General features: G+C 39.6%; 1 protein-coding gene and 2 pseudogenes across 1 annotated transcript in view; 1 reads left to right on the top strand and 2 right to left on the bottom strand.

Moving 5' to 3' along the window:
* The first annotated feature begins 62,297 nt into the window (after positions 1-62,297).
* On the top strand, positions 62,298-118,680 carry LOC127102042 (probable CCR4-associated factor 1 homolog 11; annotated as a pseudogene).
* On the bottom strand, positions 95,921-96,020 carry LOC127109066 (uncharacterized; annotated as a pseudogene).
* A 24,237-nt stretch (positions 118,681-142,917) lies between the features above and the next one.
* The window catches only part of LOC127102041 (uncharacterized), a 2,757-nt gene continuing 1,495 nt past the window's right edge, over positions 142,918-144,179 (bottom strand). Inside the window, exon 2 of the mRNA XM_051039461.1 lies at positions 142,918-143,863. Coding sequence (XP_050895418.1) covers positions 142,918-143,863 — 946 coding nt within the window. The remainder of the gene's footprint in view (positions 143,864-144,179) is intronic.

Raw genomic sequence — 144,179 nt, 5'->3', positions numbered from 1 at the left:
TTGTTGCGGAACATTTCTTCTCTGATCTTTCCAGGAGAAGTTTGGATGATTCTTCCAACCTGGGTTATAAGTGTTAGAGTAGGGATTATTCTGCTTCAAGAATTTGATCTCTTCAATTTGTTGGGGAGTCACAAAGCAATAGACCGTGTGATGAGGTCCATTACAGATTTCACAAGTGCTCTCCTGAGCTGGTTGAACCTGCGCTATCTGTTGAACACCTATATTCATAGCTTTCAGCTTTTTGTCTACTTCGGCAGCAACAGTGTCTTCCAGACGGATTTTATTAGTTTCTAATTTTAGATCAATCACCCCATCTGGCTGCCTGGTACATCTGTCATATAGCTCTAGATGCTCATTGGCAACTATTGCTTCAATAATCCTCTTGATACCAGTGGTTGTTGAGAAATTTGTTGAGCCACCGACTGCTGTATCAATCAACTGTTTTGTCTTTATTTTCAGCCCATTAACGAACATCTGCATTTGTTCTGTCTGATCCATATTATGAGTGGGACACGCAACTAAGACCCTTTTGAATCTTTTGTAAGTGTCTCCCAATGATTCACCATCCTTTTGTTTGAAATTCAGAATTTCATACCTTTTTCTCAGGAATACTGATGCTGGAAAATACTCATTTAAGAATGCAGTTTCCATCTCCTACCAGGAAGTGATACTACCGGCAGAGAGAGAATAGAACCATTCTTCCGCGTCTTCAGCTAAAGTGAACGGGAACATTCTTAATTTTTTTGCTTCATCAGTATGACCATCAATCTTCAGAGTGGTGCTCATGGTCAGGAATCTTTGCAGGTGTTTGTTGGCATTTTCATTAACCTTTCTGGTGAAACGTTTTCTTTCCAATTGATTGATTGTGCTAGGATGCAGTTGAAAATTTGTCACATTCACCGGTTGGTTAACGATGGTCAGTCGACCACCCGGTGGGTTTGCACCTCCACAATCACCTAGGAGTCTTTCCGGAGGTGGAGGAGGTGGAATTGGAGGAACTTCAGCCATTTGTTCCTTGACTTCTGGTTGATCCAAGGTACTTTCTTCTGTAGAATCCACTCTTTGTTCTCTGCGTCTTTTGTGAAGGGTTCTCTCGATCTCTGCGTCAAAAAGAATTTCAGTTGAGGGTTTTCCTCGCATACACTAGTTAGTAAAATATAAATGACAGAAAAATAATTTTATTGCAGAGCAACAAAATTTTAATTGAAATAAAATTAAACTCTATATTTTTGGCAGTCCCCGACAACGGCGCCAAAAACTTGATCGAGAAAATAGCAAGTGTACTATTTTGCCTGTTATAGTAATAATGGGGAAATTCCCCGAATGTCGATCTCAAGGACTGCACGTTAGTATTGAGTTTAAATTATCATTCAATTAAACAAAAAGTATTAATTTGGTTTTTGAGTGTAAAAAGAAAATAATAAAGAAATATGAAAATAAGGGTTTATAGAGAAAAACGAACAATGCCAGGGAAGGTGTATGATTTAACCCTTTAATAACTCTGAGTTACTATTGCATCAACAAATATCAATTACTACCAGTTCTCAAGGGTATTTTCTGTCAAGTCCTTGGTGAGAAAACCTTTAATCAATCTACCCTAATTCCTATGTTCATAGTTGTAGCGGGGTATTCGTTACCATTAGAGATATTGACTAAATCCAAGGTAAACCATACAAGTCGAGTCGCCACCGCACTTCTATTTATCCAAAGGAATGGTTAGAAAGCGAACAAAAACCTAAAAGTTTTATCGAATCAAAATCTAGTAAAAATGTCAGAGATCTGGGTAAGGGGGTTGGTTATGCAATGGGAAGGTTTTAAGCACCCAAAATATCCTAGGTACTCCTAGGGAGCCCTTTTCACACTTGTTGTAAGGTTGGTATTTTTGTGAAAATTTATTTGTGAAAACAAGATTGAAGAGATGAGAAGAGAATATACAAGTTATTTACATTTTGTGTTTGGATGGATAAACCCATTACCTACGTACCATCTTAAAAAAGATTAGGATCAAAACCTCGTAGTTCGGGGTAAAAATCTTAAAATGAGTTGGTGAATTGATTGGTCCAAAAGCCTTAAGGTCTTTTGTTATCCAAGGGAGAAAACTCAACCTAAAACAACAAATCCACCATGTGAGGATAGCTTCAACATGCTAGTGAGGGGTTAACCCTATAATAAGCATGGAAGACTCATTGTCCATCACTAAGGATATAGGTGAGTATTACATCTACCTTAAGGATAACTCAAACCTAATAGCTAAAGGTTATGAAAAATTTGGATTAAGGAAGTGGCCATTGAAACCAAAAAAAAGACATTTGAATGTGTAAGACCCAATTTTTGACCCTAAGATCCCTCATGGCATCATAGCATAGCATTGCATAAGCCTCAAGGATCAATAAGCATTTTGTGCTCCTTTCCCTGTGGGTGGGATATCTTTTGAGTGGTTCTTTGATCACCAAGCATGTGTGCATTGTATATCTTTGCTTTTCTCATTTGTTCACTAACCAAAAGTACCAAAAATATGTCATTAACCTTTGTTACTTGCAGCTTAAGCAGTCAACAGGTCAGGCACATCAGGGGAATCCATGGTACAAGAGATGAGGTTTCTCCTTAAGATGAGGACCATTTGACCATTATTTTGAGCTTATGTGAGCTAGAGGTTCATTTTGAATCAAAATTTCCCAAGGGGTTGAGGCCCAAGTTCATCAGGCAATTTTAGGTCATCTGAGGACCATATAATCAACTGAATAGTCAAATTGAAGGCTTTGAGGTGTGGGAAATGATCTGAGATATCCCATTCATGTTCAAACAAGGCTTATTCATCTTGTCAAACATCTACATTGAAGAATTTGAGGTCAAGTCAAAAGTTTCCCAAAATGGAAAGTGACCTGTAATTTCAAGTTTCCAAAAATGGAAAGTTTTTGGACCAACTTCAACTTGACTTTCCAACATCAAATATGCTTCAAATGAATTTTTGTCCAACATGAAAGTTGAAGATCTCTCTCTCCCATTTCCAAAAGTCCAAGATCATGAGCATCTGATGAATGGTTAAGGAGATATGATCCAATCATTGCCAAGTGTACAGGAACTTCAAAAGGCCATAACTTTTGATCCATAACTCCAAATTGAGTGCCTCTTTTTGCATTATGCTCCTCATGACATATATTTTCCAAATCCATTATTACATTGCATGAAATTTCATCACATAATCATTTGCTCATGCATGACCATTTTGGAGGGAAATTTGGAAATTTGAAATTGGTGCATCATATGAACAAAATACCATTGCCAACATGTGCATGAGATGATTTTGAGTGATTTTGAGCATCCATACAGCACTGTTCACGTGTGCTTCACCATGCATAAGGTGTTTTTGCTAATTTTGCCATGCACCTCATTCTCACTAATCTCTAATTAACCAATGCCTAATTACATTTTCAGTAGGATTAACACATGGTATAAATGCTAAATTCTATCAGAATTTTCATAACAACAACTTCTAGATCTCAAACTTCTCTTCCCTCCAAATTTTTCTCTCCATTGAAATTTGAAATTCTTCCACATAACACCTGAATTTGATTGCATATTCTGGTTCTCTGATCATCATTGAGTGTAGATCAAGCTTTGATTTGAAGAATTCGACTAGAAATCAAGCACATGAAGCTCAAGAACATGAAGATGGAAACTGACTTTTGAGCTAGATCCAAGCATCTCCAAGCTTCAATTCATACATCAAACTTCCTAACATCATCTCAGGACTGGATTTGGATACTTGCAAGGCCTGGATTCTGCAATATTCAGTGACTGCTCTTCAAGAGGTTAGGTTTTCGAGTCTCTTAATTCTTCTTCTTATGCATGTAATGTTGTAGATCTTCTATTGCTGATCCTGCTGATATAAAATTCATGAAAAATGGTTGAGAATTGGCCGAGTTATGCTGAGTTAAAGTTTTGGATGTGAAAATGTTTTCCTTCGATTCTCATTATTCATGGATTGTTAGGAGTAATTGATGATAGATTTGGAACCTACATGTGATAAGCTTTCGATTAGTGTACTTGTTTATGAAATCTGGAAAAAAATTGAGCATGGCACTGTAGCGCCACCGTCTTCATGAAGAAGACGGTGGAAACCACCACGTACCGTACGCGTACAACATGCTAGGGTTTGTCTGGTTCAGAGCGTCAATTCCACTGTTTGGACGCTATTACTCTTTGCCTCGCGTGTTCGATTCCCTCTAGCAACGCATTTTGTTATTTCATTTGTTTTCCCTTAAGTGAAACGACCGTGTTTTGTGGTAGCGCATATACTCCCTTCGATTCCCAGCTTCAGACATTTGTGGATTTATTTGGTTTTCCAGCGCTTTTTCCTGTGCACCTAGTTTGATCCTCCGCTCCAGCTTTTATTTCAAATTTGTTTCAATCATTTTATTTCCCTCCATTTATCATGTACATATTTCACATTTATTTTAAATATTTTCATCACATACAAAAAATCATAACAAAATGAAAATGAATCCAAATAATTCCAGATTTTTTGTCACATGATCATATGAATGTCTACTATTTTATGGTTGTGATTTCATGATTTTATCATTTCTGGAATTTTAAATGTGATTGATTATTTGGACATGTATGCAAATGTGACATGCTTCATTCATTCTATTGTGAAATGCTCATACATTGGCCAATTGATTTGAAATTTGGTATGATGATTCCCAACATGTTGCATGATTTTTGAGGCTTGGTTGTGTATTTTTCCCATTTTTCATCTTTGTTTTAGACACATGACTGTATGGTATGACAATGTGTGTCACACAATTTGATGTCATACTTGTGCATTTTCATTTCTAGGTCAATTGAGTTTTGTTGATTCTAATTTTTGGCATGATGATTGTGTTTGACATATTGTGTGCCCATAAAAATTTACAGGATTGTTTGATTCATTTCTATTTTAATATGGAATTTCCATTCTTGATGACGAATTGTGTGCTTCGAAATTGTCTTTGCCATAGCTTGCTCATGAGATGACTTTGCTTAATGCTTTTGACTTGGTCCTTTTTAGGACATGTTCTTGCTTGATTAAATGAGCTTCATGTTGAATATTGGTTGCTGTTTTAACTTTTTGCTTTGCCTTTGACCCTAGTCTTTGGACTAGTGGTTTATACTCACCTTTTGATATTTGCCTTTCAGGTTCAAGCGATTAGTTCTAATGGATGATGTGATCTCCTTGCTTGAGATGCATTTGCTTTGTTTGCTAACCTTTGGTTGTGTTGTAGGTCCTTTGGTGGCTAACTCATTTGAGTGTTTGCCTCTTATGGCTTACGTGTTGTACATATTGGGAATGTCTGACTGTTGACTGTTTGTTTGGTTTGTCTGAATGTGAATATTGACTTGTTTGATTTTCTTACAGGTACTTTAGTCGCTTTAGCTCATTATTTGAGCATTGCTTTGCTTGTGGTTGGCATACCACCTTGGTAACTTCTTTTCTCCATGTAGTCTGGAAGCCCTGTCGTTTCTGTTTGGCAGGCATTTGGCTGAAGTCCTCCTTAAGAGGCAATGTCTGTGATTGTTTATATTTGTGCCATGTACTTCAAGTCCTCCTAAGTGAAGAGGCAATTGGCAGATAGAAGGGATTTGCAATCAATCCCCTGCTATTCAGTTGAGTCATTCATTATGCTCGCACTACGTGCTGAAGCTTTTGAATAAATACCCAAGATCATTGTATATAGAGTCAGTCATGTGGAGTAGAGTTCCTCATTCTGGACTACCACACCGTCTTTGATTCAAGCTCACCCAGGCCAGGGTTAAGAGCTATGAGGTCTAATCCTCATTTCCCATTTCATCTGCTTCACCCTAACTCTCAATGTTAGGGTTAAGAGCTCAAAAACACCCATACAGTTTTGGCTTGTTTTTCGAGGTTGATATGACCCCTTGACTAAAGCCCAACTTTGTCTGAGCCTCTTGTTTGTGTATAGAGTGTGATACTTGACTGCTTGTTTGCTTAATTGTGCATTTTTCATATGTTTGCTTTCATGCATGTTTGTTTGTTTGAGGAGTCAGGTGTAAGACCATTGATTGGCTATCTGTTTCCTGTTCCTATTGGGGAGCTGGATATAAGACCATTTATTGGCACTTCATTTCCTTTCCTGTTTTGTTTTATGGAGTTAGGTGTAAGACCATTGGTTGGCTATCTGTTTCATGTTTATTTGGTTTTGAGGAGTTAAATGTAAGTCCAGCTATTGGCATTTTGTTTCCTCTGGTTTGTTTAGGACTTAGGTATAAGACCATTGATTGGCATCCTGTTTCCTATTCTTTGTTCAGGAGTTGGATGTAAGACCAATGATTGGCATTCTATTTCCGTTGTTGTGGAGTTGGATATAAGTCCATTGATTGGCTTTTCGTTTCCTCTTTATTGCTTCATTGTTTTGCTTGTGCTTATGGCCCATTCAAAAGGAACCACTTGGATCATCTACATATGATTTCAAAAGAGGAACTCCTAATGAAGTTTTGCTCCTCATCCCCACCTTTTGTCTCCTTACAACCTCCACTTGCATGTTAACCCAAAACCAGGAACTTTTGTGCAAACATTTTCACCTGTTTTCAAAACTAGAAACCTAGGCCTTAGGCCTTTGATTTTGAAACTTCATTTTTTACAATACTTCTTCTGAATTGAATTTAATGTCAACTTTGACCATCTTTTGTGAATAATTCTAATTGGTTAATTCAACCCATACAATTGCTTTTTGTGGCCCTTGTCCACTTCTTGATAAGTTTTCATGCATTAGCCATAGATCTGAATTATCTTAGTGGTTGATGTAAATCTCACCGCATCCTTAGTGAGTTGATTGTAAGACTTCCATACTTATTATAGGGTTAACCCCTCACTAGTATGTTGAAGCCATCCTCACATGGTGGATTGTTGGCTCTGGTTGAGTTTTCTCCCGTGGATAATGAAAGACCTTAAAGCTTTTGTTAAAAATCAATCCACTCATCTTTTTGGAAATCTTTTAGCCGAACTACGAGGTTTTGATCCTGTAAAGGTACGTAGGAAATGGGTTCATCCATCCAAACACAAAAACAATAAACTTGTACATTCTTTTCTCACCTCTTCCCTCATGTTTGCACAATAAATATTTTCATAAACAATACTTTTTACAACAAGTTGTGAAAAGGGTTCCCTAGGAGTACCTAGGATGCATTGGGTGCCTAACACCTTCCCTTTGCATAATTACCCCCTTACCCAGATCTCTGTACCCCTTTTATTAGTTTTCTTTGTAAAACTTCTTAGGCTTTTGTTCGCTTTCTAGCCATTCCTTTGGATAAATAGAAGTGCGGTGGCGACTCTATCTTTGTATGCTTTGCTTTTGATTTAGTCAATAAATCTAAAGGCGATGAATACACCGCTACAGAAAAGTGGCGACTCTGCTGGGGATATCTACTTGTTCCTAGTGGGTTTGCCAACTTTTCACACTTTGTTGTATTATATTGTCTATTGTTTATGATATATTTTTGTGCAATTTGGGATTACTGTATTGTTTGTAATGATTGATTTTCTTGATATATCAATTGCTTGCTTGCTTGGTGATCCTTGTGAGATGAGTTCTATACCCGAACTCGAGTGCACCTTATGATAGGATAATGGCATAGTCTCGTCGACTTGTGTGGAGTTATTCCTTAGCAAGATGACTTGCGGGCCCATTCACTTGGTGGAGGTCATGTTGAATTAATAACGTCACACAAGTTATTTGTGGTTAGGCATTATTCTTTCAATATGTGCCATAAAAGCCAAGGACCTTAGTTTACCAAGCCCATCTTGGCCTATTTTTAGGAAGTAGTGCGGAGGTCGTTCAAATGTCAGATTTGATGCGATTGTTACGCGATACTACACTCATAAGAGTCTCTCTTGAGAATATTTTTGGAATACGAGTATTCGTTCCTCCTATAATATTCGAAAGATGGGATGATGACTATGGGAACCTCTTGTAGAACATGTTCGGCAGGTTTAAACCATAGTACACTCCCTTTGGGTGGTCCTTAACCGAGAATCCATGCTCGTGACTCACAACAAACCCGTGATTCATGGTTGATCCGTTCAACTATCGTTAATATCAATGGAACTTGGGTGTCGATAAGGTGTAAACCATAATCCACCAAAATGGATGATTGATATTAAGGATGGTTGAGTCGTTCGTATATCGTTAATATCAATGCAACTTGGGTGTCGATAAGGTGTAAACCATAATCCACCAAAATGGATGATTGATATTAAGGATAATACGAGCTATCCCATGACCTTTGTCTGGTGTGCTTTGCTTGATCCTTGAGTGTGATTGTTGCATTCATGCATTCATCTACATCCATATCATCAGAAAAAATGAGAAAATTTTCAAGGAACTTAAGGGGTTTATTTGCAAAATTTTCAGATATGGAAAGACCAAAAAGGCATACAAAGAAGTACAGCTTCAGACAGCCCGATTTGAGAGAGTTAAGGAATCTGACATCCTATGTATTAGATCCCTTGGGTTTCAAAGCTCGTTATGGGAAGCTTCTGCCTCTTCTGACTACTCAGGTTGACGTAGGGTTGATGGGCACTTTGGTGCAGTTCTATGATCCTCTGTATCACTACTTCTCTTTTCCAGACTTTCAGCTGTTGCCTACCCTTGAGGAGTATGCTCATCTTATGGGTATTCCCATTCTGGATCAGGTGTCGTTCAGTGGCTTGGAGAGTATTCCTACTTCTCAAGAGATAGCTGACATGTTGCGCATAGATGAATCCTTGGTTAAAGCTCACATGACTTCCAAAGGTGGAATTCAAGGTCTCCCTTCTGAGTTCCTCATTGCTCAAGCTACCGTTTATGGGAAGGCCATGAGTGAGGATGCCTTTGAAGCCATATTTGTGCTTCTCATCTATGGATTAGTATTGTTCCCCAACATCGACAAATTTGTGGATGTAAACGCCATTAGGATCTTCTCTGCTCTTAATCCCGTTCCGACTCTGTTGGGTGATGCCTATGTCTCTTTGCATCTGAGGAATGCAAAGGGTGGTAGCGCTATTGTGTGTTGTTTGCCTCTGTTGTATAAGTGGTTTATTTCTCACTTACCTCAGACGGTCGCTTTCAAGGAGAACAAGGGATGTCTACGGTGGTCCACGAGACTCATATCTCTCACTAATGATGATATCTCTTAGTATGATCGCGCATATGATGGTGTCCAGATCATTGACTCTTGTGGTGAATTCTCCAATGTGCCTCTTCTTGGTACATGTGGTGGGATTAACTACAACCCCGTGTTAGCACGCCGTCAGCTTGGGTTCCCCCTAAAGGATAAACCTAATAAAATTCTGTTAGAAGGTGTGTTCTTTCAGGAGGGTAAAGATCCCCAAGGCCTGAAAGCAAGGATGGTCTGCGCTTGGCGCAAGATTCCCAAGAAGGGCAGAAACGAGTTGGGTCCGAAGAATTGCATTGCTTTGGAGCCGTATACTACTTGGGTGAGGAAGAGAGCATCCGAGTATCTCATGCCTTATGATTATCCGAGACCTACACCTTTGGTTATGGCTGGGCCTTCAACCCTCCCTAACCAAGGAGTAAAGGAGTTGAGAGACGAAGACCTTTCACGTGCCTGGATCCGTGAAAGAGAAGAGTTGCTTCAACAGCTTAAGGAGAAGGATGCTCTGATCGAGTTCCTCGAGCATCAGGTCATTGATGATCCTGATGATGCTTGGACTTCTCTACTTCCTCATTCTTCCAAGTTCTGGAAAATGAGGTATGACAGACTCGCCAAAGAGAAGGCGGATATGGAAGCAACATATGAGAGAGAGGTTAAGAGGCTTCGTGCAGCTTATCTTCCGGCATCCCGAGCTTCTAGGGGTCCATAGGATGTTTATTTTCCTTTTCTCTTGTAATGATTAACAATGCTGTACTTATTTTTCTCAAATATATTTGATGAGATATTTTCCATATGCGATCAAATGCTTAATATTCAAAATTTGCAAACAATACCCTAAAGTTCCTTCGAAAATAAAACAAATCATGTGCACGAGCATTGCATGCATCATTTGCATAAGCAGGTATTTGTTCCGGTCTTCTTGTCTGTGGCCTAACTCTGTGCTCTTCATTTATTCTGAAGACAAGCTGACTCATCGGTACTACACCAGAGCCAACTCTTCCAGATTGATGGATCACTTAGAGCAAGAGAACCGCGAGCTCAAAGAGGAAGTCGCCAGACTGAGTGCTTTGATGGAGTCTTTCCTGGCAGCTCATAATCAGCCGTCTCCAACACCTGTAACTCCTCCCCAGAGGACAGTTATCTCTGAGGTTGTTTCCTCAACTGTGCCAGCTGCCAGTGCCCATTTTGTGCCAACAGCCATGCCAACCGGGTTTCTGTGGGGGATGCCTCCCAACTTTATGCCTGAGATTCCCGCTCTGACATTTGCTTCCCTGTCGGCATCTAGCCCGGTCATTGCTATTCCTCCTCCTGTCATGCATACCGTTCCCAGGGTAGACGACACCATCTATCATTCTGAGCCGTCTGAGGGCCCAAACTTTCATGAGAAGATGGATGTTATGAATGACCAATTTCTTGAACTCCGCAAGGAATTGAAGACCCTTCGAGGAAAGGATTTGTTCGGCAAGTCTGCTACCGAGTTGTGTTTGGTTCCCGGTGTGAAAATACCTGTCAAATTCAAGGTCCCAGACTTTGAGAAGTATAAGGGGAACACCTGCCCGCTTAGCCACCTGGTTATGTATGCCAGGAAAATGTCTACTCAAACGGATAATGATCAGCTGCTCATTCATTATTTCCAGGACAGTCTGTCTGGTGCTGCACTGCGATGGTATATGAGTTTGGACAGTACAAACATCCGTTCCTTCAATGATCTTGGCGAAGCCTTCGTCAAGCAATACAAATATAACGTGGATATGGCACCCGATCGGGATCAGCTCAGGGCCATGTCCCAGAAGGACAAAGAGACGTTTAAAGAGTACGCCCAGAGGTGGCGAGAGCTGGCAGCTCAGATTACTCCTCCGCTGGAAGAGAAGGAAATGACCAAGATCTTTCTGAAGACCTTGAGTTCATTTTATTACGAGCGGATGATTGCTAGTGCTCCTTCTGATTTCACCGAGATGGTGAACACGGGGATGCGCCTAGAGGAGGGAGTCCGTGAAGGACGGCTGACCAGGGATGAAGGCTCTTCTAGCAAGCGATATGGGGCGTTTGCGAAGAAGAAAGATGGAGAGGCACATGCTGTGAAATCCTATATTAAACCAAGAAGACCCTCTGAGAGGAGGAAGCCTGTGCGTTCAGCCAGCAACCAGCACCAGGTGGCTCACATAGCACCTGTTTTCAGAGACAACAACCAGCAATATCATCATCAGCAACACAATAATCAACAACAATCTCAACAACATCGTCCTCAGCAACGGGCTTACCAGCCTCGCAACAACAATAATCCAGCTAGTACGAGTTATGAGAGGAAGAAGATCACTTTCGATCCGATTCCGATGTCATATACAGAGTTGTATCCCTCTTTGATAGAGCGGAAATTGATTACTCCCAGGGATCCACCGGCTGTACCTGCTAACCCTCAGTGGTGGTACAAGCCCGATCAGCATTGTGTTTATCATTTGGGTGCTCCCGGCCATAATGTGGACAACTGCTTTCCATTGAAGAATAAGGTTCAAGACCTTATGAGGTGCGAAATTTTGTGCTTTGAGGACGTTGGTCCCAATGTTAAGAAGAACCCACTGCCCGAGCATGGGAAGTCTGTTAACATGGTCCAGGGTTGCCCTGGCAAATACAAAGTCAAATATGTTAGCCATATTCGACAATCGCTTGTTGAGTTGCACCGTTTGCTGTGTGATTACAGCCATCTAGAGCACGACCATGATAAATGTCGTATCTGCTCTGTCAACAGATTGGGCTGTCGCCAAGTGTGTAGAGGTCTGCAAGAATTGCTGGACGATGGGACCATTGAGATCCTCCAGAACAGGAATGTTGACAAAGTTGAGCCAGAAGTCAATGTGATTTCTCCGGTATTCAGGATCCCTGAACCTGTTGTCATTAAATATGATGGTAGCAAGCAGAAGGTTTCTCCTGCTCTGGTTATCAAGCCTGCCGGCCCTGTGCCTTATTCTTCTGATAAAGCAATTCCATTCCGCTATAGTGTTGTTGCTGTTGAAGATGGGAAAGAAGTGCCCTTGCCTTCTCCGTCTGTTGTGAACATAATTGATGTCAGTGGGTTGACCCGTAGTGGTCGCGTGTTTTCAGCACCTCCGAAGCCGCAAGCTAGGGCTGATTTTGTTGAGCGTCCGGTTGGGAATGCGGTTAATTCTCCGAACCCGGCACCTGTTGCTAAACCCTCCTCTATACAAAAGACTCCTACTTCTTCTGTTGGCCCTAGTGGCATTGTGAATGAAGACTGTGATGAGATGTTGAAGCTCATCAAGAAGAGTGAGTACAACGTTGTAGACCAACTTCTACAAACGCCGTCCAAAATCTCTATGTTATCTTTGTTTCTGAATTCAGAACCTCATAGGGAGGCTCTGCAGAAAGTTTTGGACTTGGCTTATGTTGATCATGATGTCACCATAGAACAGTTTGACAGCATTGTTGCAAACATTACTGCTTGTAACACTTTGAGTTTCTGTGATGTTGATCTCCCTGAGGAGGGAAGAGACCACAACATGGCTTTACATATATCTATGAATTGCAAGATCGACGCCATGTCCAACGTGCTGGTGGACACTGGGTCATCTTTGAATGTATTGCCGAAATCCACTATTTCGAGATTATCATTTCAAGGGCCTCCCATGATGCAGAGTGGAGTTGTTGTGAAAGCTTTTGATGGGTAGCGTAAGACTGTGATTGGGGAAGTTGATCTCCCAATCAAGATTGGACCAAGTGATTTCCAAGTTACCTTTCAGGTTATGCATATCCACCCATCTTATAGCTGTCTCCTTGGTAGACCATGGATTCACGAGGCTGGCGCTGTGACATCCACCCTACACCAGAAGCTGAAATTTGTTAAGAACAAGAAACTGGTCGTGGTAGGGGGAGAAAAGGCTCTCCTGGTTAGCCACTTGTCTTTCTTCTCATACATTGATGCTGAGGATGAAGTTGGAACTCCTTTCCAAGCTTTATCTATAGCCGAGCCGATTGAGAAGAAAACTCCTTCATTTGCTTCCTATCGTGATGCGAAACTGGCCATCGAATGTGATGCAGTTGCTGGTCTAGGAAAAATGATTGAGCTTGAAGACAATAAGTCCTGGGATGGCATTGGCTACTCTTCTGGGGTCTTCAACGACAAAGGGTTGTTCAAGAGTGGAGGTTTCATCCACGCCGATCAGAGCGAGGAAGCTGCTGCTGTTCTGGAAGAAGATGCAGAGGACTCTGACAATTTTGTCATCCCTGGAGGGATCTGCCACAATTGGGTCGTTGTGGATGTTCCTACAGTCATTCATAGATCAGAGTAAATAATCACTTTGTTTAAAACCCTTCTCCCAGGCCAAAAGGAGAAGTGATGACATTGTTGGCAACATTTATACAATGATGTTTTCATTCAATAAATTCATGTTAAATGTTTGTTTTTCCATTTGTTTTCACTTTTTACTTTTTTGCATGAAATTGGTGATCACAAAAAACCCTAAAAACAAGAATAAAAAAAATATTTTCATCTGCATAATGATTGCCTTGTGTGGTTTCTAAAAAGCTTTTATATTCAAAATCGTTACGCAGGTTGATTCTTAAACCCATTGAACATAATGATCCAACGCCATCTCCCAATTTTGAATTCCCTGTATTCGAGGCAGAGGAGGATGATGTTGAAGAGATTCCTGGCGAGATTACCCGTCTGCTTGAGCATGAAGAGAAGATCATTCAGCCGCATCTTGAGAATCTGGAAACAGTTAACTTGGGGTCTGAAGATTGTGTTCGTGAAGTCAAGATTAGGGCACTCCTTGAAGAGTCTGTCAAGAAGGGGTTGATCAGTTTGCTACGAGAATATTTCGATATCTTCGCTTGGTCGTATGAAGACATGCCAGGTCTAGATACAGATATTGTGCAACATTTCCTGCCTTTGAAGCCTGAGTGTGTGCCAGTGAAGCAGAAGCTCAGAAGAACTCATCCTGATATGGCAGTGAAGATCAAAGAGGAAGTTCAGAAGCAAATTGATGCGGGGTTTCTGGTGACTTCCACATATCCTCAATGGGTGGCCAACATTGTGCCTGTGCCTAAGAAAGACGGAAAAGTCCGTATGTGTGTTGATTACAGAGATTTGAATAAGGCTAGTCCGAAAGATGATTTTCCTCTACCACACATTGATATGTTGGTAGACAATACAGCCAAATTCAAAGTCTTCTCATTTATGGACGGATTTTCCGGATATAATCAAATCAAGATGGCACCCGAGGATATGGAGAAGACAACATTCATCACATCTTGGGGAACATTCTGTTATCGAGTGATGCCCTTCGGTTTGAAGAACGCCGGAGCCACGTATCAACGAGCTATGACTACCTTGTTCCATGACATGATGCACAAGGACATTGAGGTCTATGTTGATGATATGATTGCTAAGTCACGAACGGAAGTTGAACATGTTGAGCATTTGTTGAAGCTTTTTCAGCGTTTGAGGAAGTTCAAGCTTCGTCTGAATCCGAACAAATGTAAATTTGGAGTCCCCGTTTTGGCAAGTTATTGGGCTTTATTGTCAGCGAAAGAGGTATTGAGGTTGATCCTGCAAAGGTCAAAGCAATACAAGAGATGCCTGCGCCCAAAACTGAAAAGCAAGTCCGAGGTTTTCTTGACCGCTTGAACTATATTTCCATATTTATATCCCACATGACTGCCACATGTGCGCCGATATTCAAGCTCCTCCAGAAAGATCAGTCTCATGATTGGACCGAGGATTGCCAGAAAGCTTTCGACAGTATCAAAGAGTATCTGTCTGAACCTTCGATCTTGTCTCCGCCTGTAGAAGGAAGACCCTTGATCATGTATCTGACTGTTCTTGAAGACTCGATGGGTTGTGTACTCGGTCAACAAGACGAATCGAGAAAGAAAGAATATGTTATCTACTACCTGAGTAAGAAGTTCACCGATTGTGAGTCTCGATACTCTATGCTTGAGAAGACGTGTTGTGCTTTGGCTTGGGCTGCTAAGCGTCTACGCCAGTACATGATAAATCATACAACTTGGTTGATATCCAGAATGGATCCAATCAAGTATATCTTCGAGAAGCCTGCTTTAACCGGGAGGATTTCCCGTTGGCAGATGTTGTTATCTGAGTATGATATGGAGTATCGAGCTCAGAAAGCTATCAAAGGTAGTATCCTAGCTGACCACTTGGCACATCAGCCGATTGAAGATCATCAGTCTGTTCAGTACAACTTCCCAGACGAGGAGATTCTGTATTTGAAAATGAAAGATTGTGACGAGCCTACACTTGATGAAGGTCCGGAACCTGGTTCCAGATGGACGATGGTGTTTGATGGCGCTGTAAATCAGTACGGAAATGGAATTGGGGCAGTAATCATTACTCCTCAAGGCACACATATTCCTTTTACAGCAAGGCTAACTTTCAAATGCACGAATAATATGGCTGAGTACGAGGCCTGCATTATGGGATTAGAAGAGTGCATTGATCTAAGGATCAAGCATCTTGATGTTTATGGTGATTCGGCCCTCGTTGTCAATCAGATCAAGGGTGAGTGGGAAACGAATCAGCCTGGTCTCATTCCATACAGAGATTATGCGAGGAGGATTTCAATGTTCTTTACAGAAGTTGATTTTCATCATATCCCTTGAGAGGATAATCGGATGGCAGATGCTCTTGCTACGCTTGCTTCAATGATTGTGGTCAAGTATTGGAATGAAGTTCCCAATATCACCGTGATGCGCTTGGATAGACCAGCTCACGTGTTTACAGTTGAAGAAGTACAAGATGACAAGCCTTGGTATTACGACATCAAATGTTTGCTCCAGAACCAGGTTTACCCGCCTGGGGCATCTGTGAAAGATAGGAAAACTCTGAGAATGTTGTCAGGCAGTTTCTACCTCAGTGGAGAAGTACTGTATAAGAGAAATTTTGACATGGTTCTGCTCAGATGCGTGGATAGACACGAAGCAAACCTGTTAATGACTGAGGTCCATGAGGGTTCATTTGGTAGTCATTCCAATGGACATGCCATGGCTAGGAAGATGCTGAGAGCAGGCTACTATTGGCTGACAATGGAGTCTGACTGCTGCAAGTACGTGAAGAAATGTTACAAGTGTCAGATTTACGCGGATAAGATTCCTATTCCTCCGACACTTCTGAATGTGATTTCATCACCATGGCCTTTCTCTATGTGGGGAATTGACATGATTGGCATGATTGAACCTAAAGCGTCCAACGGGCACAGGTTTATTCTCGTAGCAATTGACTACTTCACCAAATGGGTTGAAGCTGCGTCATATGCTAATGTGACCAGGCAGGTGGTCGTGAAGTTTATCAAGAATCAGCTAATATGCCGTTATGGTGTGCCTGATAAGATCGTTACTGATAATGGATCTAACTTGAACAACAGACTGATAGAAGAGTTGTGCGCTGAGTTCAACATTGCACATCATAACTCATCTCCTTACAGACCTAAGATGAATGGGGCTGTTGAAGCTGCTAACAAGAATATTAAGAAGATTATCCAGAAGATGACAGTCACTTACAAAGATTGGCATGAGATGCTGCCATTTGCTTTGCATGGATATCATACATCTGTCCGCACTTCAACAGGGGCAACCCCTTTCTCTCTTGTTTACGGCATGGAGGTTGTTCTCCCAGTAGAGGTGGAGATCCCATCAATGAGAGTCTTGATGGAAGCCAAGTTGACTGATGCTTAATGGATCCAGAGTCGTTATGACCAACTGAATCTGATTGAAGAAAAGAGATTGACTGCCATGTGCCATGGTCAGTTATATCAGCAGAGAATGAAGAAAGCATTTGATAAGAAGGTCAAGCCTCGTGTGTTCCGAGAAGGTGACCTCGTGCTCAAGAAAGTCTTGTCTTTCGCGCCCGATTCTAAGGGCGAGTGGACTCCAAACTATGAAGGTCCATATGTTGTCAAGCGAGCCTTTTCAGGCGGAGCTTTGATGCTTACAACATTGGACGGGGAGGATTTCACTCGTCCTGTGAATTCAGATGCAGTCAAGAAATACTTTGCCTAAAAAAATGTAAAAACAGAATAGCTCGCTAAGTTGAAAACCCGAAAGGGCGGCTTAGGCAAAAATGAGCGTCTCGTGGATTAGACCCGGAAGGGCGATCCAGGCAAAAGTTAGAGACATGAAAAAAAGTGTATTTGCATCCCGCTAGATTGAGTACCTCACCCTGGGGCAATCTAGGCAAAAATAAGGGATTTGGCAAGTAACTGCATCCTGACAAGACTTTCTGTTCCACAACTGTCTTTTCGTCAGAGATTCTCGCTCAGTCATCGTCAACTGAAGCTTCAAATACATCGGATTCAAATTGGTAGAGAAATGATCATTATGTTCAATGTAGCCTTTTCCAATATATATCACCAATTTCAAACTTTGTACAGATCTATGGAGTCTTGCCATTTGCAGGCTACCATTCCATCAAATAAATTTGAGCTTTTATCCAATTATTTGCACTCTTATTTGTTTCTATTCAACAAATGTTTTGCATGTTTTAATTGATAAAACGTCATTGTTTGAAAACTAAATTTTTCACAAAAAGCTATTTTTGAACAAAGTGAATATTCACAATGACAGAAGGATACTCAAGAAATCCACAGCGCTCTCCCAAGGGTAGCATGATTTCCAACAGGGTAAGACATTTGTTCATATCCTTGGCATTGACTGTATCTTCTTTCATTAGCCTTATTGTGGTGTATCCTCAGTAGAGTGCTATTTCGGGACCTCCTTTGGTTTTTCCCCAGTGAGGTCGCCCAGTGGAATGTTTGGTTGAAGTTGTTCATCTTCATTCCTCCTAGCCCTATTGTGGTCTGTCCCCAGTAGCGTGCTGTTTGAACACCTGCGTGGTTCGTTTCCTGTGGAATGTTATTTGCTGAACCCTGTCGCGGGTAGTTCCCGAGCAGAGTGCTTATTGAAGATTTTAACCTTCATATCTCCAGCAGAGCAGTATTCAGCATGCTTTTCCCTCAACCGATGTGTTTTCCCTGGAAGATTCGGTGTTTGGTGGTTGATCCCCATATTTCTTTCGTTTCCTCGGAAGAAATCCCAGCGGAGTTGTTGGCACGATGAGCTTTATCTATGCCGAGTTATACCCATCAGAGATATGGTATGGTTGTTTTGTGGCATCTTTGATCCCCATCAGAGATATGGTATGGTTGTTTCGTGGCATCTTTGATCCCCACCAGGGTTGGTATGGTGAACCTCTGTGTTCCCCCAAAGCAGAGATCTTCTCTCCTCAGTAGGATGTAGGTTCCTCAGCAGGATTGGTGCTTGGTGTGATCACCAGTTTCATCTCGCTTATTTCCCCAGTAAGATCGCCAGTAGAATTACTCTGATGGCAGTTTTTGCCCGTGTAGTGCAGTTCTCCCGAGCCAGATCGACTGATGATTCATCCCTCCAGAGATCTTGTGATTTCCTTATATCTCTGGTCCGTGGTAGATATTTTCTCCTTGGATGTTTCTCCAGCTGGGTTGATTGTTCTTTCTCCCCTGCAGAGATTTTATCATCTCCAATCTCCAGCAGTCTCTTTGCTCTCTGGTGATTTTGGCTTTCCCTTTTGAGGGGTAGTACCGGGTGGTTGATTCCTGGAACTTGTTTGTGTTAGAACTGTCTGTTTTGTTAGCATTCGTCATACATAAACTATGCATATACATGCATAATCATAGCATTCAGATATTCATGTTGCACTTTTTTCCATATATCTTTTGTTTGTTCTCTCCTGCTAATTGGTGATTTAGATCTCTCCAGTAGATCTCCCCGAGCAGATGTCGGTGTGTCTGATCTCTCCATATAGAGTCAGCCCCTTTAAGCAGAAAGCGTTTAACCTTTCCTTCTGCACTCCCCACTGAGTTATATCCTCGTGGATGACGGTTGTTTCCGTTCCTCCCAACATATATTGGAATGGGTTTCCCTATTGAGTTTTTTCCTCATTAGGATGAGTCTTGATTCAGTTTTCCTTTTTGGTTCTATCCTAAATTGGCTCTTTGTGGCTGTCTCTTGTGCTTCCCTGTGGTATAAATGAATAAATTGCCCAGTAACCGGCAATAGTTCATCTTATTCCCAGCGGATCTTTCTGGCTTTCTACCCAGTAACCGGTAGTTGTAAGTCCTATCTTTCTGGCTTTCTACCCAGTATCCGGTAGTTATAAGTCCTATCTTTCTGGTTGTCTACCCAGTAACCGGTAGTCGTAAATCCTACTTTTCGTCCCCGAGCAGAGGTAATCTTTGTGGTTCATCCTGGTTGATGGCGGAATTTGTGGCTTTCTACCCAGTAACCGGTAGTTTGTAAGTCCTATTCTTGCGGTTTTCTACCCAGTAACCGATAGTTGTAAATCCTATGTATCTTTGTTCCCCTCTTTGCGGAGTCTGTGGTAATATACCCAATGACGGGTATTTGTAAACCTTTTGTTCCTCAGCAAGAGTCGGCGGTTTTCTACCCCGTATTCGGTAGATGTAATCCCCTCTTTGCGGTTATCATTATCCAATATTCGGTCTTGATATGCCCTCCCTCTGTTGGATATTTGCTCTGAGTAAGCAATTTTATCCCCAACTTGGTCTTCTTTCATTTACCCTTGTTTGGTAATGTTTGTTGCCCTTTGATTGGTCATCATTATATACCCAGTAACCGGTATCCCGATGTCCTTTCTTTTCGGACGATTTATCTCCTAACCCAGTAACCGGTTGTGGATAATCTTCCATGCGAGTATATTATCTACGTTCTGGCGGTAATAGATAATGTATCTCTTGCACTCTTTGGTCGAAGCCTTTGTTTGTTTCCCCAATTGAGTAAGATTCGTATTTCCTTTGTGAGATCGAATATCCATCCAGTAAATTGAGTTTGCTTTTTCAGCCCTCCTTTTCGGATGATGAGTGTTTTGGAAGTGAAATCCAATTCACGTCTTGGTTGGTCATCGTTATATACCCAGTAACCGGTATCCCGATGTCCCTCCTTTTCGGTCGATTTATCCGTTGACCCAGTAACCGGTTGTGGATAATCTTCTATGCGAGTATATTATCTATGTTCTGACGGTAATAGATAATATGTCTCATGCACTCTTCGGTCGAAGCCTTTTGTCCTTCCCCAGTTGAGTAAGATTCGTATTCCTTGTGGAATCGAATGTCCATCATTAAATCAAGATTGCTTTTCTAAGCTCTCTTCAGGATGATGAGTGTTTTGGAAGTGAAATCCAATTCACGCCTTGGTCGGTCACCTATTATATACCCAGTAACCGGTATCCCTGGTGTTCCCTCCTTTTCTGCTCCCTATTAAGACCTTGGTCCCCTGCGGAGTCAGATTTTCCTGAGTTGAAATGTACCTTTGTTAGGTCTTCCTCAGATGTTTTGGTTGATTGATATCTCTCATCCAAATGCTGGTCTTAGATATTCATTTCTTCCCGAGCTTGTGGTTCACTCACCCAGTAACCAGTGTTCAGATCATATTGTCTCTTTGAGTTTGTTACCCAGTAACCGGTAACACCCCACCCCTTTCGCTTCCCCAGGAGTGTCTTTTCCAGACATCCCCGGTGAAGTATCCCTTGTGTTTTGTTGTTGCTGTGTTGGCGTTTTCCCCAATACATGCATTTTCCCCGGTAGAGTCGTCTTGTCAGCTCTTTTCCCCGGTCTGAGTCCGGATTTTTATCCAAAGTCTTCATCCTCTTGAGTCTTTCCATTGGATTTGTTTTTCCTTTGGAAATCTTTCCCCAGCTGTGAGTCCTTTACTCCCTAGTAAAGTCTCTAGATTTGAGTCGTGTCCTGCTCACGCATTTTTCTTCTTCTTATCCTCATAAAAGTCCCGTTAGAGTCTTTGTTCCTGGTGAGTGTATTACTCCGATGGATCGTCTTTTCTTCTTTGCGGACACCTATTCCCACAGTGTTGTTTGTTTTACACGCATACATCTGTATCATGAGGTCTCTTAGGGACCAAAATTTGTCTCTTTTGTTATTTAAGCCCATTCTACCGCGTCGAGACGAAGATTTTAACCTTCACTTCTCCAGCTAGAATGACCTTAAATAGGGGCATCTATAAGACCCAATTTTTGACCCTAAGATCCCTCATGGCATCATAGCATAGCATTGCATAAGCCTCAAGGATCAATAAGCATCTTGTGCTCCTTTCCCTGTGGGTGGGATATCTTTTGAGTGGTTCTTTGATCACCAAGCATGTGTGCATTGTATATCTTTGCTTTTCTCATTTGTTCACTAACCAAAAGTACCAAAAATATGTCATTAACCTTTGTTACTTGCAGCTTAAGCAGTCAACAAGTTAGGCACATCAGGGGAATCCATGGTACAAGAGATGAGGTTTCTCCTTAAGATGAGGACCATTTGATCATTATTTTGAGCTTCTGTGAGCTAGAGGTTCATTTTGAATCAAAATTTCCCAAGGGGTTGAGGCCCAAGTTCATCAGGCAATTTCAGGTCATCTGAGGACCATATAATCAACCAAACAGTCAAATTGAAGGCTTTGAGGTGTGGGAAATGATCTGAGATATCCCATTCATGTTCAAACAAGGCTTATTCATCATGTCAAACATCTACATTGAAGAATTTGAGGTCAAGTCAAAAGTTTCCCAAAATGGAAAGTGACCTGTAATTTCAAGTTTCCAAAAATGGAAAGTTTTTGGACCAACTTCAACTTGACTTTCCAACATCAAAGATGCTTCAAATGAATTTTTGTCCAACATGAAAGTTGAAGATCTCTCTCTCCCATTTCCAAAAAGTCCAAGATCATGAGCATATGATGAATGGTTAAGGAGATATGATCCAATCATTGCCAAGTGTGCATGGAACTTCAAAAGGCCATAACTTTTGATCCATAACTCCAAATTGAGTGCCTCTTTTTGCATTATGCTCCTCATGACATATATTTTCCAAATCCATTATTACATTGCATGAAATTTCATCACATAATCATTTGCTCATGCATGACCATTTTGGAGGGAAATTTGGAAACTTGAAATTGGTGCATCATATGAACAAAATACCATTGCCAACATGTGCATGAGATGATTTTGAGTGATTTTGAGCATCCATACAGCACTGTTCACGTGTGCTTCACCATGCATAAGGTGTTTTTGCTAATTTTGCCATGCACCTCATTCTCACTAATCTCTAATTAACCAATGCCTAATTACATTTTCAGTAGGATTAACACATTGTATAAATGCTAAATTCTGACAGAATTTTCATAACAACAACTTCTAGATCTCAAACTTATCTTCCCTCCAAATTTTTCTCTCCATTGAAATTTGAAATTCTTCCACATAACACCTGAATTTGATTGCATATTCTGGTTCTCTGATCATCATTGAGTGTAGATCAAGCTTTGATTTGAAGAATTCGAGTAGAAATCAAGCACATGAAGCTCAAGAACATGAAGATGGAAACTGACTTTTGAGCTAGATCCAAGCATCTCCAAGCTTCAATTCATACATCAAACTTCCTAACATCATCTCAGGACTGGATTTGGATACTTGCAAGGCCTGGATTCTGCAATATTCAGTGACTGCTCTTCAAGAGGTTAGGTTTTCGAGTCTCTTAATTCTTCCTCTTATGCATGTAATGTTGTAGATCTTCTCTTGCTGATCCTGCTGATATAAAATTCATGAAAAATGGTTGAGAATTGGCCGAGTTATGCTGAGTTAAAGTTTTGGATGTGAAAATGTTTTCCTTCGATTCTCATTATTCATGGATTGTTAGGAGTAATTGATGATAGATTTGGAACCTACATGTGATAAGCTTTCGATTAGTGTACTTGTTTATGAAATCTGGAAAAAAAATTGAGCATGGCACTGTAGCGCCACCGTCTTCATGAAGAAGACGGTGGAAACCACCACGTACCGTACGCGTACAACATGCTAGGGTTTGTCTGGTTCAGAGCGCCAATTCCACTGTTTGGACGCTATTACTCTTTGCCTCGCGTGTTCGATTCCCTCTGGCAACGCATTTTGTTATTTCATTTGTTTTCCCTTAAGTGAAACGACCGTGTTTTGTGGTAGCGCATATACTCCCTTCGATTCCCAGCTTCGGACATTTGTGGATTTATTTGGTTTTCCAACGCTTTTTCCTGTGCACCTAGTTCGATCCTCCGCTCCAGCTTTTATTTCAAATTTGTTTCAATCATTTTATTTCCCTCCATTTATCATGTACATATTTCACATTTATTTCAAATATTTTCATCACATTCAAAAAATCATAACAAAATGAAAATGAATCCAAATAATTCCAGATTTTTTGCTACATGATCATATGAATGTCTACAATTTTGTGGTTGTGATTTCATGATTTTATCATTTCTGGAATTTTAAATGTGATTGATTATTTGGACATGTATGCAAATGTGACATGCTTCATTCATTCTATTGTGAAATGCTCATACATTGGCCAATTGATTTGAAATTTGGTATGATGATTCCCAACATGTTGCATGATTTTTGAGGCTTGGTTGTGTATTTTTCCCATTTTTCATCTCTGTTTTAGACACATGATTGTATGGTGTGACAATGTGTGTCACACAATTTGATGTCATACTTGTGCATTTTCATTTCTAGGTCAATTGAGTTTTGTTGATTATAATTTTTGGCATGATGATTGTGTTTGACATATTGTGTGCCCATAAAAATTTCCAGGATTGTTTGATTCATTTCTGTTTTGATATGGAATTTTCATTCTTGATGACCAATTGTGTGCTTTGAAATTGTCTTTGCCATAGCTTGCTCATGAGATGACTTTGCTTAATGCTTTTGACTTGGTCCTTTTTAGGACATGTTCTTGCTTGATTAAATGAGCTTCATGTTGAATATTGGTTGCTGTTTTGACTTTTTGCTTTGCCTTTGACCCTAGTCTTTGGACTAGTGGTTTATACTCACCTTTTGGTATTTGCCTTTCAGGTTCAAGCGATTAGTTCTAATGGATGATGTGATCTCCTTGCTTGAGATGCATTTGCTTTGTTTGCTAACCTTTGGTTGTGTTGTAGGTCCTTTGGTGGCTAACTCATTTGAGTGTTTGCCTCTTATGGCTTACGTGTTGTACATATTGGGAATGTCTGACTTGACTGTTTGTTTGGTTTGTCTGAATGTGAATATTGACTTGTTTGATTTTCTTACAGGTACTTTAGTCGCTTTAGCTCATTATTTGAGCATTGCTTTGCTTGTGGTTGGCATACCACCTAGGTAACTTCTTTTCTCCATGTAGTCTGGAAGCCCCGTCGTTTCTGTTTGGCAGGCATTTGGCTGAAGTCCTCCTTAAGAGGAAATGTCTGTGATTGTTTATATTTATGCCATGTACTTCAAGTCCTCCTAAGTGAAGAGGCAATTGGCAGATAGAAGGGATTTGCAATCAATCCCCTGCTATTCAGTTGAGTCATTCATTATGCTCGCACTTCATGCTGAAGCTTTTGAATAAATACCCAAGATCATTGTATATAGAGTCAGTCATGTGGAGTAGAGTTCCTCATTTTGGACTACCACACCTTCTTTGATTCAAGCTCACCCAGGCCAGGGTTAAGAGCTATGAGGTATAATCCTCATTTCCCATTTCATCTGCTTCACCCTAACTCTCAATGTTAGGGTTAAGAGCTCAAAAACACCCATACAGTTTTGGCTTGTTTGTCGTGGTTGATATGACCCCTTGACTAAAGCCTAACTTTGTCTAAGCCTCTTGTTTGTGTATAGAGTGTGATACTTGACTGCTTGTTTGCTTAATTGTGCATTTTTCATATGTTTTTGCTTTCATGCATGTTTGTTTGTTTGAGGAGTCAGGTGTAAGACCATTGATTGGCTATCTGTTTCCTGTTCCTATTGGGGAGCTGGATATAAGACCATTTATTGGCACTTCATTTCCTTTCCTGTTTTGTTTTGTGGAGTCAGGTGTAAGACCATTGGTTGGCTATCTGTTTCATGTTTATTTGGTTTTGAGGAGTTAAATGTAAGTCCAGCTATTGGCATTTTGTTTCCTCTGGTTTGTTCAGGAGTTAGGTATAAGACCATTGATTGGCATCCTGTTTCCTATTCTTTGTTCAGGAGTTGGATGTAAGACCAGTGATTGGCATTCTATTGCCGTTGTTGTGGAGTTGGATATAAGTCCATTGATTGGCTTTCCGTTTCCTCTTTATTGCTTCATTGTTTTGCTTGTGCTTATGGCCCATTCCAAATGAACCACTTGGATCATCTACATATGATTTCAAGAGAGGAACTCCTAATGAAGTTTTGCTCCTCATCCCCATCTTTTGTCTCCTTACAACCTCCACTTGCATGTTAACCCAAAACCAGAAACTTTTGTGCAAACATTTTCACCTGTTTTCAAAACTAGAAACCTAGGCCTTAGGCCTTTGATTTTCAAACTTCATTTTTTACAATACTTCTTCTGAATTGAATTTAATGTCAACTTTGACCATCTTTTGTGAATAATTCTAATTGGTTAATTCAACCCATACAATTGCTTTTTGTGGCCCTTGTCCACTTCTTGATAAGTTTTCATGCATTAGCCATAGATCTGAATTATCTTAGTGGTTGATGTAAATCTCACCGCATCCTTAGTGAGTTGATTGTAAGACTTCCATACTTATTATAGGGTTAACCCCTCACTAGTATGTTGAAGTCATCCTCACATGGTGGATTGTTGGCTCTGGTTGAGTTTTCTCCCGTGGATAATGAAAGACCTTAAAGCTTTTGTTAAAAATCAATCCACTCATCTTTTTGGAAATGTTTTAGCCGAACTACGAGGTTTTGATCCTATAAAGGTACGTAGGCAATGGGTTCATCCATCCAAACACAAAAACAATAAACTTGTACATTCTTTTCTCACCTCTTCCCTCATGTTTGCACAATAAATATTTTCATAAACAATACTTTTTACAACAAGTTGTGAAAAGGGTTCCCTAGGAGTACCTAGGATGCATTGGGTGCCTAACACCTTCCCTTTGCATAATTACCCCCTTACCCAGATCTCTGTACCCCTTTTATTAGTTTTCTTTGTAAAACTTCTTAGGTCTTTATTCCATTTCTAGCCATTCCTTTGGATAAATAGAAGTGCGGTGGCGACTCTATCTTTGTATGCTTTGCTTTTGATTTAGTCAATAAATCTAAAGGCGATGAATACACCGCTACAGAATGGATTACATTTACCAATGAAAAGTATGTACAAAATATGGTCAAAGTTGATTTAAAAGTTCAATTCAAAATAAGTGTTATGAAAAGAAAGTTTGAAAATCAAAAGCATAAGGCTTAGGTTTCTAATGTTTGAAAAGAAGTGTTAATGTTTGCACAAAAGTTTTGGCTTGGGTTAGAGTGGAGGGAAGAAGAAGAATGGCTAAAGTCCTAATCATACAAGAGATAAGGGATAAGAAACAAGACCGCAAATGAATTTCCTCTCTTGAGATCATATTGATGATCCAAGTAGCTTCCATCCTTTAGAGTAAGCAAGCAAAATAATAGTAAGCTCAAGCAATCAACAATCAAACAAGCTTCTGGGAAGATCCTCAATGTATCTTGTATCTTTCACATTGGATGAACAATGGCAATGGTTCTTCAATTTGAGCTCTCATAGAATTCCCTAGCACAAAAGCACACACATCAAAAGTTCCATGAAGTAAAACAAGAATGGACAAGAGTGAGTTTAGAGGTTTGGTCCTTCTAGTCCATCTTCAACATTAAGGTCTTTTTACTCGAATTTGCATAGGAAAAGTCCTAGAAACTAAGTCCATTTGTCCATTTCTTTGCATTTGGTCCACAACAATCAAAACTAAACACAAGCACAATAGTATATACACAATTATGTGCTTAAGTGAGCAAAAGGCAAATTGCATTAACATAAACATGTGCTCAAGTGAGCAAAGAGCGAAAGTAAATGAATAATATGTACAAGAATAATAAATTGCATAAATGTAAAGAGCAAGAAGTAAATGTTAATGGTTAATGGTTAGTGTTAGTAGTTAGTGTGCCATAAGGCAAATTTAGTGCTATGTTAAGCAATCGTAATTGGACTTATGTAGAAGTCACAACTATCTGAGGCTGGTCAATAATAATGTAGGCAACAACACAAGTTAGAGGTCTTGATTAGTGAATCAAACTCCAACAACTTGCCATGCCAAAAAAGAAGATGAGAATTGATATTGTATTGATTTAGGTCCTTTGCATGATTTAGAAAGCAATCTATCCTTAATGCAAAGCCATTCACTTGATCATTTGATCAAGATGAATTAGATTTGAATCAAGGAAGATTAAACCTCCCTAATCAATACTAACCATCAACCTTTAACTCATTGATCAAAAAGAAGGAGAAGAAGAAGAAGATGAAGAATAGAAATGAAGAATTAAAATGCATTAAATGAAATGGAATGTACCAATCAACAAATGTTGACCAAAGATAGGGAAGATCAAGGTCAAACAATAGAAAACAGAAGCAAGATGAAGATTGGAAGTCAAGAAATAAACAAAATATTTTTGGCATTTTTAATATTTAAAATAATACTTGAATTAAAATAATAAAGAAAGGTCAAACTTCAAATTCACTTCAACAAGGTCAACAAGGTCCAAGTGAATTATCCCAAGCTCAACAAGGTCAAACAAAGTTTGACAAAAAATTCATCATTTTTAAAAGTCAGAAACTATTTTTAATCAATTAAAAATGCATAAAAATGATCTTATTGAACTAAAATCTCAAATCAATTAAGATATTGATGAGAATATTTTTCATAGATTTATCATCATTCAAAGAGGTTGAGAAAATATTTTTGTATTTTTTGAATATCAAAAACTATTTAAAATGAATTAAAAATAACCAGAAAAGAGAAAATTATTAAAAAATAGCGAATGATAAAATAAAAAAATATTAAAAGTCATTTTTAGAAACTAGAAATTAAAAGAGAAATAATGCAATTGGTCCCATAATTTTTGGACCAATAATGAAAGCGATATGAATTTTAGAAAATGAAATGGAATTAAAAAATAAAGAAATTAAAATCAGAATTTTTAAAAAAGGAAAAGCGTGAGCCCTTGGATCTGAGCTCATTAATTGAGCTGGCAGATCCAAGCATCCACAAGCGCGCGCCCAACGTGTTCCAAGGTCAATGCAACCACACGCCGTTTTTAAAAAAGTCATAAGTTTGGACATATGAGATTAGATTTGGGAATGTAAATGAATGGTCTTGATCTGATCTGAAGACCAGACGGTGGCCAGCGCCACCGTCTTCTCCGGCTAGCTCCGGCGAAGGCCAAAAATTACACAGATTCAAATGTGCCCCAAAACGCACGATCTAGGTACCGTTCGAAAGGTGAAGTGATGTACATCACTCCTATGCCACTCAATTGCACTCTAGATCCCTATTAAGAGAGAAATCAGAGATGGAACTTTGGTGGTGTTCAACCGAACTTGCTTGATTTCAACAATTAAGAACACAATGATGATGCCTCTATATAGAGGACTTCAGACAACACAAAATCAAGGCAAATGGAGCAATGTATGAGGAGATTCGAAGCAAAATGCAGTTGAGAAAAACCTTTGGATAGTGAAGAATTGAGTCACAATCTTTTATTCCTTTTGCAAACAGAAGCTTCAATGGATCAAGGTGAAGAGGTCTAGGAACTTTGGATCTTAAGAAAACAGTCAAGGAAACTAAATTCTAGATCTGAAATTTTTAGAGAAAAATTATATTTGTTCCTTTGGTATGGGTGGGGATTCAATTCAAGAGGGATTTAGGCGCCATTAGGTTGAAGAATGAGAGCTCACATGCCATGTATTTATAGCCAAAGCCATCTGAAAGTGCATGAACAAAGTGTGCATGGGAGAAGAGGGCCTCTATGCATGGGCCTGTACAGGCGCATGGAGGGCCCAATTCTGATTGGAATTGATTGCTAAACATCACCAAATGAGAAATAGACGTGCAGATTGAATGTTAACAGCTCATGCAATGTGTTTGAAATGAATATCCAAAAATTCACCTAATTCTTCATGTCTTCGAAAATGATGCTTCCAAACTCCAAATGCAACCTTATGAGTAATGGTTAGAAAGCTTGTTGCATAAGGAAAAAATACTATGTTGATCAAAATTCCAATTGGGCCTTTGAAATTAATGAAATTTGAGCTTGAAGTGTAGGGTGCAAAACATGCATATGTGTAGTTTCCAAATTTGGCCAATGTTCAAGCCCCTCTGTATTAATGATGCAAGCTCCATATGATAAAAGCTTCAACATGAAAGTTGTAGATCTTTTCAATACAATCAATTTGGATTTAAATTTTGCATCATTTGGAATTTTTATGAAGAAGTTATAGACACTTGAAGTTGGACTTTTTTCACATTTCAATTCATTTGGTCCAAAGTGACCTATAATGTTTTGCATTATCACATGTATTTCTTTTGGGATTTTGCAATTTTTCTAAACATAACATTTGAAGTAGACATAACAATATTTCCAATGCATTAAGTCGCATCCCAAAATCATGAAAAATGAATGAGTTATGTTCTTGGGAAGTTGACCCAAAATTAGGGTTTCAGTCCAAATGACCTATAATGTCTTGGAATGGATTATGACCTTCCAAGCTTCAAATCAAATTTTGATGAGCATTAAAGTTATTCATATTGTCCTTAAGAACATTGTTTCTCTTGGGGTCATCTCCATTTGACCAACAAATAAAAAGTTAGGTCACAGTGTATTTCAAAATAGTCAGATGAATTGACTGATCAACTTCTCAAGTCCACAACTCAGATATTGATGGATTGATGATTGAGAATACTCAAATAAGTTCCAATATGCATGAAATGATGAATTAAAGTACTTCCCTTGATTGTATTTGATCATGAGCTGAGGTTGCTTCATGAACAAGGCATAGTTGATGAGTAGATGAATTAGGGTTTCCTTGGGAAACAAGCCTCAAACCCTTTGATTTGTTTTGATCAAAATGATGAATTGAGATACTTGGGAGGCATATTTGATAGATGAGAGCTTTGGGAACCATTACCATGCTTGCTTTCATCTTCTCTTGACCATATCATTGCACAAAGGATCTCCTAGAAACTTTGGATCTTGTGACTGCTCAAGCTACAAACAAGAGATGTTAGTGACATATTTTTGTGTGTTTGGTTAGTAAAATAAAATGAGAAAAGCAATAATATACAATTCAAGCATGCTTGGTGATCTCAAACCACTCACAAAAGAGATCCCACCCAAAGGGAGGGAGCCAAGATGCTTATGATCCTTGAGGCTATGCAAATGCCATGTTATGATGCCATGAGGGATCTTAGGGCCAAAATTAGGGTCTTACAGATGCCCCTATTTAAGGTCATTCTAGCCGAAGAAGTGAAGGTTAAAATCTTCGTCTCGACGAGGTAGAATGGGCTTAAATAATAACAAAGAGACGGATTTTGGTCCCTAAGAGACCTCATGATGCAAATGTATGTATGCAAAAGGGTAATACTTTGTGGGGATATGTGTCCACAAAGAAGAAAAGAAATCCAGAGAAACCGGCAATCCATATGAGTTATTCACTCCATGGGACAGAGACTCTGGGACTCTTATGGGGATAGAAAAGAGATAAATTGTGTGAGCAGGTCACGACTTAGAACTCATTGAGAGACACGAGAGGGGTTCCAATGGAAATAAATCAATGGAAGGACTCAAGCTGGCTCAAAGGTGCATGTATTGGGGAATATGACAATACATCGGAACTATCCACAAAGGATACTTCGGATAGAAATCCGGACTCATATGGGAAAAATCCACTAAGGGACTTCACTGGGGAAAGTCCAAATAGGACTCATCTGAGGAAACAACAGGATGAGGTATTACCGGTTACTGGGTAATAAGCTCAAGGAGACATGTGATCAAAATACCGGTATGAGGGCGAGAGAACAACATGCTCAGGGAGAATGAATATCTAAGACCGGTATAAGGGTGAGAGATATCAAACATCCGAAATCATTTGAGGAAACCTAAAAAGGTATATATCAACTCAGGAAAATCTGACTCCATAGGGGACAAAAGTCATAATAGGGAGCAGAAGGGAAGGAACACCAGGGATACCGGTTACTGGGCATATAATAGGTGACCAACCAAGGCGTGAATTGGGGAATATTTCCAAGACACTCATCATCCAAAAGGAGGGTTGAGAAGCAAAATCGACTTTACCGGATGGACATTTGACTCCGCAAAAAAAGGAATACGAATCTTACTCGACTGGGGAAGAACAGGAAACTTCGACCAAAGAGCGCATGAGATATATTATCTATTACCGTCAGAACGTAGATAACATACTCGCATGGAAGATTATCCACAACCGGTTACTGGGTTAATAAAGGATAAATCGACCGAAAGGAAAGGGCATCGGGATACCAAATACTAGGTATAAAATGATGACCAATCACAAAGGGAGAAACAATCATTACCGACAAACGGCAAATGAAAGATGACTCGTTGGGGATACATTGACAAAGGCAATGATCCGGGAGATATATCACCGGTTACTGGGAGATATACTCAAAAAGGGTGAAGGAATATCGATATCGAATATTGGATAAAGATAACCGTCAAGGAGGGGATTACATCTACCAGATACTGGATAGAAAACCACGGAGGAGTAACCGTCATCGGTTAGGATGAACGAGAAGCTTAACTCTACAAGGGAATAAAATAGGGTTTACAACTACCGGTATGAGGGTAGAGAACCACAGAAATAGGACTTATGACTACCGGTATGAGGGTAGAAGGCCAAAGAATCCGCCGGGGAAGAGATGGATAATTACTGGTTACTGAGAAATCATTCATCTAAACTACGGGGAAGTGCAAGAAAAACACAAGAAACCAATCTAGGAATAAACTAGATAGGCACGACGAAACAAAACTCATCCCTGTGAGGATATAACTCAGGGGAGAACTCCATCCCAATATATGTGTTGGGAGGAAACAGAAACAACCATCATCCACGAGGACATAACTCAGTGGGGAATATGGAAGGAATGATAAACACTTTCTGCTTATGGGGCTGACTCTACATGGGGAGATCAGACACAAACATCTGCTTGGGGAAATATATTATCAACTAGCAGGAGATAACAAACAAAGATATATGACAAAGAATGCAACATGGATATCTGAATGTTAAAATTATGCATATATGTGGTTTATGTATGATGAATGCTGACAAACAGACATTTCTAACACAAACAGGTCCAACGAACGATGAACAAACATCCAGTACTACATCTCAAGAGAGAAATCCAGGCCCAGTGGAAAATATCCAATCTGATGAGGGGCAAGAGATACCAGGAAACAAAGATCTCTGTAGGGGAATGAACATCAGCCATTCCAACTGGGGACAGGATCATCGCACAGATAAAATCCACCGTAGAAGCAACTCTAATGGGGAAATTATCAGAGGGAAAAATGGAACTCTGTGGGGAACAACCACCAATCAGAAGCTTCCAAGGTCACCACTAAATACTGCACTACCAAAGAGATCATGTCTGCTGAGGAGGAATGATCACTACCCTGCTGAAGGAAGGAGGGTTGAATATCTTTACCAAACACTCTGCTCGGGAGAAAAACCACAAAAGGCTCTGGAGGAAGAGGATACAAGCATGCCACGAATATGAACAAATATCTTACCCTGTTGAGAATCATACCGTCTTTGGGAGAGCACTAAAGACATCCCCAGTATCCTTTATCATTGTGAATGTTCACTTTGTTTAAAAACAAGTTATGAAAAATTTAATTATTTAAAACAATGATATTTCTCAATTAAAACATGTAAAACATTTGTTAAATACAAACAAATAAGAGTGCAAATAATGGGATAAAGGCTCAAATTTATTTGATGGAATGGTAGTCTGCAAATGGCAAGACTCCATAGATCTTTACAAATTCGAAATTGGCGATGTATATTGGAAAAAAGCTACATTGAACATAATGACCATTTCTCCACCAACTCTGAATCCGATGTATTTGAAGCTTCAGTTGACGATGACTGAGCGAGAATCTCTGACGGATGACAGTTGTGGAACAAAGTCTTGTTGGGATGCAGTTACTTGCCAAATCCCTAAATTTTGCCTAGATTGCCCCAGGGTGAGGTACTCAATCTAGCGGGATACATATTCATTTTTTATGTCTCTAACTTTTGCCTGGATCGCCCTTTCGGGTTTTCAATCCACCGAGACGCTCATTTTTGCCTAAGCCGCCCTTTCGGGTATTCAACTTAGCGAGCCATTCTGTTTTTAGGCGAAGTATTTCTTGACTGCATCTGAAATCCTCCCCATCCATAGTTGTAAGTATCAAAGCACCGCCTGAAAAGGCTCTCTTGACAACATATGGGCCTTCATAGTTTGGAGTCCACTTGCCCCTGGAATCGGGCGCGAAAGACAAGACTTTCTTAAGCACAAGGTCACCCTCTCGGAACACACAAGGCTTGACCTTCTTATCAAAGGCTTTCTTCATCCTTTGCTGATATAACTGACCATGGCACATGGCAGTCAATCTCTTCTCTTCAATCAAATTCAGCTGGTCATAACGACTCTGAACCCATTCAGCATCAGTCAACTTGGCTTCCATCAAGACTCTCATTGATGGGATCTCCACCTCTACTGGGAGCACATCCTTCATGCCATAAACAAGAGAGAAAGGGGTTGCCCCTGTTGAAGTGCGGACAGAAGTACGATATCCATGCAAAGCGAATGGCAGCATCTCGTGCCAATCCTTGTACGTAACAACCATCTTATGGATAATCTTCTTGATGTTCTTATTAGCAGCTTCAACATCCCCATTCATCTTGGGTCTGTAAGGAGAAGAATTATGATGTGCGATCTTGAACTCACTACACAGCTCTTTCATCATCTTGTTGTTCAAGTTAGATCCATTGTCAGTAATGATCTTATCTGGCACACCGTAACGGCATATGAGTTGATTCTTGATAAACTTCACAACCACCTTCCTGGTCACATTTGCATATGGTGCCGCTTCCACCCACTTGGTGAAGTAATCAATTGCTACGAGAATAAATCTGTGACCGTTGGATGCTTTCGGCTTTATCATGCCAATCATGTCAATTCCTCACATGGAGAAAGGCCATGGTGATGAAATCACATTCAGAAGTGTCGGGAAAATATGAATCTTGTCCGCATAAATCTGACACTTGTGGCATTTCTTCACATATTTGCAGCAATCAGACTCCATTGTCAACCAATAGTAGCCTGCTCTTAACATCTTTCTAGCCATGGAATGTCCATCGGAATGAGTACCAAATGAACCCTCATGGACCTCAGTCATTAACAGGTCTTCTTCGTGTCTATCCACGCATCTGAGCAGAACCATGTCAAAATTCCTCTTATAAAGCACATCGCCATTGAGGTAGAAACTGCCTGACAATCGCCTCAAAGTCCTCTTATCTTTCACAGATGCCCCAGGCGGGTAAATCTGGCTCTGAAGAAAGCATTTGATATTATAATACCATGACTTTATATCTTGTACCTCCTCTACCGCAAATACATGAGCTGGTCTATCCAAGCGCATCACAGTGATATTGGGAACTTCATTCTAAAGTCTAACCACAATCATCGAAGCAAGTGTAGCAAGAGCATCTGCCATCTGATTCTCATCTCGAGGAATATGATGGAAGTCAACCTCAGTAAAGAATGTTGAAATCCTCCTCGCATAATCTCTATATGGGATGAGGCCAGGCTGATTTGTTTCCCATTCATCCTTAATCTGATTAACAACGAGGGTCGAATCACCATAAACATCGAGATGCTTGATCCTAAGATCAATACATTCTTCCAATCCCATAATACAAGCTTCATGTTCCGCCATATTATTCGTGCATTTGAAAGTTAGCCTTGATGTAAAAGGAAAATGTGTGCCCTGAGGAGTAATAATCACTGCCCCAATACCATTTCCATACTGATTAACAACGCCATCAAACACCATACTCCATCTGGAACCAGGCTATGGCCCTTCATCATGTGTAGGCTCATCACAATCTTTCATTTTCAAATACAAAATCTCCTCATCTGGGAAGTCGTACTGAACTGACTGATAATCCTCGATTAGTTGATGTGCCAAGTGGTCAGCCAAGATTCTACCTTTAATTGCTTTCTGAGCTCGATACTCAATATCATACTCAGATAACAACATCTGCCAACGGGCAATCCTCCCAGTTAAAGCAGGCTTCTCAAAGATATACTTAATTGGATCCATTTTGGATATCAACCAAGTCGTATGATTCAACATATACTGGCGTAAGCGCTTAGCAGCCCAAGCCAAAGCACAACATGTCTTCTCAAGCATTGAGTATCGAGACTCACAATCAGTGAACTTCTTACTCAGGTAGTAGATATCATACTCCTTCTTTCCTGATTCATCTTGCTGACCAAGGACACAACCCATAGAGTCTTCAAGAACTGTCAGATACATAATCAACGGTCTCCCTTCCACAGGCGGGGACAGAATCGGAGGCTCAGATAAATACTCTTTAATACTATCAAAGGCCTTTTGGCAATCCTCGGTCCAATCATGAGACTGATCTTTTCGGAGGAGCTTGAATATTGGCGCACATGTGGCAGTCATGTGGGATATGAATCTGGAAATATAATTCAAGCGGCCAAGAAAACCTCGGACTTGCTTCTCAGTTTTGGGCGCAGGCATCTCTTGTATTGCTTTGACCTTTGTAGGATCAACCTCAATACCTCTTTCGTTGACAATAAAGCCCAATAACTTGCCAGAACGGACTCCAAATGTACACTTGTTAGGATTCAGACGAAGCTTATACTTCCTCAAACGCTGAAAAAGTTTCAACAAGTGCTCTACATGTTCAACTTCCATTCTTAACTTCGCAATCATATCATCAACATATACCTCGATCTCCTTGTGCATCATATCATGAAACAAGGTAGTCATAGCGTGTTGATACGTGGCTCCGCCGTTCTTCAAACCGAAGGGCATCACTCGATAACAGAATGTTCCCCAAGGTGTGATGAATGTTGTCTTCTCCATATCCTCGGGTGCCATTTTAATCTGATTATATCCGGAAAATCCGTCCATAAATGAGAAGACATTGAATTTAGCTGTATTATCTACCAACATATCAATATATGGTAGAGGGAAATCATCTTTCGGACTAGCTTTATTCAAGTCTCTATAATCCACACACATTCGGACTTTTCCATCTTTCTTAGGCACAGGCACAATATTAGCCACCCATTGAGGATATGTAGAAGTCACCAGAAACCCCGCATCAATTTTCTTCTGAACTTCTTCTTTGATCTTCACTGTCATATCGGGATGAGTTCTTCTGAGCTTCTGCTTCACAGGCACGCACTCGGGCTTCAAAAGGCAGGAAATGTTGCACGATATCAGTATCCAGACCAGGCATGTCTTCATATGACTAGGCAAAGACGTCGATGTATTCTCGTAGCAACTCAATCAACCATTTCTTAATAGATTCTTCCAGGAGTGCCCTAATCTTCAGTTCTCACACACAATCTTCAGACCCCAAGTTGACTGTTTCCAGATTCTCAAGATGCGGCTGAATGACCTTCTCTTCATGCTCAAGTAGATGGTTAATCTCGTCAGGAATCTCTTCAACATCATCTTCTTCTGCCTCAAATACAGGGAATTCAAAGTTGGGAGGTTGTGTTGGATCATTATGTTCAATGGGTTTGATCAACCTGCATAATGATTTTGGATATAAAAGATTTTAAAATTCAAACAAGGCAAATCATTATGCAGATGAAAAGATTGATTTTATTCTTATTTTTAGGGTTTTATGTGATCACCAATTTCATGCAAAAACGAAAAGGGAAAATAATTGGAAAAACAAACATTTAACATGGATTTATTGAATGAAAATAGCATTGTATTTATGCGCCAACAATGTCATCACTCCTCCTTTTGGCATGGGAAAAGGGTTTTCAAACAGAATGAACATTACTTTGACTTATGGATAACGGTCGGAATATCAACAGCGACCCAATTATTGCAAATCCCTCTAGGGATGATGAAGTTGCCAGGATCCTCTTCATCCTCTTCCAGAATGGCAACAGCCTCTTCAACTTGACTGGTGTTGATAAATCTACCACTCTTGAACAACCCTTGCTTGTTGAAGACACCAGAAGAATAGCCTATGCCAGCCCGGGATTTGTTGTCCTCCAACTTAATCATTTGCCCCAATCCAGCAGTTGCACCATGCTCAATGGCCAACTCTGCATCTTTATAGGAAGCAAATGAAGAAGTTCCCTTCTTAACAGGTTCATCAATAGATAAAGCTTGGAACAAAGTTCCAACTTCATCCTCAGTATCTATATAAGAGAAGGAAGACAAATGGCTAACTAGGAGAGCCTTTTCCCCCTCTACCACCACCAGCTTCTTATTTTTCACAAATTTCAGTTTCTGGTGTAGGGTGGATGTCACGGCGCCTGCCTCGTGAATCCATGGTCTGCCTAAGAGACAGTTGTACGATGGGTGAATGTCCATAACCTGGAAGGTAATCTGGAAATCACTTGGTTCGATTTTGACTGGGAGATCAACCTCTCCAATCACAGTTTTGCGAGACCCATCGAAAGCTTTCTCAACTACTCCACTCTGCCTCATAGGAGGTCCCTGATATGATAACTTTGCAAGAGTGGACTTTGGCAATACGTTCAATGATGACCCAGTGTCCACCAGCACATTGGACATGGCATCGTCTTTGCAGCTCATAGAGATGTGTAATTCCAGGTTGTGGTCTCTTCCCTCCTCGGGGAGATCAGCATCACAAAAACTTAAATTGTTACAAGCGGTAATGTTTGCAACAATATTGTCGAATTGTTCAATCGTGACATCGTGATCCACATACGCCACATCCAACACCTTCTGCAGAGCTTCTCGGTGTGGTTCTGAATTCATCAGCAAGGATAGTACAGAGATTTTGGATGGCGTTTGTAGAAGCTGATCTACAACGTTGTACTCACTTCTTTTGATGAGCCTCAGCATCTCATCACAATCTTCTTTCGTATTGCCGCTCGGGCCAACAGAGACATAAGTTTTCAACGTAGAGGTAGGTTTAGTAACAAGTTCCGGATTCGGAGTGTTCACAGCATTCCCAATCGGGCGTTCAGCATAATCAGCGGTGTCATTCCTTCGAGCATCAGCTTGCGGCTTTAGCGGAGCAGAGAATAGACGACCGCTGCAGGTCAGGCCGCTGACGTTGGCAATATTAACAACAGATGAAGAGGGCAGAGGCACCTCTTTCCCATTCTCCAATGCTACAACACTGTAGCGATAGGGGACCGCCTTCTTAGAAGAATACGGTACAGGGCCGGCTGGCTTAATGGTCAAATTAGGAGAAACTACCGCTTGCTACCATCATACTTATTGATAACAGGCTCGGGGATCCGGAATACTGGAGAAATCACGTTGACTTCATCAGCATCTTCGTCAACATTTCTGTTTTGAAGGATCTCAATGACTCCCTCATCCAGCATTTCTTGAACATCTTTACGCACCTGGCGACAACCTCTTTGATTAATAGAACAGACTCGGCATCTATCGTGGTCGTGTTCGTAATGACTATAATCACACAACAAACGATGCATCTCGACCAGAGATTGTCGAATATGACTGACGTATTTGACTTTGTATTTGCCAGAGCAGCCCTGGACCATGTTGACAGATTTCCCATGCTCGGGCAATGGGTTCTTCTTCATGTTAGGACCTACGTCCTCGAAACACAGAATATCACATCTTACAAGGTCTTGAACCTTGGTCTTCAAAGGGTAGCAATTTTCCACGTCATGTCCGGGAGCACCGGAATGATAAACACAATGTAATTCGGGCTTATACCACCACTAGGGGTTAGTAGGTATAGCCGATGGGTCTCGTGTCGTAATCAACTTCCTCTCTATCAAAGAGGGATATAATTCTGCATATGTCATCGGAATAGGATCGAAGGTGACCCTCTTCCTCTCGTAACTTGTACTGGCTTGATTACTGTTTCGAGGCTGGTAGGCCCGCTGTTGAGGACGGTGCTGTTGTTGTTAATATTACGGATTTGGTTGTTGCTGATAACTGTTGTGTTGCTGATATTGCTGATTATCTCTGAAGACAGGTCCTATATGAGCCACCTGGTGCTGGTTACCGGCAGGACGCACGGTTTTCCTCCTCACAGAGGGTCTTCTTGGTTTCATATGGGAGGTCACAGCATGTGCCTCACCATCTTTCTTCTTTGCAAATGCCCCATAACGTTTGGCAGAAGCGCCTTCTTCTCTGGTCAGGCGCCCTTCCCTGACCCCTTCTTCCAGTCGCATCCCCATGTTCACCATCTCGGTGAATTCAGAAGGAGCGCTGGCAATCATTCGCTCATAATAAAAAGAACTCAAGGTCTTCAAAAAGATCTTGGTCATCTCTTTCTCTTCTAGCGGGGGCACGATCTGTGTTGCTACCTCTCGCCACCTCTGGGCGTACTCTTTGAATGTTTCCTTGTCCTTTTGGGACATGGCCCTCAATTGATCCCTATCGGGAGGCATATCCATATTGTATTTGTATTGCTTGACGAAGGCCTCGCCAAGGTCGTTGAAGGATCGGATGTTCGCGCTGTCCAAGCCCATATACCAATGTAAGGCAGCACCGGATAAACTGTCCTGAAAGTAGTGGATGAGCAGTTGGTCGTTGTCGGTCTGAGTCGACATTTTCTTGGCATACATGACCAGGTGACTGAGAGGGCAAGTATTTCCCTTGTATTTTTCAAAGTCAGGGACCTTGAATTTCACAGGGATCTTCACATTAGGAACCAAGCAGAGTTCGGCAGCAGACTTGCCAAAAAGATCCTTTCCTCGAAGAGTTTTCAATTCCTTGCAAAGCTCAAGAAATTGATCGTTCATAGCGTCCATCTTCTCATATACATCTGGGCCTTCAGACGGCTCAGAATGATAGATGGTGTCGTCTACTCGAGGCATAGTATGCACAACAGGAGGGGGAACAGCAAGGACCAGGCTAGATGCCGGCAGAGAAGCGAAAGTGGGGGAAGGACCCTCAGGCATGAAATTAGGAGGCATCCCCCACGGGAATCTGGCTGGCATGGCCGTTGGAGTAAAGTGTGCGCTGGCTGCAGGCACAGTTGAAAAGACAATCTTAGAAATGATTGTCCTCTGGGGAGGAGTTGAAGGTGTCGGAGAAGACTGACTCCGGGCAGCCATGAATGACTCCATCAGGGCAGTCAATCTGGCCACTTCCTCCTTCAGCTCGCGGTTCTCTTGTTCCAAATGATCCATCAGTCTTGAAATATTGGCTCTGGTGTAGTACCGGTGAGTCAGCTTGTCTTTAAAATAAATGAAGAACACGGAGTTAGACCATAGACCAAGAAACCTGGAGCAAAACCTGTTGATGCACATGATGCATGCAATGCTTGTGCATATGTTTTGTTTTTATTTATCATAGGAACTTTTAGAGTTCTATTTGCAAATATTGGAAATATTGAACATTTATCACATATGGAAATATCTCATCAATAATATTTGGAAATATTTTTACACCAAAGAAGTACAGTCTTGGTAACCAATACAAAACAAGAGAGAAGGAAAATGAACATCCTATGGATCCCTGGAAGCAGTCATCTAAAGCTCTGGACACAGGAAGACAAGATGCACGAAGCCTCTGCACCTCCCTCTCGTAAGCTACCTCCATATATGCCTTCTCTTTGGCAAGTCGATCTTACTTCCTTTTCCAAAACTTGGAAGACTGAAGAAGTAGAGAAGTCCAGGCATCATCAGGATCATCAATAACCTGATGCTCAAGGAACTCTATCAAAGCATCCTTCTCCTTGATCTGCTCAAGCAACTCCTCTCGTTCACGGATCCAAGCACGTGAACGGTCTTCGTCTCTCAACTCCTCTACTCCTTGGTTAGGGAGGGTTGAAGGCCCAGCCACAACCAAAGGTGTAGGTCTCAGATATTCGTACGACATGAGGTACTCAGAAGCTCTCCTCCTCACCCAAGAAGTATAAGGCTCCAAAGCGATACAATTCTTCGGACCCAGCTCCTTCCTCCCTTTCCTATGGATCTTGCACCAAGCGCGGACCATCCTACCCTTCAATCCTTGGGGATCTTTACCCTCCTGAAAGAACACACCCTCTAACAGAATATTATTGGGTTTATCCTTTAGGGGGAACCCAAGTTGAAGACGTGCCAAAATAAGGTTGTAGTTAATCCCACCACATGTACCAAGAAGAGGCACATTGGAGAATTCACCACAAGAGTCGATAATCTGCACATCATCATACACATGATTGTACCAAAAGATATCATCATTGGTGAGAGACATAAGTCTCGTGGACCACCGTAGACATCCTTTGTTCTCCTTGAAGGCGACCGTCTACGGCAAGTGAGAAATAAACCACTTGTACAACAGAGGCAAACAACACACAATGGTACCACCACCCTTTGCATTCCTCATATGCAAAGAAAAGTAAGTGTCACCCAACAGAGTCGGAACGGGATTAAGAGTAGAGAAAATCCTAATAGCGTTCACATCCACAAAGTTGTCGATGTTGGGAAATAACACTAGTCCATAGATAAGAAATACAAATATGGCTTCAAAGGCGTCCTCACTCATGGCCTTCCCAAACAAAGTAGCTTGGGCAATGAGAAAATCAGATGGGAGACCTTGAATTCCACCTTTGGTGGTCAAATGAGCACCAACCAGAGATTCATTTATATGCAACATGTCAGCTATCTCTTGAGAAGTAAGAACACTCTCTAAGCCACTGAACAACAACTGGTCTAAAATAGGTATACCCACAAGGTAGGCATACTCCTCAAGCGTGGGCAAAAGCTGAAAATCTAGAAATGTGAAGCAACGGTACAAGGGATCATAAAACTGCACCAATAAGCTCATCAATCCTTCGTCCACTTGAGTAGTCAGAACAGATAGAAGCTTCCCAAAACGAGCCTTGAAACCCAAGGGATCTAATACATAGGATGTCAAATTCCTTAGCTCTTTCAAGTCGGGCTGCCGGAAACTGTACTTCTTCGTATTGATGATATGGATGCAAATGGGTGCATGAATGCATGAATGCAACAATCACACTCAAGGATCAAGCAAAGCACACCAAACAAAGGTCATGGGATGGATCATGTCATCCTTAATATCAATCATCCATTTTGGTGGATTATGGTTTACACCTTATCAACACCCAAGTTCCATTGATATTAAGGACACATGAACGGATCAACCATGAATCAAGGGTTTGTTTCAAGTCACGAGCATGGAATCTTGGTTAAGAACCACCCAAAGGGAGTGTACTAGGGTTTAAACCTGCCAAACATGTTCTACAAGAGGTTCCCATAGTCATCATCCCATCTTTCGGATATTATCGGATATATGACTACTCGTATTCCAAAAATATTCTCAAGAGAGACTCTTATGAGTGTAGTATCGCGTAACAATCGTATAAAATCTTATACTTGAACGACTTTCGCACTACATCCTAAGAAATAGGCCAAGATGGGCTTGGTAAACTAAGGTCCTTGGCTTCTAAGGTCTATATTGGAAAGAGTAATGTCTAACCACAACTACTTGTGTGACATTATTGATCCCAACATGACCTCCACCAAGTGAATGGGCTTGCAAGTCAACTTGCTAAGGAATAACTCCACATAAGTCAACAAGACTATGCCATTCTCCTATCCTAAGTGCACTCGAGTTCGGGTATAGAAATGATCTCACCAAGATCACCAAGCACACAAAGAATTAATATTCAAGCAATTCAATCATTACATACAATACAATAATCCCAAATTGCACAAAAATATGTCACAAGATAATATACACAACAATACAACAAATATGAAAAGTAGGCAAAACCCACTAGGCAAACGATCCCCAGCAGAGTCGCCATTTTTCTGTAGCGGGGTATTCGTTATCATTAGAGATATTGACTAAATCCAAGGTAAACCATACAAGTCGAGTCGCCACCGCACTTCTATTTATCTAAAGGAATGGTTAGAAAGCGAACAAAAACCTAAAAGTTTTATCGAATCAAAAACTAGTAAAAATGTCAGAGATCGGGATAAGGGGGTTGGTTATGCAATGGGAAGGTTTTAAGCACTACGCCAAAAATGACTTTTAACAGCGCATCTTAGACAGCGCTTTTAAAAGAAAGCGCTGTCTAAGGTTAAAATTAAAATAAAACACGGAAAATGTTCCAAAAAAATAATGAAAGCGCTGTCTAAGGGGGGGTCTTAGACAACGCTTTCTAAAAGCGCTGTCTAAGACCCCCCCTTAGACAGCGCTTTTAGAAAGCGCTTTTAAATATAGACCTTAGTCAGCGCTTTTGATAAAGCGCTGTCTAAAGTCTTTAAATTAAAAAAAAAAATTAAAACCAAAAGCGCTGTCTAAGGGGGGGTTTAGAAAGCGCATTTGGAAAGCGCTGTCTAAGGCATACCTTAGAAAGCGCTTTCCACAAAAGCGCTGTCTAAGGTCTAATTAAAATAAAATTTCAGACTCCATTTCAATTTTCGGGTTGTATACGCACAAAATTAGGTTTCCTCTTCTTTTGTGGGATGCGTTTCCTCTTCTCTTATGGTGCGTTTCTTCTTCTCTAAAACAATGTGTGTCATAACCATCTTCTTTGTGCTCTTTTCATTCTCGTGAAAGATTTATGCCCTAGCCTCCATTTGTTCTTTCCATCGCCGTCACTCTTATTCTCATTCATTCGTCTCAGATTTTGAAAGGTATGTTACAAGTTATATCTAATAACATTTGTTTCTGTACCTACTTTCTTAAGATTATTAAGTTGTTCGGATTCTTACTTTCTTTTGGTACTTACGTTGTTTTGTATTTACAATATCAAGATTCTTACTTTATTTTAATACTTACTGTTTCGGTATTTAAGTTGTCAAGATTATTTTAGTTTTCTTATTCAAACTTACTGTGATTTGAGTTGAATGACATTTGTTGAACTTGGTTTTGTACTATCTCTTTATTGCCCTGATTTAATGTTGAAAGTTGTAAGTATAGTTGATTTTTTGTTTGTTTGTTAGAATGTTTGTTCTCATGATTGAGTGAGTATTGTACAGTCTGCTTATTTTGGTATTGACTCTTTTTTATGTCAAGTTACAGTTTGGTGGTGGCTGGTGTGTATTGGCTAGTAAAGTAAGATTTTGGATTTTATTTCTAGCTTTATACTTTAATCTTTTGTGAAAGTCTTCAATCTAATGGAATGGTTTTATGCTTCATATCAAGCTATGAACCGTACTGTCTAAGTAGAAGTAAAATAGCAGCTACCAATAAACATTTGAAGTTCTACCTAATACTTTGTTAGTACATAACAGAAAGATGTTAATAGGAAGCTACAGTATGAATGTGGCACTTAATTGAAGCTTCATGTCAATAGAATCACCAAATCATGGAAGTTCTTTATATTTAAACTAAAATCAAATGAACCTAAATAAAAGAGTGAGAAAGAGTGTTTAATGGTGTATTACTAGCTACTGTTACTAATAGAATGAATAATTTATATGTTGATTATACTGCATCTAATAAGTTTCCAAATATACTACTTTATATCATTTTGATTATAATGTACTTCAGACATTAATGTTATCACCTCTGTCTCTTATGGTTTTACTTCCCTAAAGTGAGAATCCTTTAAACTTTACTACTAATGTTATTGCTTAAGCTTACTACCATGTCATAATATTAAAAGAAAAAGAATGCTACATGATTAACTCAAAAAGAATAAGAAAACATTAATATTGTCATTAGAACAAGTCGTTGGAAAGAAAAGGTTAAGCAAGTGGAAAGAAAAGCCTATTAATGAGGGAGTTAATCATGTTGCAACTTCTGTTAGATTGATATTTCTCAATTAACTAATTTATGTTAAATGGATTGGAAATCAAGTGATGAAGCTGCTATGTGGATTTGGTGAATGACTTATACATGACAGTCTGAACAGAACCATGAATTGTATGTGGACTTGCTTTGAAATCTTTGTTGTGATTTTTGGTGAGCTTGCTATTGGTTGTGAATTGAGGACTATGGATTCTGTTATATTGTGCAGGTTAAGGTTAAATCAGTTGGAAACTATTGGCGGACTCGTAGATTCTGAAAACGGGCTCCTGAGTTCTTTCATTTTGCAGGTTGTATACGTATTTGAATATTGCTATACATTGCCATGTAGATATGGATTCTCTTGTCATTGGATGCTTGGATGTCTGCATTGTGTTTACCGTATGACTCGGTTATCAATGTCAATTGTTAATGATTGGTTTAATGGTGAGTCGAAGTTATCTTGCAGGTTTGAAGTTTATGAATGACCATTGGATTTAAGCGGTGACCTGCTAGTACCGGTAAGTTAATTCAATCGAATTAGAATTTCATTGGAATTGTTAAAACATGGTTCAGGTTTATGAAAATTCGGTTTGTTTTGATTAGTAGAAGTTTTAGTTAGAGTGAATAAAATTTAAACATAATGCTAATGAAATTTTAGTTAGAGTGATGTTAATAAGTAGAGAGTGTCATTCGGATTCTTAGCACCCGCGACCGTCAACTTAGGTTTAATCTTAAGTAGACCGGATACCGTGACGGAGTACGTTCTTCGGATCCTCATGGACAATAAAGATGCGGAGAAGTTGTTTTTTATACCGTTTAATACCGGGTTAGCATTTCATTCTAAATTCATCTATTATAATTATTTTCTAAGTTACCATCTAACATTTGCCTAATCATTACAGTGGACATTGGTTGTTGCTCGCAATCAATCCTATCCGAGAAATTGTGTATTATCTTGACGCGTTAGGAAATGATTGGACAACATACCCGGATATGAAGGTCCTAATTGACACGTAAGTGAGAATGTTCAAAATTTTTCTTAGTTTATGTGAATTGTTCTAATTGCTTCATTTTTATTTTATTAGCGTCCTACAAGCTTTTCGGGCCCAACGAGATATCCAAACCTCAAGGAGGGGCGCCAACTCCATTACATGGATTAAAGTGGCGGTATATTTTTAATTACCACATTTTTTATTATATTAGTGATGACACTTGATAAAACTTAGGATTTATAATCCATATTTTTTTTTTCATATGTAGTGTCCTCAACAACGTAATCAAATAGATTGCGGGTATTTCATGTTGAGGTTTATGCGAGATACTCTTGCTTTGGGCCGATTAAAGATTCCCACCGATGTATGTATTTCTAACTTATGAGTTATTTTTATATTTACACATATCTCATATAATTAAATAGTTGGAATTAATTCAAAATATGTTATATTATTATGTAGTACTTTGAGGATTTCAAGTGTGCATTTTATACAAAGGATCAAGTGGACGAAATCAAAGAGGAGTTGTGTCAATTCATGATAGAGCTCAATGTTTGTTCATAAATTTGTGTAATTAATGTGTACATTTGTAGTATATGTAATGACTTGTAAATGTGTACATAAATTTGTATATATTTTGATACATTTAAGGCAAAATTGGTTTGAATTGGTATATATATATATTTGTTAGCCAAAAATTGGTAGAAAAAAGGCCAAAATGGCATATATAAAATGTGATAATTGTCTGTCAAAATCTGGTTGAAAACAGGTAGAAATTCTGGTTTATAAACCTGGAAAAAATGTGGTTTAAAACAAAAGCTTCAAAAAATTTCGTATACCTTAGACAGCGCTTTTGTAAAAAGCGCTGTCTAAGGGGGGGATTAGAAAGCGCTTTAGGCAAAAGCGCTGTCTACGGGGGGGCTTAGACAGCGCTTTTTGAAAAGCGCTGTCTAAGGTATACCTAAAAAAATTAAAATAGGAGGGTCTTAGAAAGCGCTTTTGGCCAAAGCGCTGTCTAAGGGGGGGGGGGGGGGGGGGGGGGCTTAGACAGCGCTTTTAAGATTTAAAAAAGCGCTGTCTAAACCTTTAGCAGCGGAGGTTTAGACAGCGCTTTAAAGCGCTGTCTAAGGCTAAAAAAAGCGCTGTCTAAGGTCTTGTTTGTTGTAGTGAAGCACCAAAAACATCCTAGGTACTTCTAGGGAGCCCTTTTCACACTTGTTGTAAGGTTGGTATTTTTGTGAAAATTTGTTTGTGCAAACATGATTGAAGTGATGAGAAGAGAATATACAAGTTATTTACATTTTTGTGTTTGGATGGATAAGTTCATTGCCTACGTACCATCTTAAAAAAGATTAGGATCAAAACCTCGTAGTTTGGGGTATAAATCTCAAAATGAGGTGGTGAATTGATTGGTCCAAAAAGCCTTAAGGTCTTTTGTTATCCAAGGGAGAAAACTCAACCTACAACCACAAATCCACCATGTGAGGATAGCTTCAACATGCTAGTGAGGGGTTAACCCTATAATAAGCATGGAAGACTCATTGTCCATCACTACGGATATAGGTGAGTATTACATCTACCTCAAGGATAACTCAAACCTAATAGCTAAAGGTTATGAAAATTTTTGATTAAGGGAGTGGTCATTGAAACCACAAAAAGACATTTGAATGGGTTATATTTACCAATGAAAAGTATGTACAAAATATGGTCAAAGTTGATTTAAAAGTTCAATTCAAAATAAGTGTTATGAAAAGAAAGTTTGAAAATCAAAAGCATAAGGCTTAGGTTTCTAATGTTTTAAAAGAAGTGTTAATGTTTGCATAAAAGTTTTCGCTTGGGTTAGAGTGGAAGGAAGAAGAAGAATGGCTAAAGTCCTAATCATACAAGAGAGAAGGGATAAGAAACAAGACCACGAATGGAGTTTCTCTCTTGAGATCATATTGATGATCCAAGTAGCTTCCATCCTTTGGAATAAGCAAGCAAAATAATAGTAAGCTCAAGCAATCAACAATCAAACAAGCTTCTGGGAAGATCCTCAATGTATCTTGTATCTTTCACATTGGATGAACAATGGCAATGGTTCTTCAATTTGAGCTATCATAGAATTCCCTAGCACAAAAGCACACACATAAATAGTTCCATGAAGTAAAAGAAGAATTGACAAGAGTGAGTTTAGAGGTTTCGTCCTTCTAGTCCATCTTCAACATTAAGGTCCTTTTACTCCAATTTGCATAGGAAAAGTCCTAGAAACTAAGTCCATTTGTCCATTTCTTTGCATTTGGTCCACAACAATCAAAACAAAACACAAGCACAATAGTATATACACAATTATGTGCTCAAGTGAGCAAAAGTCAAATTGCATTAACATAAACATGTGCTCAAGTGAGCAAAGAGCGAAAGCAAATGAATAATATGTACAAGAATAATAAATTGCATAAATGTAAAGAGCAAGAAGTAAATGTTAATCGTTAATGGTTAGTGTTAGTAGTTAGTGTGCCATAAGGAAAATTTAGCGCTATGTTAAGCAATCAGAATTGGACTTATGTAGAAGTCACAACTATCTGAGGTCGGTCAATAATAATGTAGGCAACAACACAAGTTAGAGGTCTTGATTAGTGAATCAAACTCCAACAACTTGTCATGCCAAAAAAGAAGATGAGAATTGATCTTGTATTGATTTAGGTCCTTTGCATGATTTAAAAAGCAATCTATCCTTAATGCAAAGCCATTCTCTTGATCATTTGATCAAGATGAATTAGATTTAAATCAAGAAAGGTTAAACCTCCCTAATCAATGCTAACCATCAACCTTTAACTCATTGATCAAAAAGAAGGAGAAGAAGAAGAAGATGAAGAATAGAAATGAAGAATTAAAATGCATTAAATGAAATGGAATGTACCAATCAACAAATGTTGACCAAAGATAGGGAAGATCAAGGTCAAACAATAGAAAACAGAAGCAAGATGAAGATTGGAAGTCAAGAAATAAACAAAATATTTTTGGCATTTTTAATATTTAAAATAATACTTAATTTAAAATAATAAAGAAAGGTCAAACTTCAAATTCACTTCAAATTATGTTTGAAAAGTCCAAGTGAATTATCCCAAGTTCAACAAGGTCAAACAAAGTTTGACGAAAAATTTCATCATTTTTATAAGTCAGAAACTATTTTTAATCAATTAAAAATGCATAAAAATGACCTTATTGAACTAAAATCTCAAATGAATCTCAAATCAATTAAGAAATTGATGAGAATATTTTTCATAGATCTATCATCACTCAAAGAGGTTGAGAAAGTATTTTTGTATTTTTTGAATATCAAAAACTATTTAAAATGAATTAAAAATAACCAGAAAAGAGAAAATTATTAAAAAATAGCAAATGATAAAATAAAAAATATTAAAAATCATTTTTAGAAACTAGAAATTAAAAGAGAAATAATGCAATTGGTCCCATAATTTTTGGACCAATAATGAAAGAGATATGAATTTTAGAAAATGAAATGGAATTAAAAAATGCAATAGAAATTAAAATCAGAATTAAAGTAAGTGGAAAAGTGAGAGCCCTTGGATCTGAGCTCATTAATTGAGCTGGCAGATCCAAGCATCCATAAGCGCGTGTCCAATGTGTTACCAAGTCAATGCAACCACACGCGGTACATAAAAAAGTCATAAGGTTGGACTGCTGAGATTAGATCTGGAAATGGAAAGGGACGATCCAGATCTGATCTGGAGACCAGACGGTGGCCAGCGCCACCATCTTCTCCGGCAAGCTCCAATGAAGATCAAAAATTGCAGGTCAAAAAATGTTAACTAAAATACACGATCCAGGCACCATTCGAAAGGTGGAGCGATGTACATCACTCCTATGCCACTCAATTCCACTCTAGATTCCTATTAAGAGAGAAATCAAAGATGGAACTTTGGTGGTGTTCAACTGAACTTGCTTGATTTCAAAAATTAAAAACACAATAATGATGCCTCTATGCAGAGGACTTCAGACAACACAAGATCAAGGAAAATGGAGCAAGATATAAGCTGTTTCGAAGCAAAATAAAGTTGAGTAAAACCTTTGAATTGTGAAGAATTGAGTCACTCTCTTTGATTCCTTTTGCAAACAGAAGCTTCAATGGATCAAGGTGAAGAGGTCTAGGAACTATGGATCTTAAAATTCAATCGATGCAATTGAATTTCAGATCTGAAATTTTTGAAAGAAAGTGAAAGTTCCTTTGGTGAGAGTTGGGTTTTGAGTTCAGCTGAGGTTTAGGCGCCTTTAGGTTGAAGAATTGTGAAGCTATGGCATCGTATTTATAGATGGAGAGAGCTGTAAGCAATGCTGAATGTGTGACTTCAAATTTGCATGAATGGAAAGGGCCTCCATGCATGGGCCTGTACAGGCGCATGGAGGGCCCAATTCCACATGGCATGGCAAGCTGAGATCATGAATGAATGAAATGGACGTGTAATTTAGATGTAATCAGCTCATGCATGGCAATTGAATTAAGTTTTCCCAAAATGCACTAAAAGTTCTCCTCTTCGAAAATGATGCTTCCAAACCCCAAATGAAACCTTATGAGTAATGGTTAGAAAGCTTGTTGCATAAGGAACAAATGCTATGTTGATCAAAATTCCAATTGGGCCTTGGAAATTAATGAAATTTGAGCTTGAAGTGTAGGGTGCAAAACATGCATATGTGAAGTTTCCAAATTTGGCCAATGTTCAAGCCCCTCTGTCTCAATGATGCAAGCTCCAAATGACAAAATCTTCAACCGGGAAAGTTGTAGATCTTTTCGAGAAAATCAATTTGGACTCAAATTTTGCATCATTTGGATTTTTGATGAAGAAGTTATGGACACTTGAAGTTGGACTTTTTCACATTTCAATGCATTTGGTCCAAAGTGACCTATAATGTTTTGCATTATCACATGTATTTCTTTTGAGATTTTGAAATTTTGATCAACATAACATTTGAACTAGACACAACAAGATTTCCAATTCATTAACTCTAATCCCAAAATTATGAAAACTAAATGAGTTATGTTCTTGGGAATTCGACCCAAAATTAGGGTTTCAGTCAAAATGACCTATAACATCTTGGAATGGATGATGACCTTACAAGCATCAAATAAAATTTTGATGAACATTAAAGTTGTTCATATTGTCCTTAAGAACATTGTTTATCTTGGGGTCATCTCCATTTGACCAACACATAAAAATGTAGGTCTCAGTGTATTTCAAAATAGTCAAATGAATTGACTGATCAACTTCTCAAGTCCACAACTCATATCTTGATGGATTGATGATTGACGATACTAAAATAAGTTCAAATATGCATGAAATGATGAATTAAAGAACTTCCCTTGATTGTATTTGATCATGGGCTAAGGTTGCTTCATGAACAAGGCACAGTTGATGAGCAGATGAATTAGGGTTTCCTTGGGAAACAAGCCTCAAACCCTTTGATTTGTTTTGATCAAAATGATGAATTGAGATACTTGGGAGGCATATTTGATGTATGAGAGCTTTGGGAACCATTACCATGCTTGCTTTCATCTTCTCTTGACCATATCATTGCACAAAGGATCTCCTAGAAACTTTGGATCTTGTGACTGCTCAAGCTACAAACAAGAGATGTTAGTGACATATTTTTGTGCTTTTGGTTAGTAAATAAAATGAGAAAAGCAATAATATACAATTCAAGCATGCTTGTTGATCTCAAACCACTCACAAGAGAGATCTCACCCAAAGGGAAGGAGCCAAGATGCTTATGATCCTTGAGGCTATGCAAATGCCCTGTTATGATGCCATGAGGGAACTTAGGGCCAAAATTAGGGTCTTACAATCTTCAATCGCTCCCGCTCATGAATCTCTTCAGCTCTCCAAATGCCTTGATCTCTGTAATACTTGATTGCTTCATAATACTGTGGTTTGCTGTATTCCAGGATGATTTTTCCAATGGCAGAAGACCTCTTTTTATAGTGAAAGCTCCCAGCAGCAGTTGGACAGGTCCAAAGATGTCTCCACAAAGCCCGAAGAATGAAAAGCCCGAGAAAATTGGAAATATTGGCCTTGGGCTGACACGGCCCGTGTCAGCATACACAGGTGGTCGTGTCAGCCTACTATTTCTCCTGACACGCCCATGGCAAGCCTAACACGGGGGGGGGGGGGGGGGGGTGGTTCTGCTTGATACGACCCGTGTTAGCTGACATGGGTGACCGTGTGAGGCTACTGTTTTCGTTCTTCTGCTTCCCTTGCCCTGACACGGGTGGCCGTGCCAGGCCTTCTGTACCAGGGTTTTCTACTCTTTTGTGTGTCGGACTCTCGCACTGTCGTGTTCTGAGTTCTCCGGTTCTTCTACCTGGATCTGTCAGACAAAAACACAGCTATCCCATGCATAAAATCAAGATAAACAAAGTAAAACATAACAAAGATTAAAAATGCGTAAAGAAAATAACGAAAGTAAAACTAATCGAATTGTACCTTAAATGCTTGCACAGTGTATCAAATGTCTCTGTTTTGCATCGGATCCGTAATGAAAACTTACTATAAATGGTGACTCATCAATTTACATTTTTGAGTTTTGTTTAACTATCTAGTGTCACTCTGATATGTAACACAGAGACGAGATTTGTTTGATTGGATTTTTGTCTTTTTAATATTTATGGGATTGCTTCCCTCATGCTTGAGTATTGAATCATCTGTTTGGATTTGTTTAGTTGAACCTGTTTGAGATTATCCGCTACGTATGTTTGAAAAAGTTTTGAGAAGCATGTTTGTGTTTAAGAGACGTGTGACACCCTTGGTGCGTAAAAATGTTTTATTTTCATGATTTTAAATTAAATAATATTCGTGGGGTTTTAGGGTGTTAAACCAATCAATTGTCACATTGAAGAAAATGATTGGACAATCTTGGCGCACGTCCCTTCAAATCAAATTTGAGCTAAATGTGGTCTCCAAGGAAATCTGATCCTAGTGTTGATGATAATCATTTAATATCTAGGAAATCTGATCATCCAACCGATTGGAGCCATAATTCAATCAATTGGCACACTACTTTTTGAATGATTTTGATCTGATTTTGAAGATACACAATCACTATTGGTGCTTGCAAGAATTACACGGTTAAAATTGCCAAGAGGCACACTATAAATAGGTAGCATTCTTCACTCTATTTGCATCTCAAAATTTCTTCTCTCTTAGCATTTTTATTGTGTGAGCTTTATCTCCCATCATAATTATCATCATGGTCTCTGTAGCGGGGTATTTGTTACCTTTAGATTTATTGACTAAATCAAAAGTAAATCATACAATTCGAGTCGCCACCGCACTTCTATTTATCCAAAGGAAAGGTTAGAAAGCGAACAAAAACCGAGAAGTTTTATCAAGTAAAAAACTAATAAAAATGTCAGAGATCTGGATAAGGGGGTTGGTTATGCAATGGGAAGGTTTTAAGCACCCAAAACATCCTTAGTACTCTAAGGAGCCCTTTTTACAAATGTTGTAAGGTAGGTTTTATTTGTGAAAAATATTTGTGCAAACATGATTGGGGAGATGAGAAAAGAATATACAAGTTATTTACAATTTTGTGTTTGAATGGATAAACTCATTGCCTACGTACCATCTTAAAAAAGATTAGGATCAAAACCCCGTAGTTCGGGGTAAAAATCTCAAAAGAAGTTGGTGAATTGATTGGTCAAAAGCCTTAAGATCGTTTGTTATCAAAGGGAGAAAACTCAACCTAGAACCACAAATCCACCATGTGAGGAGAGCTTCATCATGCTAGTGAGGGGTTAACCCTATAATAAGCATGGAAGACTTATAGTCCATCACTAAGGAAATAGGTGAGTATTATATCAACCTCTAGGATAACTCAAACCTAATAGCTAATGTTTATGAAAAGCTTTTAACACAAATGGTCATTGGAACCATAAAAACAATTGAGTGAGTTGTATTTACAAATGAAAAATATTCACAAAATAAGGTCAAAGTTGACTTAGGATTCAATTCAAAATAAGTGTTATGAAAAGAGTTTGGAAAATCAAAAGCATAGTGCTTAGGTTTCTACTTTTTGAAAACAATGTTAATGTTTGCACAAAAGTTTTGGCTTGGGTTAGAGTGGAGAGAAGAAGAGAATGGCTAGGTCCTAAACATGCAAAGATGAGGGAAGAGAAATAAAACCACTTGGAGTTCCCTTCTTGAGATCATAAAGATGATCCAAGTTGCTCCATTCCTTTGGACTTAGTAAGCAATAAGCAAATAACTCAAGCAATCAAGCAAACAATCAATCAAGCTCCTAGGAATCTTCCAATTGGCTTTTGTATCTCTCACTTTGGATGCTCATGATAATGGTTCTTCTACTTGGCTCAAGTTTAGGATCCCTAGAACACAAGAACACACAACTCAAAAAGTTCCACAAATGCAATAAAAAGAATGGACAAGAGTGAGTTTAGAATTAGGATCCTTTCAATGCCATCTTCAAGATTAAGCATTCTAAAGGCATGAGGCCTAGTTGCTCTTTGACAATTTTAGCACTCTAAAGGCATGAGGCCTAGTTGCTCTTCAAACTCCAATATCATATGTAAGGTCCTAAATTTAAGTCCTTTCTCCATTTGCATTGGGTTCACACAAACAAATCAAAACAAGCACAATAATATATACACAATAAGGTGCTCAAGTGAGCAAAATGCAAATTGTATTAACATAAACATGAGCTCAAGTGAGCAAAGGGTAAAGGCAAATGAATTAATGTGCAAGAAATTAAATTGCATAAAAGTAAATTGCAAGAATTAAAGGCTTGAATTAAAAGTTAGTAATTAGTAGTTAGTGTTAGTGTGCCATAAGGCAATTTAGCGCTACGTTAAGCAATCGTAAGTGGACCAATATAGTAGTCACACCTATCTGAGGTCGGTCAACAAAACTATAGGTAACAAACACAAGTTAGAGACTGTGACTAGTAAGCCAAGCTCCTACAACTTGCCATGCCAAAAGAAAAGAAGGATGACCTTGTATTGATTTAGGTTTTATGCTTGACCAAGAAGCAACCTATCCTTAATGCAAATCAATTCACTTGATCTTTGATCAAGATGAATTTTATTTGAATCAAGGAAGGTTAAGCCCCTCACATGTCAAGGCTAACCACCAATCTTTAACTCATTGATCAAAAAGAAAAAGAAGAAGAAGAAGAAGAAGAAATGAAATGTACATAAATGGAATTCAAATAACATAAGAAAAATACATTGACCAAATATGAAATGAATCAACATCAATCAATGGTAAACAGAAGTGAGATGAAGCTTAGAAGTCAAGAAACAATAAAAATATTTTTGGTATTTTTTGGAATTAAAATAATACTTGAATTAAAATAAACAAATAAAGGTCAAACTTCAAATCCATTTCAAATCAACTTGGAAAAGTCCAAATGGATCATCCTAAGTTCAACATGGTCAAACAAGGTTTGACAATTTTTTTTATCATTTTTTGAGAACAGCAACTAATTTTAAACAATTAAAAATGAAGAAAATATAACACAATTGAACTAAAATCTCAAATCAATTAATAAATTTATGAGAATATTTTTCATAGATTCATCATCATTCAAAGATGTTCAGAAAATATTTTTGGCATTTTTGAATATTGGAAACTATTTTAAATGAATTAAAAATAACCAGAAAAGAGAAAATTTACAAAAAATATTAAATTGAATCATAAAAAATATTAAAAATCATTTTCAGAAACTAGAATTAAAAAGGGAAATAATGCAATTGGTCCCATATTTTTTGGATTAAAAATGAAGAAGTTATGAATTTTTGAAATAAAAGGAAATTAAATGAATTAATCAGAAATTAGAAAAATCCTGGCGCGTCTGATCCTGATTCATTAAATGACATGGAGGATCAAATGGTTGATAGGTGTGTGCTCATAGTGGACCAAAGTCAGCAGCGAAACACACATATTAAATGAAAGTCATAATGTTCAAGGGCTAAGATTCGATCAGAAGCCAAGCATCCAACGACCATGGACTCGTCCACGTGGGGATGGTGGTGAAAACCACCCTCTTCTCCGGTGAGACTCACCGTCCGGCCAGAATTTGTAGGTTTTCAAAACCTCATTGAAATGCACGATCCTTATATCATTGGAAAGCTGGGGTGATGTACATCACCCCTGTGCCATTGGTTTCCACTCAAGATCATTATATGAAGAGAAATCTGAGATTGAAATTTATGGAGTTCAAACTGAACTTGATCAATTCATGAAATTAAAAGCTCAGATCAATTGCCTCTCACATGAGGACTTCAGAGGTACCAACAAACACAAGAAATGAGCAATATCCAAGCAATTTCGAATCAAAAAAGTTTGAACAACAATCTTTGGAGTGCAGCTTTACAAGGCACGATCTCCTCCGAGTCTTTGATGCAGTGTGTTCTTGAGATGGCAAGGAAGCGGTCTAGGAATTGAAGCTCAATGATTAACCAATGATGTTGAAAATTGAACTTGAAAATTGAAAGAGAAAAGCAAAATTCCTTTTAATGGAGGTTGGGTTTCTACTTCTGCAGCAATTCAGGCGCCTTGAGGTTGGTTTTGAATGAAGCCAGGCATGTGTATTTATAGCAAGAGATGATGCAAGCAATGGAAATTTCGTGTGTGCATGAGCTTGGGTCCTCCATGCATGGGCCTGTACAGGCGCATGTGAGGCCCAATCTCAGTTGGTTTTGCATGCTGATGATGAAACAAATGCATTTGGACGTGTACATGGCAAGGCAATGTGGTGTCAAGCAATTTAATCATGTTATGCATAATTGAACACAAATCTTCTCCTCTTCGAAAATACCATTTGCCAAATTGAAACATGGTCATGTGGGTAATGGTTGGAAAGGTCTTGACATGAGGAAAAAATGTTATTTTGAACAAAAATCAATTTGGATTTGGGAAAATATTGAAGACTGATCATGAAGTTCAAGGTGCAAAACATGTATATGGAAATTTTGCCAAAATGGACCACCTTCAAGCCCTTCTGTTTCAATTATGCAAGCCTCAAATGACAAAACCTTAAACATAAAAGTTGTATATGATTTAAAGACAATCAATTTGGACTTAAATTGTGCATCATTTGGATTTTTTATGAGAACGTTATGGGCACTTGAAGTTGGACTTTTTCACATTTCAATGACTTTGGCCCAAAGTGACCTATAATGTTTTGTATTATCACATGTGTTTATTTTGGGATTATGAAACTTTGTTCAAAATAACAAATGAATTAGACATCTTCAAATTTCCAATTCATTTGATCCCACCTCAAAATCATGAAAAATGAACGAGTTAGGTCCTTGGGAAGTTGACCCAAAATTAGGGTTTCAGTCAAAATGACTTATAATGTTTTGAAATGAATGATGACCTTCCAAGCTTAAAATCAATTTTTGATGAACATGAAAGTTGTTCATATGGTTCTTAAGAACATGTTTTATCTTGAGGTGATCTTCATTTGACAAACACATCAAAAGTTAAGTCTCAGTGGATTTCAAAATAGTTAGATGAATTGACTGATCAACTTCTCAAAGCCAAACTTCAAATCTTGATGAATTGATGACTGAGGACACTAAAATAAGCTTATATATGCATAAAATGATGAATGAAAGAACTTCCCTTGATTGTATTTGATCATAGGTTGAGGTTGCTTCATGAGCAAGGCACAGTCAATGCAAAATTTGCCAAAGGGGGAGTTTGTTGATTCTAAGTGTTGGCGGCAATTTTGGTAAAACAAAGAGTGTTCACAAGATGTTATGTGTGATGTCTTAACATGAGATATCATATGTACCTGCTGGAGTTTAAGAACATGTGCAAGCAGGATTGTTTCAGAATGCCACCTACAATGCCATGGCTTCTGATATTGGATGTACCTGCTGGAGCTTAAATGAAAGACATGTTCATGCAGGATTGTTTCAAATGACATACACAATGTCATGACATCTGATATGGCTGTACCTGCTGGAAGTTATAAAAGGAATTATTGGATTATGCAGGATTTTTCCAGGATGTCAGACCCGATGTCATGACATCCTGTACACAGAACATTCAGTATGAATGTCTGGTGTTTTGTGATTGCACAATTAATGGCAATATTTGGATGATTGAAGATATGGCTAGCTGGCACATTCAATCATGGATTACAACCAGATTTACTTATTTTCCAAGGAGATCTATACAGCTGTTATAGAAAGATTTGATTGGAAAATAGATTTAGGGTTTTCAAGATGTCCAAGCCCAGCTGGATGCTTCTATAAAAAGGGACTTAGAAAACCTGTTTGAACACACAACCAAGACTGAGCGAAATATAGAGAGAGAGCTAGGGTTTGTGTCTGTTTAGTCGTAAGACTTGTAGGTCATTCAAGTCATCCATTGATGATTGAATTGGACTGATTTGTGGTTGTAATTTGTCACTCTAAAGCTGGTAAGCAAGAGTGTGTGTCTTCTTGATCAAAGTTGTGAAGCAAGATCAAGAGTGTGTATTCTTGATCAAAGTTGTGAAGAAAGATCAAGAGTGTGTCTTCTTGATTGAAACTGTGAAGTAAAATCAAGAGTGTGTAATTGAAAAGTATTTTCTTTTCTCAAGGGATTGTTGTTTAAAATCACTGGTGTGTGATTGTAGGGAAGTGAGTGGGTTCTCATATCTAAGAGTGCTTAGGTAGAAGTTGCACGGGTAGAGATTAGGTGAGAAAGACTGTAACTTGTTGAAGTGTACGGATAGTCTTTGAACTAATTCTATTTTAGTGAATTTTCTTCCTGGCTTGGTAGCCCCCAGACGTAGGTGAGTTGCACCGAACTGGGTTAACAATTGTTTGTGTTATTTGCTTTACCATTCTGTATTTTTATCCATTGTATGTTAACAGATATTAGTGTCGTAACATTATCTTCGACATCTTATATCTGATACCAGAATTTCAATTGGTATCAGAGCAGGCATCCTGCTCTGGTTCTGGGTGAGATCTAGGGGCAATACTTTCTGGTACAATGGAGAGAGATGGAGGATCTGTTCATACGCCACCAATTTTGGATGGTTCTAACTATGACTATTGGAAACCTCGAATGGTAGCGTTTCTGAAATCCCTTGATAACAAGGCTTGGAAAGCTGTGCTAACAGGTTGGGTGCATCCTGTCATTACTAAAGAAGGAGAAGCCACCACTGAGAAGAAACCTGAAGAACAATGGTCCAAGGAGGAGGATGATCTTGCTCTTGGAAACTCTAAAGCCTTGAATGCAATATTCAATGGGGTAGACAAGAATATTTTCAGGCTGGTAAATAACTGTGAAGTGGCCAAAGATGCTTGGAACATTCTCAAGACCACTCATGAAGGAACCTCTAGGGTAAAGATGTCTAGACTTCAGCTGCTCACCTCCAAGTTTGAAAACTTAAGGATGAAAGAAGATGAAAACATTCATGAATTTCACATGAGTATCCTTGAGATTGCTAATGCTTCAGGAGCCCTGGGAGAGAAGATAACAGATGAAAAGTTGGTAAGAAAAATACTCAGGTCACTCCCTAAGAGATTCGCAATGAAGGTGACTGCCATAGAAGAATCTCAAGACATCTCCAACATGAGGGTAGATGAGCTAATTGGTTCCCTCCAAACCCTTGAGTTGGGATTAAATGATGGTGTTGAAAGGAAAACAAAGAGCATTGCCTTTATGTTAAACACAGAAGAGGATAAGAGTCAGGAGGATGAGGAAGATCTGGTCAATGAAGTAGCAATGTTGGGAAGGCAGTTTAATAAACTGCTGAAAAAGATGGATGTAAGATCAAGGGAAAATGTCAAGAACATCCCATCTGACATCAGTAAAACCAACAATACTAGAAGAAGAGCAAGATCAGATGAGAAGATCAAAGAAGGAAAAGAGGTTCAGTGCTATGAATGTGGTGGGTATGGACACATCAGGACTGAATGTGGAACCTACCTCAAGAAACAGAAGATGAGTCTTGCTGCCACTTGGTCTGATGAAAGTGAAACAGAGGAGGCTGCAAATCTTGTGACATCAATGACAGGAAGATGGGGATCTGATGGAGACTCAAGTGATGATGAAGTAACTTTTGAAGAGTTTGCCTCTACCTACAGAAAGTTGTGTCACAAAAGTATAGAGCTGTGCAAACAGGTTGAAAGCCAGAAGAAGGAAATAACTCAACTTGAGAATGAGAAGGCAGAATACTTGGAAACCATCTCCAAGTTACAAACAGAAGCAGTGGTTCTGAATGCCAAGCTAAAACCACAAGCTGAAAATCAGAAGATAGCACAGCTGGAAAGTGAGAAGGCAGACCATGCTAAAAAAATCTCTAAATTAAAGACTGAAGTCCTGTTACAAAATTCTAAATTGGAAGAAATGACCAAGTATGTAAGAATGTTAAGCAATGGGTCTGATTCCTTATACAAGATTCTTCAAACTGGACAAATAACAAGAGACAAATTTGGTATTGGGTATAATAACTCAAAGCCTGAGAGCACTTACACTGGTGTCAAACCTCAAGCCAAACTTAAGTGCATTCAAAAACCTGTGATGTCACATCATATGTCACAACACCAGAGGACAAAACAGTTGAAAGGAAAACACCAAAGATGGAGATGCCATTACTGTGGGAAATTTGGTCATCTGAAGCCTTTCTGCTATAAACTGTATGGCTATCCTAGGCCTGCTCATCATCAGGATCACTATCAATTCAGACCCAAACAGCACATGCCTAGCATCAAGAAGCAATGGGTCCCTAAGACTAATGTCACAAGTCTGATAGCTCACATTCCCCTCAGAATTTCAGCCAAAGAAGAATGGTACTTTGATAGTGGATGCTCCAGACACATGACTGGAAACCAAGACCTGCTAACTGATCTGCATCATCATACCATCAGTCATGTAACCTTTAGAGATGGAGCAAAAGGTGAAATCAAGGGAACAGGTAAGCTTGAGTGCCTTGGAGTACCTAGACTTGACAAGGTTCTACTAGTCAAAGGCTTGACTGCAAACCTCATAAGCATCAGCCAACTATGTGATCAAGGTCTGAATGTTAACTTCACCAAAACTGAATGTCTAATCCTTGACATAAATAGTGAAGTAATTATGAGAGGAATCAGGACCAAAGACAACTGCTACATATGGAGCTCTCAATTGGATTATCCCTTTAAGTATTGGTTGAGTACAGATGCTCTCAAGAGTGATGAAAAACAAGGCTGGGGGAAATGTCGTACAAAGATGTCACACCAGAAGCTCAGAAGAGAAAAGGTTATGATGGCTCAAAAAACTGAGAGGTTAGATCAAACAGGTGGACATATGACCAGTCACAGGGAGAATGGAACTGTAGGGACTAAGCCACAAGGGACTCTATACAAAAAGGCCAAGGACAATATGGAGAAGATTTGGATGACACCTGTAAAAGGTATAGAAGATGATAGCAGTTGGGCTCAACTGGGTTGGATGAAACTATTACTGATTGCATACAATGTCACACACGATGTCATAATTTTGTATTATGACTTCCTGAATGCTGAAACTAGGTCCAAAAATCAGATTCAGCACAGATGGACAAAGTATTGCTCTTGCTATTATTACTCCATTAGAAAATTTATGGAAGACAAATTCAGAAGTCTAAAGCTTGGACTGGAACTAGCAGACAAACTTGCAAGGAATTTGGGTAAAATTGAATATGAGGGAGGGAAATTAGGGATTTGGACTCTTGTGAAATTATGGCAGTTAAAGTGGAAAAATAAAGAAAATAAAAATAGTTTCTGCCCTTTTAAAAGAAAGAGCCACATAAATGATAAATCATTCCTTGGCATTGAAAATAGTATCTATTCCCTTAGCATACTCTACCTAAACGCAGCAATCTCTCTCTCCATTCATCTTCTCAGAAAAGCTCAGCTAGGGCAAAGAAACTCTTCTCAAAAGTCCTACAACATGTCTCAACATTCATCATCAACTAGTTCACATTCATCATCTTCTCACCATAGAAAAACTCCCTCAATGGAGTTCGTAGACGAAGATGTGATGGACGTCACTCCACTCTGCATGATACCAGGCGACACCCTAGGTCCCTCGTCCAAAGCTGGAGATAAGCAAGGTAATACCTCTGGTAACTCCTCTCTCCCAAAAGACATGCATTATGCTGATCGTGCAATAAGGAACCTAGTCACTAGGATTCTGAGAGAAGGGCATGAAGTCAAAGGGGTTTCTACCCCTCTGTCTAGAAGGGAACCCTCTCCTGAGGAGGAACCTCATGCTGATAAAGATGAGGACTCATCTAAATCAGAAAAAGAAGGTGCTGCTGAAGGGCTATGCTCTCTAGGTAAAACCTTACCTAGCAAGAAACCAGCTAATATGTCTCAGGAGGATGTCATTGACCTAGAGGAAGAAAGCTCTGAAAAGGAGGATGATCCTTTGGTTAATCTTTTAAAACCGAGTGTTGCTGAGAAATTGAGAACTAGGCAAGGGAAAAGTGTGGCAAGAATGAGAACAAGAAGAGTGAAAAGGACGGCTGGTATAGGACCCTCAAAAGCTTGGAGCAAGGTTGAGGTTAGGAAAAGGAAAGAAAGAGATAGCTTTGACTCTAAGGTAGATGTCAAAGATGATGTCCCAGACATCTCCCATGCAAAAAGGCAGGCTGTTCAGAAGTCTCCTGGCAAGACTGATGTTGTGCACCTAGACAATATCTCCTTTCATTTGGAAGATGGGGCAGCAAAATGGAAATATGTCATTCAGAGGAGAGTAGCTATTGAAAGAGAGCTTGGACAAGAAGCTGTAGAGGTGAAGGAGGTAATTGAATTGATCAAGAAGGCTGGACTCATGAAGACTATGGTAACTCTACCCCAATGCTATGAGGGGTTGGTAAAAGAGTTTATTGTTAATATTCCTGAGGATATTCAGGAAAAGAGCAGTAGGGAGTTCTGCAAGGTGTTTGTACGGGGAAAATGTGTGAAATTTTCACCAAGTGTCATCAACAAGTTCCTAGGAAGAGGAACAAATGGAGGAGTAGACCTAGAGACAACAGACAATGAGGTCTGTAGGGTTATCACAGCTGGCCAAGTTAAGGAATGGCCTAGTAGGAATCACTTATCAGCTGGAAAGCTCAGTGTTAAATATGCCATCATGCACAAGATTGGCTCAGCTAATTGGATTCCTACTAATCATGTCTCTACTATCTCCATTAATCTTGGAAGAATCATTCATGCAATTGGAACAAGGGTTAACTATGATTTTGGCAAGTTCATATTTGATCAAACCATTAGACATGCTTCTACAAATGCTGTGAAGTTACCCATTGCCTTCCCCTCCCTTATTTGTGGCATTATCCTGAGCCAACAACCAGGCATTCTGAGTACAAGTGACATTCCAAGTAGGAGAAAATCCCCTCTGTCCATTCATTATAAGCTGTTTGAGGGAAGTCATGTCAATGATGTCATGACATCTGCCAAAAGGGAGTCTACATCTCAAGGGAGCTTGGTTGATCAACTAAAAGAAACCTGCAAGGAATTGGAAAATGGCATAAGGGTGGCCAAGGCTAAAAAAGAAGCATTAGAAGTTCTGATCTGTAGCCTAGAGAAGGAAGAAGTAGAGAAGGCTGGGAAGGACTCAAAGTCAAGACCAAAATCTCAATCCAATGGAAGTTCTGGAAGCTCAGAAGACTCTGAAGGTGCAGGTGAAGATACAAGTGAAGGTGAAGATGATTCTTCTTCTTCTGATTAATGGTCCCTGGCTGTATTGAAGACTAGGAGGAGTGATGGTGGAAGCTGGTCTGCTGTTTGGAAGGCTGTTGTCTTTACTATTTTTTTGAGTATGTATTTTGTGGCAGTCCTTATTGATGCCTGTTATGTAATATTTAGGGCTCTTAAAGAGTTCCTTAGATTTGTTCATTATTCCAGCTATCACAGCTGTGTTTAATGATGGTGTGTACTTCCTGAATATTTTGTTTTAACATGCTTAATGTTATAACATCTGATCTAACATTCTCTGCTAGGCTAATAGACATTTATTTTGTCTAATTGGTCACCTTTGGTCAATTTTGACTAAAAAGGGGGAGAAGTGCTTGATATGGAAGCTGATGCGGAAGTTGTATGTGGCTGGACAGAAGGACAGCTATTATTAAAAGGAGTGCATAGGTGTTAAACACAGAAGGTTGTTCTGCTTACAGATGTCAAAAAGGATGTCTGATATGGTGCACAGGTGGTGATGTTGAAGCAGATGTCATTATGACATTCTGGCTGGTACAGGTACTGCAGTTCAGTAGCTGTTATGATTGTTGTATGCACAGATTTAGGGGGAGAAGGAGTACCCTTGTGCATTGCTCATTTGTGTGTCTTACTAGTTGCATCCATAACTAGTAATTCTGTTGTTTGTTGCACAGATTTAGGCCGGAGGAGAAGTACCCTTGTGCATGTGTGTATTACTAGTAGCCATAGCTAGTAATTGTTTTGCTTCTGCTGCTGATTAAACTTTTGTTAAGTTGTTTAACTGCTGATAGTTTACCTTGTGAACAAAAAGGACTGATATATGTTTTAGCCAAAATTTGCCAAAGGGGGAGTTTGTTGATTCTAAGTGTTGGCAGCAATTTTGGTAAAACAAAGAGTGTTCACGAGATGTTATGTGTGATGTCTTAACATGAGATATCATATTGTAGCACCTCAAATTTGCACCTATCATTGTACATACATTCTCACATTAGGTCATAGCATAACATGGTCCACTACATAGCATTGCATTGTCCCTTTTTCCTCAAGTGCAAGCCAGTCAAGAAATTAGGTCAAACTGATCAGGAGATCAGTCAATCAAGCAAGCAAGTGTGTTTCTCATTGAGCCAAGGCCCTAGGGTTGGTCCAACATGTTCACATGACTTGGGGATCCATTTGAAGTGTTTTGGTCAAATATTGGAGGTTTAGAGGTCATCAGTCCATGCACAATCAGTCAGAAACCCTAAAAAGTCAAACTTGGTCAACTGTGGTTGATTTTATGGTTTTGATGGATGGATTTGGTTTGAGAGAGCTTATTCATGTCCAAATAGGCCTCATATATCATGGCAAACATCATCATTGAAGAATTTGAAGTCAAATCAGAAATTTCCAAAAATAGAAACTGGACCTGTAATTTTAACTGCCAAAAATGGAAACTTCTTGAGCCTAAGCTTACATCATGATACAAGCTTCAAATGAATTTTTTCCCAACATGAAAGTCCAAGAACTCTCAATTCCCATGTATGGTTGGCAAGATATGATCAATTCATTTTCAAAAATTCTTGAACTTCAAAAGGCCATATCTCTCAAACCATTTGGCCAAATTTGGTGAGGTTTTTTCCAACAAGTCATATTTAACCTCCTCTTTCCAAAAATGTAACCTTTATGCACCAAAACTCTATGGATCAAAATGACATTTTTTCACTATCATGTTTTAATTTCAAGTGTGGTGCAAAAGTGAAATTGTGAAATAAACATTTTTAATCAGAATGGCCAATTGGGAATGACTTAAAATGTTATTTGTGACTTGTTTGCAAGCCCAATTCGTGCATTAACCCTCACACCCCACCATTTGAACCAAAGTGCTCATTTTAGCAAATTGCTTCATTTGAACTAATGGTGCTTAGCTCTCACTAATAAAACCTAAAACAGCAAATATATATCGATTTTTCTGTCATTCTCAACCCTAGCAGCCTCATTTCCAACAGAAAAAAACCTTTGCTCTCAAAAAACACTTTCTTCATCTTTTTCGAAATTCTTCAAAAACACCAAAGAACCCTATCATTTACTGATTGTTCCTTCACATACAAACCATTTGGAGGCCTTTGCAAGCATCAATCACTAGCTGTAACCACATTTTCGTGGACTGTTTTTCCAAGCTTCATCCATGGCAAGATTCGATTTGGGCGTTTTCAAGCATCACTGAGCTAAACTTCTTCAAGTATCCATCATTACAAGCTTGGTTGGACATCTGTTTGAGCTTATATCACCAAAACAACAACTGTTTCACTAGCTGCTTCAAAATCAAGTGAGTTTTCGACCATCACCATTTGTTAAATCATGCCATGCTTATGATAGATTATGCTTTGCTGATTCCAATGAACTTTAAATCACTAAAAATGTTTGAGTATTGAGTGAGTAATTCGGTTTTAAAGATTGATGTTCAAATGATGTTTTGTTTGATTCTTCCATATGAGCTCGAATCGATGTAAATGGTTGTTGGAGTATTGTTATGCATTGCCTGCTAATTCGATTGCTATGATTGGTTGCTCATTTTTGGAAAATAATTTTGCATGATTGAATGAAAGAGATGATGATTCACTGTTGCCATAAACCCTAGATGATGAACCCAGAAAACACGATTTGCTGTGTGGAAATTCGTTTTTGCATGAATTGTTACTGTTGGATTGCCATGAGCCACTCGTAGCAGGACACATCCCCAAGCGCAGCGCACCGTTTCATTAAGTTGTTCCAATAATTACCACATTGCCATCGGTCCCATTTATTTAAATTAAATCATATTATTTGTTCAATATTTATTTCATTTTGATTCAACATCTTGCAAAAATCATAACTCATCCATTTGTGATCCAAATCTCATGAAATTTTTTGCATTATGCTCTGCTTGATCTCTATTATTTTATCATGATTTTTCCAGAATTTTTGCATGGATAGATTTTAATTGGTATTAGGGTTTATAACATGTATCCATTTTTTGTACCTTTTGCCAAATCAATTTTGAAATGATGATGCATTATCCAATGGCCCTGAAATTTTTTTGTGCTTAAACTAGACACATTCATGGTGATTTTGGTGTAGAGTTTGTGAATTTATCTTATCTGGTTTGTGAGCTATGAATTTTTGAAGTAGGGTGTGACAATTTGTGTCACACCATTGATGTGCAACTTGTTGATTTTTATAGCCATGCCTATTGACCTCCAAATGGATTGATTTTTTGCATGATTGAGCTTGAGTATGTCTAGTTTGTATGTGAATTTTTGTGGATTTATTTATGGCATTTTCCATTTGATTGAGATTTTTGTCCCCTGTTTGATCATATGTTGACTTTGTGTGACACTTGTGCCCATTTGTTTTGTGAAATGCTCATATCTTATTAGATAGACATGAATTTTACATGAGATAACTAGACATCCTAAGCTTTGCCATGGTTTTAGTCCCATTCATTTATCATATGCCATCTCTGATTTATGAATCTTTCAAGTTGATGCATGATTGGTTGACTTCTTTAAGCATGTTCAAAATTGCTTTGACTTTCTGATTTTCATTGACTGCCTTCCACTTGTCCAAATGAGATGAAATTTGACATGCTTACCATGCTATGTGTTATAATTGATCATGATTTATTTGATGATTTTTGGAAATGTTTGAGATTGGTTTTGATGCAAGTCTTGCTGTTGACTTCTATGAGCTTCTAAATGCCATGCCTTGACTTAAATTGTTCATGAAAGGATGATGATGTTTGATATGAATGTGAAACCAATTGGTATTGTTTCTTAATTGTTTGAGCATGATTTTGGATACTTGCCCTTTGCTGTTTTGACTTTTTCATGCCCTTTTGACCCTAGGCTTGCCCTAGTGGTCTTGTTACTTACATTTGAGCTCATGTTTTCAGGTTGACCAACAAATGACCAATGAGACCAATTATTTTTGATTGAACTTGCTTGAATATCATTGATTAACTTGTTTTGTTTTGTAGGTTGCTTGGCTCACATGCCTTGAGCTTTGTGCCTTGCACATTCACTTGCTTATGATTAACTGTTGATGTCTGTTTCCTTTTGCTTTGTTTTGAAGTGGTATACTAATGTCTGCTTGACTATTTCAGGTGCTTTTAGTTGCTCAGTTCCTTGTGAACTTTTGCTTTGCTTTGCTTGTATAAGCAATTTGCATTGAGGTATATTTCTAATCTTCATGTAGTCTGGAAGACCTGGCCTGTTACTTGGCCAGGCAACTGTCTGAAGTCCTCCTTAAGAGGCAATGCTTGTGTATGTTTACAATTTGTCCTTGAACATATTCAAAGACCTCCTAAGAGAAGAGGCAATTGGCAGAACCCAAGGGATATGCAATCTATCCCCTGCTATTCTGTGTGTCATCTGCTTTGCTCACACCACTGTGTTGATGCATTGCAGATACAAACCCAAGATCTTGTACAATTGTACAGTTGAGTCAGTATCAAATGTGTAGAAGGGTTCCCACTTTCTGAACCCACACATTCTTGTCAAATGCTCTCCCTGGCCAGGGATAAGAGCAATGAGGCACACCCCTCATCTCCTTTCATCTGCTTCACCTTAGCCCCTCAATGGCAAGGTTAAGAGCACCATTTACCCCGTTCCAGAGGTTTGTTTGTTGAGGTTGATATGACCCCTCGACTAAAACCTAGCCTTGATGTTTGAGCCCCTTGTTGGTGTGTTTATTTTATGCTGTATGTGCTTGTGTGTGCTTGTGATTGTATCCCCTAGGTTTGCTAGACTCCGCGTAGTCTCGTTTGCATGTCAATTAAGGTAGCACGGTTCCTTCGTATAGGACTTCCTTTCTTGCTTGAGCTTTCCTAAAACACAAACACACATTATCCCCTCTTAAGGATACGTTAGCTCCTTCTACTACAGGTGAGTAAGTCTCCAAAGGTCGAGCATCAGGTAGATTGCGCAGTGACGTTGTCCACTTAAAAAACACAAACCAACAAGAGTAGTTTAGCCAAACTACGGCAACTCTGATTCTCATGTCCAGATGAGATACGTAGGCACGAGATGCGATGTCTTGTCGAGTTTGACTAACAACTAACACTAATTCTCTTCTCTCGCCCTCGTTGCGATTGAGACCTCCCCCTTCTCTTGCCCTAGTTGCAATCGAGACCCCTTGCTTCCTGTGCAAGTTAGGTTGGTGTGGCTTGCTTCCTGTGCAAGTCATGTTTAGGATAGGCTTGCTTCCTGTGCGAGTTAGCTAGAAACCTTAACTTAGGGACGACTTTGCATGACAACATCTAGGCTCGAGTCGTAGTCTCCCTAGTGTTGTGTCTCCCTCTGTTATCTGGTTAGGCTAGTCCTTTTTCCCTGCGTAGGGGAACTACGTCGCCCTGATCCTCATACCAGATGAGGTATGTAGGCAGGAGATGAGCTGATCTCTCCGGGCGCCCTTTTTTCTTTTTGTGTGTGTTGTTTGACAGTTGCTAGGCTCGAGTGCCTGACTCCTTAGCAATTCGTTGTCTGTTTGTTTGAGTGTGTGCTTGACAGTTATAGGCTCGAGTCCCCGACTCCCTATTAACCTGTTGTGTTGTTGTGTGCTTGGAAGCTGATGTAAGTCCATCGAGTGGCATTCGAGTTCCAGTGTGCGTGTGTTTTGGTTCGGATGCCGATGTAAGTCCAGTGATTGGCATTCGGGCTCCATGTTTGCCTTTGCCTGTGTTTGTTTGTGTGCGTGTCAGCCGAGCTACGAATGCTCTGATTCCCCTTCGTCCAAAGGAGATACGTATGCATAGGATGCGATATCCTAGCGAGCATGTGTCGTTTCCCCGGTCCAAACTACTTCGACTCTGATGTCTATGCCTGATAGACTAAGTAGGCCCAGGATACGATGTCCTGCCGAGTCAGTTTCAGTCTGTTTTCTTGTGTCTCTTTCAGCCAGTGTGTGTGTGTGAGCAGCGTTTTAGCAACCATTTTCCTTTCTATTGTGCGTGGATCCCGTCGAGTACGACGGATGCGTAGGGGTGCTAATACCTTCCCTTCGCATAACCGACTCCCGATCCCATTCTCTTTGGTCGCGAGACCATGTCTTTTCCAGGTTTACTCTGAGCGTTTCCTTTCCCTCTTTTGGGATAAATAACGCACGGTGGCGGCTCTGTTGTTCTTGTTTTCCCGCCGGTTTTTCGCGTAATGCGACAGCTGGCGACTCTGCTGGGGATGCGAGAAGTTGACCTCTTGCTGGTCCATCTTCCCTGAGCGAGTCTCTCCTAGCGCTCTCTAGGTTAGGGTTTTGGTTGTTGTTTGCTGTTGTATTTATTGCATTCATTTGTATATATGTGCATTTATTGTTTGCATTTATTGTTTGCATTAATGTTTGCATTCATTCATATTCATCTGTCGGTTGTCTGTTTGTTGGGATGGGATATTTTGTGAGAAATAAGCCCACTACCCAGGCTTGAGTGTACACATAGGTGTTAGAGTGGATAGTCATGAGGCTTGCATGGCATGTTGCTATGATAAGTCGTTCATGAGACCCACATTCCAGACGAGGTTTCTGTTGGATATATTTTGTCCTATGGGTGTTCCATAACGACAGATATTCCTTTAGAAATCGTCGACTCTGGTGATCATTTCCCGAGAACTCAGTCGAGGCCTCTCCTCCGAGACGTGATTATGTTAGCTCTGGTGGGCGCATTCTCGCTGCTCAATCCGAGGACCCCGAGACTGGGAACTTGCTTTAGGATATCCTGTTGAGGGGAGTCAGCAGAGGTCTTTTATCCCGTAATAATGCCAAACCTTCAGTGGTAAACGTATTATTCTCGACTGAAGGGCTGAAACTGACAAACTTCTGTTCTTAGAACCTACCAGTGAAGGGCGGGCTAAATTCAGGAAACGTTAACCTCCAACCAACCCGGTTTTCTGGAGCAAAGTTTTGGTTTTGTATTATATTCCTCAGTGGGTTTCTTTTCAGACAGTGCAACCCGACAGATGTTCAAGTGGATACAGCAGTCCTGGTTTCCATGTCACTGCATTGCATCACATCATTTTGCATTCATATCATTTAACACATGTTCATCCATTTCTAGGGGGTTTACATCTTCTTCTTGATTCCGGTCGGGGTTTTCTGGTTCTCCTGAGATGGATATTGGCAGAAAGAGACACGTCGCTTACAAGTTTCCAGTGGTTTGTTTGGAGCCTATTCAACAACTGATGAAGTCAATGGATCACGATTCTCTAGAAGGATTCCGGAAGGATTATGGTTTGATTCTAAGCTTCGTCACGGTTCTCTCCAAAGATCAACATGATGCTCTCTTTACACTGCTGCAGTTCTATGACCCTCCATTGAGATGTTTCACATTCCCGGATTATATTTTTGGTCCCTACTTTGGAGGAGATTGCCAGTTTTCTCAGAGTTCCTATCAAGTCACAGTTGTTGTTCTACAGTTCTGAGTTTCTGCCCGATCTCAGCATGGTTGCTTCGGCCACATGTTTGGGGAAATCAGTCTTGAAGGCTAATATGTGTCAGAAGGGAGGAGTCAGTGGTTTTCATTTGAGTTTCTTATTGGGAGAAGCAAAGAAGAAACTTGAAGATGGTGACCAGAGGGGTTTCAATGTTGTGTTGGCTCTTTGTGTGTATGGGATTGTCCTGTTCCCTAATGTTGCCAAATTTGTGGACATGGACGCAATACGCCTCTTCGTGTTGGGAAATCCAGTGCCGACCTTGCTAGGAGATTTCTTTCATTCGGTGCACCACAGGAATGAGAATAGAAAAGGAGGATTGTTGAATTGTTGTGCGCCTTTGTTTTATAAGTGGTTCAGTTCTCACCTACCCAAATCAGGAGCGTTCATTGATGTCGAGGACTCGTTGAGTTGGTCGAAGAGATTGATGGGGTTGAGGGCTGAAGATATTTCTTGGTGGTCTGACAGGAGTTTGCTTCGGGCAGATATTATCCACAGTTGTGGGAACTTCCCAAATGTACCGTTGGTAGGAAGAAGAGGAGGAATCAACTATAATCCTTCTCTAGCAGTCAGACAGTTTGGATATGCTTTAAGAACTCCGCCTTTGGAAAAGGATGTGGAAGCATCTCTGTTTTTCCATTCTTCACCTGATTTGACTGTATCCCGTAAGGCATCTGAGGCCTGGCTCAAGGTGATCAAGAGAGGAGGAGTTGTGCTTGGAAAAGGAGATTGTAGGACTTATCCTCTGTATGAAGAGTGGCTTCAAGGAAGAGTTGAAGAGTTTGGTCTGCCGTTTCCTATAGAAGAACCTTTGTATCCACCGACTCCTGCGCAATCAACAGTAGTGAGCCGAGAGGAGTATGACAAATTGAAGAAAGCCATGGAGGAGCTTCAAATTGAAAACTCGGAGTTAAGTGTGAAATTGCAAGACTATATGCATCAATTCCATGAGGCAGAATATCAGAAGGGGGAAGCCGTCAGATTGCAAGAGGAAGCAGAAGGAAAATTAGCTGTGGAGGTGGACTTCTTCAGGAAGACAGACAAGGCCTTGGGATCATCCAGTTCTGAGTTGAGGCGAGTCAAGCAACAATTAATGGATGCTCATAGTAAATTAGTTGGGTGGCAAGAGCGATGGGATGCATTTTTAATTTCTCGGAAGGCAAAGGAGGAGGAGATGGTGACCGAACTGACTGGTCAGATGGAGAAATTGAAGACTTTGTTGAAAGAGAAGAACCATGAGCTTCTGTGTGCCCGTTCTACCAATGGTTACATCACCGATCAACTCAATGAGGCTCGAGGACAGATTGAAGAACTTAAGGTGTTGGCAGGTTTGAAGAAATCCAGACTTGTAGAGGTATTCGGAGAGGATGATGGGAATTACTACAGAGAGCACATCAACAAGATGGATGGAGTTATTCACCAGAGGAATCTGCTTATCCGGCGTTTGACAGAATCTCCAGATCATCCCGACACGATAGCATTACTGGCTGAAGTGAGGAGCAGTCCTCATGGTTTGTACACGGGAGGCTGAGTCCTGATTATTGCTCCTTTTTTTTTTACTTATTGCTTTGTTGTTGTGTAGTGATGATCCACAGGCTTGTTATGGAGGTCCTCTTTTGATGTACTATTGGCTAAGACCATTCTCTTTGAATTTATCTGTATGAAGACCTTCTCTCTATTGCATCTTGATCTCCGAAGTTTATCTATGGCTCGATTTTCTCGTGAGACTGGAATCAAGGGGGTAGAATACTTTTTTGAAGTGATAAACATGTCATTGCCTTAACATTTCATTTTTGCATATTCTTGCATAACAGGTGTCGCCGCGGTGTTCTCATATTATTTGGTGTTCCATCAGCAGAATAGCCGATTCAGGAATTCACCGGTACGGTACCCGCAGAAATCAGCAAAGAGCAATGGAGAATCTACAAGCAGAGCTCGCAGAGATGAGGGCGAACATGGCCCGGTTCATGACACTGATGCAAAGGATACTGACAGTTGTCATCCCTGGAGGGATCTATCGCAATTGGGTCACTGTGGGCGTTCCTACAGTTGTTCATAAGTCAGAATAATAATCACTTTGTTTAAAAACCCTTCTCCCATGCCAAAAGGAGAAGTGATGGCATTGTTGGCAACATTTTGTGCAATGATATTTTCATTCAAATAAATTCATGTTAAACATTTGTTTTTCCATTTGTTTTCCCTTTTCGCTTTTTGCATGAAATTGGTGATCACAAAAAACCTAAAAACAAGAATAAAAGCATTCTTTTCCTCTACATAACGATTGTCTTGTTTGTTTTTCAAAAAGCTTTTCATCTCTAAATCATTATGCAGGTTGTTTCTTAAACCCATTGAACATAATGATCAGACGTCATCTCCCAATTTTGAATTCCCTGTATTCGAAGCGGAAGAAGATGATGTTGAAGGGATTCCTGACGAGATTTCCCGACTTCTTGAGCGAGAAAAGAAGATCACTCAGCTGCATCTCGAGAATCAGCAGAACAGCCAACTGGGGCATATAAAAAAAAAAAAAAAAAAAAAAAAGGGTGCAAAATCAAAAGAAATCCAAATCAAAAGAAAGAAAAAGAAAGAAAGAAACAAAAGAAAAATGGCACCCTCAAAGTCCCAAGTTGACTGATGCTGAATTCGATCAAAAAGAAGAGATCAACTGCCATGTGTCATGGACAGTTATATCAGCAGAGAATGATGAAAGCATTCGACAAGAAGGTCAAGCCTCGTGTGTTCCGAGGGACCCTGTGCTCAAGAAAGTCTTGTCTTTCGTGCCCGATTCCAGGGGCAAGTGAACCCCCAAGCTATGAAAGTCCATGTGTTGTCAAGAGAGCCTTTTCAGGCAGTGTTCTGACACTTACAACAATAATGGAGAAGTTCACTCGTCCTGTGAATTCTGATGCAGTCAAGAAATACTTCGCCTAAAAGAAAAAAAGCAAACAGCTCGCTAAGTTGAACACCCCAAAGGGCGACTTAGGCAAAAAAGGAGCGTCTCGGTGGATTGAAAACCCGAAAGGGCGATCCAGGCAAAAGTTAGAGACATTGAAAAAAGAATTTGCATCCCGCTAGATTGAACACCTCACACTGGGGCAATCTAGGAAAAAATTAGGGATTTGGCAAGTAACTGCATCTTGACAAGACTGTGCTCTATATCTGTCATCCGTCAGGAATTCTCGATGCGTCATCAACTGAAGCTCCGAATACATCGAAAATTCGGAATGGTAGAGGAAAGGTCATTATGTTCAATATAGCCCTCTCCAATATATATCACTGATTTCAAACTTGTACAGATCTATGGAGTCTCGCCCTTTGCAGACTACCATTCCATCACATCAATTTGAGCTTTTATCCAATTATTTGCACTCTTATTTGTTTCGACTCAACAAATGTTTTGCATGTTTTAATTGATAAAGTATCATTGTTTTTCAAAATAAACAAATTTTTCAAAATTGTTCTTAAACAAAGTGAACGTTCACAATGATGAAAGGATACTTAGGAGATCCGCAGTGCTCTCCCGAGGGTGGTATGATTACCAACAGGTAAGACATTTGTTCGTATCTCGAGCATAACTTTATCTTTCTCCTGTCGAACCTCTTTTGGTTTCTCCTCAGCAAGGTTGCTCAGTGCAGTGTTGGTTGAAGTTACCCGGCAGTACAACATTCTTCCTCCAAGTCCCTGTTGGCCCTATCGTGGGGCATCTCCAGTATAGGTTTGCTTGAGCCCTACCGTGGGGCATTCCCAGCAAGGTTGCTGTTGAAATACTTTTGTGGGGCAGCTCCCCTAGCAGAGTGTTTACTGAAGACGTTAGCGTTCGTCTCTCCAGCAGAGCAGTCTTCTCCTCTCCTCGCAGGATGGTGTTGTTCCCTGATATCCCGGTTTCCAGCAGATCGCGTTTGCTCTCTAGTGTTTTTTGGCCTTCCCTATGGAAAAAGAGTAGTACCGGGTGGTTGATTCCTGGACCCGTGTGTTTACATGTCTGTTCGTCAGCATTCATCATGCATAATGCATACATGCATAATCATAGCATGCGGATACTCATGACGCAGCTGTTGACGTGTATCTGTTGATGGTTATCTCCTGCTATTTGTTGATACAGATCTCTCCAGTAGATCCTTCCCTAGCAGATATGGGTGTGTCTGATCTCTCCATGTAGAGCCAACCCCTTAAGCAGAAAGTGTCTATCCTTTCCTGCCATTTCCCCACTCAGATACATCCTCGTGGATGACGGTTGTTTCCGTTCCCTCCCAACGCACATTGGGATGGGCTTTCCCTATTGAGTTCTTTCCTCATTAGGATGAGTCTTGCTTCAGTCTGCCTTTTTGGATCGATCCTAAATTGGCTCCCCGTTGACTGTCTCTTGTGCTTCCCTGGGGCATAAATGAATAGTCGCTCACCAACCGGCACTCATTCATCTTATCCTCAGCGGAATTTGTTGGCCTCTACCTACAAACCGGTAGTTGTAAGTCCTATCGTCGTGGTTTTCTACCTACAAGCTGGTAGTTGTAAAATCCCACTTTCATCCCCTAGCAGAGGTAACCTTTGTGGTTCATTCTGATTATTGGCGGATGTTTTGGTGTTCTACCCACTACCCGGTGGTTGTAAATCCTTTTTTCTCACTCTGTCTCTCAGCAGATCGTTTGGTGGCCTCTGCCTACAAACCGGTAGTTGTAAGTCCTATCTTTGTGGTTTTCTACCTACTAGCTGGTAGTTGTAAAATCCCACTTTCATCCCCTCGTTGGAGTTAACCCTTTGTGCTCATCCTATCGATAACTGGTTACTTTTCCGTGGTTTTCTGCCTACAAACCGGTAGATGTAATCCCCTCTTTTCGGTATTGATATTCTTTCCCCTTTGGATACTTGCTTTGATCAAGCAGTATTGTCCCCATTGGGTCTGCCCTTTCTTTTTGGATACTTGCTCCGAGTTAGCAACTTTATCCTCTTTTGATTGGTCATCTTTGCATACCTAGTCCTGGTACCGATACCTTTCTTGTCGGTCGATTATTCATTTAACAACCTACAACCCGGTTATGGATAATCTTCCATGCGAGGTTATTATCTACGTTTTGACGGCTATAGATAATATATCTCATGCACTCTTTGGTCAATCTTTCGATTGTTATCTCCAGCAGAGTAAGATTCGTATTCCTTGTGGAATCGAATGTCCATCCTTTAACCAGTTTGCCTTCGCTCTCTTCAGGATGTTTTCGGTCGATTATTCATTTAACAACCTACAACCCGGTTATGGATAATCTTCCATGCGAGGTTATTATCTACGTTTTGACGGCTATAGATAATATATCTCATGCACTCTTTGGTCAATCTTTCGATTGTTATCTCCAGCAGAGTAAGATTCGTATTCCTTGTGGAATCGAATGTCCATCCTTTAACAAGTTTGCCTTTGCTCTCTTCAGGATGTTTTCGGTCGATTATTCATTTAACAACCTACAACCCGGTTATGGATAATCTTCCATGCAAGGTTATTATCTACGTTTTGACGGCTATAGATAATATATCTCATGCACTCTTTGGTCAATCTTTCGATTGTTATCTCCAGCAGAGTAAGATTCGTATTCCTTGTGGAATCGAATGTCCATCCTTTAACAAGTTTGCCTTCACTCTCTTCAGGATGTTTTCGGTCGATTATTCATTTAACAACCTACAACCCGGTTATGGATAATCTTCCATGCGAGTGTATTATCTACGTTTTGACGGCTATAGATAATATATCTCATGCACTCTTTGGTCAATCTTTCGATTGTTATCTCCAGCAGAGTAAGATTCGTATTCCTTGTGGAATCGAATGTCCATCCTTTAACAAGTTTGCTTTCGCTCTCTTCAGGATGTTTTCGGTCGTTTATCCATTTAACAACCTACAACCCGATTATGGATAATCTTCCATGCGAGTGTATTATCTACGTTTTGACGGCTATAGATAATATGTCTCAAGCGCTCTTGGGTCGAAGTCGTCCTCCCCAGTCGAGTAAGATTCGTATTTCTTGTGGAATCGAATGTCCACCCTTTAACAAGACTGCTTTTCTAGCCCTCTTCAGAATGTTGAGTGTTTTGGAACACAAACCAATTCACGCTTTGGCACTCAGGCCAATTTTTCCGGTATTCAGACCGAAGAAGTTTCCGACGATCAGGTCGATGTACTTATGTTTTTTCCGGTATTCAGACCGAAGAAGTTTCCGACGATCAGGTCGATGTACTTATGTTTTTTCCGGTATTCAGACCGAAGAAGTTTCCGACGATCAGGTCGATGTACTTATGTTTTTCCGGTATTCAGACCGAAGAAGTTTCCGACGATCAGGTCGATGTACTTATGTTTTTTTCGGTATTCAGACCGAAGAAGTTTCCGACGATCAGGTCGATGTACTTATGTTTTTTCCGGTATTCAGACCGAAGAAGTTTCCGACGATCAGGTCGATGTACTTATGTTTTTCCGGTATTCAGACCGAAGAAGTTTCCGACGATCAGGTCGATGTACTTATGTTTTTCCGGTATTCAGACCGAAGAAGTTTCCGACGATCAGGTCGATGTACTTATGTTTTTTCCGGTATTCAGACCGAAGAAGTTTCCGACGATCAGGTCGATGTACTTATGGCACTCAGGCCAATTTTCCGGTATTCAGACCGAAGAAGTTTCCGACGATCAGGTCGATGTACTTATGGCACTCAGGCCAATTTTCCGGTATTCAGACCGAAGTGGCGTTCAGGCCAATTTCCGATTTTCAGATCGAAGAAGTTTTCCTCCTCTCCGTTGGTGTCGATAAACGTCGAGTTTTTCCCAATCATCCGTTGATGATTTGGTTGTGTTCACTCTCCCCAGTAGAGTTTCCTCCTCTCCGTTGGTGTCGATAAACGTCGAGTTTTTCCTAGTCATCCGATGATGTCTGGTTGTACCCCTCTCCATGCAGAGTTACCTCTCCGTTGGTTTCGATAAACGTCGAGTTTTTCCCGGTCATCCGTTGATGATTTGGTTGTGTCCTTCTTCCCTAGTGAAGTATTCCTCCTCTCCGTTGGTGTCGATAAACGTCGAGTTTTTCCTATGCGTCCGTTGGCGTATAGTTGATATCTTTCCCCGCAGGGTCGTCCCCAGTTAATCCTCATCTCCGTTGGTGTCGATAAACGTCGAGTTTTTCCTATGTGTCCGTTGGCGTATAGTTGATATCTTTCCCCGCAGGGTCGTCCCCAGTTAATCCTCCTCTCCGTTGGTGTCGATAAACGTCGAGTTTTTCCCAATCATCCGTTGATGATTTGGTTGTGTTCTGTCTCCCCAGCAGTAGTCCTCCTCTCCGTTGGTGTCGATAAACGTCGAGTTTTTCCTATTCGTCCTATGACGTCTAGTTGTACCTGTCCCCACGTGGATTTACCTCTCCGTTGGTCTTGGAAAACGTTGAGTTTTTCCCATTTCGTCCGTTGACGTATGGTTGCATCTTTTCCAGTCATTCATTAATGTCTGGTTACCTCTCCGTTGGTCTTGGTAAACGTTGAGTTTTCCCTAGTTGTCCGTTGGCATCTAGTTGTGATTTCTTTTCCCATTCATCGTCGTTGCGATGTCTGGATGTGGCCGTACCCTTTGAAAACAAAAAACAAAAATACCCAGTAATAAGTATCAGATCCCAGTGGACGTTTCCATTGGTGGATCCCTGTATTGTGCAAATTCTACGGTTCTTGGTATTCAATCCCTGTTTACCCTGAAAGTCTGACAGCCATTGCTATCATCCGTTCGGGTTCCCAGCTGATTGAATAGGGGCAGCTGTAGCACCTCAAATTTGCACCTATCATTGTACATACATTCTCACATTAGGTCATAGCATAACATGGTCCACTACATAGCATTGCATTGTCCCTTTTGCCTCAAGTGCAAGCCAGTCAAGAAATTAGGTCAAACTGATCAGGAGATCAGTCAATCAAGCAAGCAAGTGTGTTTCTCATTGAGCCAAGGCCCTAGAGTTGGTCCAACATGTTCACATGACTTGGGGATCCATTTGAAGTGTTTTGGTCAAAGATTGGAGGTTCAGAGGTCATCAGTCCATGCACAATCAGTCAGAAACCCTAAAAAGTCGAACTTGGTCAACTATGGTTGATTTTATGGTTTTGATGGATGGATTTGGTTTGAGAGAGCTTATTCATGTCCAAATAGGCCTCATATATCATGGCAAACATCATCATTGAAGAATTTGAAGTCAAATCAGAAATTTCCAAAAATAGAAACTGGACCTGTAATTTTAACTGCCAAAAATGGAAACTTCTTGAGCCTAAGCTTACATCATGATACAAGCTTCAAATGAATTTTTGCCCAACATGAAAGTTTAAGATCTTGTTCTCCCATTTCCAAAAACTCCAAGAACTCTCAATTCCCATGTATGGTTGGCAAGATATGATCAATTCATTTTCAAAAATTCTTGAACTTCAAAAGGCCATATCTCTCAAACCATTTGGCCAAATTTGGTGAGGTTTTTTCCAACAAGTCATATTTAACCTCCTCTTTCCAAAAATGTAACCTTCATGCACCAAAACTCTATGGATCAAAATGGCATTTTTTCACTATCATGTTTTAATTTCAAGTGTGGTGCAAAAGTGAAATTGTGAAATAAACATTTTTAATCAGAATGGCCAATTGGGAATGACTTAAAATGTTATTTGTGACTTGTTTGCAAGCCCAATTCGTGCATTAACCCTCACACCCCACCATTTGAACCAAAGTGCTCATTTTAGCAAATTGCTTCATTTGAACTAATGGTGCTTAGCTCTCACTAATAAAACCTAAAACAGCAAATATATATCGATTTTTCTGTCATTCTCAACCCTAGCAGCCTCATTTCCAACAGAAAAAAACCTTTGCTCTCAAAAAACACTTTCTTCATCTTTTTCGAAATTCTTCAAAAACACCAAAGAACCCTTTCATTTACTGATTGTTCCTTTACATACAAACCATTTGGAGGCCTTTGCAAGCATCAATCACTAGCTGTAACCACATTTTCGTGGACTGTTTTTCCAAGCTTCATCCATGGCAAGATTCGATTTGGGCGTTTTCAAGCATCACTGAGCTAAACTTCTTCAAGTATCCATCATTACAAGCTTGGTTGGACATCTGTTTGAGCTTATATCACCAAAACAACAACTGTTTCACTAGCTGCTTCAAAATCAAGTGAGTTTTCGACCATCACCATTTGTTAAATCATGCCATGCTTATGATAGATTATGCTTTGCTGATTCCAATGAACTTTAAATCACTAAAAATGTTTGAGTATTGAGTGAGTAATTCGGTTTTAAAGATTGATGTTCAAATGATGTTTTGTTTGATTCTTCCATATGAGCTCGAATCGATGTAAATGGTTGTTAGAGTATTGTTGTGCATTGCCTGCTGATTCGATTGCTATGATTGGTTGCTCATTTCTGGAAAATAATTTTGCACGATTGAATGAAAGAGATGATGATTCACTGTTGCCATAAACCCTAGATGATGAACCCAGAAAACACGATTTGCTGTGTGGAAATTCGTTTTTGCATGAATTGTTACTGTTGGATTGCCATGAGCCACTCGTAGCAGGACACATCCCCAAGCGCAGCGCACCGTTTCATTAAGTTGTTCCAATAATTACCACATTGCCATCGGTCCCATTTATTTAAATTAAATCATATTATTTGCTCAATATTTATTTCATTTTGATTCAACATCTTGCAAAAATCATAACTCATCCATTTGTGATCCAAATCTCATGAAATTTTTTGCATTATGCTCTGCTTGATCTCTATTATTTTATCATGATTTTTCCAGAATTTTTGCATGGATAGATTTTAATTGGTATTAGGGTTTATAACATGTATCCATTTTTTGTACCTTTTGCCAAATCAATTGTGAAATGATGATGCATTATCCAATGGCCCTGAAATTTTTTTATGCTTAAACTAGACACATTCATGGTGATTTTGGTGTAGAGTTTGTGAATTTATCTTATCTGGTTTGTGAGCTATGAATTTTTGAAGTAGGGTGTGACAATTTGTGTCACACCATTGATGTGCAACTTGTTGATTTTTATAGCCATGCCTATTGACCTCCAAATGGATTGATTTTTTGCATGATTGAGCTTGAGTATGTCTAGTTTGTATGTGAATTTTTGTGGATTTATTTATGGCATTTTCCATTTGATTGAGATTTTTGTCCCCTGTTTGATCATATGTTGACTTTGTGTGACACTTGTGCCCATTTGTTTTGTGAAATGCTCATATCTTATTAGATAGACATGAAATTTTACATGAGATAACTAGACATCCTAAGCTTTGCCATGGTTTTAGTCCCATTCATTTATCATATGCCATATCTGATTTATGAATCTTTCAAGTTGATGCATGATTGGTTGACTTCTTTAAGCATGTTCAAAATTGCTTTGACTTTCTGATTTTCATTGACTGCCTTCCACTTGTCCAAATGAGATGAAATTTGACATGCTTACCATGCTATGTGTTATAATTGATCATGATTTATTTGATGATTTTTGGAAATGTTTGAGATTGGTTTTGATGCAAGTCTTGCTGTTGACTTCTATGAGCTTCTAAATGCCATGCCTTGACTTAAATTGTTCATGAAAGGATGATGATGTTTGATATGAATGTGAAACCAATTGGTATTGTTTCTTAATTGTTTGAGCATGATTTTGGATACTTGCCCTTTGCTGTTTTGACTTTTTCATGCCCTTTTGACCCTAGGCTTGCTCTAGTGGTCTTGTTACTTACATTTGAGCTCATGTTTTCAGGTTGACCAACAAATGACCAATGAGACCAATTCTTTTTGATTGAAATTTCTTGAATATCATTGATTAACTTGTTTTGTTTTGTAGGTTGCTTGGCTCACATGCCTTGAGCTTTGTGCCTTGCACATTCACTTGCTTATGATTAACTGTTGATGTCTGTTTCCTTTTGCTTTGTTTTGAAGTGGTATACTAATGTCTGCTTGACTATTTCAGGTGCTTTTAGTTGCTCAGTTCCTTGTGAACTTTTGCTTTGCTTTGCTTGTATAAGCAATTTGCATTGAGGTATATTTCTAATCTTCATGTAGTCTGGAAGACCTGGCCTGTTACTTGGCCAGGCAACTGTCTGAAGTCCTCCTTAAGAGGCAATGCTTGTGTATGTTTACAATTTGTCCTTGAACATATTCAAAGACCTCCTAAGAGAAGAGGCAATTGGCAGAACCCAAGGGATATGCAATCTATCCCCTGCTATTCTGTGTGTCATCTGCTTTGCTCACACCACTGTGTTGATGCATTGCAGATACAAACCCAAGATCTTGTACAATTGTACAGTTGAGTCAGTATCAAATGTGTAGAAGGGTTCCCACTTTCTGAACCCACACATTCTTGTCAAATGCTCTCCCTGGCCAGGGATAAGAGCAATGAGGCACACCCCTCATCTCCTTTCATCTGCTTCACCTTAGCCCCTCAATGGCAAGGTTAAGAGCACCATTTACCCCGTTCCAGAGGTTTGTTTGTTGAGGTTGATATGACCCCTCGACTAAAACCTAGCCTTGATGTTTGAGCCCCTTGTTGGTGTGTTTATTTTATGCTGTATGTGCTTGTGTGTGCTTGTGATTGTATCCCCTAGGTTTGCTAGACTCCGCGTAGTCTCGTTTGCATGTCAATTAAGGTAGCACGGTTCCTTCGTATAGGACTTCCTTTCTTGCTTGAGCTTTCCTAAAACACAAACACACATTATCCCCTCTTAAGGATACGTTAGCTCCTTCTACTACAGGTGAGTAAGTCTCCAAAGGTCGAGCATCAGGTAGATTGCGCAGTGACGTTGTCCACTTAAAAAACACAAACCAACAAGAGTAGTTTAGCCGAACTACGGCAACTCTGATTCTCATGTCCAGATGAGATACGTAGGCACGAGATGCGATGTCTTGTCGAGTTTGACTAACAACTAACACTAATTCTCTTCTCTCGCCCTCGTTGCGATTGAGACCTCCCCCTTCTCTTGCCCTAGTTGCAATCGAGACCCCTTGCTTCCTGTGCAAGTTAGGTTGGTGTGGCTTGCTTCCTGTGCAAGTCATGTTTAGGATAGGCTTGCTTCCTGTGCGAGTTAGCTAGAAACCTTAACTTAGGGACGACTTTGCATGACAACATCTAGGCTCGAGTCGTAGTCTCCCTAGTGTTGTGTCTCCCTCTGTTATCTGGTTAGGCTAGTCCTTTTTCCCTGCGTAGGGGAACTACGTCGCCCTGATCCTCATACCAGATGAGGTACGTAGGCAGGAGATGAGTTGATCTCTCCGGGCGCCCTTTTTTCTTTTTGTGTGTGTTGTTTGACAGTTGCTAGGCTCGAGTGCCTGACTCCTTAGCAATTCGTTGTCTGTTTGTTTGAGTGTGTGCTTGACAGTTATAGGCTCGAGTCCCCGACTCCCTATTAACCTGTTGTGTTGTTGTGTGCTTGGAAGCTGATGTAAGTCCATCGAGTGGCATTCGAGTTCCAGTGTGCGTGTGTTTTGGTTCGGATGCCGATGTAAGTCCAGTGATTGGCATTCGGGCTCCATGTTTGCCTTTGCCTGTGTTTGTTTGTGTGCGTGTCAGCCGAGCTACGAATGCTCTGATTCCCCTTCGTCCAAAGGAGATACGTATGCATAGGATGCGATATCCTAGCGAGCATGTGTCGTTTCCCCGGTCCGAACTACTTCGACTCTGATGTCTATGCCTGATAGACTAAGTAAGCCCAGGATACGATGTCCTGCCGAGTCAGTTTCAGTCTGTTTTCTTGTGTCTCTTTCAGCCAGTGTGTGTGTGTGAGCAGCGTTTTAGCAACCATTTTCCTTTCTATTGTGCGTGGATCCCGTCGAGTACGACGGATGTGTTGAAATGTATATTTCGTGTCGGGTTTTTGTTATCGTATCCACAGAGATTGTAAGATATCACTGCCGTTCAATGGTTGAATTAATCTTAACTTAATGTAACACTAGGGTTTTGGTTTTAATCAAGTTATCTTGCATACAAAGTAATTAATTGCGGTAAAAGTTATGTTTTGATTAATATGAGAAATATTGTCAAAGTTAGGTTTCAATGATTACATTGCTTTGCATATATTTGCTCGGTCAACAATCTTATAAACTCCTTTAGATGATAAATAATTTCACAAGGTCCTCTCAATGCGTTTCTCTCGAACACCCATTGTGAGTTTTGCCATTTTGATCCATTGTTTCTCTCGAACACAATCTATCAAAATGACAACTTTTTGGTTCAACCTTATGGTGAACAAAATCATTCGTTACTATCTCTAGCTAACAAACAAGTTTGGATGAAAACCTAGGTCAAGAATCGGTAAACATCTCTCGATCAAATACCAACACAAATAGTTTTAAATAGAAACAAAGTTTTCATCATATATTTACCGTTAAAGAGTTTACATATGAGGATCCTTACATTTACACACAAAGCTAGAAATCACCTACATCTAACCTTGACAAATGGATGACTTAGCTACTCATTTTCATGGTAGCTTGGTCGGCAAGTAAGGAAAGAAGGTTGATCAACATCCAAGTCGGATAATCGAAGTTGGATGGGAATCCACCTTCTTTTTGTGGAAGATGGTTGCTAGATGAAGAGAAATGAAATTAGGGCATAAAAGCTCCCACAAAACAATGCTGTAAAATATCTAGGAGAAAGTACAAAAAATGGAAAAGTTGGTAAAAATGAGGTATGGTGCCCAAAAGTGGCACCTGCTACTTATAGACAAGTGCAGAACTGTCATGTTCGCTAGGCGAGCAGAATGGCTCGCCTAGCAAAGGTCAAATATGAGCACAAAAAGCCCCAGCGCCCAGAGAAAACAGGGCCTTGGTGAACTGTGATGTTCGCCTAGCGAACATACCTTCGCCTAGCGAAGGACTCGCCTCAACCTTCGCCCCAGCGAGGTTGAGAGGTTTTGCTACTGGAATGCTCGCTGGGGACTCGCTAGAGCCTCGCCTAGCGAGTGAGTGTTGGCTGCACTTTTCTCCAAAACAGAATGAATTCGCTGCAGACTTCGCCTTGAGCTCGCCTAGCGAATTAATTTGCTAATTTACTGGAGCTTCTCGCCAGGAGCTCGCCTAGCGAACAAATTGCTTCGCCAAAGACTCGCCTAGCGAGCAGGCAGATGAAATGCTTACTTGCTTTGGTTCCTTTGCCAATTCTCTTGTGTCTTTATTATCAATTAATTCATGCCTTTCCTGCACAATAACACACACATCAAAGGCACCAAGCTTGTTCATCAATGTAATGCATTCCATGTAAAACAAATGTGGTTTTGACAATTCTAGCGAGGAAAAAGTGTGAAAGATGCCCACATATGATAGCTCAAATAAGCACTTTTGGGCATCTAACAACTCTCCCCAACTAGATTCTTGCTTGTCCTCAAGCAAAGTATGCCTCTTGAAGGACAAGAGGATTTGCTTTAAGAAACGGTTTCTCCGAAGTTGGATAAACGGCTCAAACACAAGCGAAATTCGCATATACAAGTTCCCAACGGTTCGAATAAAATAATACCTAGGAACTTAAACTTAAATAGCAATGCAAAATATTTGTCTATTTACAACAATACTATTCTGAATGAATCATCCTATCTCTCCTCTTCGAATAAGGAATGAAGATTTTGCGCGTTTGCAACCGCGGGACTAATCTCACTCACTAACAAATAATGAAGATATCAAATAGATTCATACAATGTCTAACAATTAAAAATGGTACTGTGGAAGCATAAAGATCACTAAGGGCTTTTCGGTTGAAGCTTGGTTAGGTTAACAAACAAGGGTCATTTCTAAGGCCATTGAAACGAAAGTGCCGATGCAAAAAGAGACATTCACAGTATTATTCACACTACTCGACTTTGTTTCATTTGTTTCTTATTTGTAACCTTCACAACACATATTCCACAACTCTATTTTTATTTTTTTATTTTTTTCTTTTCTTCCAAGCAAGCATTCATTTTCATTCTTTTATTTTTTTGTTCTTTTCTTTCACATCATATATACAAACAGATGTTTCTTTTCTATATTTCCTATACATATATTTTTCTATGCTTGCTCGGTTTTTCTTTTCTTTTTCAAGAGTTGTGGTACTTACCAATTCTTTTTCGTTCTCCCCAACTTATTTCTTCCACACCCTAAGTGAATGCTCTTAACTTTTTACGGCAAAAGAACAATAATCAATATTTTTCGGGATGTAAAAAAAAAAAAAGATTTTTGAGATCTCGCTTTATTTCAAGTCGAGATTCAACTGTTTAGGCTCAAAGGGGTTAACAAATACTCTCTCTGCTCACAGGTAAGTTGTTTTTTGATGTAGTTGTGCTCGAAAGAAAACAAGTGCCTTGATCATTTCTAATTGCTTCCACAATTTCACAATAATAAAAGACAAATAATGAATCACATGAATCAACAAAACTTATTAGAATCCAGCATTTAAGTGAACAATGGAGGTTTCCTCACAATTTGTGGTTTTAAGTTCTAGATGAAACATTCATTCAATTATGTTGCACAAAGACAATATTCAATTTACCAAAAAGAGTAAAGTTCCTAATGCATTCTAAAATTCTAGCCGACGGTAACCATGTACCTTAGCTTCATTCACTTGTTTATTCTTATCATTGCCATCCAAACTCGGATGCACCTTCATTGGGTACTTCTTGAGGAGCAACCAATCTAGAAGGGTTTGCCACTCAATCAACCAAAAATTTATTAAACACGCAAAATTAAAAACATAATTAAATAACAATAACTGAAAATAAAAATTTGTTCGTGGGGGACAAAACACCCCAATAGTACACACCATGGTCAAAATACAAATAAAAATAACATAAAAACTGAAAAAAAATACAAATACTCAACCCACAAAGGGCTCAGGACTCCTCTTCGCTACCGGCCTCAGAACCGGTAGCCTCATCATCAACATCATCATCATTCTCAGCTTCAGCGTCCACCCCCTCACCATAGACTGGCCTGTCCACAGGCCAATTAGCGTTAAGCATAAACTGCTCACGCGCTAACAATGCTCGAGCACCGGAGGGGTCATTACCTTGCAGCTCCAACCTCTGCATACTGTTATGCATATCAATCATAGCTCGTTGGGATGCTGCCATCCACTCAAAACTGTAGTCACACATAGCCCTCAGGTACGGATCAAGTCCTGGAGAAGAAGCACTAGGACCATCAGCAGCCCGAGTACTTCCTGAGGCTGTACTGCCACCAGAAGTCTTAGCTCTACAATACTTAGCCACATACCTATCATCAATAGGTGCCGGGATTCGAACCTGCCCACGAGACGGAAGCCGGACCCTAGCCTGAACACATAAGCTCATAATCAAACACGGGAAAGCCAAGGGACAATTAACACGAGCCCCTGACTTAAGCCCGCTCTCGACGACGGTCTTCAGCTCGTTGGCGATTATCCTCGCCACATCAATCTCAACATTTGTGAGGATGGAATGGACTAAATGTGCCACTAGGATCGGCACAGTAGAAGTGTGTGATTTGGGCTGGATATTGGTCAAAACCAAGAGTAGGATCAGCTGAGCCATGGGAGTCATGTCCTCCCGGTGATATCTCACAGGAACCCCAGATGGGTTCGGCTCAACCGATCTCCCAGGCAAAAGCAGGTCGGCGGTAATGGCAGGGACATCTTTATGAAGCCTGAGGTCGGTGTGGTACTGGTCTCTCTGATCAGCTCCCAGCTGGAGCGGTTCCCCTAGGATCCGGTTGATAGCATCCTTGTCAAATGGAATTTCACGCCCGACAACTCTAGAAACCCAAGTGAAGGGCTCGTCGTCGTCGGGCAGTGCGTTAGCATAGAACTCCCGCACTGTAGCAATGTCGTAATGCTCCAAGGGACTTATCAACCTATCCCACTTCTTGGCGTCTATCAACCCGGCGAAAGTTCTGTAAGTGCCTTGTGGGTTGATCAGAAAACGCCTCTCAGGAAGTATTTTTCGCTTCTCCAAAGCTATGTACCGTGCAGCCTGTTTTGGACCGACAAACTTGTCGGTATCGAATTGAATCGGCACGGTCCTGGAAGTAGTTGCAGCTCCCTTTCTTTTCTTACCAGCTCCAGATCTAGACTCCATCTGCAAAATATTCAAAGAAACAACACACACCAACACACAGATTAGCCATTAAAACATAAATCAAAATACTGCCATGTTCGCTGCTGCTTCGCCTAGCGAAGTTGCAGCGAACGCTCGCCCCAGATCGCCTAGCGAGCTGCTAGCGAACCTTACGGGTTTTGGGATTTTCTGCATTTTCAAAGATGTTTCCCCCAAAACCCGTACTCTAATGGTTCCCACACAGAACCTAATAATTTCTCATGACAATGAATCTTTCTATGCTATTGGGGATTGCCTAATTGCATGCAAAACCTAAATTAAAATTAAATCCCCAATTTGAAAACCTAAATGTACAAACATTGCAAACTCCCAAAATAATACATGCAACCTCAAGGTCCCACACTACACTTATCCTAATTGCAATTCACATTTGGAAATTAAGAGTGCAAACAAAAAGAAACATGTAATAGGGCAAACCTTAGGTATACGGATTTGGAAAAGAGAAGTGGGGAGAGTTTGCAATCTACCGAAAGAAGCACGGGTTGGTGATAGCGATGCAAATGCGAGAGTTTGAGAAGCTTCGCGAAATTTCTCAGCAGAGCCGTCCAGAAATGTTTTTGAGGGTTTGGGCAAAATGGCCCTGCTGAGATTTAAATAGTAAACAGTACTGCAGCGCTCGCTGCTGCCTCGCCTAGCGAGCAGGTAGCGAGCGTGCTCGCTGCTGCCTCGCCTAGCGAGCTGCAAGCGAGCATGACAGCAAGTGCAAAGGCAAATGCAGCACTTGCAAGTCATCAAGCATGGGTTCAGCACAGTGTACTCAATACAACAGAAAACATAAAACAGGAAATACTTACAATGTTGGGGTGCCTTCCAACTAGCGCTTGTTTAACGTCGGCTAAGCTCGACGGTGCGATGCTCACAGAGGAGCATCGAGCGGCTGAGCACAACTCTCGCGATCCACGTGACCGCCGAGATACACTTTTAATCGTTGGCCATTCACGGTCCAACTGTCTTTCTCGTCCATGTCTTCAATGATAATGGCCCCGTATTCTTTTACTTCTTTCACCCGAAATGGCCCGGACCATTTTGATTTCAACTTCCCGGGAAACAACTTCAACCGGGAGTTGAACAATAAGACCAATTGTCCGGGCACGAATTCTTTGTTACGGATCTTCTTGTCGTGATATTTCTTTGCTTTCTCCTTGTACAACCAACTTGAGTGGTATGCGGCATTGCGCATCTCCTCCAATTCAAGAAGTTGTACTTTCCTTTTTTCACCGGCCGCCTCATTTTCAAAATTTAAAAACTTTATGGCCCACAAGGCCTTGTGCTCCAATTCAACCGGCAAATGGCAAGTTTTACCAAATACCAATTGAAACGGAGTTAGGCCAATTGGAGCTTTAAAAGCCGTACGGTAGGCCCATAATGCTTCGTCCAATTTTTGGGACCACTCTTTTTTAGAATTGGACACGGTTTTTTCTAGGATTCTCTTAATCTCTCGATTAGAGACCTCCGCTTGCCCGTTAGCCTGAGGGTGGTACGGAGTTGTCACCCTATGCGACACACCATAATGTTTTAGAATTGTTTCCAAAGGTGCATTGCAAAAGTGTGACCCTCCGTCACTTATCAACACTCGGGGGTTCCAAAACGGGAAAAGATGTTTTTCTTTAAAAATTTTATCACCGTTTTGGCATCCGCCCGAGGTGAGGCAATCGCCTCAACCCACTTGGAGACATAATCAACAGCTACAAGCATGTACTCATTCCCGTAAGAGGGTGGGAAAGGTCCTACAAAATCGATGCCCCAACAATCGAACACTTCCACTTCTTGGATATTTTGGAGAGGCATCTCATCTCTCTTACCTATCCCACCGCTTCTTTGGCAGCTATCACAACTTTGCGCATGGATATGTGCGTCTTTGAAAATAGTTGGCCAATAAAATCCCGATTGAAGAATTTTAGTGGCCGTTCTAACTCCATTATAATGTCCGCCATAAGGCGAGTTGTGACAATGCCAAAGGATGCTCTGGGCTTCATCACCAGTTACGCATCTCCTTAACAGGTTATCGCTACCCAACTTAAACAAGTATGGGTCATCCCAAACATAATACTTCGCATCCGAAAGGAACTTCCTCTTTTGGTTCGAAGTTAGGTCGGCAGGCACGAAACCACTAGCCTTGTGGTTTGCAAAGTCTGCAAACCACGGCCTAACTTGAACCTTAAACAATTTTTCATCAGGAAATTCTTCCCGGATTTCCTTTTCAGATGCGGTAACCTCGACATTCACTAAGCGGGATAAATGATCCGCTACCAAGTTTTCCGACCCCTTCTTGTCTTTGATTTCGACATCGAATTCTTGTAACAAGAGGATCCAACGGATGAGCCTTTGCTTCAAATCCGGCTTGGTTAGCAGGTATTTAATCGCCGCGTGGTCGGTGTACACAACGACTTTCGACCCTATAAGATAGGACCTAAACTTTTCTAGCGCATACACTATTGCGAGTAGTTCTTTTTCCGTTGTGGCATAATTTATTTGAGCCTCGTTAAGAACCTTACTCGCATAATGTATAGCATGAAAAGTTTTGTCTTTTCTTTGGCCAAGTACCGCTCCAACGGCATAGTCACTCGCGTCACACATTAGTTCAAAATTTTCATTCCAATCGGGAGCGACTATTATTGGAGCGGTAACCAATTTTTCTTTTAAAACCTCGAAAGCTTGCAAACAATCTTCGGTGAAGAGAAATACCTGATCTTTGGCGAGCAAATTGCTCAAAGGCTTAGCCACCTTTGAGAAGTCCTTGATGAAGCGCCGGTAAAAACCCCGCGTGCCCCAAAAAACTACGGATGCCCTTCACATTCACCGGAGGGGGTAATTTTTCAATTACTTCAACCTTAGCTCTATCCACTTCAAGCCCCCTTTTAGAGACTTTGTGGCCTAGCACAATCCCCTCGGTCACCATGAAGTGACACTTTTCCCAATTTAGCACCAAATTGGTCTTCACACACCTTTCCAACACCGTCTTCAAATTTGCCAAGCATAGACTAAACGTCCCACCAAATACCGAGAAGTCATCCATGAAGACTTCCATTGTTTTCTCTATTAGATCGGCAAAAATAGCTTGGACACATCGTTGGAATGTCGCCGGTGCATTGCACAGCCCAAAGGGCATTTTTCTGTATGCGAACACTCCAAACGGACACGTGAAAGCCGTCTTCTCATGATCAACCGGGTCAACCGCAATTTGATTGTACCCGGAGTAGCCGTCCAAAAAACAATAGTATTGTTGGCCCGATAGTCTTTCAAGCATTTGATCCATAAATGGGAGTGGGAAATGGTCCTTACGAGTCGCGGTATTCAACCGTCTATAATCTATACACATTCTCCACCCCGTTGCAACTTTAGTCGGGATCAATTCGTCTTTGTCATTACGGATTACGGTCATTCCACCCTTCTTCGGAACCACGTGCACGGGACTAACCCACGGACTATCCGAGATCGGGTAAATCATTCCCGCATCCAAAAGCTTCACCACTTCCTTTCTTACAACCTCTTTCATCGTAGGATTTAAGCGGCGTTGTGGTTGAGCTACCGGCTTGAAATCCTCCTCCATTAAAATCTTGTGCATACAATAGGATGGACTTATTCCTTTTAGATCGGAAAGAGTCCAACCCATAGCTTCTTGATTGGTTTTTAGCACAATGATTAGACGGGCTTCTTCTTCTTTGGTCAAAAGGTTGCTTATGATGACCGGCTTTGCCTCGGTCTCATCTAAAAACACATATTTCAAAGTCGAAGGTAACTCTTTTAATTCAATTGGCGCTTTCTCGTCAATTACTTCCTTCTTCAAATTTTCTTCCTCTACTTCCCACGGTTGTAGGTCTTCCAAGCTATCAAGTTCCTTTAAGCATTCCTCAAGAGCTAGCTCCTCCTCAACAGTGAAAACCTCCAATGAGTCGTCAAGAGCTAACTCCATAGGAGATATCTCATGAATATGCTTTGAAACTTCCATAATAGCGTCTTCGATCACATCGATGCGAAAGCTATCATTTCTGTCCTTGGAATGCTTCATCGCCTCGAATAGATCAAATGTGACCTCCTCATTTTGAACACGCACCTTCATTAAACCGTCATCAACATCAATCATCATTCTTGCGGTCTTCATGAATGGTCGTCCCAATATGAGCGGAGCATCATCATCTTCCTCCATATCAATTACAATAAAATCCACCGGGAAAAAGAATTTGTCGACCTTCACCAACACATCTTGGGCTACGCCATGAGGATGGGTCGTCGACTTATCCGCCAATTGTAATGTCATTCGGATGGACTTAATCTCGATGTTGCCAAGCCTCTTGATAATTGACAAAGGTATAAGATTTATGCTCGACCCCAAGTCAATAAGTCCCTTCCCGACATAAACGTCACCAATCTTAACCGGCAATGTAACTCTTCCCGGATCAACCTCTTTCTTAGGAAGCGTCCTTTGAATGATGGCACTACAGCTCGCATCAAGGACGATGGTCTCCGGTTCCGTATACCTCCGCTTTTTGGTCAGTATGTCCTTCATGAATTTGGCATACTTTGGCATTTGTTCCAAAGCTTCAGCAAACGGAATGTTAATTTGTAATTGCTTAAAAATATCCATGAACCGGGCGTAATGCCGTTCATTTTCCCTTTTGGAGGGAGCATGAGGGTAAGGAAGATTCTGGACCGGAGTAGCGCTCACTACCTCCTTTCCCTTTGCAATTCTAGCACTTTTCCATCTAGGCTTCTTCACTACCTCCCTTATTACCTCATCACCTTTATTTTCCTCAATCTCCACACCTTTTTCTTTTTCAACTTCACCATTATTTATATTATTTTCAACTACTTCCTCATCACTCCACACTCCTACTTCACCATCAACATTTTCTTCCACTATTTCCTCCTCAATCTCCTTCTCTTTCTCTCTTTGTTCACTCTCAACTCTTTTTTCATTCTCACTATCCAACTCCCTCCCACTTCTCGTCATAATAGCCTTACAATGCTCCTTAGGATTTGTTTGCGTATTAGCCGAAAAAGAAGGACCGGTTTGTTGTTCGGCGAGTTGCTTGGCAAGTTGCCCAACTTGAGTTTCAAGATTTTTTATGGCCGCGTCATTACTCTTTTGATTGGCCATTGACATTTGCATGAATTGCGTCAATGTCTTTTCCAATTTAGAATTGACGACCGGCGGTTGTTGAGGTTGATACGGATTTTGGGGAGGATTTTGACGGCTAGAAGAACCACCTCCATAACCTTGGTTATGATAATAGTTGCTTCTAGGTTGGAACCCTTGGTTCCCTTGGAATTGTTGTTGTTGTTGTTGTTGTTGAGGGTGCGGTGATAACACGAAATTATATCACATTTTAAGACTTAATTCAATTAGATTATATTATCATTCACTTTAGTTTATCTCATTTTATCAGATATTATGCAGTATTTCCTTGCTATTTATGTCAGGTATCCATTTTGAAGCAAAAGTGAAAAAGGGAAGAAAAGGAGGTGTAGAAAGGAGTAAAAAGGAAACAAATATCAAAGACCAAGCCCAGCCCAAAGAAAGCGCACGTTGTGCCTGTGACGGGCGTCACAAGGGTTGTGACGAGCGTCACACTAAAAGCACCCCTGTGACGAGCGTCACACATGGTGTGACGAGCGTCACACCATTCCACTAGCTTTTTGGCGCAAGTCACGCCCTCAGAAGAATTGAAGAGACGTTGAGAGAGTTCGTGTCCTATGCCCACGCCGTGTATTTAGCCATGCTGAAGACTCGTGGGAAACAAAAAGCAGTTAGAAGCACTACTATAAATAGCTACATTAGAAACCTAAAAGGGCTCCGCTTCCTCTCCCCTCTTTTGCCGTCTACTCTGCCGAAGCTTTTCAACCTTCTGTTTTAGCTTTTGCTTATTTTTCTTTCCAGCATTGTTTATTTTATTTATTTGTTTTGCAAGCTTTACATTCTTTTTCCCTTGCAAATTTACCTTTCCCATTTTAGCTTTTAGATATTTTTTCGCATAATAGTTTCTACACCGGAAACTATTGTGCAACTTTATACCGGATTTAACCTTACGTTATATTCCAGTTTTATTTCCTTGATTTAATTTACTGTTTAATTGAAGAATCCAAGAACAAATCCTACCGGCTTGTGGTGGAGTGTTCAAGACTATTGTATTACGCATTCAGGTTCTTTAATCATTATTTAATATTTTGTTTTATTATTTATCTATATTATCTGCCTGGAATGAGTCTGTTTATGCATGATATAAATTCTTATTTATTTAGCATGTCTGGCTAATTTGCCTAGGTATCGGTATGTAAAGTAAGCAGAATAAGGGATCAAGACTGAGTCGGTCTATCTAAACTTAAAATCAAAATCAATCTTTTTACGGTCTCAACTTACAGGTTTAATAACAAGATTTTTTACAAAAGTAAAAGACATAAAGAAGTTAAAATCAATAGAGCGAGAGTTTGAGATTTTAACTGGACAGTGTAAGTTAGGCATTAATTCTAGATTAGGGCGAGAGCAAGTTTTAGAGTTAATTAAATTCTGACCTTTTCCAAAAAGTATTTTTAAAGATTGAATGTGAGGACGAGAGTTAAGCATTTGGATTTGATTATATAACCTAAGTCAACAGAGCGAGAGTTTGAGATAAGGGTGTTTAAAACGGTCAGTATTTTCTTAAAAGGAGTTTCTGCAACTTTATTGTTTTCAAAATATGGTTTTTGACTTAATTATAAGTGACAGCTACATTAATATAAAATCATGGTTTATTCAACAGAGCGAGAGTTTGAGATAAAACCTTTAACCAATAAAGTTAACCGAAACGATTCATTTTAAAACCAAGAAACCGACAAAGACTTGATTCCCTAGTTTTGACGAACTACATACCGATATCCGTTTCATTAATATTTAATCTAGATATTATTTTAGCTCTTAGTTTTTCCCCAAACAATCAAACATTTTCACCTTAGATTTACGTAGTAACCTTAGATAACGGTATATCGATTCATAAGTCTCTGTGGGATCGATATCTTTTAAAACTACGCGATAGAACTGTGCACTTGCAGTTTGTATCCCATTCTCGACTCACACTGTCGAGCGATCAAGTTTTTGGCGCCGTTGCCGGGGACTTCTATTTAATCGATATCGTAACTCTTCCGTTACGCTGTAGAGACTAAGGTTTCTTTTTCTTCTATTTTCTTTCTTTCGTTGATTTGTATGCCACGCACTCGCTCACAAGGCGAACCGCTCTATTTACGAATCAACGATATCGAACTATATCTCCGAGTCTTACGACGAATTCGGGAATATCGTGCTGAAAACAATCTCCCTCCTATAGACCTTCCTGATCTCAAAGATCTTCCTTCTTTAACCGAGATGGCAGAACCAGCTCGTGCTCTTAGAGATTACGCCGCTCCATCGCAAGATGAACCGCATTCAAGTATCGCTCCGCCCGCAATCGAAGCAAACAACTTCGAACTTAAACCTTCGCTGTTGCAAGCTGTGCAACAGAACCAATTCTCTGGAAATCTTACCGAAGATCCAAACCTTCATTTATCCGTATTTGTCCAATACGCTGATACTGTTAAAGCTAATGGTGTCACTTCAGAGGCAATTCGACTTCGTCTTTTTCCTTTCTCATTAAGAGATAGCGCTAGAAGATGGCTTCAATCACTTCCTTCCAACTCAGTCACCACATGGAACGAGTTGAAGAAAGTTTTTCTTGCCCGATATTTTCCGCCAAGCAAAACAGCTATGTTAAGAGCCCAGATAAACGGATTTAAACAGAAAGACAACGAGTCTCTTTTCGAAGCATGGGAAAGATACAAAGACATGATGAGACTTTGCCCACACCATGGTTTGGAAGACTGGTTAGTAATTCACACATTTTATAATGGTCTCTTATACAATACAAGGTTAACAATAGACGTCGCTGCAGGTGGTGCACTAATGAACAAACCCTATGCTGATGCTTACCAGCTTATCGAGAGCATGGCCCAAAACCACTATCAGTGGGAAACCGAACGAACAACGGTGGAAAAACCTCAACCGAAAACTGGCATGTACGAGATAAGTAACCTTGATCACGTCAATGCAAAAGTGGATGCTTTGGTCCAGAAAATTGAAAGTTTAAATGTATCACCTCCAGCCGCCGTGGTTGCTATAACTCAGAATTGCGAGGTCTGTGGAATCCAAGGCCACACTCCTGCGGAATGTCAACTCTTGACTGGAATCCAAGCAGAGCAAGTAAACTATGCTCAAGGAAGCCCCTATTCGAATACCTATAACCCAAATTGGAAGAACCATCCAAACTTTTCAAATATGAGTAATAATGCTTTATACGCACCTGGACAGTCTCCAAATCAAGCCCCATCTATACCTCCGGGATATCAGAAACCGAATCCATCCATACCTAACAATAATACCCCTAGAAAATCTCAACTTGGAAATCATGATGGAAAACTTTATAGCATCCCAACAACAAACCAATAAAGATTTCTTAAACCAGAACATACACACTGGCGAACAACTTAAACAACTAGCAAGCAAAGTAGATGCCTTGGCTACCCATAACAAAATGCTGGAAACGCAAATATCTCAGGTAGCTCAACAACAAGCACCTACTGCTGCACCAACTGGTACATTCCCTGGACAGCCCCAACCTAATCCGAGAAGCCAAGCTCATGCAATTATATTAAGAAGTGGAACGGAAGTGGAAGGACCGTCTGACCCAAGGATAGAAAACCAAACCCTAAGAAATCTACTGAGGAAAGTGAACCTAAGGAAAAGGAAGAGAGTAATAAGGAAACCCTAGAAAAGAAGGAACCTTATGTACCTCCACCACCTTACAAACCACCTATACCTTACCCTCAAAGGCTTGTTAAAACCAAAGATGTAGGCCAATTTAGAAAATTTGTTGATCTCCTTAAACAATTAAACGTTACAATTCCGTTTACCGAAGCTATTACGCAGATGCCCTCATATGCTAAATTCTTAAAAGAAATTCTTTCTAATAAGAGGAAACTTGAGGATAGCGAAACCGTTACACTCCCTGCCGAATGTAGCGCTATAATCCAAAACATGCCCCCTAAACTCAAGGATCCGGGTAGTTTCTCTATACCCTGTCACATAGGAAAATTTGTCATCGACAAAGCCTTATGCGATTTAGGAGCCGGAATTAGCGTTATGCCTTTATCCATATGTAAGAAACTGGAAATGGGAGAATTAAGACCGACCAAAATGTCTGTGCAATTAGCAGATCGTTCCATCAAATATCCTGTAGAAATCCTTGAAAACGTTCCCGTACGCATAGGTCAGTTTTACATTCCCACTGACTTCACAATTATGGACATTAGAGAAGATGATACTACACCTATTATACTAGGAAGACCATTCTTAGCAACTGCCGGTGCAATCATAGACGTAAAACGAGGACGACTCACCTTCGAAGTAGGTGAAGAGAAAATTGAATTCATTCTTTCCCAATTCTTGAAAGCACCTGCAATAGAAGATACATGTTACTTCATGGATATCATCGATGAATGCATAAAAGAAGCAGAGTCAGGAGAAGACAAATCATCAGACTATCTTTTAAGGACAAATCTAAACAATGCCTAGCAATAACACCGGATCCTACGCAGTGTCTTAACAAACCAACCCCTGATTTGAAAACACTTCCCAAAAATCTGAGATATGAATTCCTAGACTTAGAACTTGAACGACCTGTGATAGTTAATGCAGATCTAGGAAGACTCGAAACAGAAAAACTCCTACATATCTTAAGAAAATATCCAACCGCACTAGGATACCACATCACCGATCTTAAAGGAATAAGCCCTTCTATTTGTATGCACCGCATCATGTTAGAAGAAGACTGTAAAACCTCTAGGGAACACCAGAGAAGACTAAATCCGATCCTAAGTGAGGTAGTAAAGAAAGAAATAACCAAGTTATTGGAAGCAGGTATTATATATCCTATATCTGATAGCAAATGGGTTAGTCATGTACACGTTGTACCAAAGAAAGGAGGCATAACCGTTATTGAAAACGAAAAAGGAGAAACTATAACTAAACGAATCGAATCGGGATGGAGAATGTGCATTGATTATAGGAAACTAAACAAAGCAACCCGAAAAGATCATTTCCCTTTACCATTCATTAACCAAATGTTAGAACGATTAGCTAAACATTCACATTTCTGTTATCTAGACGGTTATTCAGGCTTCTTTCAAATACCAATTCACCCTGATGACCAAGAAAAGACAACATTCACATGCCCTTTTGGTACCTTCGCTTATAGACGAATGCCGTTTGGTCTGTGTAATGCCCCTGCAACTTTTCAAAGATGCATGATGGCGATTTTCGCCGACTTTCTCGAAAACATCATGGAAGTATTTATGGATGACTTTTCTGTATACGGACAAAGTTTCGAAGAATGCCTTGAAAACCTAGAAAGAGTTCTTGAGCGATGTGTAAAAGTAAACTTAGTACTTAATTGGGAAAAGTGCCACTTTATGGTACAAGAAGGAATTGTTTTAGGACACATCATCTCGAACAGAGGAATTGAAGTAGACAAAGCCAAAATAGAGGTAATCGAAAATCTTCAACCCCCAAGAACCGTGAGAGAAGTACGAAGCTTTTTAGGACACGCCGGTTTTTACCGACGATTCATCAAAGACTTCTCTAAGATAACTAAACCCTTAACCGAACTGTTGATGAAAGATGCTGAATTCATATTCGACGATAACTGTTTAAAAGCATTTCAAACTCTTAAACAAGCATTGATCTCCGCACCCATTATGCAGACACCAGACTGGAATGAACCATTCGAAATAATGTGCGATGCCAGTGATTATGCTGTAGGTGCTGTTTTAGGACAAAGAAAGGATAAAAAGCTTCACGTTATATATTACGCTAGCAGAACCCTGGATGAAGCACAAATGAATTATGCCACAACCGAGAAAGAACTCCTAGCAGTGGTATTTGCGCTAGATAAATTTCGTTCTTACTTGGTAGGAGCCAAAATAATAGTTTACACCGATCACGCTGCTATCAGGTACCTTTTAACAAAAAAAGATGCTAAACCTAGACTCCTAAGATGGATCTTGTTGCTACAAGAATTCGACTTAGAAATCAAGGACAAGAAAGGAACTGAAAACGTAGTAGCAGACCACCTCTCTAGACTTGAGAACCTTGAACCGGAAAGAACATCCATTAATGATGATTTCTCGTATGACAAACTCATAGCTACTTTGGAAGAGAACAACTCCGACATGCAAGTAGAAACCACCTTAGCTATATCTGTCACACCATGGTACGCTGATCTAGTCAATTATTTAGCTGCCGGAATAGTTCCACCTACTTTATCTTACCGGCAGAAGAAACGATTCTTCCACGACATAAAACACTATTACTGGGATGATCCCTTACTTTTCAAAAGAGGCCCCGATGGTATTTTCCGTCGATGTATACCCGAAGAAGAGGTAGAAAGTATAATCCAACACTGTCACTCCGCGCCTTATGGTGGACACACAAGTACATCCAAGACCTGCTCTAAAATCCTACAAGCTGGCTTTTATTGGCCAACTATTTGGAAGGACGTGCATACGGCTATTAAGGAGTGTGACAGATGTCAACGCACGGGAAACATATCTAGACGTGACGAGATGCCACAAAAAGGTATTTTGGAAGTAGAGATTTTCGACGTGTGGGGGATAGACTTCATGGGACCTTTCCCATCCTCTTTCGGTAACAATGACATACTTGTGGCAGTTGACTACGTATCAAAGTGGATCGAAGCTATAGCTTCTCCAACAAATGACACCCGAGTAGTAACTAGACTCTTTAAAAATATAATATTTCCGAGATTTGGCATCCCAAGAATAGTAGTCAGTGATGGTGGATCGCACTTTATATCCAAGGTACTCGAAAAACTACTACTTAAATATGGAGTGAGACATAGGATAGCAACACCTTACCACCCTCAAACCAGTGGACAAGTGGAAGTGTCTAACAGAGAAATCAAGCAAATTCTAGAAAAAACGGTCGCCACTTCAAGGAAAGATTGGTCATTGAAATTACCAGAAGCTTTGTGGGCATACCGAACTGCTTATAAAACTCCCATAGGGACGACCCCATTTAAGCTCATTTATGGAAAATCCTGTCACCTCCCGGTAGAATTAGAACATAAAGCCTATTGGGCTATTAGAAATTTAAATTTGAATTATAAAGCCGCCGGTGAAAAGAGAATCCTTGACATAAACGAATTAGAGGAACTCAGAAGAGACGCCTATGAAAATGCCAAAATCTATAAAGAAAGAACAAAACAATGGCATGACAAGCGTATATCAAGGAAAATCTTCAAGCAAGGTGACGCAGTACTTTTATTTAACTCTAGACTAAAGTTATTCCCGGGGAAACTACGATCCAGATGGTCAGGACCTTTTCATATCACTAAAATCTTTCCCAGTGGAGCGGTAGAAATAAAAGGACAATCTACAGAACCGTTCACCGTAAACGGGCAACGTCTGAAACATTATCACTATGCGGAAACCAACGAGGATTCGCAAATTCTACACTTAGACGAAACGCCCCCAGGACCCATCAATTATATTTAACAGTTTCTTTGTCGAGCTTGCGACATTTAAACAAAGCGCTTGGTGGGAGACAACCCACTAATTAGTTTGCTATTTTCTTATTCTATTATTATCATTTCACTATTTTCTTTCTTAATTATTCTTTTAATTTTTTGTTTAGTATTCATTCTTTATTTATTCAAAAATATAAAAAAATATAATAATAATAATTTTTCTTTCTTTCGGCATTTGGCCAAATCCTGACTTAAACTCATGTTTTCTTTTCTCTAGCTAACACTAACCAGATGGGACATTTTGATCGTATGGGTATCAAGTTCAGAGGAATGGCTCAGAAACAAAAGTTTGAAGAATTAGCCGCTAGAGAGATGCTACCTAGTTTATATGCTGATGAATGGGCTATGACTGCCCTTGGACTGAGACAGAGTGTCCTGTATCTGCTGAATCAGATAGGATGGGAGACATCCCCTATCCTGAGACATTTCACCACCTACCGGAGACTCACACTAGAATTCCTTAGTTCATTAATCTATCTACCCAGCCATGGAAAAGGAATTAGCAGAGGTTTTATCCAGTTCAGAATGTTCAATATGGAGTACCAATTTAATATTAGAGACTTTACCAACCTTTTGGGTTTTCCTACCTCCTTTGATACATTCACTGTAAGCCAGGAAGAACTTTTTGAATATAGAGAGCTTGAACACTTTTGGGGTAAGCTGACTGGAAATGATGAGCCCGAAGAACATGAGTTTCTCTCTGGAAGCATACACAACCCAGCCTTCCGCTATTTCCATAAGATCCTGACACACACTTTATTTGGGAAGAAGCCAAATAGTACTTCAGTTTCACGTGATGAACTCTTCATCATATTTTGTGCTTCCCAGAACCGTCCAGTAAACGGCGCTACTTTTATGTTAGCTAATTTGGACCACCTTATCCAGGATGAGCGAGCACCCATTAGAATAGGCGGTTTGATAACCATGATAGGTAATGCTATTGGATTGCGTCAGCCTATGCTTGACCTGACCCTTTTTGTGGCATTACTACTATGAGTATACCCTTCCTCTTCAACACTATGTTCATAACGAACTTAGGGTCTGATGAGTTTGAGCTTATGATTGATAACCAGGTTCTCTGCCTATTCACCATGCCCGATCCTAGGACTAGTGTTCATAACCAAAGGAACTGGCTCTATAACCTGAATGAAACCCCAACTCCTGCTGGATCCACCGAATCCATCCAGGATTATGAGATTTGTGATGACTATGAGCACTATGTTGACCATATCTCTCATGCTGAATCTGACCCTCAGACACCTTCCGGCTACTATGATATTGATCCTCCTCCTCAGCCTGTCCTGACCGAAGAATCAGCCATGCCTGATCTCCGACATCATATGCCAGGAACAGATATTAAAACCGTCATTGAAGCCTTGATGTCAGAGCATCACGCCCTCAGGGAAGATTTCCACAACTTGAGGCATAAAGTCCTAGAATACATGAGCAGCACGGCAAGTCAGTTACGTATGTTGCGGCATCGTGTTAACTCTTTTGCTCCTCCGGCCAGAGATCCGAAGATAGATGGAATTTAGTTATTTCTTTCTAAGTTATTTAGTTTTAGGCTAGATTTTTCATTAATGTTATTTGAATTCATGTTCGCATTTATTTTCCTTTCATTTCATTGTTTTCCCTTCCTGTATTACATTATGTTAATTTTATTAAAGCTTTTATCTAAATTTATGCAATGGCTATGTTCTCTACTGTTCTACTGTTACTCAGAATGAATTATTATTATGTGAAATAGAATAGCATGCAACACAAATTAATTAGCTAAATTAAATAGAACAATCTAAAAACCAAATAAAACAAAATAATCAAAATAAATTCATCTCCAGATTAATTATGTGAAGCGCTGCTGAATGCCCTGCCAAAAAGAACTGTGTGACGAGCGTCACACACTCCATGACGAACGGCACGCATAACTCCTGTTACGAACGTCACACCCTTGTGACGAGCGTAACGCCCCTCAGACATGTGAACGTTAGGGAGCCGTTGGAGACGAACGTTACACCCCTTACCTTTTTACATTCCCCATTCACTTTTCATTTAACCACACTTAATTACTCTTCAACCACTTTTTCTTTCTATCTTCCAATCCTTCTCCTATAAATACCTACCAAAACCTCCTTCATTCACCACAAACAATTCTCTCATATCAAATATACAATTCTTTTCCACTCCAAATCACTCCTTCAAAATTCATCACAATGGCGGGAAATCAAAATTTCGGAAATATCATCTTCCGATCCGGAGATGACAACTATCAGCAAGAGCAATTCGAGCGTTTCCAACAGCGAGGCGTCGTTTCCACCAGGTACCCCGATTTACCTTGTTTACAACAATTAGGCCTACTCCAAGGTATCGAATGGATGCTCCGCCTAGCCGACTTAACCTTCCTTTGCACTCATAATCAACCCACCTACCCATCCCTAACCTTAGAATTCTTAAGTTCATACGACTACACCACTCCCGCCGGTGAAGACGAATTTCTAACCGGTACGGCAACCTTCCGTATGTTTAACACCGAGTACTCTCTAACCCAAAACCAATTGAGTACCATGTTACAATTTCCCATAGAAGGTCAGGTACACCCAGAATCCCTCCAAACTCAAACTGGAACACAGTTGACGTTTTCGGCCTTTTCAAGAAAATTTCCGGTATAGATGCCTACAACTGGGAAGAGCTCCTTCTTTCCCATATACATAACCCAACCATCCGGTACTTTATCCGCATCTTGCAAAACACAGTTTTTGGAAGACCAAACAACAGCAAGGTCAACTCAAAGGAGCTATTTTTCCTCCAATGCGTCTTCGAACCGGATACTAAGGTAAACGCCGCCTCCTTTCTATTTCATCATATCCGCACCTTATGTGCTAGAGGCCGGCAACCTTTTATGATTGGTGGATTAATCACCACCATAGCACTTGGCCTAAACCTAGGGGATAAACTCCAAACTTTAGAATCTCTACCTCCCCTATCTATGGATATCAGCTACTGTCGATCCAGCCGCCTGATTAAGAACAGAGTAGGCGGAGGATATTATCTTATGGTGAACAACCAGGCAGTCCCAAGCGTTGTTCTACCAAATATCGCCCTAACTGATGTCACAAACCCCGACCGCCACCTCTATGATCTAAACGCTCCCGAAGCCACCGAGCCTTCACAAACAAACCCGCCCACAGACGAGTTTGAAGCAATGGAGCAAGGTGATCATCCTCCTACACAACATTCAGTCCCGCTCAACCCTTCCGGTAATGCAACTAGCCCATCCTCCCAACGTTGTCGACGAAGAAGGCCTGCAACCAACGACGACATTATGGATGCTATCGATGGTATGCAGGCACAGAATGCAGAGATGATGCAGATGATGCGTCAAATGCAACAGCAACAGGATGCTCGGAATGCCATAACCGACCAGCGGTTTACGGAGTTGTTTAGCAGGTTCGACAACTTAGACATACGTCAAAGATCACCAGGTCCAAGAACCAGAGGCGGAAGGCAGCCTTAGTTGTTATTTTCTTTGCATTTCCATTTTGTATTTCTTTCCCTTAAAACATTGAGGACAATGTTTAGTTTAAGTATGGGGGGAAACAATATTCTTCCTATTTCCATTTTTCAAGTATGTTACCTTCCCTTTCATTGTTATTTCCCTTTCTTATTATCTAAAAAAAAAAAAAAAAAAAATTTATTTTAAGTTAAGTCCGAGTGTGAAAATTTCTATTATCCATTCCCTCAATTTTCTTGAGCCATAACAAAAAAAATTTTTTAACACACCCAATAAGTATAAAGGTTGCTTACTTTATAAAACTTGAGTGAAATCAAAACAAAATCATTACCATAACAACGCTCTGAGAACCTCAATATGTTAGATCAGGATAAGTACCTATTATACCGATTCCTCGAACTTTTAGTTTTATAACAACCCCGAGTAGTTTATACGAGAAGTCAGCACCGTCTTAATAGCAAACTACGTGGAGAGCCGATGAATATAAGTGAATGATCCCCAAAGTAACATAAAATATATGAATATATCAGGAAATGCACTGATTAAATTAGGTGATCCTTACCAGATCATTTAATCTAAAAGTTGCAGATCATGCAAAAACACAATATGAAAAATCCATTATGAGTTGGTTCAGTAGGTATCTGGTACTGAACTTGGTAGGGCGGACTACGGTTCGATCCCCCGCAATTTGCAATGGACTGAATAATGAAGTTATCCGACTTATGTACCAGAACTTCTAGCGAAAAGCGGATCATAATCACTAACCGGTTACTCCACTATGTGCGCGAAAAGATAAAGGGCTTAATGTGATTTCGCTAGAATGAAAATGGGTAAAATAAGACTAAAGGAACCAGGATAGCTATCATAGGGTACTTGAACTGATTTGCATAAGGTAGGGTTATCTAAGTTGTAACGGTAGTTGTTGATGTCAAGATTAAACTCAAGTCCTCCTAAACAAAAATCCATTTGCAACCTAGTACGAATTGATGTGTGCTTTGAAATTTCATCTGGCTAAAACTTTTAACAAGTTCTATACTGAATTTTGCTTGAGGACAAGCAAAGATTTAAGTATGGGGGAGTTTGATAACACGAAATTATATCACATTTTAAGACTTAATTCAATTAGATTATATTATCATTCACTTTAGTTTATCTCATTTTATCAGATATTATGCAGTATTTCCTTGCTATTTATGTCAGGTATCCATTTTGAAGCAAAAGTGAAAAAGGGAAGAAAAGGAGGTGTAGAAAGGAGTAAAAAGGAAACAAATATCAAAGACCAAGCCCAGCCCAAAGAAAGCGCACGTTGTGCCTGTGACGGGCGTCACAAGGGTTGTGACGAGCGTCACACTAAAAGCACCCCTGTGACGAGCGTCACACATGGTGTGACGAGCGTCACACCATTCCACTAGCTTTTTGGCGCAAGTCACGCCCTCAGAAGAATTGAAGAGACGTTGAGAGAGTTCGTGTCCTATGCCCACGCCGTGTATTTAGCCATGCTGAAGACTCGTGGGAAACAAAAAGCAGTTAGAAGCACTACTATAAATAGCTACATTAGAAACCTAAAAGGGCTCCGCTTCCTCTCCCCTCTTTTGCCGTCTACTCTGCCAAAGCTTTTCAAACCTTCTGTTTTAGCTTTTGCTTATTTTTCTTTTCCAACATTGTTTATTTTATTTATTTGTTTTGCAAGCTTTACATTCTTTTTCCCTTGCAAATTTACCTTTCCCATTTTAGCTTTTAGATATTTTTTCGCATAATAGTTTCTACACCGGAAACTATTGTGCAACTTTATACCGGATTTAACCTTACGTTATATTCCAGTTTTATTTCCTTGATTTAATTTGCTGTTTAATTGAAGAATCCAAGAACAAATCCTACCGGCTTGTGGTGGAGTGTTCAAGACTATTGTATTACGCATTCAGGTTCTTTAATCATTATTTAATATTTTGTTTTATTATTTATCTATATTATCTGCCTGGAATGAGTCTGTTTATGCATGATATAAATTCTTATTTATTTAGCATGTCTGGCTAATTTGCCTAGGTATCGGTATGTAAAGTAAGCAGAATAAGGGATCAAGACTGAGTCGGTCTATCTAAACTTAAAATCAAAATCAATCTTTTTACGGTCTCAACTTACAGGTTTAATAACAAGATTTTTTACAAAAGTAAAAGACATAAAGAAGTTAAAATCAATAGAGCGAGAGTTTGAGATTTTAACTGGACAGTGTAAGTTAGGCATTAATTCTAGATCAGGGCGAGAGCAAGTTTTAGAGTTAATTAAATTCTGACCTTTTCCAAAAAGTATTTTTAAAGATTGAATGTGAGGACGAGAGTTAAGCATTTGGATTTGATTATATAACCTAAGTCAACAGAGCGAGAGTTTGAGATAAGGGTGTTTAAAACGGTCAGTATTTTCTTAAAAGGAGTTTCTGCAACTTTATTGTTTTCAAAATATGGTTTTTGACTTAATTATAAGTGACAGCTACATTAATATAAAATCATGGTTTATTCAACAGAGCGAGAGTTTGAGATAAAACCTTTAACCAATAAAGTTAACCGAAACGATTCATTTTAAAACCAAGAAACCGACAAAGACTTGATTCCCTAGTTTTGACGAACTACATACCGATATCCGTTTCATTAATATTTAATCTAGATATTATTTTAGCTCTTAGTTTTTCCCCAAACAATCAAACATTTTCACCTTAGATTTACGTAGTAACCTTAGATAACGGTATATCGATTCATAAGTCCCTGTGGGATCGATATCTTTTAAAACTACGCGATAGAACTGTGCACTTGCAGTTTGTATCCCATTCTCGACTCACACTGTCGAGCGATCATGCGGTTGATAAGGTTGTTGTTGTCTTGGTTGATAGTCCCGTTGATTGGCCATGTAATTTACTTCGTCAAAACCGGGAGGTGGACAAAATCCGGTGTCATGTTCACCTTTACAAAGTTCACAACAAGCTATTTGTTTAGCTTTTGACGGTTCTCTTAACTCTTTGATTTGTTGCGTTAAGAGTTCCACTTGTTGTGAGATGAGCTTGTTTTGGGCAAGTATGGCATCATTCGTCCCTAACTCAAGCACTCCCGCCTTCTTCAAAGAATTTCCACGACTTTGACTTTGAAGATCATTCAAAGCCATACGGTTGATAATGTTTGTGGCTTCTTCGGCACTTTTTGACATCAACGAGCCACCCGAGGTGGCATCCAACAACGTCTTACAGTTTGGTTGAAGTCCATTTCTGAAGATATGGATTTGAGTTAATTCATCAAATCCATGCCCTTTGCATTTCCTAAGCATGGACTTGAATCTCTCCCACGCTTCATTTAAAGATTCACTGGTTCCTTGAGAAAACACCGAGATGGCCGTCTTTGATTCCATGAATCGGTTATGAGAGAAAAATCTTTCAATGAATTTCTCTTCTAACACATTCCAGTCGGTCATTACGGCAGGTGTTTGATCAAGATACCAATCCTTTGCTTTACCGAGCAAAGCGTGGGGAAACAATCGTCTGAACAACGGAAGCTCCTGAGCCTGATCCACTCCGGCAGCCAATGCTATCTCATAAAATTTTGTGAGAAAAGCAAATGGGTCTTCATGGTCCATTCCGGTGAATGGACTCCCATATAATAAATTCAGAGTTCCCGTCTTCATCTCAGCTTGCCTTCCTGTTTGGTTGGCAAACTGAGCGGTGTTCCTTGGACTATTGATACATGGAGTAGAAATAGGTGGTGGTGGTTGTGGCTCCATGTTTGGTATGAATGGGTGTGGATTTGTGGTCGAAGAACTTTCTCCTTGCTCTTGGCGTTGTCTAGCCTGTTGCCTCCGACGTCTCGTTTTGCTATTGAGCCTCCTTGCGGTTCTCTCGATCTCAGGATCAAAAAGAAGTTCGTCCACAGGGATTTGCCCTCGCATAAAACGTAAGCTGCACACCAAACCAAACAAATTACAAGCACAAGTCAAAAATTCACAAGCTAAAACTTAAACAACCATTGCGATGCTCGCAATATCAATTTACAATCCCCGGCAACGGCGCCATTTTGTTGAAATGTATATTTCGTGTCGGGTTTTTGTTATCGTATCCACAGAGATTGTAAGATATCACTGCCGTTCAATGGTTGAATTAATCTTAACTTAATGTAACACTAGGGTTTTGGTTTTAATCAAGTTATCTTGCATACAAAGTAATTAATTGCGGTAAAAGTTATGTTTTGATTAATATGAGAAATATTGTCAAAGTTAGGTTTCAATGATTACATTGCTTTGCATATATTTACTCGGTCAACAATCTTATAAACTCCTTTAGATGATAAATAATTTCACAAGGTCCTCTCAATGCGTTTCTCTCGAACACCCATTGTGAGTTTTGCCATTTTGATCCATTGTTTCTCTCGAACACAATCTATCAAAATGACAACTTTTTGGTTCAACCTTATGGTGAACAAAATCATTCGTTACTATCTCTAGCTAACAAACAAGTTTGGATGAAAACCTAGGTCAAGAATCGGTAAACATCTCTCGATCAAATACCAACACAAATAGTTTTAAATAGAAACAAAGTTTTCATCATATATTTACCGTTAAAGAGTTTACATATGAGGATCCTTACATTTACACACAAAGCTAGAAATCACCTACATCTAACCTTGACAAATGGATGACTTAGCTACTCATTTTCATGGTAGCTTGGTCGGCAAGTAAGGAAAGAAGGTTGATCAACATCCAAGTCGGATAATCGAAGTTGGATGGGAATCCACCTTCTTTTTGTGGAAGATGGTTGCTAGATGAAGAGAAATGAAATTAGGGCATAAAAGCTCCCACAAAACAATGCTGTAAAATATCTAGGAGAAAGTACAAAAAATGGAAAAGTTGGTAAAAATGAGGTATGGTGCCCAAAAGTGGCACCTGCTACTTATAGACAAGTGCAGAACTGTCATGTTCGCTAGGCGAGCAGAATGGCTCGCCTAGCGAAGGTCAAATATGAGCACAAAAAGCCCCAGCGCCCAGAGAAAACAGGGCCTTGGTGAACTGTGATGTTCGCCTAGCGAACATACCTTCGCCTAGCGAAGGACTCGCCTCAACCTTCGCCCCAGCGAGGTTGAGAGGTTTTGCTACTGGAATGCTCGCTGGGGACTCGCTAGAGCCTCGCCTAGCGAGTGAGTGTTGGCTGCACTTTTCTCCAAAACAGAATGAATTCGCTGCAGACTTCGCCTTGAGCTCGCCTAGCGAATTAATTTGCTAATTTACTGGAGCTTCTCGCCAGGAGCTCGCCTAGCGAACAAATTGCTTCGCCACAGACTCGCCTAGCGAGCAGGCAGATGAAATGCTTGCTTGCTTTGGTTCCTTTGCCAATTCTCTTGTGTCTTTATTATCAATTAATTCATGCCTTTCCTGCACAATAACACACACATCAAAGGCACCAAGCTTGTTCATCAATGTAATGCATTCCATGTAAAACAAATGTGGTTTTGACAATTCTAGCGAGGAAAAAGTGTGAAAGATGCCCACATATGATAGCTCAAATAAGCACTTTTGGGCATCTAACAGGATGCGTAGGGGTGCTAATACCTTCCTTTCGCATAACCGACTCCCGATCCCATTCTCTTTGGTCGCGAGACCATGTCTTTTCCAGGTTTACTCTGAGCGTTTCCTTTCCCTCTTTTGGGATAAATAACGCACGGTGGCGGCTCTGTTGTTCTTGTTTTCCCGCCGGTTTTTCGCGTAATGCGACACATATGTACCTGCTGGAGTTTAAGAACATGTGCAAGCAGGATTGTTTCAGAATGCCACCTACAATGCCATGGCTTCTGATATTGGATGTACCTGCTGGAGCTTAAATGAAAGACATGTTCATGCAGGATTGTTTCAGATGACATACACAATGTCATGACATCTAATATGGCTGTACCTGCTGGAAGTTATAAAAGGAATTATTGGATTATGCATGATTTTTCCAGGATGTCAGACCCGATGTCATGACATCCTGTACACAGAACATTCAGTATGAATGTCTGATGTTTTGTGATTGCACAATTAATGGCAATCTTTGGATGATTGAAGATATGGCTAGCTGGCGCATTCAATCATGGATTACAACCAGATTTACTTATTTTCCAAGGAGATCTATACAGCTGTTATAGAAAGATTTGATTGGAAAATAGATTTAGGGTTTTCAAGATGTCCAAGCCCAGCTGGATGCTTCTATAAAAAGGGACTTAGAGAACCTGTTTGAACACACAACCAAGATTGAGCGAAATATAGAGAGAGAGTTAGGGTTTGTGTCTATTTAGTCGTAAGACTTGTAGGTCATTCAAGTCATCCATTGATGATTGAATTGGACTGATTTGTGGTTGTAATTTGTCACTCTAAAGCTGGTAAGCAAGAGTGTGTGTCTTCTTGATCAAAGCTGTGAAGCAAGATCAAGAGTGTGTCTTCTTGATCAAAGCTGTGAAGCAAGATCAAGAGTGTGTCTTCTTGATTGAAACTGTGAAGTAAAATCAAGAGTGTGTAATTGAAAAGTATTTTCTTTTCTCAAGGGATTGTTGTTTAAAATCACTGGTGTATGATTGTAGGGAAGTGAGTGGGTTCTCATATCTAAGAGTGCTTAGGTAGAAGTTGCACGGGTAGAGATTAGGTGAGAAAGACTGTAACTTGTTGAAGTGTATGGATAGTCTTTGAACTAATTCTATTTTAGTGAATTTCCTTCCTGGCTTGGTAGCCCCCAGACGTAGGTGAGTTGCACCGAACTGGGTTAACAATTGCTTGTGTTATTTGCTTTACCATTATGTATTTTTATCCATTGTATGTTAACAGATATTAGTGTCGTAACATTATCTTCGATATCTTATATCTGATACCAGAATTTCAGAAAGCAAGAAGAAAAGATGAGGATTCTCGGAAAAAGGGTGCTCCAACCATGGTACATGGAGCCAAGCTTCATGAAGAGTTACAAACCATATTATCAAACATGTAAAGCCTTTCTAAGAACCCGATAGAACTTTTTCAAACCTTGTAAGAGAGCTTTACTTGAACCTAAAGTTTGTAGGAACCTCCCTAAGATCATTAGTGAGAGAAGTGTAAATAGATATCCATAAGGACAACTTTGATAGAATTGTTTATTTTCCCTTTGATGGAATATCCTACACATATTAAGGACCCATAGGATTTAAGAACTTCAAGTGTGCCATAACCCGAAACTACCTTGTTATCAACCCCATGGAGAAGCGAAAGTTCCCCTTCAAATCAAGCATCCTAAAAGCAAAGGTTCACATCATCCATTTCCTTCAAAAAAGAATCCTTTTACTACGCAGTTTCAACCTTAACTATGCCATCAGATAAAGTGTCATACCCCTCTGTATTTTAACTCAAGAAGTTCTAACAAACCGAATAGAAATAATACTTCACCATATGATTCGCTCTAGAGAAAACAAGTTAATAGAACTTCCCTATGGAGAAATGATCACCAAAGAGAAACTATAGACTCATCCAACAACAAGATCAACTATACCACTCTCAGAGAGATAAAAGTTTTTATCAAACATGGAGAGTTAAGGATGTCTCAATAATCCAAAAAGAAGAACAATTAGACGAATCCGAAGACATAAAATTTACAAAGTCTTGGAGATATGTCAAAGTTTAGCCAAAGATGCGGAAGAGATCAAGAAAATCATATCAAAGGATTATGATACTTATGGAAATAGATAGTCTCACTTATGTGTCTTATTTTAGTGTGCTTGCTTTCCTGTTTTTCTCATTATTTCAAATTCTACAATTTCCTGGTTATTGTACTTTAAAGTTTAACAAATTTGAATTAATAAAAGTGTAATTTTTTCCTTTCTTAAATGCTTGTGTACCAATGTGTTTGCATATTTAAATTATTGCAATGTATGTTTTACCGTTATTTATGATTTTGACAAAGGGGGAAAATTTTACTTATAGGGGGAATAAAGTATACTCTCTTTTTTATTGAGGGGGGGTTTAATTACTCCAAATATATTTATTTGTCTCTTTCACCACATCCCTGAGAGATAAGATGTTATCATAAAAAAGAGGAGAATGTGGAACCAATTTTTGTAGGTTAAGTAATAAAGGAAGCTCTCGATAACATGTTCTTAATGATGAATATGCTTTTGATGATGACAACTAAATGTAAGCAGTCAAAGACACAAGTAGACGAAGTAGGGTTTTGATAATCACTACAAACATCCTCTGATGATGAAACTCAACTAGATTAAAACTCAAGCCTCATATTCAAGAACAATTCAAGCAATTGTGTATATGACTAGATTACCTGACCAGTCTTGAAAGAGAGGAAGTGTGAAAGCTCCCCATATCGCATCTGTGTGAACAATATGTTGTAACAGATAAGGGTTTTTTCATAAATTTATACAGATATATCACACACACACACCCTAAAATATATTTTAAAGCTTATTTTTCTTAAAGATTTATTCCTAAAAATGTTTTGAAGTCAGAATAGTTGAATAAGAAACTATCGGAATGTTTTTTGACAAAAGTTATACTGCCTAATAGATTTGCACTTATACCCAATAGATTGGTTAGTGCATAAATTATCCTTAATCGTTAGGGACAATTTTTTAATGAACAATAAAGACTCTATTTCCTTTCATTTATTTTAAAACAACATAAATGTTTATTTTGATGTCTTCTAACCAGTTGTTGCATGATGCCAAACGACTGGCATATTAACTTTGGCCCAATAATTTTTTTCTGGCAATCTATAGCCTATAAATAGAGGTCATTCCCTTCCTATTTTATATCCAAAAACTCGAGCTTTCTTAACTCATTCCTCACTCGCTCTCTAAAAATTATTTTCTTTACCTTCTCTCACTTAAATTAAGTCGTAGCGCTTCAAAAAAATTCTTTTGTTTAGTGAGGCATCTTTGTAATTCTGGAAAGGGATTTGTTGTAAATTCACCAAGGAGTATTTTCTCTTGGTTGAATATTTTATCCACAATTACGGTTTGGAGATTTAGATTCTAAGTCACAATTACGGTTCGTAAGTTAAGACTAGTCAAAAGCTTACTTTGGTTCGAGATCATCCTGGTTCAAAATTTTAACTTGGTTCATGGTTATCTTAGTCAAAACCTAGGTTCGGTTCGTAAGCTTAGCCAAGAGAAAAGCTTTCTTTGATTCGAGATAAGCATGATTTAAAATCATAGTGGTTCGTGGCTAACTTGGCCAAAACCTGGGTTCAGTACATGGGTTCAGCCTAGTTCAAAAGCTCACTTTGGTTTGAGATAAACCTGTGAAAAATCTCGGTTTAGCTTGGGATCTAATCGCTTTAAGTTGTTGTTTGGAAAAAAGACTAACCACTTCAATCTGCTGTTTTGAAGGAAGTCTGGCCGCTTCTCTCTAGTGTTTGTTGTTTGGTTCGAAGTTAGCTTGAAACTTCATTTTTTCTTGTATAAGGGGGTTCGAGAGTTTAACGTATTAAAAATTCTTCAGAATTATCAAATAATCTCAAGATTAAATCTTGAAAAGAAGATTAAGTCACTTCATTTCGACCGTATCTATATAATCATGGTGTTATCTCTCTTACCCTCGACTCTTTATTTTCTGCGCATTTATCTTTTCACTAGGAATTTATTAGTGTATTTCATTAATTATAATAAATAATACAAAATAAATTAGAGTAGTATTAATCTAAGAGGTGCAATTAATATAATAATATTAATTAAAATTATAAAAAATAAAAACAAAAAGTCATAACTTTTTTATATAAATATTTTATTTAGTGTACACGTGGCAGTAACTATATATAAGTAAATTTTCTAAAATAAAAATAAAAATATAAAACTTAGTATCCATAAGTAAAGTATTATTTATATATATATTAAATTAAATTTTACTAAATCAATATTTATTGATGTATTTTTAGAATTAATCTAAAAGTAATATCACTAGATAATTTGATTAGATACGCATTTAAACTAGATTTGATAAACTGTTATGAGATAAACCCGCCGGATTATATTGTTGAATGCACAAACATACACACGCAGTATAACAAACACATCCTTTATCTTTTCCGTATTTAGTGTTTACTTTCTATATAAAACAGCCAAATCTCTTCTCATCTCATTACAGTACAAACAGATCTAGTATTCACTTGCAGAGCGTTTACAGTCTCACAATCGTTTACAGTCTCACAATCTTAGTTTGAATTCAGTTTCAACATCATTTCCTCGAGATCAAGAATTCACAAAACTCAACATGAGCAAACTAAAGGAAGTCATTATCCGTCAAGTGTGGACATATAATTTGGAGTATGAATTCAATCTCATACGTCAAGCTATTCATCAACATCCTGTGGTATCAATGGACACTGAATTTCCTGGTGTAATTCATTCACCTAAAATCCATTGTCACTATCTTCAACCCTACGACAACTACTACTATTTGAAGGCGAATGTTGATGAGCTTAAACTCATCCAATTTGGTCTCACCCTTACCGACATTAAGGGAAATCTTCCTGATTTTGGAAGCAACAACACCTACATTTGGGAATTTAACTTCCGCGATTTTGACGTCAATCATGATCCTTGTAATCAAGATTCTATTCATATGCTCTGCCGTCAAGGGATTGACTTCAATCGAAATTTCCGTAACGGTGTGGATTCAATACGTTTTGCTGAACTAATGTTCTCGTCCGGACTTGTTTTCAACAAATCGGTCATGTGGATCACATTTAGCGGTGCTTATGATTTCGGATATTTGGTGAAGATCTTGACTCAAAAGAATTTACCAAACCGTTTAGAGGATTTTTTAAATAATGTAGAAGTGTTGTTTGGAAAAAAAGTGATCGATATGAAACACATGATGAAGTTCTGCAACTTTTTGCATGGTGGTCTGGAACGAGTAGCTACTACACTAAATGTGAGTCGCGTTGTTGGAAAGTTTCATCAAGCTGGATCTGATAGTTTGTTGATAGGTCAAACATTTAGGAAATTGATAGAAAATCTTATTATTATCAATAAGAAAGTTCCAGATCTTAAAGATTATGCCGGAGTGTTATTTGGATTAGAGATTGTTGTTTAGTAAAACCGAATACAAGGTTATTATAAAAATTAAAATATATAAAAAAATTATTCTTTGATTATTTTCTATATGCATCTGTCTTCTTTGCATGACACTTTTGTGATATGTTTTATTTTCATCTAACAACATAAACTACTATAAGATTATCATCATCAACCTATAGTCCATTATTTAACTATGACATCTTACCTTTGAAATCTAGAAATGTCAGGAACGACACTACAAGAACTATCACTAAAGATAAGATTCAACACTAATTAGTCTATTTTTGGAAGAAGAAAACAATGATAATTCGTGGAATAGCTTAGATATTTAATTCTATTATTGCTTATGTAAGCTATCAATAATATCTCTGAGGTTGCGGAATTGATGTTTAAAGTATATCAGCATCTTTGAGCTTGTGAAGCCTAATTCAAAGTTCTATTTACTGTTACAATTGCATTGCTTTTAACTTCTTGATGTTTCTATATGCCAGTTTCTCTATGCTGATTTGGACAAATGGTTCTTAATGTCAAAGTGCATGATGGTTTGAACATCACTCTAATTATATTATAAAATCGTTTTCTTGGTTATCTTAATGATGGATTAGTCATTGAAGATATATAAATATGAAATTGCTTTTAAGTTGTGTTCTCATTCATGAAAGAAATATTATAGTTTTAATTTTTTTTAATCAAACCAATGCTTAATTATTAACAATTTTGATAATATTATAGTTTTAATTTTTTTAATTAAACCAATGCTTAATTATCAACAAATATATAACGTTTAAGATGGATATTTTTTTTTATAATTTATAGTCTAATTGGCTTTGATTAGAAAATTAAAAATCTGATCTAGCTTTATTGATTTTGATTAGAAATTTAAAAAATTTATCTGACCTAATTTAACTTGAGATTTACGATGATTTTTGTGGCGATATTGTAGCTGAATAGTTTGTAAACATAAATATAAAACTGATATTTTGCTACGTTTTCGTTTTGGTTTAGCTTTGAATTGTAAAATATTAGGTTGAATTTTGCTAGAAAAATCCAAACTAACTAATTAGATTAGCCACCCAATTTAAACGTTGTTTTTTTAAATTTTGAATAAGCAATTATTTCATTAATAGGAATAACCCAATAAGAACAAAAGTCTCTATTTCAATCTACAAAGGAAAGGTAATGTCTTCCAAGCATAAAAGTTCCAAGGAGAAAGAGTATTACAAGTTAATCTCGTCATACATTCTTCAAAATTGAAAACCAAACGGTTGAATTGGACAACATTGCGCATTAACCAAATGCTCCAAACAGAGACCAACTAAATCACACCAATAGTAATCTATCTCTTTTGTTATTCACCTTTTTATACAACAAGCAAAACTCAGCAAACTCCTCAATGGACAATACCAACTCGATCTCTATCCAAGCCATAACCTTCGACCAAATTCTTCTCGTGAAAACACACTTGCAGAAGAGATGCATCAAAGATTCATCGTGCCTAAAGCAAAAAAAAAAACACAACAAAAGTCTCTCGCATCCAACAAAATACCCCTCCCAGCTAGTTGACTTTTGGTTGGAATCCTGTTGATAATGAATCTCCAACCAAAGAACAAAATATTCTCATAGAAAAGCAAGTACATGTAATACATCTACATTAAACAACTCTACATCAGACACCGACGATCGATCTATTCGCAAGTGCACGAATCGCGTCAGAGTAATATAAAAGATTATCGATCCCACAGAGACCAAATCGTCAATCTATCGATTACTATTGTTACGATGTTTATCTAGGGCGGTACAAACGAGATATTGATGTCGCAAAATAACAGTAAATAAAGAAAATGATAAATACAGTGCAGATAAAGATAGGCTTGAGTGTATTTCACGTCAGTTAAACAATGCTTCGATTGTCTAAATAGAACTACTTATGGGGCAATATTTTCTACTCTTGAAAAGAATCCATTTAATAGGAATTGTCGCTTTTGCGTATTCAGAACCGAGTTTACCCTTAAATTAAGGCATTTTATTGTCACTTATAAAAGGTGCGCAGAACGCTAAAGTAGTAAACCTATTTTTAAGAAATAAGACCCGTAAGCTTAATTGAAAAGCGATTTTGATTCGGAAAGTTTACCCAAGGAGTTTCCTGATTTTAAATCTATCAACGCGTCCGAAAATAGTTTCAAAAATCATTTTTCCTTAAAGTGATAAAAATTCCTAGTTAACTAAGCCAGGGTGCTTTCGCACTCCTTGAGTAGTTAAAATTAACCAAGTTTGTTTCAGAAAATTCGAATTAAAAATCAAAACAGCCCCTAAAGCATTTCTACAGATGCAATATGTGAAACATCACTTTAACCGCGATCCTTACATTCTAGCCTTTTGAAAGATTTAGCCAGACATGGTAATACAAAAAAATACAACGATGTTGAACATGATGAAAAGAAGTTTAGATTGTAAGGCGTTGTTGCACCCCAAAATTTGCTCACTTGGTTTCCAACCATCATATGCTTATTGCTTCTCATACATTGCATTTACATTGGTACTTGTGTGGGGGATCAAGGATTGCTAGAGCTTGTGATCATTAGTTGAAGATGGAAGTTTTCAAGGAAAGTTGTGTGGGACCTCATACTCATGAGTATATTATTGATTCAATATCATTGGCTTTTTGAAATTCCCCAAGAATCTTTGAGGAATCAGTGTGTGGCTTTAGTTACTTGGCCCTTAAGCCTTTTGATCAGGAATTAGGGTTTTGGCCCCTTTCAAGAATTGAGTTGAATTTTTATCAAGAATTGGTTTCTTTGATAAATTGATGGCCCAAGGTATCAAGTATGACCATTGGATTCATCACAAGACTTCTCAAAGCATTGCATTGGATGATTGCTGAATTCTGACTTGATTAGTGAAAAGTCAACTGTTGGTCAAAGGCTGTTTCTGACAAATTTCTTGAGCAACTTGGTTCTCAATGGATTATATGTGTACTAGTGAATCCTCATTTGGATCATGGACCTTTGGTGGGTATTATTTGATGTCCAGTGGTTTATTCTTGGTTATTTGATTATTTGAGCAAAAGTCAACAAAAGTCAACTGTTGACCAAGTGGACTTTTGGTCAAAGTTGAAGTAAAAAATCATGTTTCAACATCATATCGCTTTTGGTGAAAAAAATTCAAGGGAAATGTAGTTTTGGAGGCTAACTTGTTCATGAAGTAACTTGGTGAAGTGGAAATTTTTCTAAGTGTTACTTCATAGTGCTGATTTTGTAAAATTCATAACTTCCTCATTTTTTATTGAAAAGTTTCAAACTTTATATGCCTGAAAATATGGGAAGAATAACTACAAGTTTTTCAATATGGTCCCATGTCCAAAAAATACTTATTTTGAGAGTTATGGAGCAAGACATTATAGGTCACTTTTGAGAATTATGGGTCATTTTCACCGTTCAGCCATTTTCGAGGCCACTTTTGGGGACTTTAAATGTTTCAAACCAAATTTCCACCAACATGAAAGTTATAAAATTAAAAAACAGTTTTTAAAAACTAAATCAAACAGGTCCTTGGTTTTCTATTTTTGGTATTTTAATTTCTAAAATGTGTTTATTTTGTTATTTGTTTTATATAGCTTATGAATTTAATTATTTATGGCCAATTTATGAACCCTAAAAATCCCAAAAAAATATTTTCATATTACTCTGAGTTTCCTGGAATTTTTGATGGTCTTGGACCAAATTTATTTTTAGTTTTGCTTTGTTTTAAAAATCGGACAAGATTTAAATGGATTCTTGAGGTTTTATGGCTTCTACATGCTTAAGGACCACTCCTCAAAAATCAAGAGGTTCAAAATATGATCACCTCAACAATCATTAAATGCAAAAAAAAACAAAATAGCAATAAAATAAAATAAATTAAAAAATTGAATAAAAAATAAATAAAATTTAAATAAAAATCAATTAAAATTGCAAAGTAATATTAATTATTATTTTGCAAAATATTAAAATGGCTAAAAAAAGTAAAATCAAGATTTAATATCAACATAATATAAATAAATAAATAAAATCAGAAAATAAAAGCAATTAAAAATGAAATTTTGGAAAGCAGATTCCTGATGTCGAACACGATGTCACGACCTCAGGGTCTGCACATTATCATGCAATAAACAATAGCAGGATAAATAAAACACTAAATAACACAAATAATTGTTAACCTAGTTCGGTGCAACGTCACCTACATCTGGGGGCTACCAAGCCAAGAAGGAAATTCATTACAACATAATTAGTTTAAAGTCCTGAACAACCTCATTGTTTACAGACTTCTCTCGTAATCTCTACTTGTGGATGTTTCTATCTAGGGTAACCCTAGACATGAGACCCATCTCACTTTTGTCAATCACACAATGATACGCAATAGAAAAACACAATTCACTCTTGCTTAAAAGCTTCTGAGGGATAGTAAATTACAACTCAATACACTCAGTCTAATTCAAGTATCAATGTGATACTTGATTAGCTCACATAAAACACACACGCACGAAACCCTAATGGTCACACAATACTGCACTCCTTCGATACCTTTCCTAGGTTAAGAAACCCTTTATATATAGCAGTGATACGCATGGGTTTCGGCCTTTGATATGAAGCAGATCCAAGATCTCTTCTCAATCTTCTGAATATACAATTCTCATTAAATCAAATGTTCCTAATATATCTTGACGTTGTTCCTTCATGTACAACTCAAGATACAATATTCTTCAATCATAGGGAAACACGCAATAGAATACAAAAACTAAATCTTCAGAGAATATGTAGGAAGCACAAATAAAGATACTAAATCTCACAACTAACACAAGCCGGATTATGAAGAACGTTGAAGCAACATGTCATGACATCTTGTTATACATCTTACAAATACTTGTTTTTCCAAAAAGCATCCAATCACCAAAAGACAAACCTAACAATCTCCCCATTTGGCAATTTTTGGATAAAACAATCTTTGCAATGGTCAGATATCAATAACCATAAGGGATAGACAAAGGGATGTATATCAACAAGAAAGCATACAACATCCTTTTCCACACAATTAACAGAGGCAGGCACAGCGAATCAACATGCCTCACATTGTAAAAAATAAAAGCGTACAAGAAAAAATCCTTCTATCTTAGACAGGATGTCATGACATTGTTCCTGACATCATGACCAACATAACTAGATCACCTGATCAGGCATTCCCTCTTAGTATCAAAACAACTGGCTAAGTTTCTCCACGGGAGACTCCCCCTACAGACCTGTACATACTCCCCCTCAAAGAGAAACCCATCTATCATACCCCAAAATTTGCCTGTTAATTTTTATGATAAATTGATTCATGCATGACATTCATTTCACATTTGCATTCATTCATTAGCATACATTCTCATATAAATTATAAATTTTAATTTATTTATTATGTGATACAGATATAAAAAATAATAATAATTTTGGTTATCTGTATGATATAAATAAATTATATATATATAAATAAAATAGTTTTAATTTAATGATAAATAAAAATAGATTTGAATTTTAATTGTATAATTAAAATTTTAAATTAATTTTATTTGTTAAAGCTCATTAAATTATAATAACTATTTTTTATAATTTAGTGACTCATGTTCCATTTATTCATTATTTATAAATAGTATTTATTTAGTAATTCACGTTTTTTACTTAATATAATTTATTTATAAGAGTAACATTTTTTTAAAAGCCCATAAATTATAAAATAATTTTGGTTGATATAAGTAAGAATAGTTTTGATTTTTTTTTTAAATGATGAAAGTAAAAATAGAAATAGGTTTAAATTTTAATTCAATTATGTAACTAAAATTTAAATTAATTTTTATTTAAATTATTCATTATTTATAATAATATTTGTATTTAATAAATATTTAGCAAGGTTAAACCCTAACTCTCCTAAAGTATAGGAAGGGATCCAAATATTTAGCAAGGTTAAACTTTAACCCTCCTAAAGTATAGGAAGGGATTCAAATAGTTAGCAAGGTTAAACCCTAAAGTATAGGAAGGGATCCAAATATTTAGCAAGGTTAAACCCTAATCCACACCATTATAAATACTTCATATGGCTGCAGCGAGAGGGAGGAGAGGAAAAAGAGGAGAGATACAGCAGAAGAAGATACACAAGGCAAGGCAGAAGCAAGAAGATTCACGGGCAGGGAAAAGAGAAGCAACCATAAAGCACTCATAGCCTGAATAAGAACAACACACATATAGTGAGCAAGCTAGAAGAATCAAATCCCCAGTTTGTTGTATTCGCATGAAAGAAACAGCATGAGAAAAAATAAAATAGCTTGCCGTAAGAGAGAAAGTTGTAACATGCATGGTGGGTGTCGCATCGCGCGAAAAACCGGCGGGAAAAGAAAGAACAACAGAGCCGCCACCGTGCGTTATTTATCCCAAAAGAGGGAAAGGAAACGCTCAGAGTAAACCTGGAAAGAACATGGTCTCGCGACCAAAGAGAATGGGTTCGGGAGTCGGTTATGCGAAGGGAAGGTATTAGCACCCCTACGCATCCGTCGTACTCGACGGGATCCACGCACAATAGAAAGGAAAATGGTTGCTAAACACTGCTCAAATACTCACACATACTGGCTGAAAGAAACGCAAGAGACTGACTGAAACTGACTCGGCAGGATGTCGCATCCTGGGCCTACTTAGTCTATCAGGCATAGACATCAGAGTCGAAGTAGTTCGGACTGGGGAAACGACACATGCTCGCTAGGATGTCGCATCCTATGCATACGTATCTTCTCGGACGAGAGAAGAATCAGAGCATTCGTAGCTCGGCTGACACGCACACAACAAACAAAACACAGGCAAACGTGGAGCCCGACTGCCAATCACTGGACTTATGTCAGCATCCGAACCAAAACACACACAAAGAAGGCAAACATGGAGCCTGAATGCCAATTGCTGGGCTTACATCAGCATCCGAACCAAACACACGCACACTGGAACCCAAATGCCACTCGATGGACTTACATCAGCTTCCAAGCACACAACAACGCAACAAGTTAATAGGGAGTCGGAGACTCGAGCCTATAACTGTCAAGCACACATTCAAACAAACAGACAACGAATTGCTAAGGAGTCAGGCACTCGAGCCTAGCAATTGTCAGACAATCCACACAAAAAGGAAAAAAAGGGCGCCCGGAGAGATCAGCTCAATCTCCTGCCTACATACTTCATCTGGTGTGAAGATCAGGGCGATGTAGTTCCCCTACGCAGGGATAAGGATCTAGCCTAACCAGATAACAGAGGGAGACACAACTCTAGGGAGACTACGACTCGAGCCTAGATGTTATTATGCAAATCATCCCTAAGTTAAGGTTTCTAGCTAAATGGCACAAGGGCCAACCTATCCTGGACAGACACAGGAAAAAGCAAGGTCTCAATTGCAACTAGGGCAAGAGAAAGGAGATATCTCAATCACAACAGGGGTGAGAGAAAAGAAATAGTGTTAGTGGTTAGTCAAACTCGACAAGACATCGCGTCTAGCGCCTACGTATCTCATCTGAACATGAGAATCAGAGTTGCCGTAGTTCGGCCAAACAAAACTAACATGGCTCACACAGGAAGTAAGCCACACAGACTTGACTTTGCACAAGGGCAAGTCAAGCACAACCTATCTTGCACAAGGGCAAGACTAAGCTAAAACCTAAAGAGGCCAAGCAAGCAAACAATCACAGGAAGCACACACTATACACAAACAAGTGGCTCAAACAAGGGTTAGGTTTTAGTCAAGGGGTCATATCAACCTCGACAAACAAACCTCTGGAACGGGTGAATGTGCTCTTAACCTTGCCATTGAGGGGCTAAGGTGAAGCAGATGAAAGGATGAAGTGAGGATGAGACCTCACAGCTCTTATCCCTGGCCAGGGAGAGCTCAAGACAAGAATGTGTGGGTTCAGAAAGTGGGAACCCTTCTACACATTTAAGACTGAATAAACTGTACAATTGTACAAGATCTTGGGTTTGTATCTGCAATGCATCAACACAGTGGTGTGAGCAAAGCAGATGACACACTGATTAGTGGGGGATAGATTGCATATCCCTACCTTCCACCAATTGCCTCTTCACTTAGGAGGTCTTTGACTCTATGCAAGGACAAAATTAAACATCCACAAACATTGCCTCTTAAGGAGGACTTCAGACAGTTGCCCGGCCAAGTAACAGGCCAGGTCTTCCAGACTACATGAAGAAAGAGAGACATACCTCAATGCAAATTGCTTATACAAGCAAAGCAAAGCAAAAAGTTCACAAGGAACTAAGCAACTAAAGCACCTGAAACAGTCAAGCAGATGTTAGTATGCAACTTCAAACAAAACAAACAGAAACAGACACCAACAGTCAATTAGAGGCACATGGATGTGCAAGGCACCAGGCTTAAGGCATGTGAGCCAATCCACCTACAAAACAAACAAGTTAGTCATGGTATTTAAACAAGATCAATCAAAAGGATTGGTCTCAATGGCCATTTGATGGGCAACCTGAAAACACAAACTCAAAGGTGAGTAACAGGACCACTAGGTCAAGCCTAGGGTCAAAGATGAATGAGAAAGTCAAAACAGCAAGGGTTAAGTATCCAAAATCATGTTCAAACCATTAGGAAACAAAACCAATTGGGTTCACATTCATATCAATCACTATCATCATTTCATGAACCATTTAGGTCAAAACATGGCAAACAGAAGCTCATAGAAGTCAACAGCAAGACTTGTATCAAAAGCAAACTTAGACATCTCCAAAAATCACCAAATAAATCATGATCAAACCTAACACATAGCATGGTAAGCATGTCAAATTTCATCCCATTTGGACAAGTGGAAGGCAGTCAATGAAAATCAGAAAGTCAAAGCAATTTTGAACATGCTCAAAGAAGTCAACCAAACATGTATCAACTTAGAAAATTCATAAATCAGAGATGGCATATGATAAATGAATGGGATCAAAACCATGGCAAAGATGAGGATGTCTAGTTATCTCATGTAAAATTTCATGTCCATCCAATAAAGTATGAGAATTTCACAAATGAAATGGGAACAAGTGTCACACAAGGTCAACATATGACTAACCAGGGGAGAAAATCTCAAACAATTAGGAAATGCCACAAATAAATCCACAAAAAAAATCACATGTAAACTAGACATACAAGAGTAGGTTCATGCAAAAAATCAGATCAATTGGAGGTCAAGAAGCATGGTAATGAAAATCATGAAGTTGGGCATCAATGGTGTGACACAAATTGTCACACCCTAATTCAAAAATTCATAACTCACAAACCAGCAATGATAAATTCACAAACTCTACACCAAAATCACCATGAGTGTGTCTAGTTTAAGCACAAAAAATTTGGGAGCCATTGGATACATTCTCATCATTTCACAAATGTTTTGGCAAGATGTACAAAAATTGGTCACATGTCACAAACCCTAGCACCATTTAAAATTCGACCATGCAAAAATTCTGGAAAAATAATGATAAAAAGTAGAGATCATGATGAACACAACACAAAAAATCCCATTAAATTTGGATTAAAAATGAACAAGTTATGATTTTTGTAAGTTAGGCATGGCAAATGAAACAAACATTACAAAACAAAAAGATTAATGGAAAAAAATAAAGAAACAATGGGGGGTCAACGCCCGGTCAACGCGCCAACATGGCCAATAGCAGGACGGCATGGCAGCGCTCTTTTTAATATATATTTTAGAAGGCGTTAAATAAATGAATTGGCATTGCGCCCCAGTGGTAAAACACTTGGTATTTGAAGCAAAGGTCTGGGGTTCGAATCCCCCTCGCCCCAGTCCTTTTGGCATTTATTTGGAAACAAGGCAAGGCAATTTACAAACGCTACAGCTACAGTAAACATATGGCAGAAGAAAAAAATACTTACAGTAACAATGTGTTCATCACTACAAAAAAATTTTTTTTCTCCAAATTCAAAAACAGATATATCAATACGTGCATCTTCCCTCACACATTCACAATCCAACAACCATTTACATTAATTCGAACTCATATGGAAGAATCAAACAAAACATCATTCACATGTGAAACTTTAAAACAACATAACTTGCTAAATACTTGACCATTTTCAAAAATAAAACTATCATGAAGCTCAGCATTAAGAGACCTATCCAAAGCATGCAATAGTTTAGCAAAAAGAGGAGATCGAATTTTTACCAAAATGGAAGAACAGTCAAGATTCGGTTGTTGTTTGGTGGATTTGGCCTAAAACAGATGCACCTTAGGTCTTCAAATGATGAGTGATCAAGTGTAGAGTGCTCATACGCCTTGCTTCTAACTTCCAACAAGTTCTGCCATGGTTGGATGCTTGCAAAAACAGTCGTGTAGATGTTGGTACAGGTGGTATTTGAAGGTTGCAACCAGCTCCAAATGATGAGTAGATGTTGTTTTAGGCAAGGCAGAGTTTGGTTCTTTGGAAGTTTTTGAACTGGTTTTGAAATGCACCAAAAATGAGTTTTTTAGAATGGATGAAGTTCTCTTTGTGTGATCCCTAGTGGCTGCTATTACTGATCTTCTTTGACAGAAAAAATGATGTTAAACTCTGCTATGTGATGGTACAAATGATGGTCCATGGATATGTGGGATATGGTGGTTGCAAATTGTACTTTTCTTCCCATTTTCAAGCAACTAGGCATGGCTATGTGATGGGTGTAAGTACTTGCACGAAAATGACCTTGTAACATGACCAAAATCTGGTTTCTAAACATATTTGGATAGTGGGAATGGTTGGAAATCATTATTTCAAAAAGTCAACCCTTGGTCAAACTTGCATTTAAATGAGATAAGTCAAAAAATGCCATTTTGATTGGTGAAGTTTTGGCTCATGAAATTTATATTTTTGGAAAGAGGGGATCAAATGTGACTTGTAGGAAAAAAACCCCACCAAAATTGGCCAAATGGTTTGGGAGATATGGCCTTTTGAAGTTCAAGATTTTCTGAAATCGATTCGATCATAACTTGCCAACCACACATGGGAATTAAGAGTTCTTGGACTTTTTGGAAATGGGAGAACAAGATCTTCAACTTTCATGTTGGGCAAAAATTCATTTGAGGCTTGTATCATGATGTAAGTTTGAGGATCAAGACTTTCCATTTTTGGTAAGTTTCAGTTACAGGTCCAGTTTCCATTTTTGGAAATTTTTGATCTGGCTTCAAATTCTTCCATGATGGTGTTTGACATGATATATGAGGACTATTTGGCCATGAATGAGCTCTCACAAACCAATTCCAGTCATCAAATCACTGATTAAATGGACAGTTGACCAACAGTTGACTTTTAGGGTTTTGGCTGACTGTGCATTGACTGAGGACCTCCAAACCCTAATTCCTTGAGAACTTGACTTCAAATGATGTCCCAAGTTGTATGAACTCTTGATTATTGATCATGGTGCCCAAATTCCACAAGAATGGCCACCATCCACTGCTTTGACTGACAGTTGACTTTCTTTGACTTTTGACTGTCTGTATATGAACTGATGACCTCTGAGCCTTCAACCCTTGACTTAAACACTTCAAATGGACCCCCAAGTCATGTGATCTTGTTGGACAAACCCTAGGGCCTTGGCTCCTTGAGAAATGCACTTGCTTGCTTGGTTGACTGACTGATCTCCTGATCAGTTTGACCTAATTTCTTGATTGGCTTGCACTTGAGGCAAAAGAGGCAATGCAATGCTATGCAATGGACCATGATATGCTATGACCTAATATGAGAATGTATGAACAATGCTAGGTGCAAATTTGAGGTGCTACAGCTGCCCCTATTCAATCAGCTGGGAACCCGAACGGATGATAGCAGCGGCTGTCAGACTTTCAGGGTAACCAGGGATTGAATACCAAGAACCGTAGAATTTGCACAATACAGGGATCCAACACTGGAAACACCCACTGGGATTTGATATTTATTACTGGGTATTTTTTTTTGTTTGTTTTTTTGGTTTTCAAAGGGTATGGCCACATCCAGACATCACAACGATGACGAATGGGAATAGAAATCACAACTAGATGCCAACGGACAACTAGGAAAAACTCGACGTTTACCAAGACCAACGGAGAGGTAACCAGACATTAATGAATGACCGGAAGGGATACAACCATACGTCAACGGACGAAATGGGAAAAACTCAACGTTTACCAAGACCAACGGAGAGGTAAATCCACATGGGGATAGGTACAACTAGACGTCATAGGACGAATAGGAAAAACTCGACGTTTATCGACACCAACTGAGAGGTAACCAAACATTAATGAATGAATGGAAGGGATACAACCATACGTCAACGGACGAAATGGGAAAAACTCAACGTTTACCAAGACCAACGGAGAGGTAACCAAACATTAATGAATGAATGGAAGGGATACAACCATACGTGAACGGACGAAATGGGAAAAACTCAACGTTTACCAAGACCAACGGAGAGGTAAATCCACATGGGGACAGGTACAACCAGACGTCATAGGACGAATAAGAAAAACTCGACGTTTATCGACACCAACGGAGAGGAGGAAACTCTACTGGGGAGAGTGAACACAACCAAATCATCAACGGATGATTGGGAAAAACTCGACGTTTATCGACACCAACGGAGAGGAGGATACTTCACTTGGGAAGGAGGACACAACCAAATCATCAACGGATGATCGGGAAAAACTCGACGTTTATCGACACCAACGGAGAGGAGTAATCTTCACTTGGGAAGGAGGACACAACCAAATCATCAATGGATGATCGGGAAAAACTCGACGTTTATCGACACCAACGGAGAGGAGGAAACTCTACTGGGGAGAGTGAACACAACCAAATCATCAACGGATGATTGGGAAAAACTCGACGTTTATCGACACCAACGGAGAGGAGAATACTTCTTCGGTCTGAATACCGGAAAATTGGCCTTGTGCCATGAGTACATCGACCTGATCGTCGGAAACTCCTTCGGTCTGAATACCGGAAAATTGGCCTTGTGCCATGAGTACATCGACCTGATCGTCGGAAACTCCTTCGGTCTGAATACCGGAAAAACGTGAGACATATTATCTATAGCCGTCAAAACGTAGATAATACACTCGCATGGAAGATTATCCATAACCGGGTTGTAGGTTGTTAAATGAATAATCGACCGAAAAGAAAGGCATCTGGGTACCAGACTCGGTATGCAAAATATGACCGATCAAAAGAGGATAAAGCTGCTTACTCGGAGCGAGTATCCAAAAAGAAGGGGAAGACCCAATGGGGACAATACTGCTTGATCAAGGCAAGTATCCAGAGGGGAAAGAATATCAATATCACAAACCGGATACTGATAACTGCAAAGAGGGGATTACATCTACCGGTTAGTAGGTAGAAAACCACGGAAAAGTAACCAGTCACCGATAGGATGAACACACAGGGTTAACTCCACCAAGGGGGTGAAAGTGGGATTTTACAACTACCAGCTTGTAGGTAGAAAACCACAAAGATAGGACTTATAACTACCGGTTTGTAGGTAGAGGCCACCAAGTTCCACTGAGTGTAAGATGAATGAGTGCTGGTTAGTGAGCAACTATTCATTTATGCCCCAGGGAAACACAAGAGACAGCCAACAAGAAGCCAATTCAGGATCGATCCAAAAAGGCAGACTGAGTCAAGACTCATCCTAATGAGGAAAGAACTCAATAGGGAAAACCCATCCCATTAGGGAGGGAACGGAAGCAACCGTCATCCACGAGGATGTATCTCAGTGGGGAAATGGCAGGAAAAGATTGACACTTTCTGCTTAAGGGGTAGACTCTACATGGAGAGATCAGACACACCCATATCTGCTTAAGGAAAAAGACCCAAGCTGGCAAGACGCTAACAATTGGGGAGTAACACTGCTGGGGATACCCACTCGACTGAGGAATCACTTGTTGGGAAAACACCAACCTCTCAACCATGCTGATGAAACCAATCCTGAAGCCGGTCCAATGGCGCGATACTAAACTCTTTCCAACAACCCAACCTCGGCTGGTCGCCACGGCCTAGGGCTAATGGATATGCTTGCAATGTTGATGCATGAGTTTTTTCTTGCTTTACACAATGCCCCATGATTATGGAAATGCTATGTACTAATGATGCGATATGCTATGCTTATCTAAATGATGAATGCATAAACACACGTCTCTTTTAGAGACAACACCGGGGAACTCCAGGAACTGTGCTGGGGAATCTATAACCATGTCAACTTCCATCCTGTCGGGGAAAGACAAACTTTTGCTGGGGAAGAACCATCAACACAACCTCTGCTGTGAAGACAACTTCAGACTTGGAAAACAGTCACAACTCCGCTGGGGATACAGATATCAGTCTATTACAGAAACCCGTCCAATCCACTGGTAGGATGAACTCTGCTGGAGAAATAAATGCTACTCCATTAGGGACGACCCAACCAATCCAAATGTAGGAGAATCACTGCTGGAGATGTATTTCATGAGACCCACTCCACTCGGGGAACTTGCTGAGGAAAAACCACACCATTCTGCTGAGGAGAACAATCCTTGTGGAGAGAACAACCATAGTGGCGAGAGTAACAACTTTGTCGAGGATGATAGTACGTCATATCATACTGGAGATGAATTCCCCAAACCTGCTTGGGATAAGCACTCACGGCCCCACTGGAGATGATAGCATCACAAAACCAATTGTTGGGGAACACACCAACAGTCTACTGATAAACTCCACTAGGGGACTCCCGGGGAAAATAGCTGCCAGGCGCTCAGCGGGGATTCTCAACTGGGGAAATTTGCAAGCACAGGCCTGCTGGGGAGAAGCAATCCTTAGATCTGTTGGGGAAAGAAGGTACTGTCTACAGGCATCTCTGCAGGGGAAATAACTCTGATATCTTCAATACTGGCTTGGGCTGGGGACGTGATGACCTTCAGGCTTGCTGAGGAGACAACGATCTCGAATCTGCCAGGGAGATCACACTCTCAATCCTCTGGGGAGATACAGCTTGTTCGACAGGGATGTCGGTCGACTCGTCGAACACTGGTATCCATCATCCACCCATAGTGTTGACTTTCCACTTTTAAGAACTCTCAGACTCTTCTGGACTTTTCTGCTCCATCATCTTGTATTCCCAACTCGTCCGTACTTCACGGAGGTTGAACTCTTGGGATTCATACATACTTTCCAATCATCAGACTTTGAAGAGTCTTCTTGATTAATTTTCCAGGACCGTGGTCGTAATCCTTCACCGTCTTTTCACGATTCATCTATCCCTTGCCCCTGGTTGGACTCTGAGGGGGTCTCTTTGTCAAAAGGTTCATGTTACAACTGGCAAGTGAATGAAGATGTCTAACATCACCTGCACAAGAGATCGTCAGATAAAAACGTGCCCCAGGTATGCCCCAGGTGTTCTGATATTTCAACACTTAGGTCACTCAGACTTCCAAGTAAGATTTCCAGATTTCAATCTCACAAGCATGCATCAGAAGGGACCTCTGGTTTTCAAAAGGCAAATATTCTTATCAAAATGAACAGATGTTTTCGTAATCAAAACAGTAATGACACAAAAACAAAACTTATTTGACCGAACACGCGCTTTATCTGACTGGAATAAAAGATGGCTCACAATTGAGCAACACACAGGAAGCAAACCCTGGAAAGAGGTGATTGCACATAAAAGAAAAAATCTATCCTAATGGCAACGTGAAACTGTGATCTCATCAGGTTCCAACTCAGTTACACCTCATATGTCCTCAAGACTTTCCGCACCTTCTGTCTTCTGAACAAGACGCTTCCAATCGGTCTCTGTCGGAGATTATCCAAGTCATCATGAGCACAAATGATCATGCTGGACGCAGTTGTTCGTTTCAATCCCCTCTTTTTCCTGGACCGCCCTTTCGGGTTTCAGTCCACCGGGATACCCTTTTTTGCCCAAGTCGCCCTTACGGGTTTTCAACTTGCCGGGTGTACAGCTCTTTTCTTTTATTATCCCTAACTTTTGCCCGAACCTTTCTCTTTTTTTTTTCTTGGTTCGCCGGGATGCCCATTTTTGCCTGGACTCTTTATTCTTTTTGTCCAGCGGGTCTCTTTATGCGAAGTATTTTTTAACTGCGTCCGCACTCACAGTGGATGAAAAATCGTCGTCATCTGTGGTCGTAGACAACAAGGTTCTGGTCTGAGAAAACCTTCTTGACCACGGATGAGACACTCATAATTGTTTATCCTTTTGCCCCATAAATGTCTTGAGGAGGAAAGATCCTTTTCAACCAAACTTTTCCAGGTGATACGCCCAAGGTCACACTTCTCGGTCAACAATAAGCTTCGCTCACTGAGCACAACTGCCCCCATGACAAGTAACTGTCAGCCCTCTTTCCTTAGTTGGATTCAACGTGTCATTCTGAGTCCTTATCCATTTAGTCTTCTCTGATTTCTCATATTTCTGTGAGGAAGACACTGCCCCAGGTAGATGCACATCCCAGGGTTCGATACCCAGGATACAGACTTTATGTTTACTCACCCTTGTTGGTGCAACCAACTGGGATCCGGGAAGCACTAACTTATTCACCTCATCTCTTTCCCCTCAGACATCGGAATCCGTTCGGATTCGGGGTCAGACCCCTCCTCCGGGATCAGTCACTCCCAATCTTTCGATTTGAGTACCTCGAGATGTCCTCATCAGGGACCTCAAACTTCCTTGGTTGATGACCTTCCACGGGTTGCTGCTAGCTTCTCAAACACATATCTGATCAGATCCATATTGGACATCCACAAAGTGGTATGAATCAGCATACACTGTCTCAGTCGGCGAGCAGCCTATGCCAAAGTACATCAAGTTTTTTTTTCGAACAGTGAGTGTATTGTTTCACCGTCGATAAACTTTTTGCTTAGGTAAATTGCATACTCTTTTCGACAAGACTAGTCATGCTGACTCAATACGCACCTCGTAGACCCCTCGAGGGTTATCAAGTACCGGATTAACAGTTATTTCTTTCACTGAGGTATCAGAATCAGAGGTTCCTACAACTTACCCCTTTTTTTTTGTTTTTTTTTTTGGCAGGATCGACCTCGATTCCTCTGATTCGCTCACAACAAGCCTCGGTAGCTTGATGGACAACACTCCATAAGTGCACTGATTCAGACTCAAAAGTATGAGTTATCTCAAACGGTCAAACAACTTGCCCCAAGTCTACCGGATGCCCCTGTTCTGTTTGGGACTTTGCCATCATGTCATCAACATGGCTTTTGCTTTCACGATGAATCATCTCATGAAACAAAGTCACCGTAGATCTCTGATACGTGGCACCGGCCTCATGTGACGGAACGACATTAACTTAGAACAAGAAGGTACCCCTCGTGTGATGGGCCTGGTTTACTCCATATCATCTGGCAACAATTCAATCTGGTCTTGGCCAAGAAGTTATCCATGAAGATAAACACTGAGACCTGAGCCATATGATCAACCAATACCTCATTGTGATGTACCGGGAATCCATCTTTCTGATTAGCTCTGCTCGCATCTTGATGGTCTATTCACACCTTCTCTCTTTCTCATCCTTTGTCGGCCTTAGCTTTTGCTTTCTAACCTCGGCGGAGCTTGGAGTAACAATCTTGAATCGCTCCTCGTGCGGTTGAATCACCTTCTCCTCTTGTTTCGATGACCTGGCTAATTCCAGCAAATCACAATCTTCTTCGCCTTTTTCCTCTGGCATGATAGGTCGAATTGTCGAAGTCATACAGAGGTGTAACCAAATCGTTATCGGTGAGATCAGGAGAGTATTCACTTTGGAACGAGACAAAATCAAAAGGAAAGAGAATGAAAAAACGTTGCCATTTTTATTTGTTTTTTTTCCTTTTTTAAATTGCAAAATTAAATGAAAAACAGGGAACACCGCTTTTAACTACAAAAACATCCATTCATTACTGATGCAAAATGTTGCATAATGGAACACATGAGATGGCCCTTACAATGGACCATTACGTTTCGGGCAAAACGTATGGCTTTCATGCAAACAAAAATTGAAAAACAGAAATACTACTCTTCAGAACGAGTGACAGTGATGCTTTTGGAGGCCTTCCAATTTCCTGGTACGCACGACTTTATCCACGCCTCAAGCTCGCGGTTGCTGTCGACATCTTCACCTATTGAACGGGCATGACCAGGATCCAACATCCCTGCACTGACGAAGGTGTATGGTGGGCGACATCCTCTATTTGGTCTGGACGACTCTGAACCCGGCTGATATCCGACCCCAAACATATCTGCTTTTACCACGATGTCAATGATCCTCCCCAGCCTTGGGCCTCTTTGTTCTTCACCACTTCCAGAGCTTGTTTATAAGAAGAAATGGACAACTTCTTCTCTTTCTCAGCAACAAGGGCCTTCTCTACCTGGGCGGTTCCAACTGCCAGACGGGGTGCTCCACACCTTACATCGTCCATTTCTACTTCCTTCATCTTCTGGGTCGTGTCTTTCATCAGTGCACTTCCCTCTATGGTGACGATCGTACAAGAATTATCACTAACAGGGAAAACTCCATCCTGCTCCAGAGGTTTTGGGACCATAGCCATTGGAACCTTTAGTTGATCCTCCTCAGCCATCTCCAATCCTTTCTTGGCCTTCTTCACCATCTTGACTTTTACAGGACCCTTCTGGGCGCAGGGTTGACATCCCCCTTCATAATCTGGGCCAAGTTAATGGTCTCGGAGTCCACCATGTCCTGGACGACATGCTTAAAAGCTCGACAGCCCTCAATGTTGTGTCCGGGTGCCCCAGAGTGAAACTCGGACTTGGCATCCTCATCATAGTTCGGTGGCCTCTTCTGCTGTTCCGTGGGAATCAATATCCTTGGCCGTACTAAAGCAAGATCCATCAACCTTTGGAACAGAAGGGCATAAGTCACGGGTGGTTCCTCAAACTGACGATCCTCTTTCTTCTTCTTCACCTGGCTTTCAGCTCTCGGTGTCTTCTGTTGAGGTGTCTGTTGTTGCTGTTGAGCAGGTGGATTACTGACAGGAGTGGTTATAGTGGCAGCATAAGGATGATAACGATCTTTGTTACATTCTTTCTTTGCGGGCACACCAACTGGCTCAACCTTCTTCTTGAATGGACCACTGTCGGAGGGTTTCTCTGCTATAGTACCGGAAGGTTTGTTCACTTCGGAGGACGGAGCCTTCCCCTGGACTTTCTCCACTATCAGCCATTTCTCGATCCTTTCCAATCTTTCAGACATGGCTTTCTGTCCCAAGGCAAGCCCTTGCACAACACTGAACAACTCCCTCGTCATCTCTTTCAGTTCAAGGGTATCGGCGTTGAGAAGATCCATCAGCTTGGATTTGTTGACCCTCAGCAGGTTATCTGAACAGACGAGCTATGCGTACCGGTTGAATACTGAAACCTACAAAACAGCAAATGGGTTAGTATGACTCACACATGCAATGTTTGTCCATACCAGGAATATTCAGTCCTCTTTTTTTCTGGTTTCATCGAGACAGATAAAATTTCATCAACAAAATTTTTTAACATCCGGATGTCTCTCAACCTGAGTCTTAGTTAAAAAATAATGGACCCTGAGTACGGACAGACATGAGTTGAATGCAGATGAATGCGAGATGATATGATGCAAATGCATGAATGCAGGCCCTTGTGCCACCAAGTCAACTGTAGACCCTCTGCTTTTCTGAATCAGTCAATCTGTGGGATCAAGTCACCATAAATCCAACTTGGGGGGTTCCGAAATAAACGGAACCGGAGATTATATCACTTATCTTTACAGGAACAACCACTGAACGGGTGACAAACGGGTCCTCTGAACAAGTACTCTCAGCTCAGCCCGGGGATCCGAAATAAACGGAACCCGCTGATAAACCACGGACAGAACTCTGGCGTCCCAGAAATAAATGCCCCATAATTCACAATCACCATCAGTACCAAGAGTCACCAACAAAACACCAACCAATCAGCAACTGTACCTGTAATGATCAAACCCTCCCCACTCACGGGTGTTATCTAGGCCAGGGTAAAGTCGAAGAGAAACGCAGCATAAATAACCTTTCGCAGAATACCATCATATACACACCTGAAGTATGTAACGACAATATCCCACCAGGGTCTGAACTGCTCGTGATATCAATGTTCCGCTAAGTGGCGCCATACCACCCGCTTCCCATGAATCACTCTATTCCTAGGTTTCCTAGATTTCACTCATAGCCTGGGTATTGGGCCTTTTACCTCAAGTAACTCCCACCCCCAAACAGAGAAACACAGACAGCACAGCAGATGAATATGAATGAAATGCAAACATTAATGAAAATAATAAATGCAAGCAATAAATGCACATATATACAATGAATGCAATAAAAAAAAACAGCACAAAGCAACCAAAACCCTAACCTAGAGAGCGCTAGGAGAGACTCGCTCAGGGAAGATGGACCAGCATAGGTCAACTTCTCTATGTCCCCAGCAGAGTCGCCAGCTGTCGCATCGCGCGAAAAACCGGCGGGAAAAGAAAGAACAACAGAGCCGCCACCGTGCGTTATTTATCCCAAAAGAGGGAAAGGAAACGCTCAGAGTAAACCTGGAAAGAACATGGTCTCGCGACCAAAGAGAATGGGTTCGGGAGTCGGTTATGCGAAGGGAAGGTATTAGCACCCCTACGCATCCGTCGTACTCGACGGGATCCACGCACAATAGAAAGGAAAATGGTTGCTAAACACTGCTCAAATACTCACACATACTGGCTGAAAGAAACGCAAGAGACTGACTGAAACTGACTCGGCAGGATGTCGCATCCTGGGCCTACTTAGTCTATCAGGCATAGACATCAGAGTCGAAGTAGTTCGGACTGGGGAAACGACACATGCTCGCTAGGATGTCGCATCCTATGCATACGTATCTTCTCGGACGAGAGAAGAATCAGAGCATTCGTAGCTCGGCTGACACGCACACAAACAAACAAAACACAGGCAAACGTGGAGCCCGACTGCCAATCACTGGACTTATGTCAGCATCCGAACCAAAACACACACAAAGAAGGCAAACATGGAGCCTGAATGCCAATTGCTGGGCTTACATCAGCATCCGAACCAAACACACGCACACTGGAACCCAAATGCCACTCGATGGACTTACATCAGCTTCCAAGCACACAACAACGCAACAAGTTAATAGGGAGTCGGAGACTCGAGCCTATAACTGTCAAGCACACATTCAAACAAACAGACAACGAATTGCTAAGGAGTCAGGCACTCGAGCCTAGCAATTGTCAGACAATCCACACAAAAAGGAAAAAAAGGGCGCCCGGAGAGATCAGCTCAATCTCCTGCCTACATACTTCATCTGGTGTGAAGATCAGGGCGATGTAGTTCCCCTACGCAGGGATAAGGATCTAGCCTAACCAGATAACAGAGGGAGACACAACTCTAGGGAGACTACGACTCGAGCCTAGATGTTATTATGCAAATCATCCCTAAGTTAAGGTTTCTAGCTAAATGGCACAAGGGCCAACCTATCCTGGACAGACACAGGAAAAAGCAAGGTCTCAATTGCAACTAGGGCAAGAGAAAGGAGATATCTCAATCACAACAGGGGTGAGAGAAAAGAAATAGTGTTAGTGGTTAGTCAAACTCGACAAGACATCGCGTCTAGCGCCTACGTATCTCATCTGAACATGAGAATCAGAGTTGCCGTAGTTCGGCCAAACAAAACTAACATGGCTCACACAGGAAGTAAGCCACACAGACTTGACTTTGCACAAGGGCAAGTCAAGCACAACCTATCTTGCACAAGGGCAAGACTAAGCTAAAACCTAAAGAGGCCAAGCAAGCAAACAATCACAGGAAGCACACACTATACACAAACAAGTGGCTCAAACAAGGGTTAGGTTTTAGTCAAGGGGTCATATCAACCTCGACAAACAAACCTCTGGAACCGGGTGAATGTGCTCTTAACCTTGCCATTGAGGGGCTAAGGTGAAGCAGATGAAAGGATGAAGTGAGGATGAGACCTCACAGCTCTTATCCCTGGCCAGGGAGAGCTCAAGACAAGAATGTGTGGGTTCAGAAAGTGGGAACCCTTCTACACATTTAAGACTGAATAAACTGTACAATTGTACAAGATCTTGGGTTTGTATCTGCAATGCATCAACACAGTGGTGTGAGCAAAGCAGATGACACACTGATTAGTGGGGGATAGATTGCATATCCCTACCTTCCACCAATTGCCTCTTCACTTAGGAGGTCTTTGACTCTATGCAAGGACAAAATTAAACATCCACAAACATTGCCTCTTAAGGAGGACTTCAGACAGTTGCCCGGCCAAGTAACAGGCCAGGTCTTCCAGACTACATGAAGAAAGAGAGACATACCTCAATGCAAATTGCTTATACAAGCAAAGCAAAGCAAAAAGTTCACAAGGAACTAAGCAACTAAAGCACCTGAAACAGTCAAGCAGATGTTAGTATGCAACTTCAAACAAAACAAACAGAAACAGACACCAACAGTCAATTAGAGGCACATGGATGTGCAAGGCACCAGGCTTAAGGCATGTGAGCCAATCCACCTACAAAACAAACAAGTTAGTCATGGTATTTAAACAAGCTCAATCAAAAGGATTGGTCTCAATGGCCATTTGATGGGCAACCTGAAAACACAAACTCAAAGGTGAGTAACAGGACCACTAGGTCAAGCCTAGGGTCAAAGATGAATGAGAAAGTCAAAACAGCAAGGGTTAAGTATCCAAAATCATGTTCAAACCATTAGGAAACAAAACCAATTGGGTTCACATTCATATCAATCACTATCATCATTTCATGAACCATTTAGGTCAAAACATGGCAAACAGAAGCTCATAGAAGTCAACAGCAAGACTTGTATCAAAAGCAAACTTAGACATCTCCAAAAATCACCAAATAAATCATGATCAAACCTAACACATAGCATGGTAAGCATGTCAAATTTCATCCCATTTGGACAAGTGGAAGGCAGTCAATGAAAATCAGAAAGTCAAAGCAATTTTGAACATGCTCAAAGAAGTCAACCAAACATGTATCAACTTAGAAAATTCATAAATCAGAGATGGCATATGATAAATGAATGGGATCAAAACCATGGCAAAGATGAGGATGTCTAGTTATCTCATGTAAAATTTCATGTCCATCCAATAAAGTATGAGAATTTCACAAATGAAATGGGAACAAGTGTCACACAAGGTCAACATATGACTAACCAGGGGAGAAAATCTCAAACAATTAGGAAATGCCACAAATAAATCCACAAAAAAATCACATGTAAACTAGACATACAAGAGTAGGTTCATGCAAAAAATCAGATCAATTGGAGGTCAAGAAGCATGGTAATGAAAATCATGAAGTTGGGCATCAATGGTGTGACACAAATTGTCACACCCTAATTCAAAAATTCATAACTCACAAACCAGCAATGATAAATTCACAAACTCTACACCAAAATCACCATGAGTGTGTCTAGTTTAAGCACAAAAAATTTGGGAGCCATTGGATACATTCTCATCATTTCACAAATGTTTTGGCAAGATGTACAAAAATTGGTCACATGTCACAAACCCTAGCACCATTTAAAATTCGACCATGCAAAAATTCTGGAAAAATAATGATAAAAAGTAGAGATCATGATGAACACAACACAAAAAATCCCATTAAATTTGGATTAAAAATGAACAAGTTATGATTTTTGTAAGTTAGGCATGGCAAATGAAACAAACATTACAAAACAAAATGATTAATGGAAAAAATAAAGAAACAATGGGGGGTCAACGCCCCGGTCAACGCGCCAACATGGCCAATAGCAGGACGGCATGGCAGCGCTCTTTTTTAATATATATTTTAGAAGGCGTTAAATAAATGAATTGGCATTGCGCCCCAGTGGTAAAACACTTGGTATTTGAAGCAAAGGTCTGGGGTTCGAATCCCCCTCGCCCCAGTCCTTTTGGCATTTATTTGGAAACAAGGCAAGGCAATTTACAAACGCTACAGCTACAGTAAACATATGGCAGAAGAAAAAAATACTTACAGTAACAATGTGTTCATCACTACAAAAATTTTTTTTTTCTCCAAATTCAAAAACAGATATATCAATACGTGCATCTTCCCTCACACATTCACAATCCAACAACCATTTACATTAATTCGAACTCATATGGAAGAATCAAACAAAACATCATTCACATGTGAAACTTTAAAACAACATAACTTGCTAAATACTTGACCATTTTCAAAAATAAAACTATCATGAAGCTCAGCATTAAGAGACCTATCCAAAGCATGCAATAGTTTAGCAAAAAGAGGAGATCGAATTTTTACCAAAATGGAAGAACAGTCAAGATTCGGTTGTTGTTTGGTGGATTTGGCCTAAAACAGATGCACCTTAGGTCTTCAAATGATGAGTGATCAAGTGTAGAGTGCTCATACGCCTTGCTTCTAACTTCCAACAAGTTCTGCCATGGTTGGATGCTTGCAAAAACAGTCGTGTAGATGTTGGTACAGGTGGTATTTGAAGGTTGCAACCAGCTCCAAATGATGAGTAGATGTTGTTTTAGGCAAGGCAGAGTTTGGTTCTTTGGAAGTTTTTGAACTGGTTTTTGAAATGCACCAAAAATGAGTTTTTTAGAATGGATGAAGTTCTCTTTGTGTGATCCCTAGTGGCTGCTATTACTGATCTTCTTTGACAGAAAAAATGATGTTAAACTCTGCTATGTGATGGTACAAATGATGGTCCATGGATATGTGGGATATGGTGGTTGCAAATTGTACTTTTCTTCCCATTTTCAAGCAACTAGGCATGGCTATGTGATGGGTGTAAGTACTTGCACGAAAATGAACTTGTAACATGACCAAAATCTGGTTTCTAAACATATTTGGATAGTGGGAATGGTTGGAAATCATTATTTCAAAAAGTCAACCCTTGGTCAAACTTGCATTTAAATGAGATAAGTCAAAAAATGCCATTTTGATTGGTGAAGTTTTGGCTCATGAAATTTATATTTTTGGAAAGAGGGGATCAAATGTGACTTGTAGGAAAAAAACCCCACCAAAATTGGCCAAATGGTTTGGGAGATATGGCCTTTTGAAGTTCAAGATTTTCTGAAATCGATTCGATCATAACTTGCCAACCACACATGGGAATTAAGAGTTCTTGGACTTTTTGGAAATGGGAGAACAAGATCTTCAACTTTCATGTTGGGCAAAAATTCATTTGAGGCTTGTATCATGATGTAAGTTTGAGGATCAAGACTTTCCATTTTTGGTAAGTTTCAGTTACAGGTCCAGTTTCCATTTTTGGAAATTTTTGATCTGGCTTCAAATTCTTCCATGATGGTGTTTGACATGATATATGAGGACTATTTGGCCATGAATGAGCTCTCACAAACCAATTCCAGTCATCAAATCACTGATTAAATGGACAGTTGACCAACAGTTGACTTTTAGGGTTTTTGGCTGACTGTGCATTGACTGAGGACCTCCAAACCCTAATTCCTTGAGAACTTGACTTCAAATGATGTCCCAAGTTGTATGAACTCTTGATTATTGATCATGGTGCCCAAATTCCACAAGAATGGCCACCATCCACTGCTTTGACTGACAGTTGACTTTCTTTGACTTTTGACTGTCTGTATATGAACTGATGACCTCTGAGCCTTCAACCCTTGACTTAAACACTTCAAATGGACCCCCAAGTCATGTGATCTTGTTGGACAAACCCTAGGGCCTTGGCTCCTTGAGAAATGCACTTGCTTGCTTGGTTGACTGACTGATCTCCTGATCAGTTTGACCTAATTTCTTGATTGGCTTGCACTTGAGGCAAAAGAGGCAATGCAATGCTATGCAATGGACCATGATATGCTATGACCTAATATGAGAATGTATGAACAATGCTAGGTGCAAATTTGAGGTGCTACAGTGGGGTTGTGTCAAAATGGAAAAATCCATGTAGAATTAATATATATTTTAATGAAGGCAAATAAATAATGAATGGACCAACATGGCTCGTTGGTAGCTCCCCCCTCACTCTAACGTAGAGGTCTTAGGTTTGAGCCCTTTCCACTATAATTAATTCACCACTATTTTTTAATTTTCTAATCCTTTTAATTTTGTACTCGTTAATTAAGATTTAGATATTTTATATCCCCTTTTAAATTATGTACCCCCATCCCGAAGCCATGTAATAGCGTAGTCTTATTTTTCGCACTTTAATTTTTCCATACTGTGAATATAACTGTCTAGATGTATGCTAATAGGATTGCATGGAAAGATAAATAATCGAACTTAGATAAATTAATTCAAGATAATATATCCGAATCCAATCATTTCCACACTTGCACCTCTAGGGTAACCCTCTCTTTGTTGCCTTATGATATTACGGTCATGTCTCGCGAATGTGGGGATACCCTTAGCAAAGACCCTTTCGATTAAATCATCATTATCCCTAAACAGATAAGTCATAGTCCCTTCGATCAAAAGGTCAATGTCCCTACAAGATAAATCATAATCCCTCAAACGTTGTCTTCGAATATATGACCTTGTCCCTCGAACGTTGCCTTCGAACATATGACTTTGTCCCTCGATGACCCTTCGTTGTAGCCTACAATTAAATGATGATCGTCCCTTCGAATGCTAAGGTATCCTTACAAATGTTGCCTTCAATGACCAATCGACGACCCCCCGATGTCCCTTTACATCCAAAGGATAAGACTACTTACTTCTCAATAGTAAGGACAATTTTACCCTCCTAAGGATAGGAAATACCTATAAAAACCTTGGTTAGGTATAACTCTTAAATGCTTGCTCACAGCTTAAAATACTTTTCACACCTCACACTTTTCAAAACATCTTTTAGAAAATCACCACTTGGTATACATTCGCACCAGAATCATTGCCGAGTTATATTTTTCTAAACATCTTTCAAAATCAAACGAGATAAACACTTTGTATACATTCGTACAAGAATTATTACAAAGTTAAACTCTCCTTTCAAAATATTTTCTAAACACACCACATTTCTCAAACACTTTCTCAAACAAGGAAAACATAAGTGAGTTAAGCAATTAAGAGCCCAAGGATAACCATGGATACAAAGGGTGCTAACACCTTCCCTTTGTATAATGTACCTCCCGAACTCAAAATCTAATCAAGGTCTTTCCTGTTCTTTTCCGCCTTTCCTTATTGGATAAAATAAAAGTCGGTGACGACTCTTGCTATCCGCAACATTACTTTTCAAAGCAAAAACACAAAGTCAGTTCACCGTATCACACCATCCAAATAATCAAACATACCAATCCAACACAGTTAAAACTCACTAACTACTCCCCTTTTTTAGCCATAAATTTGTCAAAATAAAACACATTTACCATACCATCAAAGCCAGTCACACAAGATTAAAAGGGTTACAAACTAAGAAGCACTTAAAGGGTTCACAAAATAAAATCCAGGACACAACCCATGAAAAGAAATAAATTCAGGAACAACACACAAAAGAACTAGAGAACATTAATCATCATAACTGCTAGTCTTTTCCTCATCACTAGTAACAGTTATGTCTTTCTTATCCTCTTCCTCATCATTTCCATAAGCTTTCTCACCACCTTCCTCTTTAGAAAGAGCCTTAATCAACATTTCAATTTTGCATTTCCTTTCAGTATAATTATGTATAGTATCGTCCAAAGTCTTGCAAGTGTTTTTCATATCAGTAAGGATGTTTGTTCTGTCAGTGGACCTTGAAGAAGTATGTCCAGATGTCATGACAATGTCTGGGACATATTTCTCAGTGAACAGTCTATAATGCAATAAGACAGGAGGGTCCGTTTTGCAAGTACTATCAGAATTGATCAATATGCTAGGGTGTTGACTCAGGATAACTCCACAAATCAAAGAGGGAAACACTATAGGCATTTTCACAACATAAGATGCATCATGTTTCATAGTCTGATAAAAAACATAAGACCCAAAATCAAAATTTAACTTGGTACCAATAATATAGATGAACTTACCTAGTCCAATAGCTATATTGGAGGTGTGATTGGTAGCCACCCTATTCACAACTCCGATTTTGTGGAGAACAACATACTTGACACTCAAGGCACTAGCAGACATTTTTCTCCTTGGCCATTCTTTTACTTGCTTAGTAGTGATCTCTTTACAGATGACATTGTCTGAGACTTCAATTTTAGCTTGTTCTTCTTCATTTCTTCCCAAAAACCTCTTGATTATTTCAGGAGAAAAATCTACACATCTTCCTCTGACATACACTTTTCTAAACTCCTTGCTCCTTTTGTTGTCACACTCTTTGGATATGTTCACAATAAATTCTTTGACCAGCATTTCATAGCACTTCCCAAAACCTGTTACAGTTTTCATCAGACCAGCTTCTTGAATCAGACTCAGCACCTTTTTACATTCAAACACATCATTCCCTAATTCCCTTTCCAATGCTAACCTTATTTGATAAACATATTTACATTTTCAACATTTTCAACAAAGTGAAAAGAGATGTTATGAAGTGGAACTTCAGGAATGGTGTCCATCCCATACACTTGATTGGAAGGAGTTTCACTAGTGGTGGGGTGAGGAGCAGTGTGATACGACTATAACACTTCATGTAGAGGCTTGACCCATAATCCCTTGGTGTTACCCAACTTCTTTTTGATCATTTTCAATATTTCCTTGTTTACTGATTGTGCCTGCTTGTTCACCTATGGATGAATGATTGATATGAACTTAGTTTACACTCATAAGTCTTTGTAAAAATCAAC

Source organism: Lathyrus oleraceus, chromosome 7, assembly GCF_024323335.1.
Source record: "Lathyrus oleraceus cultivar Zhongwan6 chromosome 7, CAAS_Psat_ZW6_1.0, whole genome shotgun sequence".
NCBI lineage: Eukaryota > Viridiplantae > Streptophyta > Magnoliopsida > Fabales > Fabaceae > Lathyrus > Lathyrus oleraceus.
Note: the sequence above shows the minus strand (reverse complement) of the source record. Positions and strands in the feature narration are given on the sequence as shown.